The sequence below is a fragment of the Macaca fascicularis genome, chromosome 7 (genome assembly GCF_037993035.2).
Source record: "Macaca fascicularis isolate 582-1 chromosome 7, T2T-MFA8v1.1".
In the NCBI taxonomy this organism is placed as follows: domain Eukaryota; kingdom Metazoa; phylum Chordata; class Mammalia; order Primates; family Cercopithecidae; genus Macaca; species Macaca fascicularis.
This window is the reverse complement of record NC_088381.1, coordinates 136,758,494-136,900,074: the sequence shown is the minus strand read 5'-3', so window position 1 is coordinate 136,900,074 and position 141,581 is coordinate 136,758,494. Positions and strand designations below refer to the sequence as shown.

Here is a 141,581-nt window from a genome sequence, read left to right as displayed (position 1 = left end):
CTAGGATTACAGGCATGAGCCATCACACTTGGCCAGCTTTGGGTTTTACAAAATGTACTAATTTTTACACCATCAGGTAGCTATAAATGTGACACTTTCACCACATGCTTATGAGGATTGATGATTATTACTCTTTGACATTTTTGCTTCTTTATTCAAGTTCCGTCACTGGTTTGCTCTGATATTAGATAAGTCACTTCAGCCTCGGTAGGATTCAGTTTTTTGTCAAACAGGAAGAAAGATCCTTCCAACCTCTCAATTTTCTAACAGAATTGCTCACAGAATTAAACAAAATAGTAAATGGAAAGGCACTCTGCAGATTTTTGAATGCAATAAGATAGAATAGAGGAAAGAGAATTGAGAGGGAATTGTCATCTGGAATGGAGTTTCCCTTTCCAAAATGAATATATATCATGTGACCAACTGTTAGCACTCACTATCCCTGAGGAGTGGGATGCAGGGGTCCAAAGGATGAGAAAAGGGACTTTAGAGTTTCCATCTTCCATCCACATCTCACCGGGGCCAGCAGCTTCTCCATAGAGCCTTCCTTGACTCTACCTTTCACTCTGATCTCTCTGTTCTCTAAATTCTTTCTTTCTTTCTTTCTTTCTTTCTTTCTTTCTTTCTTTCTTTCTTTCTTTCTTTCTTTCTTTCTTTCTTTCTTTCTTTCTTTCTTTCTTTCTTTCTTTCTTTCTTTCTTTCTTTCTTTCTTTCTTTCTTTTTCTTTCTTTCTTTCTTTCTTTCTCTTTCTTTCTTTCTTTTTTCTCTTTCTTTCTTTCTTTCTTTCTTTCTTTCTTTCTTTCTTTCTTTCTTTCTTTCTTTCTTTCTTTCTTTCTCTCTCTCTCTCTCTCTCTTTCTTTCTGTCTTTCTTTCTTTCTTGATGGAGTGTTGCTCTGTCATCAGGCTGGAGTGCAGTGCCACAATCTTGGCTCACTGCAACCTCCACCTCCCAGGTTCAAGCAATTCTCCTGCCTCGGCCTCCTGATTAGCTGGGATTACAGGCGCCTGCCACCACTCCAAGCTCATTTTTGTATTTTTAATAGAGATGGGTTTTCACCGTGTTAGCTAAGATGGTCTCGATCTCTCAACTTCGTGATCCACCCACCTCGGGCTCCCAAAGTGCGGGGATTACAGGCACGAGCCACCGTGCCTGGCCTCTAAATTCTTTCTTTTTTTCTCTTTGAGGTTATCATAAAACAGCACATTCTCTAAATTCTAACTCAAATGTTTTTGAACTTAAGGTTGTTTGACTTTATACTATAATTGTTTAATGTACATTAATGATGATGTCCCTCTTACTTTCATTTCCTGTAAAAGAGGGTCCACAGAAGGCATGGCATTTCAATGGTGGAATTTTAGGCATTAGCGAGCAGGTCAAAGAGATATTTTTTGGGGGAAAGAGTGGTCTTTTCAGATTCTAAAATTACAGAAAGTTGGATGTATTGGGAGGAGCTTCAAATTAAACTTTCAAAGACATAGGTTATAGTCTGGGTGTTTCAATTGCTAGCCCTGAGCATGTCAAGTCTTGTAACCTTCCTGATTTCAGTTTCTTGAGCTAGAAAAGGGAGCCTATGAATAACTGCCCTGCCCACTTCCTTATGGTGTTTTGGGGATTTGGTGAACCAACATGCAGTTAAAAAGCTTTGAAGATGGTGGGGTTTTGTGGAACAACAAGGGCCTAGTGCTATAATGTGATGACTTCAAGTGTGCCCCACAAAGTCATTCAAGGGATACACTCACACAATGCTTGCTGGCTGAGGCTGGAGGGAAGGGATTCCTCTCATTGACCCTGAGTGTCATGCACAGACCTCGGGCTTTGGCTTTAGGCAGAACTTGGTTCACCAATAGACCTCCTCCCCTTCCCAGCACATGGGAGATTGTACCTCTCAGCTCCCTTGCTGTTGGGTAGAGCCATGGGGACTAGTTCTGACCAATGAAACAATAGAGGAAGTTCACTTCCAGGCTAGTGAAACACTCATGCGTGATTCTCCATTCTCTCTCTTTCCCTCTCACGGCAATTGTAGAGGAGGCCTTGTGTTGACACTGGGGGACCCAAAGATCACAGCAGCCAGGATCACTGAGTCCCTGCTTGGAAGGTGGCTGTGTGAAGGAGAAATATACACCAGTCGTGTAAAACTGCTGAGATTCTTAGAACTGTTTGTTACTGCAGCACAACCTAACCTATCCTGTCCAATGTATAGCCTGAGTCTCAGGTGCCCCTCCTCTGGGATAATAACACGTATTGCACATGTTTGTGGTGAAGATTTAATGAGAGAATGTGTGAAGCTCTTAGCTCAATGTTGGCTCGTGGGACGAGCTCATGAAATAGATTCCTGTCCTCTCTGGCAGGGTACTGCATTCTTGACAAAGGCAGATAAGCCCACCTGACCAGACCTTCCCTTGGCCCTCAGAGGCACAACAATGAGGTCAGGAGTTCCTCATGGAAGCAGATGCACAATCCTTATTAACCTGCAAGTATTATGAGTTCTGTCTCTCCACACTTCCCATCTCTTTTCATAGAAATCCTGGGGCAGTAATTTGAGGCTGCTGAGAGATGTGGCACTGATAGCCGCTGACATCCGTCTTTCGTTTGCAACAAGCTGTGGCAACTCCACTTTCCCCACCCCACCTCCACCAACTGGCTTCTCTTCTGCTGGGGGTAGGGGTGGGGACTGAATGGCTGGGGAGTCGGTGGTGGGTGGGGAGGGGCATTCCTTCCTCATTTACCATGATCTGTCCCCCTCAGCCTAAGGGAAGCATTTGGGAAGATCAGCATTCAGTAGGGCTTCTGAACCTCGCTTAGTACGTGCCTTGACTCAGTAAAAAACCAAATAATTGCAAAATAATAAATAAAGAAAGAAAATAAAAACTCTACGCTGTGGGTGCCTTTTTTGTTTTTTGAAGTGAAGGTGAATGAAATGGTGATATGCTAGGAATAAACCATAAACTCGATGCCTGAAAAGGTAGAAACAAAACTTCTATGGAAAAGTACCTTTCCCCACCCCCCACCTTTTCCTTTTTTGAGGCAGGGCTTGTTCTGTCACCCAGTCTGGGGTGCAATGGTGTGATCTCGGCTCACTACAACCTCTGTTTCCTGGGCTCAGACGATCCTCCTACCTCAGACTCCTGAGTAGCTGGGACTACGGGTGCGCACCACCATGCTCAGCTAATTTTTTAAGAAATGGGGTTTTGCTATGTCGCCCAGACTGGTCACAAACTCCTGGGCTCAAGCAGTATGCCTGCCTCAGCTCCTAAAAGCGCTGAGATTACAGCTGTGAGCCACCATGCCCAGCCACCTTTTCCTTTTCAATAATGGTCCAAGATGTGGTTCTGTCCGGGTGCTTCTGCAACCAGGCTGGTCCTTTTAGCTGAATCAGGAAAGTGATTTCTTGAATCCCACAGAGAGGAACTGGAGAGCTTAAAAAGCCTTTAGAAAGTTAACTCAGGGTGATTGTAGTCTTTTCCAGAGCCAGGAACTGAGGCCTCACCAGACACCTTCCCCCACAATGTCCTCCCACTCCTCCGTGAGCTCACACATCCAGGCACACACATACCCATTCAGTTATGGAGGAGAGGACGGGAGCAACTGGAGAAGCTTCCAGCCTAACCTTTGAAGACTCAAAAGAAATTCAAGTCCATTTTCAAAGTGTAGCCCTGGCTGTGGTGGGGCCTGGTCCTGACCTGCAGGAGCTGTGGCTAGACTAGTAAGGAGCTACTCCAGACAGGCCAGGAAAATAGATTCCACTTCCCACACCCCACCTTATGAGAAACAGATGACTCCTTTCTGAGAAACGGTGAGCGCCTCCAGAAATCCATCCCTGTCCCCTTTTTTATTTTGTTCCAAAGCAAATACTTCCCTTGGCTTCTGTTCTCACGTCCAGACAAGCTCTGCAGGAGCGGAACTCCCAGAGCCAGGGACCTGGACTTGAATGGAAGTCAAAGAACCTATGGGTGAGCTATGACCACAGACTGGTGGGCTGATTTCATAACAAGTGCTCCAGACTTACATATCCAAATAAGCATTCCCTTCAAAATCATCACCTAGGTAGGCTATAGGTTTACTTCAAGGGTAATTAACAAAGGTATCAACATTGATGGAACATCTGCCAAATGTTAGGCTCGCGCTAAGGGGCCTATGGGTATTAGCCCATTTGACCCTCACAGCCTCAATAACATGAGAAAACTGAGGTTCAGAGAGTCACATCACTACTGGGTGATAAGGCTGAACTCAGGTCATCTGACTTCAAAACCGGGGTTAGAATGACTTTCAGAGTCAGGAGTGAACGCAGTCCTTTAAGATCTCACTGCTGGCATAAGGGCCTACCTTTATCAGGTTCAGCCAGTGCAATCCAGAGCCGTCACACTCTCATTATTTCATTGAAATCTCTCCACAGTGTGACATGCGGGTGATCACCATGACCTTCGTAGGCAGGAAGCTGGGTAACTCAGAGAGGTTACGGAACTGGCTATTACAAGAAGTGGCACTGAGATAACTCTTGGGAATGATTTGACTTCTGGAAACAGCCAAAAACTATTTGTAGCAAAGTCAACTAAACTGGGTAAGTCCTCAAGGTGGGCAAAATTAGGCATACTCAATAAAAATTTACACAAACTGCTCATCGTGTGTGGTACATAGGCTGGTCATGAAGACATGGCCTCGGTTCTTAGCAGCCTGAGCCAAAATCTGCCTCCTTGTAATTTGCCTCTGGGGCTCCAATTTGAATTTGGAGGTGCATTGAATTGGTCGATTTAATACCCCTACCCCTCTTCCACGCCTTCCTAACAAGCCTGGTTATCTTTTTTTTTTTTTTTTTTTTTTTTTTTTTTTTTTTGAGACGGAGTCTCGCTCTGTCACCCAGGCTGGAGTGCAGTGGCCGGACCTCAGCTCACTGCAAGCTCCGCCTCCCGGGTTTACGCCATTCTCCTGCCTCAGCCTCCCGAGTAGCTGGGACTACAAGCGCCCGCCACCTCGCCCGGCTAGTTTTTTGTATTTTTTAGTAGAGACGGGGTTTCACCGTGTTAGCCAGGATGGTCTCGATCTCCTGACCTCGTGATCCGCCCGTCTCGGCCTCCCAAAGTGCTGGGATTACAGGCTTGAGCCACCGCGCCCGGCAAGCCTGGTTATCTGATTACCAAACTGGGCAGACTAGAAGCAGCAAATTAGAAAACACAGAGATGTGGCCAGGTGCGGTGGCTCACGCCTGTTATCCCAGCACTTTGGGAGGCCAAGGTGGGTGGATTGCCTGAGCTCGGGAGTTCCAGACCAGCCTGGGCAACATGGCGAAATCCCATCTCTACGAAAAATACAAAAATTAGCAAGGCGTGGTGGTGTGCACCTGTAATCCCAGCTACCCAAAAGGCTGAGGCATGAGAATCACTGGAACCCGGGGAGCAGAGGCTGCAGTGAGCTGAGATTGTGCCACTGCACTCCAGCCTGGGTGACAGAGCAAGACTCTGTCTCAAAACAAAACAAAACACAAAAAATTAGCCATGGTTGTGTGCACCTGTAATCCCAGTCACTCAGAAGGCTGAGGCATGAAATCATTTGAACCCAGGAGGCAGAGGTTGCAGTGAGCCAGGATTGTGCCAGGATCGTGCCTTTATACTTCAGCCAGGGCAACAGAGTCAGACTCTGTCTCAAAAAAAAAAAAAAAAAAAAAAAAAAAAAGGAAAGAAAAGAAAACACAGAGATGCATTATTCAAATCACCTGGGAAGTTTCTAACCTACTGAAGTCTGGGTTCCCCTCCCAGAGAGTCTATTTTTATTGGTCAGCTTTGGGGCCCAGGTATGGTTTTGTGTGTGTGTGTGTGTGTGTGTGTGTTTATTTATTTTTGGTTTTTGTTGTTTTTTTGAGACGGAGTTTCGCTCTTGTTGCCCAGGCTGGAGTGCAGTGGCACGATTTCTGCTCACTGCAACCTCTGCCTCCCAGTTTCAAGTGATTCTCCTATCTCAGCCTCCTGAGTAGCTGGAATTGCAGAAGCATGCCACCACGCTTGGCTAACTTTTGTATTTTTAGTAGAGACGGGGTTTTGCCATGTTGCCCAGGCTGATCATGGACTCCTGAGCTCAGGCAATCCACCCACTTCGGCCTCCTAAAGTGCTGGGATAACAGGCATGAGCCACCACGCCCAACCACATCTCTGTGTTTTCTAATTTGCTGCTTCTAGTCTGCCCAGTTTGGTAACCAGATAACCAGGCTTGTTAGGAAGGCGTGAGCCACCGAGCCCAGCTGTGGTTGTTATTTTTGAAGTTCATCAGGTAATTTTAGCCAGGGTTGGGAACTGCAGTGTTAGGAAGAGAGAATTTAGACTAGTTCAAGGTGTCACAGGAAGCGAGCACCAGAGCTGGGCTTTAAGCCACAGCCCACCTGAACCTTCAGACTAAGCAAGTGCTCAGTAAATATGATGTCAACCCTACTGTTCAAGGGTGGCACCATGAAAGTAAATCCAGCTTTCCAGTGAGATCCTATTTGCCAGGGATTGAGGCAGGTGCCTGGTCCCTGCCTCCTCCATTCCCGAGAGCCAAAGGAGGCCCAGGGGTGGTACTGCCTGTGTTCCTGCCTTGCTGCTGCTTCTTCCTTGTTTTATTTGAGACAGCGTCTCCCTCTGTCACCCAGGCTGCAGAGCAGCAGCACAATCTCAGCTCACTGCAACCTCCACCTTCTGGGCTCAGGTGATTCTCCTGCCTCAGCCTCCCGAGTAGCTGGGACTACAGGTGTATACCACCACACCTGGCTAATTTTTGTATCTTTAGTAGAGACGGGGTTTCGCCACGTTGGCCAGGCTGGTCTTGAACTTCTGACCTCAAGTGATCTGCCCACCTTGGCCTCCCAAAGTGCTGGGATTACAGGTATGAGCCGCCACACATGGCCCTGCCTTGCTTCTGGTAAGATTTTGAATCCTTGTCTAATTTAATTTAGCTTTACAGGGAGTGTGTGTGTGTGTGCACGCGCGCGCGTGTGTGTGTGCGTGCATGCATGCATGCATGTATGTGTGTGTGTGTGTGTGTCTGTCCATCTGTCTGTATACCCATAACCTTTAGCTTGAGGGGACATGAGGAGAGGGATGGCCCCCTGGTCCTGGCACTTTCCTGCATGAGACTGATAGGAATAGCAAGCCACAGACACCGTGACAAGGATGGACTGGGACTGTCTCCATTGTGACTCCTCATTGGAGAAGCCACCAAGGAGCCAGACCCTGCCTGGTCCGTCTCCCTGGGCAGCTCTGTACTTCAGCCTCTCTAGTTGTCTTTTTTCATCAGTGCAAGGTTCCCCCAGGTGCTCGGGTCCTGGCTCCACATACAGATGCATTTGTCAGTTGCTACACCCCTTACCTTTCCCTTCCATGGCTACCACATCCTTCATCCCTCAGCACAAGGACATACTTTATCTTTGAGAGAGCAGACCGGAATTTCAGGCCAAGAATAAGGCACGGGTGTGGAATGATTAGCTCAACTTCCTACCATCTATACAGTTTACCAAATGCTTCCACAGATGCAATTTCATTTAGTACATCTTCAAAATAACCTTGTATAAAGGATAATTTTATGTGTCAACCTGACTAAGCAACAGGGTGCCCAGATATTTTTGTCAAACATTAGTCTGGGTGTTTCTGTGAGAGTGCTGGGTTGAGAGGAACATTGAAATCAGTGGACTGCACCTTCCCTCCCGAGTTTCTGGGTGGGCCTCATCCAATCAGTTGAAGGCCTGAACAGAACAAAGGCTGACCCTCCCCTGAGGAAGAAGACAGGATTCTTCCTGCCTGTTGACCTCCAAGGTGGGACATCAGCTTTTTTCCTGCTTTTAGACCCTTTCCTCTGATGAGACATCGGCTCTCCTGGCTCTTGGGCCTTTGCACTTGGACTAGAATGAAACCATTTGCTCTCCTGGGTCTCAGCTTGCCGACTCACCCTGCAGATCTGTGCATAATCACAGGAACCAGTTTCCTGTAAGAAATCTCTTCCGGCCAGGTGCAGTGGCTCACACCTGTAATCCCAGCACTTTGGGAGGCTGAGGCGGGTGGATCACTTGAGGTCAGAAGTTCAAGACCAGCCTGGCCAACAGGGTGAAACCCCATGTCTACTAAAAATACAGAAAATTAGCCGGGCATGGTGGCACGCACCTGTAATCCCAGCTACTTGGGAGGTTGAGGCAGGAGCATCGCTGGAACCCAGGAGGCAGAGGTTGCAGTGAACCGAGATCTTACCACCGCACTCTAGCCTGGGAGACAGAGTAAGACTCTGTCTCAAAAAAGAAAAAAAAAGAAAAAAGAAAAAAGGGAACACATCCCATTGGTTCTGTTTCTCAGGAACACCCTAATACACCTTGTCTCACAGATATTGCTAATCTTCTCATTTTACAGATGAGAAAATATTTGAGTCAAAGCCACTGCATATGTGGCCAGCCCTGAAAAAAGTTCTGTAACTTGTTCAAGGTCAGTGTCAGTGTCCTCAGTAGAGCAAGACTTGAAGGTGGGTTTAATTTATTAAATTATATAGCCTTTCTGGGAACTCTCTTTCTCAAGCACAGGGCCCCCCTTGAGAACCCAACCCTCAAGGGGCTACTCCTGAATTTAGGATTAGCTGTCTCCAGCCCCTGAGAGGCCTGAGAAAACTGAGTGTTTCTTTTCTGGGCTCCAGGTTCTTCCCAATTTAGCTCTGGATTAAAGTGTGTTCTCCTGATGATGGGCCACTGACACCCACTCAGGTGTGCGCTGCCCTTACCTCTCTAACAGCAGCACCTGGATTTTGCTCACTCTCACTCTGCTCTCCTTGCCCGCTCCTTTCTCGCCATGTTTCATGCATTGTGCAGCTCACCTTGACCAGGTAGAGCTCCCACTTCAGCCCCCTCCCCATCTTGTCCAGTACATGCCTGGATCTATGATCTCTGATTCTTTCACAGGGAGCTATGCAAATGGATATTGACAGATGAGTTAAACACAGGCACTGTCCTTCCCTGTTCTACAGTCCTTTCCTTTTTTTTTATTTGAGATGGATTCTCACTCTGTCTCCCAGGCTGGAGTGCAGTGGCGCAATCTCGGCTCACTGCAACCTCTCCGCCTCCCCAATTCAAGTGATTCTCCTACCTCAGACTCCTGAGTAGCTGGGGTTACAGGCGCGTGTCACCAAACCCAGCTAATGTTTGTATTTTCAGTAGAGATGGGGTTTTGTCACGTTGGCCAGGCTGGTCTTGAATTCCTGACCTCAGGTGATCTGCCCACCTCGGCCTCCCAAAGTGCTGGGATTACAGGCGTAAGCCACTGCGCCTGGCCAGTCCTTTCCTTTTTAAAGAGCTGAAAATATTTCAGAACCCACATAATTTCCATTTTGTTGTCAAGCCACAACCATTGTTTCAGAGAGAAGGCTCTATATGAAAAAGACTAGGTCTTTTTTTTTTTCTTTTGTAATCATGTGCCTGTAGATATGAAAAAAACTAGGTCTTTTGAATCTCCATTTCTCTCCCCACCTCCTTATACATTCCTTTCTCACTCCAGATAATTGCCTCCTCCCTGCAGGTTTATTTCCAAAGTAATTCAAGAAAATTGCTTTGACCCCTGTGTGATGGGTCCACACATTGTGATCTTCTGTGGCTCCTAAAATGTTTTAGAGTTTTCTGGCGGGGGGATAGGTTAGCTTTTTCTTGGCCATAGACTGGGTAGTTCTGGTATGACAGCAAATGTAATCTAATTTTTCTTCTTTTTTCTTATTTATTTATTCATTCATTTTTTTTTCAGCTCCAGCTGCAAGGAATTCTGATTTTTAGATGATGAAAAAAAGGAAGGAAAGAAAGGAAGGAAGAAGTAGAGGAAAGAAAGCAAGCAAGAAAGAAACGAATAGCAGCATCCAACAACGAAGTTTACATGTACCTTAAGGGAAAGAATTTTGTAAGAAAGCTTTTATTTGCAGATAATGTCTGCAAATTGCACCTGTGGCCAACCAGAAATGGGGAGGACTGATAACTGCAGCAAGCCACTTACCAGTTTCAAAATTATATTTATCTCATTTCCCCCATTTTTAGTAGTTGAAAACACTTCAACACATTCACTGTTAATAATTCTTGCCTCTGGCCGGGCGCGGTGGCTCAAGCCTGTAATCCCAGCACTTTGGGAGGCCGAGACGGGCGGATCACGAGGTCAGGAGATCGAGACCATCCACCGTGAAACCCCGTCTCTACTAAAAATACAAAAAACTAGCCAGGCGAGGTGGCGGGCGCCTGTAGTCCCAGCTACTCGGGAGGCTGAGGCAGGAGAATGGCGTAAACCCGGGAGGCGGAGCTTGCAGTGAGCTGAGATCCGGCCACTGCACTCCAGCCCGGGCTACAGAGCAAGACTCCGTCTCAAAAAAAAAAAATAATAATAATAATAATAATAATAATTCTTGCCTCTGAGCATATAGGAAATAGGTTAGTGATGGGACGTGCTCAGGATTATAGGCCATGGTGGGAGATAAGATCTTTGAGACCTGAACAACTTCCTCCATGAGGCTGTCACTCAGGGCAGCTCCTGGCTAAGACCTGGGAACCGTGCTGTTAAGCTGTGCTGACATGGAGTTAGAAGGAATGTGGAGGAGGGCTTTCCAGAAGGCAGGAGCCTGGAAGAGGGACTTGAGGGTCTTGAAGAAAAGGCATGTGGGCAGGAGTGTCAGGAGGGCCATGAGGTAATGCTCCCAGAGTGCTCTGAGCCCTCTGGTTAAAGGACATTTAACCACAGATTATTATCCTGCCTATTATTTGTGTCTGAAATAACAGCTATGACAATGGATGCTGTAAAGGTCAGCCCTGGGGCTCCTGTTGTCTGATGCACTTAGTAAGAGTTGGGGGTGGAAAAGAGTTGATGAGGCTTGCTGTTGATCTAAACACTTTTCAGCCGGCCAAGGCCAAGGCATGGGATGCCTATGAGAAACCCCAGATGAAACTGATCTCCTGTGGTCCTCAGGCAAGGATGGCAGCTGAAATTTAACTTGAATATGTGCAAGGTAAGGCCCACGGTGTGAAAGCTCATCTCAGCATCTTTTTGAGGGCAGAACTCTCAGGGTGGAACCCTGAGAGGCTGGACCAGACACAGAGAGTAGGCACTTACTCAGTTCAGGGCAGAGGCCTGCCTTGGTCACCAAGCACACAGCATGCCAGGTGGAGTGGGGCCATGGGCTCTGGGCTCCTGAACAGTTACGAGGCCCCACAGGGGTTTGGACTGCCCTTTCCTGTCTAGAGTCATCTCAGATCTCACTGGGTATTGCTTGGTAGGACTGTAGCAATTCCACCCCTTCATCTTACATGAAGAGAGGGCGGATCTTGGAGGAGAGACCTGCCCAAGGTCACCCAGCTAGAGGGAGGTTGAGCCAGGACCAGAAGCTGGACCCTTGTCTTCCAGTTGGAGTATCTCCTCCACTCCACCTTGTCTGCACGCCTCCCATCCAACCTGAGGCAGGTAAACAGTTGCCTCACAGCACCCCGCTGGAGATAGTGGGAGATGGGAAGCCCAGGGGCCACCCAGTTCTCCTTACTCCACTCCAGTCACTTCCAACAAATGTGTTTTGAGTACTTGTTACATATCGTGCACTGTCACACATGGGGGATAAGGACATGAAGTTTAGTATCAGACCTTGGTCATTTAATCCCTTTGAGCCTTGACTTCCTCATCTGGAAAATGTGCAACACCAACCCCTGTGTCTAACACATATAGTGAGTGTTCCCTTAAAGGTACAAGATGAAGGCCAGCTCTCAGGAAGTTGGCGTCTGTCGGGGGAGCCAGGTTCATCATCAGCGATACTCAGTGTGTACAAACAAAGTTGTTTAAGAGCAGAAGAAGGAATAACTAACTCTAGCTAGGCTGTACCAATATCTGCTCTGCCACATTGCGGCTGGATGACCAGAAGCAAGTTCCTCACCCTCTCTAATGGAGCCTGAATTGCCTTATTGGTAAATGGGATGATGTAAGTAGCACATAAATGCCAGCTTATGGATTTATGAATTGGAGATAACAAATATAAAGCATTTGACAGTTAGTAGGCATCAATAGAGTATATCTTTTTTTTTCTTTTCTTTTTTGCTTGAAGCCAAATCTTCACAGAAGAGGTAACATTTGTGTTAGGTTTTGAGAGACAGGCAGAGCTTTATGGGGAGAAGATGGACAGGACAGCATGCACAGAGGCATGAAGACATGAAAATATGGCGTCTTCAGAGAAGGACAAGAAGCTTGGGGATTCTGGAGCAAGGCATGTGTAGGAGAGTGGTACAGAGACTGGGACCAGGCTGTGATGGGCCTTGTACCCAACGTAAAGAAATTTGGATCTATGAACAATGAGGACCGTTAGGGGTTTTTGAACTTAGGCAAGACATGGTCAAATTAGCATTTATAAGATATGCTTTGTTAGCATTTCCTTGGCTGTTTGTTTTTGCTTGTTTCACTGAGAGTCGCATTCTAACAACAGTAACACAACAGTGATAAACTCCTGAATGTCTATCAGAACTCTCTTCATTGCAAGTGACAGGAAACCAAACTCAAGTTAGGTGTGATGGTTTGAAAATATGTCTGCTGGGCCAAGTGTAGTGGCTTATGCCTGTAGTTTGGGAGGCTGAAGTGGGAGGATCACTTGAGGCCAGGAGTCCAAAACCAGCCTGCACAACATAGTGAAACTCCATCTCTACAAAAAATAAAACAAGTTAGCCAGGTGTAGTGGTGCATGCCTGTAGTCCTAGCTACTCAGGAGGCTGAGGATTGCTTGAGCCCAGGAATTTGAGGCTGCAGTGAGCTGTCATTGCACCACTGCACTCCAGCCTGGGTGACATCGTGAGACACAGTCAAAAAAAAGAAAGAAAGGAAGGAAGGGAGGGAGAGAGGGAGGGAGGAAAGAAGGAAAAAAAGAAGGAAGGAAGGAAGGAAGGAAGGAAGGAAGGAAAAAGATGTCCACAAATTCTTTGATACTCCTCCCTTCAAGTGGTAAAGGCTGATCCCCCTCCCTTTGAGCATAGACTGGACTTGATAATTCATTTCCCACAAATAGAATAAGTGGGAAGTGACAATGCAAGACTCCAGAGACTAGGTCATAAAAGGCACAGCAGCTTCCCCCTCACTGGCCCTCTCCTGGGTGACTCTTCCGGAGGACGCCAGCTGCCATGCTCTGAGAACACTTCATCAGCCTAAGGACAGCCCGCATGGCAAGGAACTGAAACCTCTGTCAAAAGACACATGGGTGGACCAGCATGTGATTTCACATCCTTCAGGCCTGGTCAAGCCTCCAGATTCCTTGCTAACATTCAGTCTGAAATCATATGAGAGACGCCGAGCCAGCACCACCCCGCTAAGCTGCTCCCAAATCCTTGACCTACACACATTGTGCAATAAGAAATGTTTGTTTTTTGAAGCCCCTAAATTTTGCAGTAATCTATTATGCAGCAATAGATAGCTAATACATCAGCTTAAGCAAAAAGGGAACTTACTGGTGTACATAACTGTGAAGACTAGAGGTAGGGACAACTAGATGCGAGTCATCAAAAGACGTCACTGGGGGCTGGACATGGTGGCTCACGCCTATAATCCCAGCACTTTGGGAGGCCGAGGCAGGTGGATCATTTGAAGTCAAGAGTTTAAGACCAGTCTGGCCAACATGGTGAAACTCCATCTCTACTAAAAACACACAAAAAATTAGCTGGGTGTGTTGGTACATTATCTGTAATCCCAGCTACTCAGGAGGCTGAGGAAGGAGAATTGGAGGTGGGGGTGGCAGTGAACTGAGATGGCACCACTGCACTCCAACCTGAGTGTCGGAATGAGACTGTCTCTAAATAAACAAAAAGCTGGGCATGGTGGTGCATGCCTGCAGTCCCAGCTACTCGGGAGGCTAAGGTGGTAGGATTGTTTGAACCCAGGGAGTCAAGGCTGCAGGGAGCCATGATAGCGCACCATGCACTCCAGCTTGGGTGACAGAGCCTCAAAGAAAAGACAGAGACCCTGCCTCAAAGAAAAAAAAAAAGAAAAGTTTCATTGTGTGTCCTTCATTCTGATTGGGTCCCATGCCCTAAGCCAATCGTGTGCTCTGATTGGCTAGGCCTGTCATTTGCCCAGCCCTGTTGACTAGGGGTGGGGTCAACTCTACCTGAAGCCCAGGGATTGGAGCAGGGGAGGTGTCCTCCCAGAGGAATATCAAGGTATGGTTGCCAGGAGGGGGAAATGGTTGCTGGTATCTATTATACCCACAGGTATCTATTATACCTGTGGTATAAACAACAGGTATCTATTATACCCACAATTGCATTGTACTTTTCAGTGTGTGTCTCATGTGCATTATTTCTTGCTAGCTACTGTGACCTATTGGCTGTTCCTGGAATGCTCATGTTTTCTCACCCATTTAGGTCTTAAAGGCTACCTACTCAACAAATCTTCCCTGAACACTGCATTTAAAATATGTAACCTCCCTCTACTTCTCCCCAAATTCTCAATTCCCCGTCTCTGCTTTATATAGATATATATTCTTTCCTTATAGCTTAACACTATCATATTATTTTACTTCTTTATTTTCTTATCAGGCTCTCCCAGTTGAAGTGTAAGCTCCATGGGGTATGGACTTGTGTCCATTCTGGTCACTGCTACATCATCTGTGCCAAAACAGTGTCTGGCACATAGTAAGTACTCAATAAAAAATAGCTGAATGAATGAATGTGCACAGCCATCCTGTGAGGTAGGTGGGATGGAGGTGATTCTCTCTGTGTTATAGATAAGGACATTGAAATTTGAGAGAAGGATCCTGTTGGTACAAAGATTTAAAAAAAATTTTTAACTTTAACTGTTCAGTGCTAATGAGAAAACAGCAGAGGGAACTTGATTCATTACAGTGTGTTCTAATCAAGTGAACGTTAAATGATGCCCTGATGCAGGAGTTCAAATAGAGAAAGTGGTAGGAGAATTGAGTCATTGCCTGGCACGTGGTGATACAGGCATCCCCAATGCAGAAAGAACCACCTGCTTGATCACAGTCAGAACTAAATCATGCTGGGAGTAGCAATTTTGTTTCAGCAAATAGCAACAGTTACATTTAAATTAGTGTGACTAATTTGGATCTTACTGGTTTTATAGTTTCTTTTAAATAGAATTTGTAAGCTTGTTTTCATTTTATAGTTGATTGTAAACCCCAAACCTCAGTAAGTTTTGTACCTAGTTTTATGTTCATACACATTTAAGGAACTTTAAAATAAAAATTAAGTAACTTTGTGAGGATTTGTATCCTTTCAAAAGGAACTTGCTTAGTATTCAAGATAGAGAAACATTGTTTCAGAAGATTTCAAATCCTCTTCTCACTGGAGATAAAAAGGAGGAGTTGCAGAAAGATGTTCTTAGAACAGGGCTCAGAACTTCATTACTGGGAGCTTAAAGACTGTCTGGTGAATCCAGCCCTGTCATTTTGCAGATAAGTAAACTGAAGCCCAGCGAATTCAGGTCTCCTGGCCTTATCCTGCTTCCCACATAAGGATATCTGCCCCTAAAAGCTATCCCATCATTTCCATGGAAGTGATCTGGACAGAGTGACTTTTCAGCTAGTGGCTGCTGTAACTTGTAAGGCCAGGGCTGTGTTGTGGGGGAGGTGGAGGGTTAGGCATCAAAGTGGGGATTATTGATTCTTCCAATCTATGAACATAATAAATCATCTTTCCATTTATTTAGGTCTTTACATTCTCAGCTGTGATTTGAGTGTATTGCTCTGATTCTTGCTGGAAACGAGAGACAGCTGGGGAAAAGCTCCCAGCCCTCCTTGGAGGGCCCAGGCTGGGCAGCTCTCAAGCCTGATTAGCTCTGCTCCCAGAGCTGACCTCAAGGTAGACATCTAAGGTAGAGATTTCTGAGGGTCCAGGTTGGTTTACCCTGGGTGTCTGGGGGAGATACATATGCCTGATCACTAGGGAAAAGAATGCACCAGGCCTGGTACAATGGTGCTTGCTTGCAATCCCAGCACTTTGGGAGGCTAAGGAGGGTGGATCACCTCCAGGTCAGGAGCTCGAGACCAGCCTGACAAACATGGTGAAACCCCATCTCTACAAAACAAACAAACAAACAAACAAACAAACAAACAAACAATTAGCCAGGTGTGGTGGCACATGCCTGTAATCCCAGCTACCTGGGAGGAGGCTGAGGAAGAAGAATTGCCTGAACCTGGGAGGTGGAGGTTGCAGTGAGCCGAGAACGCACCATTGCACTCGAGCTTGGGCAACAAGAGTGAAACTCTGTCAAAAAAAAAAAAAAAAAAAAAAAGGTGTGCCAGACAGGCCAGATATTCTCTCACCTGAGACCCTAGAGCTGGGCGGAGCATGGGAAGCACAGGAAATTTCCTGCCAGCCTCTCATTAGAAATCCCGCATGAGGGAAATTGCGGAGTGTCTCCGGCCCTGCATCACTGGTCTCTGGTGGGAGGGAGAGGAACTGGCCCTATGGCAAACAGTACCAGTGAAGCAGAAGCTGGTGCGGAGGAATTCATCCTGGTGGGTGATGGCTGAGTGTTACTGGCTGGGGCATGGGACTGGGGACAGCCAACTCAATTTCACCACCCCGAGCTTCATGAGGTTCTCAGGAGGCCCAATAACTTAGGAAATGCTTGTGTGGACTATGGCAAAGGACTGGCCTCCCTGAGCCTCCCACGGATTGATGGAGAAACTGGCAGTGAGATGGAATTTTGCTGATGCCATTTTTCATTTAGTGAATATTGAACTGGAACACCTATTGTGTCCTAGGCTCCGTGTTACACTGAGTGGGGGAAAGAAGAGGGTTGAGGCTTCATAGAGACAGTGTGAGAGAAAAAATGGACAAAGGACTAAAATAAAGCAAAGTATACTCTCTTAGTTACAAATGGTACGCTATGAGTGTTTGGGGAAGAGAAGTCTATTAATTATATTGCTACTGGGACTGAGGACAAAACTGAGATTTCTGATTTCCCAAGGCCGAAATCCAAAAAACTACAGTGATTTATTTCCTACTTCCTTCTAGCATTCTACAAACACTCTAATGACTATATGCCCTGTGCTCTTAGAAAGAGCTCGTAGGAGCCTATCACCATTAGGCTCTAAGGTTAGAGAATAACTCAGGATACAAGGAAGGCAATGGCCAGATATCTGGGCAGGAGGTTATTAGTGTTTTTAGTTTCCAGAATATTGCAGATCTTACTTGTCTATGTTTCCACACAGGGCCTTGCATGGTCAGTCACCCATAGCAGGGTGGAAAAGAAACTTACGAGCATTGAGGTGGCCTGCTGCATGCCAGGCATGGGGCTGGCACTCTCCCTTCTTTATGTCACCTCATGTGTCATCCAGTTCTTTTTTTTTTTTTTTTGAGATGGAGTTTTGCTCTTGTTGCCCAGGCTGGAGTGCAATGGTGTGATCTCAGCTCACCACAACCTCCGCCTCCATGTTCAAGTGATTCTCTTGCTTCAGCCTCCTGAGTAGCTGGGATTACAGGCATGCACCACCACACCTGACTAATTTTTCATATTTAGTAAAGCTTGTGTTATACTAAGACTAAAGTCCCCAGTATCATCTCACAGCGTGATGGTCCTGAGTGAGAAGATGGGTCAGTGTGTTACCTTGGTCCACCTCAGGACTTCCCTTATTGAGAAGATAAGTTCATCAGTTATTGTTTTAACTTACTTCCTGACCGTCTTCCCACACACTGTGAGCATCCTCACTCATCAAAACTCCCCCCTTTTCTCAGACTCAGATGAGGGTGTTTCTTTCTTTCTTTCTTTTCTTTTCTTTTCTTTTTTTTTTTTGAGACCAGCTTTCGCTCTGTCACCCAGGCTGGGGTGCAGTGGTGAGATCTCAGCTCACTGCAACCTCTGCCTCCTGAGCTCAAGCGATCTGCCACCTCCACCTCCCAAATAGCTGAGACTACAGGTGTAAACCACCATATCTGGCTAATTTTTGTATTTTTAGTAGAGACAGGGTTTCACCATGTTGGCCAGGCTGGTTTTGAACTGTGCTCAAGTGATCCGCTTGCCTTGGCCGTCCAAAGTGCTTGGATTACAGGCATGAGCCACCTTACCCAGCCAGATGAGGGCCTTTCTTCTTGTTCAGTGACCCATCCCTTAGCCTGTGTCCTTGAACCCATACGGTTCTATCTCCGCAAGAACTTCGTGCTGTCCCTCAACTTTCCTTTCCCCTTTTTTTTTTCTTTTCTAGACAGAGTCTGGCTCTGTCACCCAGGCTGGAGTGCAGTGGCCCAATCATGGCTCATTGCAGCCTCGACTTTCCAGGCTCTAGCGATCCTCCCACCTCAGCCTCCCAAGCAGCTGGGACCACAGGTGCACTCCACCACGCCCAGCTAATTTTTAGTATTTTTGGTAGAGATGGGTTTTTACCATGTTCCTGAGCTCAATCGATCCACTTCCCTTGGCTGTCCAAAGTTCTAGGACTACAGGCATGAGCCACTCCACCTGGCTCCCTCAGCTTTCTTTTGCTTACATTTTCAACTTTTTCCTCTTAACCGAATTCTTCTTCTCAAACAGCTCACATTTTCCAGTTTTAAAAGAAATCCTCCTTTGATATCAGTACTCACCTCTAGCTATTGCCCCTCTAGCTACTTCTTTTTCCCTTCTATATTCACTGTCTCCATTTATTCACTCCTAATGTCTCTTTAAACTTACAGCTTTCACCACTGTGCCAAAATTCCACTGGCCAAGGTCACCAATTAATTTTCAACTGTCATATCCAAGAACACTGTTTAGGCCTTACTTTCCAGACTTTTTAAATATATCTGATATTGCCAATTCCTCTTACTTTGAAACCTTAACTCCTTTGACCTCCACAACATCATATACTCCAGGCCCTCCTCATTCCTGGATGACCATTTTCTTTGTCTCCTTCAGGGGTTTTTGTTCTTTGCTGTCGCTAAGTGTTGCTCTTTGGGGTTCTGCCCTCTTCTCATCTCCACCTGGGCATTCTTCATGGGTGGTCTCCTGGTGTTAATATCATCCATATGCAGATGACTCTCAACTCTGTTTTGCCTGAGGTCAGGGCTATGCAGTCAAACTGCTTGCTGGACAATGGAATCTGGACATTCTAAGAGCACTCCAAATTCAATGGGTTCAAACTCAATCCATGATTCTGTTCCCAAATATTTTCCTCTTCTGTTCTATCTCAATTGGTCGTAGTGCCACCATTCACCAGATCACCTAAACTATAAACTCATGATTAAAGCAGGATTGCTCAGCCTCAGCACTCTTGATATTTTGGGCTGATTAATTCTTTCTTTCCTTCCTTCCTTCCTTCCTTCCTTCCTTCCTTCCTTCCTTCCTTCCTTCCTTCCTTCCTTCCTTCTTTCTTTCTTTTCTTGTCTGGACAGGGTGTTGCTCTGTCACCCAGGCTGGAATGCAATGGTGCAACCATGGCTCACTGCAGTCCTGACCTCCCGGGCTCAAGCAATCATCCTGCCTCAGCCCCCCATGTAGCTGAGACTACAGATTCACACCACCACGGCCAGCTAATTTTTGTATTTTTGGTAAAGATGGGTTTTTGCCACATTGCCCAGGCTGGTCTTGAACTCCTCACCTCAAGCAATCCACCCGCCTCAGCTTCCCAAAGGGTTGGGATTACAGGCATGAACCATCATGCCTGGCCTGGATAATTCTTTGTTGTGGGGATGCTGTCCTATCCATTGTAGAATGTTTAGCAGCATTCCCAACCTGCATCCACTGGACACCAGTAGGAACCCACCAGCTGTGATAACCCAAAATTACTCCAGACATCAACAAATATCCCTTGTGAGACAGAGCTGTTAAAATATCCTAGGGTTGAGAACCACTGGGGTTAAAGGCATGGGTCTGGGAGTCACATATATTGGTGCCATTTTGGACTAGTTACTACCTCTCTGAGCCTCAGTTTGTTTTCTCTATAAGACAGACACAACTCTTACCTCATAGGAGGAACTTAATATAGGTAAAGTGCATAGCATCTCTCAACAAAAACACTTCTCTTTTCTCCACAATCCTAGGTCTTTCAGTTTTATCTCTTAAGTATTTCTGGTCTCTCCACACTTTTCCATTTCGACCTGGATTATTGCAACAGCTTTGCAACTGGTGTCAAAGCTTCCAGCCAGCCTTGCTCCCTTTAGATCCACACTCCACCTGGCACATGAGGCCTTCATGGTCTGGCTGCTGTGCACCTCTTCTAGCCCCATCTCTTGCCCCTCCCAGCGTTGGATTTCTAGTCCAGCCACGTTGAGATGCTAGACATTCCTTTGTATACCATGCAGTTTCCTGTCCCTGTGCATTAACTTGTGCTCATCTTTCCTTCTGGAATAACTTCCTACACTCTTTATCTGGCTGACTCTCATTCTTTAAGGTTCACTTAAGTTTCACCTCCTCCAAAAAGTTAAGCCTGGAGCCTCCTTTCCCACGGGGTTCAGTGTCCCTCCTCTGTTCCAACAGTACCCTTGTCAGATGTCTCTCCTTGCATCTAGCTCATGACATCATGTTTTTGTTTCTGTGTCTGTCTGCTGGGCTGTGTGTGACGGGGACTATGGCTTTTTCATCTCTATATACGTGCCATCTAGTACATTCCCTGATACGCAGATGGTGCTCAGCAAATATTTATTGAGTGAATAAATGGATACAGCACTACCATTACCCTCTGTGTTAGGTTTAGAGCCATAGTTTAGAAGTGGTGATAAAATAGTCCATAAATCAGCTGTCTCTGTGGCTCAGAAGCAGCGTTTCCTCAGCCAGGGGCTTTTGGAAGGCACAGTGCTGAAGGGTAACACTCACATGAATGTGTGTGGTTGACGAATGATGCAGCCAGTGACACCACCCGATATCTGCTTACAACAGCAGCAGCGGCTCTTCTGAGAAGCAGGGGGCATTTTCTTCACCTTTTCCATGGCTGGCCTTTCAGGTATCCACCATCAGCCTGGAGAGAAGGTAGAGGACAAAATCCAGCCCATAATTCAGGGCCTTTCCTGTCAGTGAACTTCTTCATCTAGCTCCTCCACTCACCTCTGAATTGACATATTTGCATTTCTAAATTTAAATTTAAATTTTTGCAGTTGATGCAGCCATTCATTCTACAAATACAGTCACAAATACAGTCCTCCCTTGGTATTGGCAGGGTATTGGTTTCAGTATCCCCGTGGATACCAAAATCTGAGGATGCTCAAGTCCCTCACAGTCAGCCCGGGTATCTGCAGGTTCTGAAGCCTGTGGATATAAAGGGCCAAATGCATATATGTATGTATATATTTTGAGACAGTCTTGTTTTGTCACCCGGGCTGGAGTGCAGTGGTGAAAACGCACCTCACTGCAACCTCGACCTCCCAGGCTCAAGTGATTCTCCCGCCTCAGCTTCCCAAGTAGCTGGGACTACAGACGTGTACTACTACGCCCGGCTAATTTTTGTATTTTTAGTAAGGATAGAGCTTTGCCATGTTGGCCAGGCTGGTCTCAAACTCCTGGGCTCAAGCAATCCGCCCGCCTCAGCCTTTCAAAGTGATGGGATTACAGGCGTGAGCCACTGCCACCGCGGCCAGCCTCAAATCCATAAATTAAGCTCTACTGTGTGCTGGGTGCTGGGGTGGAAGGCTGGCACAGCTGTTGTTCACAATACAGTGCATAACGTAGGAGAGGTTTATTTGCTACTGTTCTTCGACCCAGGATCCCATAGAGAAGCCTGCCAGAACGCGAGGCCTGCTCCTTCCCGGGCATTAGCGCTTTTATACTCTGCTCTTACTAAGCGCAGGGAAAGGAGTCCTGGCAGGTGGCAAGCAGAAGTTAGAGCTATTTAGTCACTCCCGCCCTCCGTCCTCCTCCAATGACAATAAGGTTTTGTTTGTCAGGCATAAGGTTACAGGATTGGCCTGTGGAGTCCAGAAGCTCTTTCCGCGCTCGGCTCTTTGAGCCTCAGTTTCCCCACCTGTCAGGTGTGTGTATGTGGGAGGGGGGCACGGAGTAGATCTACCTAGATCACTTGGGGCCGTCTCTTCCAGTTTTGGGGGAATGTCGGGGTGTCTGTGAGGGGGAGGGAGGACTCCGCCACGCGAAGGTAGTTTTAGCCGCAGCAGCCAGCCAAGTGTGCCCGCGGAGACCGGCAGGGAATTCCAGGAGGCCCCTCTGTGGAGCGGTCCCCAGAGCCCGAGGGCGAGCTGGAAGGGTTCCTGCGGCGAGGCGGGAATGCTCGGTAGCCTCTGAGAGCAGTTCGCTGGCGAGAAACCCGGCTCCTGCAGGGCAGGGATCAGCCGGGTCGCGCCTTGTAGGGTGGGGTGGGGTGGGGCGGGGCCAGGGGAGGGCGGTGGAGTCATGAAATTCCCAAGAAATTCCTTTCCATTGCCCCACCCTGCCCCCTTTCCTAGGGTGCCGACCTGTCCAGACCAAGGTTCCCTGGAAAAGAAAAAATGCATGCTCTTCGGGTTTCCTCGCGTCCCTTCTCCAGCCCCCTCCCACCCCGGGATTTGGAGCGCGCGTGGGAGCGCAATAACGGTGGCGGGGAACGGGTCCAATCCCGGCGGCTCCTGGGGCTCCCGAGCGCCCTGCCACTCAGTCCCCCAGCTCAGGGAGGCGTCTCCCGGCTTCGGTCCCTTTCAGCTTAAGCTGGCGTCACATGAACCGCGGGGGAATGGGCACCGCGGGAGTGGGCGGGGGTGTGCGCGCTGGGAGGGGGCCGCCCAGTCCACCTATATGCGCCGCAGCCTGGCTGACGGATGCCAGGAATTCCCAATGAGAGGCGATGGGGGGAAGTTTGGGCAACTCGGCCTGGCCAATGGAGAGCCTCGGGAGGGCTCTGCCCCTTCCCCCCGCCCCCGCCCGCCTCGGCTCCCGCAGCGCAAGTGTGTCCGCCTAGCTCAGTGTGCGTGGAGATTAGGTCCAAGCGCCCGCCCGGAGGCAGGCAGTCCGCGAGCCCAGCCGCCGCTGTCGCCGCCAGTAGCAGCCTTCGCCAGCAGCGCCGCGGCGGAACCGGGCGCAGGGGAGCGAGCCCGGCCCCGCCAGCCCAGCCCAGACCTACTCCCTCCCCACGCCAGGGCAGACGCCGTTGCTCAGAGAGAAGGTGGAGGAAGAAATCCAGCCCCTAGCACGCGCGCACCATCATGGACCATTATGATTCTCAGCAAACCAACGATTACATGCAGCCAGAAGAGGACTGGGACCGGGACCTGCTCCTGGACCCGGCCTGGGAGAAGCAGCAGAGAAAGGTTAGCAGCTGCCCCCGCCCACCGCAGCCCCCAGCCCCGACCAGCTCTGCCCACCGGGCTCTAGGATCCGGGCTCTGAACCGGTTCCGGGCGCGCACGGGAGGGGGCGGGGGCGGCGCGGCCGCTGCGAGGTGGGGTGTTGGGTTACAGGCGCCTGGCGGAAGCGGGAGCGCCCCTGCCCCGGAGCCCGCGAACGCTGGGCCGTATCGCGGGGAGGTGGCGCCGCCGGCGGGCAGGTCTCCTTGGGGGTCCGTGGTCCAGGCCACCCTGCGGCTGCTGCAACCATCCCCGCGTGGGCTGTGCGCGGGGGCGGTGCTCCTCAGGCTGGGGCTGAGACCCCGGCTCGGGGCTGCTTGCCCCGGATCGATTTTCCCTTTTTTCCGCCCCCGGCCACCTCTCCATATGGCGCGCGGTGGCAGCGCCACTTCCTGGGCCGCCCTGGGTTCAACCTGAGTGGCGGGCCGCCCGGGACCCTGCGGCCCCCCAGGCCGAGGGGAGACCACCGGAGAGATCGGCGGCCGCCTCCGGATCTGCCTAGAGAAGGACCAGCTGGAGTGCGGCTGGGGCCGAGAAAACTGGGGGGCGTACGCTGGCTCCCCTGCGGGCCTGGTGGAGGCGGGGTCAGCACGGCAGACCGTTTTATTGCTTAACTCAGTGGGTTGGTAGCTGTAAGACCCACATGGGCTTGCGTCTACGTCCTGCCCCTCCGACCCCGGGGAAAGGTGGGCAGCTCCGTTCGAGTTGAGGGGCTCCAGAACGAGGGTCTGTCTTAGGGGATATTTGGGGCCAGTCACTGGGGATCCCTACTTAGCCACAGAGCTGCTTCCCAGGCAGGCGCGGTGTGCCGGGTGCGCGCCCCGCCATGGGAGCTGGGCTCGGAGCTGGGCTCGGAGCTGGCGATGGGACTCGGGCACAGTGGCCAGTGGCAGGAAGAGGTCAGAAACCACTCGTAGTGGTGGGGGGAGGGCGCCTCAACCCTGCCGCTGCTTCCTGCCTGCGCGGTGAGCCCGTGCCCCCAGGCGGCCACGTACCCTGAATACCCCTTTCCCTCCCCCCGCTCCCGGCTGCCCGCTTCCATCCGGTCCCTCCCCGTTTCATACCCTCCCTCCCCACCCCACTCCCCCGGCTGATCTGGGAATGGGGTTTGGGGTGGGGGGGACAGGATGGCGCGTCCCTTTGGATAGTGCGGTTAGGGCTGGGCTTGAGGGAGAACGCTCATGTCCAAAAATGGTAACATTCATTCCCTTTTTTAAACTTAAAAGGGGGGTAGTTTATAGAGCCGACTGAAGTTTTTTTTTTCAGCCAAAGGCATCCTGTATTAGCTCACTCAGGAATCCTAGGCCCTGAAACCGAGCCCTTTTACTCACTTCATCAGACAGGCAGAGGTAATCTAAAACACACACAATGGGCTTCCTCAAAGCAGGACGACCTAGGCCACAGTGCCCAACGCCTATATGCAGGGCTGGGCCCTATACAGCGACATCGGTCATCTACATCGGACACGGGAAGGTCCCCTGACTTCGAACTGATTTCTTTGTAATGTGCCAGTTGCTTAAACTCCCCCTTTTCCTGTCATCTTCCTAGTAAGAGCTGAGGACTGGGGGAGCTGCAGACAGTCCCCCACTCACTTGCCTAATTTCCTGGGACCGTGGGTGCTGTGGGTGGAACTGAAAAGTGAGTGGGTAATTTGGAGATCCCTATGGCGCACCAGGCAGAAGGCTCTTTAATAATTTCAGGGTGAAGCCTTCTTGCGAATGGATTTTAAATTAGAAGTGAGGTTAGGATGGTGGACTGGGGTCTTCCTTGGGGTTTAGAAGCAAAGAGAAATCCCTGCTTAGGGAGCACCTGCTTCGTGCATGGGAGGGGCAGGAGTAACAGAGCTGCCCAGGAACTAGGCCCCAGGAACTGCCCAGGAAAAGGACTGTGAGACCAAGTTCCTGGGGGACAGACACTGAGCACTGGCCTGAACATAGTATTTAATATTTCTGAATGAATGAATATATTAAACGCAGTTGGGGAGAAGAATATAGATTCCCAGGGCTCTGACCTGGGTGGCAGTGGGTGTGCCCCAGGCCTTTGGGCAGCCAGCTAGGAAGAGGTGGTCTGGGAAATTGGGTTATCCTGGAGGCAAACTCAGCAGTGCCAAGAGCTGGCATTTGCTGATATGTGCCAGGCACGCACAAGGATGAGGAAACCAGGGCCAGAGAGGGGAAGTAACTAGCTCCAAGTCCAGACTGGTGTTTGGTGGGACTGGGGTGCAGCCATGTTTGGGACAGGCACCTTCCCCTCACTTGTCCCTCCTTGGCAAGGGGGGCAGGAAAGCTGGGCCTGGCAGCCAGAGCCAGAGCATCTTGGAACCAGGAGAGCGGACACGTGCTTTGGGCGGGGTTGATGGAGGGGCCACACAGAAGGAGCTCTGGGCCTGACTCTGAAGATTCAGATCCACATTTTTTTGTTTCCTGTTAATTCTCTAGATTATCTTTCGTGGGCCTCAGTGTGCAGAATTTCTGGCCTGCCTAGTTCTCAGCAGGTTGATATTAAGGAGGTAGTATTACAGGTGAGGGATAAGACTTAAGGTAAACATGTTGCTTTTGACACTTTTTCTACTGACTGGGAGGCGGGGTTTGTGTGGGACCAGAGTCCACAAGTGGACAGAGGCTGATGGTTCCAGAGGAGGCAGTGAGTGAGTGTGAGGAAGGGAAGAGGGGGACACAGTGTAAAGGGATACAAAGGTCACCTGGTAGAAGGCAGAAGACCCTCTTTTTAGCTTTGGTGCAGCCATGGCTATTTGTGAGACTTTGGGCAAGTCTTTCCATTTCATTGAGCTTTTATTATTAGATCATTCAGCAAATACTTTGTGAGCACTCATTCTGGGCCAGACACAGTTCCAGGTATTAGGGATGGGGCACTGAGCAAGACAGACCAAGCTCCCGTTCTCGTGGCACTTTCATTAGGTTTCCTCCTCTGTAAATGGGATGCACTTCTGCCCACGGAGCCCTCAGGACTCTTCCGGGGAATCAGGTTAAATGACGCATTGAGAAATGCTTCCTTGGTGAAAGTATGGCCTGATGTGGATGCAGGGAGAAGTCTGTGCAGGCAGGAGGCATGACTCAAGGAGCTGCACTGGCTTGGCCGAGGCTTGTCCCTCTTTCAAAGAATGCTTCGGTGCGGAGTTCATGGGCTGGTCGCCATGCCTCCAGACACAAAGTGCAGTTATCTTCCAGATAGAGCACGTGGATTAGAGGCACTCCTCTCCTTTTCCAGCTTTCATAATCTTCCTGGTCTTTGAGGCTGGGCTCTGAAGTTGCTTTTCCTAGGAGCTGCTGTTATTTTCAGGGTGACTGCGGCCCCCAGTTTTCTCCCTTATGTAATTTTGCTCATGTTCTTAGGTGTATGTGTGTACCTAGTGTAGGTCAAGTTGGAGAGAGCATCAACTTGGAGTAGGATCCTGGCTCTATTATTTTCAGGCTTGTGACCTTGGGCAAGTTCCTCTCCGAGTCTCCAATTCCCTACTTATAAAAAAGAGCTAATACCCACCTTGCTGGCTTGATGAGAACAGATATGTAAAATGGTAGCTTCTGCTGTTAAATTTTATTTTCTCTCTTCCTTCTCAAGTCCTGAAGATTCTGGTTTCATGTGTGTTTCTACAGGTGCCAGCCTGCGGCCTTTTACATGTAGGAACTTAATCAATACTTGTTGAGCTAATGGATGTTGAAACAGAGAGGCAGTGTTGGCAGGTGAAAAGAGGTGGTTGTGAATAAGGCCCACATCTCCATTCAGCAGACAGGTGAGGGTAGGTCACAGGAAGAGGGGACATGTTGTTTGCACTTCCTTCTGGACAGCTAGGCCATTGCAGGAGCTAGCCAAGGCCACCAGTCAAGGTGGAGGACTACAGAGAGGGGAGGATCTGCTGTAAAAGAGTTTACCTGGGGAGAGATGGGACATCCAAAACCAGGGTGATGCCTTGTAGAAATAAAACCAGAAAGAGGAGAGGATTGGCTGTCCTCCCCATTCTTAGGCCCCTCCCTGTTCTGCACTCCTTCCAGCTTCACCCCATGCAGTGTCCGTGGAGGCAGGGACCCAGCCTGTCCTGTTCTCTGCTGAATTCCTAGTGCTGAGCACAGGGGCAGGCCTGCTGTAGGTGGCCTGATCTAGAACTGTCTCTGAAAAATGGAATAAATGGCATCATGCGTGGCTCCCAACTTCAGGCTTGGGGGCGGGGAAGGCAATGAAATGCTTTCTGTTCAGATAACCACCTATCCTGGGGCTGTCCCAGACTCTGCAGATAAATGTGTGCTGGGTGCACCGCGAGTCCAAATCTTGGTCCCTTTGTTGACTGTTGAGATCTTGGCAAGTCAGTTTACCTGCTGTGTGCCTGATGATATCAATGGGGAAATGGGGATAATGATAGTTCTTGCTTGATAGAGTTGTGTGAAGGTTTAAATGAAGCAATGTATGTAGGGATTTAGCATAGCACCTAGCATATAGTGAGTGCTCAGTAAATGTTATTTGGAGGAACCAGAATTTCTATGGTCTTTACCCAATAGGCTTTGAGATAAGCCATAGTATATAAACCCATCTTTGCAGGAGCCAAGGTTGTTTAGGGGTGTACGGGAGTTGCGTTGTCCTTGACGTCTGACCTTAACCTCTGTGATGGCTCAATCTCTTCACCTGTGGAATAAGGTAGCCTTCCTTGCCTACCGTACTCCCTGGGTATGGGGATGAAGGGTAGATGTTAAAGTACTTAAAAAACAAACAAACAACCCCACCATGTCAGCTTATATAGGGAAAATGGCCACACAGTAGGAATTCCCTGTAAGTGATTTAACTCTGGATGTCTTCAGGCTGAGGCATTCCTTTTTTTTTTTTTTTTTTGAGACTGAGTCTGGCTCTGTTGCCCAGGCTGGAGTGCAGTGGCCGGATCTCAGCTCACTGCAAGCTCCGCCTCCCGGGTTTACGCCATTCTCCTGCCTCAGCCTCCGGAGTAGCTGGGACCACAGGCGCCCGCCACCTCGCCCGGCTAGATTTTTGTATTTTTTAGTAGAGACGGGGTTTCACCGTGTTAGCCAGGATGGTCTCGATCTCCTGACCTTGTGATCCGCCCGTCTCAGCCTCCCAAAGTGCTGGGATTACAGGCTTGAGCCACCGTGCCCGGCTGGCATTCCTTTTTTTAAGATGGAGTCTTGCTTTGTCACCCAGGCTGGAGTGCAGTGGCATGATCTCGGCTTATTGCTACCTCCATCTCCCAGGTTCAAGCAATTCCCCGGCCTCAGCCTCCCTAGTAGCTGGGATTACAGGCAGGCACTACCACACCTGGCTAATTTTTGTATTTTTAGTAGAGATGGGGTTTCTCCATGTTGGCCAGGCTGGTCTTGATCTCCTGACCTCATGATCTGCCAGCCTTGGACTCCCAAAGTGCTGGGATTACAGGCATGAGCCATCGCCCCTGGCCTGGGCTGAGGCATTCTTTGGGCCCCACCCATCCCTCCCAGCAGTGAACCCAGCCCTGCTTTATCTGAGCATCTGATGTGTCTCCTTCTCCAAACCTTGCCCCATTGGTTGGCGAAGTGATTGACAAAGCCTGAGGAGAGGTGGACTGGGGAATAGGGCTGCAGAGGCCAGCTGGCCTCAGACCAGGCAGGTGGGGGCTGCTTCTGGCTGCCACCCAGGCTGCGGTAAGACAGGCAGGTGTGAGGAGGCCCGGTGAGCCCTGAGAACCAGATTTTCCAGTTTTGAGAAATGGTGGTACTCTGAGGGGCTGCTGAAGTCGCCGGACATTGGAGTTTGGTTTGGAGGAGAATGAGGCTAGCAGCTCCTGTCAGATGCATGGCTACCACCTTCTCAAGAGGAAGAGGAGGAACCTCCCTCCCTTCAGTCTGACTTCCTGGGGAGGTGCTGCAGGCTCTGCAGGCTGTGTTGGACTTGGACACCCCTTTTCATCTGCTTGAGGAAGGCCTGGGGCTGGGCACCTGGCTGGGGCCATAAACCATCAGTCTGGCTCAAAGACTTGTCACACAAGACCTGGGGGCCTGGAACCAGGGTGGGACAGCCAGAGCCTGAGATGTGGCCTAGTCACAGATGTGCTACGGCGGGTCTCTGGGAAAGAGCCCAGCCCTTAATAGGGTGAGAATATGGATGGTTCCTCCTCATGGAGGCAATCAGTAGATGTTCATTAAACCCCTGTTAGGTATCAGATGCTCTGCTTGCTGTGTGGAGTGTGGAAATGATGGTTTAGGTAGACAGGGAACCAGAAAGATGCGGAATTGCAATAGGCTCTGCCAATAATGGCCATTGGCAGAAGCTTGTGGAATAGGAGCTGCATCTCAAAGGAAGGCGGTTCTGCTGGGAGCCTTACTTTTCTCTGGCATTTCAGCTGCATGTATGTGTGCGTGCGTTTGTGTGCATGTGTGTGTGATGTAGAACAGAGGTGGGGAGAGGGGAGATGCCTGAAAGGGCAGAGAGCAACAGTGACTATCCTGCTGGGGAACACCCCCTCCTATTACTCTCCCTTATCATTCTTCTATTATAGTTTTAAATTTGTGTTTTATAGAGATGGGGGTTTCGCCATGTTGCCCAGGCTGATCTTGAACTCTTGGCCTCAAGTGATCCTCCTGCCTCAGCCTCCCAAAGTGCTGGGATTATAGGCGTGAGCCACTATGCCTAGCTTCATTGTTCTTTTTTTTTTTTTTTTTTTTGAGACGGAGTCTCGCTCTGTCACCCAGGCTGGAGTGCGGTGGCCGGATCTCAGCTCACTGCAAGCTCCGCCCCCCGGGTTTACGCCATTCTCCTGCCTCAGCCTCCCGAGTAGCTGGGACTACAGGCGCCCGCCGCCTCGCCCGGCTAGTTTTTTGTATTTTTTAGTAGAGACGGGGTTTCACCGTGTTCGCCAGGATGGTCTCGATCTCCTGACCTAGTGATCCGCCCGTCTCGGCCTCCCAAAGTGCTGGGATTATAGGCTTGAGCCACTGCGCCCGGCCGCTTCATTGTTCTTTTCCATTTGTTTTGCCCCTCCCAGAGCTGACCTCTCACCTTTCTGTGAGAGGTGGCCAGGCCATCTGGACAGGTCACAGACCAGATTCTCAAGGCCACACCTCTGTACAGATATTGTTGGGATCATTCCAGCCAGTTAATCCCACCTGAGCTGCCTCCATGTGTAACCCACCTATGGTTTTCCTGGACTTGGTATGGAGCCAAAGCTCACCTTCTCCACCGGCCCTGCTTTTATGCCCTCTTTAGAGTACACAGAGAGGTGTTGGTAGGCCATGTCTCTGCAAGAGGGGCCTGTGGGTTGACCTGAGTTACTCACCATGGACACTGGTGGGGTCCTGGAACCCACCAACTGAGTTGGTTTGGGCAGTTCTAGTCTGCACCTCCCCGGAGAGGTCACGGCAGAGAGGCCGGGGCAGAGGAAACCCGCTGAGCCTGCTTCCTTAGTTCTGGCAGATGGGTCAGCCCCCACTGCACTCATGATTCAGTTTAGCCCAGGGTTCTGGCTCCATCTCCCGAGGTGCCAGTGCAAGTGGCCTCCTAAGTACTGTTTGGCCAAACCTGGCTCTGACTGAGGCAAGGAGCCTTAGGAGTGGTGGGGACAGGAGACATAGTAAACCAGGGCTCAGAGCCACCCTGGAACCCCTCCTTCTTCCTTCTTCATGCATGACCAAGGTTTCTGTATTCATCCATTCTCACGCTTCTAATAAAGACATACCCAAGACTGGGTAATTTATAAAGCAAAGAGGTTTCATTGACTCACAGTTCAGCATGGCTGTGGAGGCCTCAGGAAATTTAAAATCATGGCGGAAGGGGAAGCAAACATGTCCTTCTTCGCATGGCAGCAGGATGGAGAAGTGCAGAGCGAAGGTGGGGAAAAGCCCCTTATAAAACCATTGTATCTTGTGAGAACTCACTATCATGAGAACAGCATGTGGGTAACCACCCCCGTGATTCAATTACCTCCCACCGGGTCCCTCCCATGACACATGGGGATTATGGGAGCTACAATTGAGGTTTGGGTGGGAACACAGCCAAACCATACCTGTTTCCCACCTATCCCCAGGCTGGGCATCAAGTCCAGGCTCCCAGGAATCCATCCTTCTCAGCAGATGGGGGGAAACGCATGGAGAGGGTTGCTCAGGCTCTCCCTTCCCTGCCTTTCTTGCTTTCCCTCCTTTCATGTCGTCCCAGAGGGTTATCTGGCGGGTGAGTCTGGTTATCTGGGCATGGTGAGTCTGGTCTAGTGATGGGCAGGCCCCAAAGCTGTGTGTGGCAACATTCATGACCCCAGCTGGCCCCTTCTGCATGCACCATTCTGCCATGAAGTTAACAAAATTCCTTTTCTCGTAATAATTCTAGTGGCTCCCCTTTTTGAGCACATGGTAATTATCAGCAACTGTTCTAAGGACTACATGCATGAGCGCATCTAACCCTGTGAGATGGATCCTCCTGTTATCCCATTTTGCAGATGAGAGAGCTGGCTCGGAGAAGCTGCAGAACTCCTTCAGGCCCACACAGCCAGCAAGTGGTGGAGCTGGGATCTGAAGCCAGGCAGTCGGGCTCCAGCATTTGCACTTCTTCTCAACTTTGCTCTGCTGCTTATACAACAAATGCTTGCGTGGGTAGAACACTTAGCCCAAGACGCACATATACAAACAAAACCCTGGTGATGGAAATGTTCTGGAATTGGATAGTAGTGGTGGTTTAACAGCCTCACAAATATACCTGAAACCACTGGATTGTACGTTTTAAAATGGTGACTTTTATGCCATGGAATTTTTAAAAACCTAAGAAATTTTTAGCTAATATAAAGAAGAAAATACAATTGCTTGTCATCCCACCTCCCAGAGGTAAACAAGCATTCACAGGATTTCTGATGGCTTCTGCCATCCTTGTCCCTCTTCCCTCATTTGTGTGTCCCCTTCTCTGTCATGCCCAGTGTTTAGAGCCGGGGTCCAGGTTCATGAGTGAGAGGAGCCTGGAAGAGGAAGACAAGGGCGGGAGCTTTTGTAGAAAGCGGGATGAAGGATGTGGCTCTTTCCTTGGAAACTGACCAGAATAGATCACAGATACGCACAGGCAAACAGATGACTGGGTGGGATGGGGAGAGGGTGGCCTTCATTTTCCAAGTCTCAGTCCAAGGGGAAAATTCCTTCCCAATCTCTGTCTGTAAACCCTGTTGGCCTGGGATTGCTTCTCTCCGTGTGCTCTCCCCAGGGCTGGCAGGGTGGAGTCCACGTGAGGCAGCTTTCCTTAGGGTTGTAGGCAGGGGAAGGGGAGGGCAGGGTCAGGTTGCCCCCCAAAGGAGGCAGCTGCACCACTCTTGGAGGTTGCCTAGCAATCGTGGGGAAAGGTGACCTGGCCCACTACAGAGGTGGGAGGAGAATAAAAGGCAGCCGAGGATGGAAATCGGGCGTACATTGCAGAGGATGCTGTTCCCCTGGAAACTGCCTCCTTGGTCCTTGGCTACAGCAGGGGTGGGGATCTGTTCTCCATTAAGAGGGAGTGGAGTCTTCCCTAGGCCTGTCACCCACAGGTCAGGGCTGGGGGACCTAGGGAAACCCTTCTTGCACATGGAGTATATGTCAGATGCGTATGTCAGTGGCTGCATTTAACGCTGACAACAGCCTTGTAAGATATGTGGGATGATGACACTTCATAGATGAAGATCCTGAGCTTCGAGATAGAGAACAACATGCTCACGGCCACACAGTTAGAGAGGCCTGGAAATGAAGGTGCTGGTACCCTTCACCCTTAAAGGGAACCATTCATTTTGGTTCAAAGCATTTCATAAGCCCAAGGTTCTCGGAGGTAAATGTAAACACTGACCACTCCCTGGGGAGGGAAGAGAAGATGAGGGAAGGCTGGAAAGGTGTGTTACCTGTTTTCTATCAACCAACCAACCAGCCAGCCAGTATTTATTAACAGTGTCTTGGTTTTCCAAATAAGCACAAAGCCTAATAGTTCACACTGATTAAAGGCTGAATGGTTTGGATTACCTCCACCTGTCAAACAACTCTTTGGGGAAGGGACTGTTAGTTTTCTTGGTACAGACAGGGAAATGGAAGCCCAGAGAGGTTAAGTAACTTGCCCAAGATTAGGCAGATTGACCTCAGAACTCGGCTCTTAACCGGAAGTACAGACACACTCTTTGCTATTAGGAGTTTATGTTTGAATTGGGAGGCAAGGCTTATATAGAATTGAAATAAGAGGACAACTCATTGTGGCACATTTTTGACATTTATGCTTCCATGTGTGGCTTTCTCTCCAGTAATCATGGTGAGCAAACTTGTGAGGTCTTATCCCCATTTTACATGCAGGGAAAGTAAGGCTCAGAAAGGTTAAGCGACTTTACCTGGCTTTCTGTAGCCTGGAAGTAGAGTTGGTTTTCAATCCAGGTCTTTGACAGGCGGGTCTGTGAGGTTTAAGGGGATGGACATAGGCCTCAGTGAAGGTACTTTTCTTGGTTTTGAAGGTAGTGAAGGATGCAAGTTGTATTTCTCTGTGTTTTTCAGTTGAAGCAGTAACTGTCAGGAATAGACAAAAGTCCCCTGAACTTGGAGGCCTCCCCAATCCCGCGTTCCTGGTGGCCGCTTCTGGTGCTGACCCCAGCTTTTGGGAGCTAGCTTCCCCTGCTTTAAGATTCAGCACCACCCTCCCCTTCTCTCTTGTTTTGGTTCCTTCAGTTTCACCTGTTCTGTCTGTCCTTCCCTTTAGAGAGTCTCTTCCTTTGTGGTCACCACGGGAACCAAACAGGCTTTGAACCAGGCAGCTGAGGCTCAGGTTTATTTTGATTTTAAAAGTCTGTGCACATGAAACCCGTAACGTTTCGGGTTCTTGTTTAAGCCTTGAGACGATTTAGAAAATTGATGAGGGAGTGGGGGACTTAGGTTGGCTTTTGGCACTGCAGGGCTGGGGAGTTTTTGTGCCAGGTCAGAGAACAGCACCAAGTGGGGGCAGTGCCATTTCCTGACCCCCAGCTTTGAACTTTCCAGGCCTAAATCAGAGGCCCCAAATGTTCACCTCGAGGTGGAAGAGCAGCTGGCTGGGGGAAGGGAGGCTCCTCCCCGTTACCTTGTTTTTCCTGTGTCTTGGTGGTGGGTGATGGTGGAGCTGGTTGGGAGCGTGGTCACAAGGCCTGTGATTTGAGGCCAGGCCAGGGCTTGTAGGGGAGCATTTTTATGGGCCTGAAGATTTATTTTTTAAAAGCCATCTGCAAAGCTGATTATAATTGATGGGAGTGAGACAGCATCTGAGCTCTATTTTCAAATCATCTGTAGGTGAAATGACAGGAGGGGAGGCAACTTCAAGGTGGGTGGGCTCCTTTAGGCCAGTCCCCTAATGGAACTTGGCTTTCTAGGCTGGAAGAGGCACCAAACCTTGCATGTGGGCGGGAGGGGGTTGTTAAAATCAGACTCTATCTTTTCTCCTTATGTCTGATGTGGAGATGTCCAATGCGTAACAGCCTGTGGTTTGGGGATAGAGAAGAGGAGCTTTTAATTCTTCTGAGTCAAGTCTCGACAGCCCCAATATGAGGGCTTGGTCCAGGAAAAGGAGGGCAGCCTCCACCGAAGCCCTCTGTCTTGACACTTGTGTCTGTCGGGTCTGTGAGCATGGGGTGTCTGTCAGCGTTTGGCTGCATGTGTCTCTCTGGCTCCAAGAAGCCCCTCTGTTGTTTTTGGCCACGTCCTTGACCTTGGCAGAGGAGTGGCTCCTTTTTAAACACCGCAGACATCCTCCAGATAATAGATAATGGCGCTTTCCAGTCAGTTCCCGATATTTTGTAAGGGCCTTTCTTTCCAGGAACCCAAAGTGCTTTTCCAGACTCGGCCCTGGGAACTGGGAGATGCAGGAGGTGGCTTATGAATTGTGTTTTCCTGGAGGCAGGGAAATGGGGCCAGACCCCTGGTTTCCTGTCCTTCATTTCGGATACTGGTGGCTGGAGCTGCATGGAGGTGTCTTTGCATGCATGAAACCCTGGGGCCTCTTACTAGAAATCTGCATATTTTCCCAGCTTTAGCTCCAAATGAAGCTTTGCTTTGTAGCTTTCTTTTTCTCTTTTTCCTCTCTTTCTTTTCTTATATTTAGAGGTTCATTGTATGTAGTTGTTTTTAAAGGAATACCACATTGGGGTCTCAGTTATATAGTGGGCCCATGTGCCATCCCTCATTGAGGCTCCTTGGCACGCGCAAAGAGGCCACAGTAGCACCCAAAGGTGCCTGGCTGGGGGACCTGTACCTGACGCCTTTTCCCCAGAAGCCACTGGTTTGGAAGCAAGCTTAGCATAGGCACATCTTGCTAGCCCAGGGACTGTTCTGGGAATATGGAGCTGAGCATCCGTGTATCCCCTTGACCCGTCCCCAGCATCAGCCAGCCCTGGGACTGTGCTTTGGGCCAGGCACATTTCTAAGTGCTTTCAGATATTAATGTAATCCTCACAATACCCATATGGATGGCTTAGTGGGAGGTAAAGGACATTTGAGGGTATTTGGAAAGACCTGAAAGGTTCAGGTGGTTACAGCAAGTATTTCTAGATTTTCTGATCTTGAAGCCAGTTCACAAAGACCATGTTGGCTTCAGATTTTCATTTTCAGGAAAGAGTACCTCGTAGAGTTGCGGCCCCAGCGTTCTCCTTTCCCTTACCGGAGTTAACCGCTGTTCCAAGCTTGGTGTTTTGTTCCTATGCATTTCCTATACACTTCTTGCCTATGTAGCTGTCTGTATCTTTGTGCCTGTTTTAAAACTTTGTGTAGATGGGGTCATACCCAATGCATCACTTTGTTCACTGCTCCTTTCGCTCCCACCTCTCCTTTGCCGGGGAACTGTAAAGGTAGACCTGGTGGGAGCTCTGCCATCCCTGTTTTGTGGCTGAGACTGCTGAGTTCCAAAGCACTTGCCCAAGTTACACAGCTCCTTGTAGGTGGCAGGTGGGACTGAACCCAGCTTCCTGCCTCTGCGGTGGCGTTTGTATGTTACACCTGCCGCCCTGCACCCCGCCAGAGTTCAAAGACTTGCTGATGTTTGATGAGGGAGGGCAGGAGATGTCAGTCTCAGCATCTTACTCTCTTCCCACCTACGCATGTGTGTGGCATCTGGTGTCCGTACCTATGGGTCCCTGGTCCCTTGCCTGCTGCCCTCTTTTCCTGGGCTTGAGATTCAAGTTCTTAGGGACCTATGCCACATTGCCATTTTTTTCACCTCCCAGGGTAATAGTTGTGCTTTTATTACTTCTTGATAAAGCAAATATGTCATGACAAAAAGCTATAGTGAATTTGGGAATGCTTCTAAATGAATTTATATTTTATGGCTCACAGCAGCCTCTTGCACCATTTGGAAGCTGGTTGTGCTCTGCAAGACAAGAGACTGTGCTCTGGATACGAGGCTTGGGCTGCATGTAGAGTTTTGGAAGAGGCCAGATGTGGGGAGCCACGATGAGCCCCACTCTGCCAGGCCCGTTCCTAGGCTCCAAGGACAGTAAGTGGGGTCCCGGTTGAGTGGCCCTTGTCCTTGCCTGATTTCCCTGCTCTTGTCTTCTTATCTTCTGGCTCTCGGCCACTCAGCCATTGCCTTGCCCAGTTAGTGCCTGAGCTAGGAGAGTCAGAAAGGACAGATGTATGGCAGCCTGCCTGCCTTCATCACACTTTCTTGGGGCACTGTTGTGAAACTCCTCTCTAAAGACATTTAGAGGATTCTCTGGGGATGTCACTGATCTGTGACGGATCTGAGGCTCCTTTGATGATCAAAGGTGGATTTATGGAGTCTCCTGGGGTCCCCCTAGTAACTGACTCTCAGGAGCTCCCTGATCAGCTCATCCTAGCCCCTCAAAGAGCAGGTAAGCAAGAATCAAGCTTGCACTTACTAGGTATTCATCGAGTATCCAGTGTTGATGAACGGTGGTGGTGAGGGCCTTTGGACAGGAGTGTGGCAGCTGTAGTCCCTCAGGAGACGACTGACAGATGCTGAGGGTCTGGGAGCTGGTGGTCCGAGTCACCAAGGACCACCCCAGAGATAAGGTTGATTCCTGGGGCCAGGGTGGAGGCCCAGTTGGCTCCTCGGGACTCAGAGGTGTGTCCTGGAATCAGAAGGAGGCCAGGGGCCAGGGAAGCTGGCCTTGTCATTGGGATGGGGTCACAGCCTAGGATGACCTCAGCCCCTGCCATGCTGCTCAGCACCCCTCTCTGAGCTGGTGCCTCCAATGACAGGCTGGTTGGAGCTGGTACAGACCTCCCAGCTCCCTACCAGCCAGCCCAGCTGCGTTTTTATCTTTGGCTAGCTGCCCATCAGATTCCAAGGGGCTGGCCATACTGACATGTCCCTCTGTACCCTGCCCCTTCCTCTCTGGAGGGTGGGGTTATTGCATTTGGCTGGGACCTGCCTCAGAAAATCACAGGGAATTTCTGGTCCTTTTGTGTGGGTTTGTGGACCTTAAAGGAAGTAAAACATGGGTCTTGGTTTTCCTTCTCCTTCCAGTCCCTCCACTGAGGGTTCTCTCTGGAGTGTTGGACGTCAGCAGTCCATTGCCTTTAGCCACAGTATCCCAAGGGGTGTGGATCTAGATAACTGTGGGGCCTCCAGCTTCCCAGGATGTGGGATTTAGCAAAACTTTCACCTGCCTCCTGCTCCCTTTCTGTTGAAACTTTGGGAGTAGCATTTGGGAGTGGGGATAGGTGTGAAAAGACTGTCTTCTTTGATTTATTAGGCCAGAGAGCTGCTTGGCAGAAACCTATCTTGTCCCCCAGGAACAGAAAGAGTGGTCATGTGTTAGGTACCAGGACCTCAGGAGACCTGAGGTCTTGTCCTAGTGCTGCCTGTGGCCACTTTGTGATGCTGGATAAGTCACACCCGAAACCACCTATAAACCGAGAAATTGGATGGTAGGATGGTGGCGAGGCTCTGTTCTTAAGGCTGTACTTGGATTATCACATGCAGATGATCTCTAGGGTCTGGGGTGATGCCAACATTCTGTGTTTCTGCCCTCTTGGGGGACACTCAGCAGAGTCAAGCACTTCTTTTTTTAAAAACAAAATTAGTTATGTTTTTATTTTTTGAGAAAGGTCTCACTCTGTCACCCAGGCTGGAGTGCAGTGGCATGATCTTAGCTCACTGCAGCCTCTACGTCCTGGGCTCAAGTGAGTCTCCCACCTCAGTCTCCCAAGTAGATGGGCCCACAGGAGTGTGTCATCATGCCCGGATAATTTTATTTTTTTGTAGGGACAGGGTCTTGCTGTGTGACCCAGGCTGGTCTCGAACTTCTGGGCTTAAACAATCTCCTGCCTCCACTTCCCAAAGTACTGGGATTACAGGCATGAGCCACCATACTTATCCGAGTCAGGCACTTCTAAAGGTGACCTTGCAGTTGACTCCTGGCCTTCGTAGCCTGGCCCTGAAGTTGGCTATGCTGTGAACACAGCTTCTTTAGGAGCCCTCTGTGTCCTCAGCTTTGAGGAATTTGTTCTCACCCTCTAGGGAGGGTGCAAGTGGGGCCAGGTGAATGTGCTTCCTTTATAGACAGACCCAGAAGCTAGTGCTCTTTGTGTCCTGGGCTCTGAATTCTCTCTGTCTCTGGAAATACCTGCTTAGGGTGTGGCCCTGATTGGGAGGCTAGGTGCCTGGGGGAGGTGAGAGTCAGGGAGGCACTCTCCCTTGTTTGGTGTTGGTGAAGGGTACCTTATCTCTGCCTTCTAGCCTGGGTGCTCCAGGTGTGTCTGGGGGTGGGGATGCTGGAGGTGGCTCAGGAGACCTGCAAGGTGGACTGATCATAATTGGTCCTTTGTGTAGGCTTGGCTGACCCACAGACCTGGTGTGAGGAGGCTGCTTGCCTCTGGGCTCAGTGGGTCTGAAACACTGGCTGGAGCCAGGGAGCAAGGCTTTCAGCCTGGAATCTGCCCAAGGGACTGGTGTCAATAGGTGGCCTTGTCTTTCACTTGTTTATTTCCAGAGCCTAGCTCTGGCCCTTCTCTCCTGTGCAGCAGTTTGAGAAATCAATAGAATGCCCAAGCCAGAAGGAACCTGCACTGTCACCTACCCCTCTTCTCCCTCAGATAAAGGGACAAGGTCCATAGTGGTGATCTGATTTGTCCAAGGACACTCTGCCATGAGTTCATTCCTTGTGGGGTTAGATTTAGTAAGGATTCTTTATTCTGGGTATACGTAAGCCATCTTCTGAAGTCATCCTTGCAGGTGGGCTCCAGAACACCTGCAGATAGATGCACATGGGGCGGGCCTCTGTATTCTGAAGGCAGATGAATCTGCTGGGGTTCTGGCTAGTGTGTGGGTGGTCAATTTCAGATGAATTTCACACATGCAGGCAGCTGTACCCTGCCAAGCTGGAGGTAGTGATCCACATGCAGGCCCTTACACTCTGATGTTCCTGAGGCTGGCTCCTGCGTTTGCAGTTGAGGGAATGGAGAAATGAGCCTGCAGGACAGAGGCAGCCTGTTGGCTGTGGTGAACTTGGTATTAACAGCCAGTACTTATGACCGCATGTCCAGCACTGTGCTAAGTCCATTACGTGCATTATACCAAGGAATCATCATAGTCGCCCTATGAGGAAAAGGTACTGTGACTTTTTAGTCCCACTTTACAGAAGGAACTGAGGCTTGGAGAGATTAAATATTTTCTCCCAACTCACAGCTTTTAGTGGGGCAGCTGGGCTTTGATTTCAGGGCTGCCTGGCCAGAGCACACACTGCTAACCACTGTCCTAGTTGCTTCCTCTCTGCTGGGTCATTCCTTCTGGTGGTGAGCACCAGCTGTCAGCCCTGACTGGAGAAGGGAGGCTCCTCATGAGAGATGGAGCTGAGTCTCCACCCTCCCGGGCCCCACACACTTCTCTCCTGACCCGTGCATTCCTGTGCACCAGGGAAGTGGCCCATCTCTGGTCATGGAGATTGAAGTCCCAGCGCTGTATTGCGCAGTGGAGGTGGGGGTGGCTCAGGGTCAGGTGGAGGCTTTACGGAAAAGTCGTAATGGTAGAATGGAGGGTACCTGAATCCTGTTTCTTGAGGGAAAGTTGCCTTTAAGTTGGAGGGATGCTGTTGGCTTCCTGCAGCTCCTTGCTGCCTTTCGATGATGCCCCTGTGCATGGGAGCCTTCAAGTGTAGGTGCAATAGGCAGGGTTGGAAAGGCTCCCTGCTCCCCACAGACCAGGAGAGGCAGTGCTGGAGCCCCTTATTTGCTGTTCATCTTTGGTAGGTCAGCATAACCTTTATGTTACAAATGCCAATAGATGTTTAATTCCTGGCGTGGGATTTAGCAAGCAATTTAGAATTTAATAAAATTATGAATTCATGGGGAGGTGATTCTTATTTCTCTCTTTATCCATGATGCAGGTTAGTTGCATGAATAAACGAATGAATTTTTTTTCTTTTTTATTATACTTTAAGTTCTAGGGTACATGTGTACAACGTGTAGGTTTGTTACATATGTATACATGTGTCATGTTGGTGTGCTGCACCCATTAACTCGTCATTTACATTAGGTATATCTCCTAATGCTATCCCTCCCCCTCCCCCCTCCCCACGACAGGCCCCGGTGTGTGATGTTCCCCTTCCTGTGTCCAAGTGTTCTCATTGAAACGAATGAATTTTTAAAAACTTATTATGGAAAATTCACACACAGGAGTAGAGAGAATAGTATAGTGATTTCCTGTGTACCCATTACTCAGCTTCAGCAATTAACAACAGAATTGCCTCTAATATTTAACCATCTGGGCTATTTTATTGGCACTGAGATTAGTGTGCTAGTGTGAACTGCAAGGAACTTCTCAAGTGAGAAAGGACGCGGAGAAGAAATGCTACATAGTATGAATAAAACCTCATCTTTGTGGTGCTGCCATACTAGGCAAGTCGCAGGTGCTCCCCTGAGGGTTTGAACTAACTGCTCTGGATAACTGGCCAGGTGGTGTTGGGTTCCAGCCCCAAGTGGGAGGAAAGTTTCTGAAGGGTGAATTCAGCTGGCTATGTGAGATTCTCAAACACACATTGGGGCGGAGGCACTGCAGCCAGCCCCAGTTCATCTACTCAACTCATGTTTACTGTGGATCATCTTTTTTTAAAGTTGACATTTCAAACATAAGAAAAAGCATTGAGAATAATAAAAGTGAATATCTACCTTCTTGCCACCCAGACGTAACAAACACAAAGCAGACATTCTTTCCAGATAAGGGGCAGATGCATGGTCTCTGTCTCTAAGGAGGCCCGTGGGTGAGAGACCCAGGGACGGGCAATTTCCTTGTCATGTACAAAGATAGCACATCGGGTATAGGAACGGATTTCCAAGGAAGGCTCCAGCCCGTCCTGGAGGAGACAGGTAGGACTTCCTGGAGGAGGTGATCGTGTGAGCTAAAAATCAAATCTGGAATATGTGAGTCAGGCCAAGCTGGTGTGGGGGCAGGGTCAAGGGGAGGTGGGCCTGCAAAGACTGTGACCAAAGGCAAGAAAAAGGGAATGCAAAGTTCTGAGGAGGGAAGGGCAGGAGACGAGTGAGGAGTTGGCTGGATGCAGCTGGAGTGAAAGATATTTGGGGGTGGGCAACAGTGAGGACTGGTGAGTCAGTGAGGGACAAGCTCTGGGCATCTTCGAGGCAGTAGCAGGCACCAGGCTTGTCCTGAGACCTGCTCAGTGCATGGCTGTCTGAATTAGACTCCATACGTTGAGAAGATTATAGACCAATATAATCCCATGCAGAAAAACCCACACAGCGGGTGCAGAAGGGCGGAAACCGTATCGGGACTATTTGATTGACCTGGGCTGCTTAGAGCAGGCTCCAGGCTGTCATTTGAAAGAGGGGATGTATTGGGTTGACCCAATGGGGAGAAGTAGGACTTGGTGAGAGTTGTGTGGAGATGGAATCTAGCTCAGAATAGAATTTCTGACAGCCTTCCAAAGAAGGGATGCATGGTTGGTCGAGAGTTTCATGGTCTTACATGTGTTGAAGTAGTCTCAGGTTGGAAGCAGGCAGGGCTGGGGTGTGGAGGGAGGAGGGCTCCGCATTGCCTGGCCTTCAAGGCCTCTCCTTACTCTGAGTTCTGAGATTTGGGCTGGGGAGGGTGGGTAAGTGACCCGTGGGCACAGGCAAATGGTGCTCCTGGGAAGGCGGCTGTGGAGGAGGTGCTGGCCCGTTGCCATGGGAACCATCACTGCCGTGGGTTTCCAGTTCCAAGGATGCCCTGGAAGGGAATGAGCTCACTCCACCTGCGAGCTGGTGAGTCAGCCCTGCCTCTCCCGCTTGCTCGCCAAGGCTAGGCAGGAATTTGAGCAGTGAACCCTGCCTCTACCCCCTCCTCAGATCACCCAGGTGCCCGTGCCCTGGATGTGGTGTCTTGTTATAAAAGATGCGGGGCAATAAAGGCAGCTGCTAGTCATTCTGGCGTCACTGGGGATCCTGACTCGGGGAAGCTGCTAGCCTAGTTGGCTAAACCTTGGCCATGTACAGAGGGTGAGCCATTCTCTCTGCTGGTCACTCAGCTGATGTGGGCTGCACACCAGCCACAGCTGTACCGGGCCAGGGCTTGTGGTCCAGGGGGTAGATGGGTGCAGAGGGCAAGCTTTCAGGGTGCCTTGTGAAGGAGAAGTACAGGCTGGGTGGGTGTGAATGCCTGTCGGTCGGGCGTGGGGGTAGTTTCTGGAGGTGGATGAGGAATGCTTCCTGTGGGGAGTGGCTTCTGATCTGGTGCTGGAGGGATGAGGAGCAACTAGTTTGCCCACCAAGTCCTAGGCATCTGAGGCCGGGGTCATGGCCTCTGGCTTCTCCTTCTGTGCCCCTTCCCAAGTGCTCAGTTGTGAGGGAGTGATCAGAACATGTCAGGGGTATTGCAAGAATCTCAAACAGTTGTGACTTGAGTGTACAAGCCATTTTATCCAAGACCGTGTGAAATCCATGGCACCACTCACTGGGGGCTGGTCCCTCAGGACCACATGGGGCCTATAGCCCGCCCCCGTGCCCCTGCGCCCTGCACCTCGCGCCCCGTGCCCCATGCGGCGACCTGTGAGATGCATCAGAACACCCAGGGGAACGCTGCATTTCTAGCCTCTGCCCGCCTTACTTGCTTCACCCACATGGGCCTCTGTTTCCATTTGAGAAGATAAATAAGTTAGGGGAGAAAAATGACCATCTTAGACCCTTTCTCCTAAACACAACAATTTACGTTTTTAGAAACCTATTTTTATTTTTAATCTTCATGCCTGCATTATTCTGATAGCAGTAATGATAGTGTATATAAAGTTTTGCTCTGCTTTTTTATTTCCCCACTTGGCATTTTATCAAAAACACTTTTTCTTATATAGCCACACAGCCTTTATGTTCCTTCCCTGGAGAAAGTGAGATCCAAGTATAGAGACTGTTTCATAAATACATGTTTATTTGTACTTTCCTGCCTCTTTCCAAAAAGCATTTGAGGTGGATATATTAAAAGGCTTGTGTATAACAGTTTTTTTTTGTTGTTATTTTGTTTTAGAGACCGGGTCTCACTCTGTTACCCAGGCTGGCATGCAGTGGTGCTATCATAGTTCACTGCAGCCTCAAACTCCTGGGCTTAAGGGATCCTCCCACCTAAGCCTCCTCTGAGTAACTGGGACTACAGGTGCATGCCACCATGCCTGGCTAATTTTTACATTCTTTTGCAGGGTCTTGCTATGTTGACCAGGCTGGTCTCGAACTCCTGGTCTCAAGAAGTCATCTGACCTTGGCCTTCCAAAGTGCCAGGATTACCAGTGTGAGCCACCACATCCCCTTCCTTCAGAAGCTTTTTGTTGTCTAATTTTTTTTTTTTAAATAGAGATAGGGTCTTGTCAAGTCACCAGGACTGCTCTCAAATTCCTGGCCTTCAGTGATCCTCCCTGCTTTGCTTCCCAAAATGTGGGATTCCAGGTGTGAGCCACTGTGCCTGGGCCAGAGTTTTAAATTAAAGTTAGAAGATCCAGAGCTATGTCATAGTGGCGGTGAGACAATTGTTAAGAAAACAACATTAAAAGAGGTTAGTTTTTAAGAAATTTTAATGTAATTCCCCCAGCTTTATTGAGGTATAATTTAAAATTTTAAATTATATATATTTCAGTTATGCAACGCGGTGATTTGATAGACATGTACACTGTGACATGATTACCACAATCAAGTTAATTAACACATCCATCACCTCACACAGTTGTCATTGTTTGTATGTGTATGTATGTGATGACACTAAGATCTGCTGTCTTAGCAAATTTCAAATAAACAATATACAACCGACCCTTGAACATCACAGGTTTGAACTGTGCAGGTTCACTTACAAGCTGATTTTTTTTTCATAAAAGTTATACTGAGTGTGCCTGCCTCTCCTGCCTCCTCTTCCTCCTCTTCTACCTCTTCTGCCTCTGCCACCCCTGAGACAGCAGTAGCTGTCCTCCTCCTCCTTCTCCTCCTCCTCAGCCTACTCAGTGTGAAGACAACCAGGATGAAGACCTTCATGATGATCCACTTGCACTTCATGAATAGCAAATATAGTTTCTCTTCCTTATGATTTTCTTAATAACTTTTTTTTTCCTGTAGCTTACTTTATTGTAAGAATACAGTATATAACATACAACATGGATGTCAATGTGTTTTTAATCGAATGTTTGTACTATAGGTAAGGCCTCTGGTCAACACTAGGCTATAACAGTTTAGTTTTTCTTACGTGGATTTTCTACTGCATGGTGGGAGTGTGAAGGTTGTTGCCTCTTACCCACATGTTCTGGGGGCTCAACTGTAGTATTAGCAATAGTAACCATCCTGATGGAAAGTGTGTACCCTTTGACCAACATCTCCCCATTTCTCTCAACCCCCCAGCTCTAGTAACCACCATTCTACTCTCTGCTTCTGAGTTTGATTTTTTAAGATTCCTTATACAAGTTAGATTATGCAGTATTTGCTATGTCTGGCTTATTTTGCCTAGCCTAATATTTAAAAAGATTAGTTTGGCTGGGCGCGGTGGCTCAAGCCTGTAATCCCAGCACTTTGGGAGGCCGAGACGGGTGGATCACGAGGTCAGGAGATCGAGACCATCCTGGCTAACACGGTGAAACCCCCTCTCTACTAAAAATACAAAAAACTAACCGGGTGAGGTGGTAGGCGCCTGTAGTCCCAGCTACTCGGGAGGCTGAGGCAGGAGAATGGCATAAACCCGGGAGGCGCTTGCAGTGAGCTGAGATCCGGCCACTGCACTCCAGCCTGGGCGACAGAGCGAGACTCCGTCTCAAAAAAAAAAAAAGATTAGTTTTTGTAAGTCAGCACAGACCCTGGTTCTGAGCTTCCTGGCAGCCAAAGCAAAAGGAGAACTTGGAAGTATCAAATATTTATTTCTTAGTAAAGGAAAGTATACCAGTTCACAAGAAAGGGGCACTTTTTGTAAGTACTAAAAACTGAGTTTTACCATTTTAGGAGAGTGGTGCAGTAAACAGTGCTGTCAGTATTAGTTTCATGGAACACACAGAAACTTTTTTGTATACTTGTTTCTTCAGTCAGCTCCCACTGAAAGCCACAGGTATGGTGTTAAATCACACTTGTAGGAAGGCATTTCTGTGGGGAGCTGAGGCAATGAACTCGAGCTCCACTCTTTCCAGAGCTTTAACCTCAGAAAGGCACAAGTCCTTTGAGATACCCTTGAGCACTTCTTGGAGACTCTCTTGTGGCAGTTGTTTGACAGGAGCTGGAGAACAGGCTGTGTGGACTCCTGGTTAGGAATTCAGAGGTTTTCTGAGGTCTTGACAGAAAAGAGAGCTATTAGGTTGGTGCAAAAGTAATCGCGGTTTTTGCAATTAAAAGTAATGGGAATTTTGCACCAACCTGAATATTTGCTTTGGGTGCTAAGCATGTGAAGGGCAAAGCTGCTATTTTATTATGAAAATGAGAGCCTGGCCCACTCTCCCTTTCCAGAAGGATGGCTGTTGAGGTCAAAGTTGTCTTCTAGAAGCAGTTTGGGATCTGCCCACAGAACTGGGATGAGGCCCTTCAGGAAGGGAACAGTGTGGTCAGTCGGGGCTGGGCTTGGGCAAGTCCCCCTTACCAGCTGCCTCACGCTCGGCTGCTGACATGTCCTCTACTCATAATTCTCCCATTATTGGACACTTTCGTGGTTTCCAGTTTTGGCCTATCGTAGATAATGCCTCTATAAATATTCCTTTCATGTGGACGTTTTCCTGCATTTTTGGCTAATATCCAGAGGCTGGGTTTTTTGACCATACTTGGAGAGGATCATTTCTGAGTCCTTTTCTATGTGAATCAATTGCTTTGAAAAGACTGACCAGCTTAATATGCCACCTGTTGTTTTCTTAATTGAAAAGGAAAGTAATATTTATTGTGGAAAATTTGGAAACTACGGCAAAGTACAAAGAAGAAAATAAGAATTCGGAGAAATTCTACCGCGCTGAGAGCACAGAAGTGTGTGGCTCGCTGCACACACCTGGTTCACTGCTGCAGCGGACTCGTCTCTTGTTAGGCAGGGGATTGAGCCTGGGACAGTCCCCTGCTAGTAGTCTGTCTAGGTGGATGGGACACCTGATTTTCCTCTGCCCCAAACGGTCTTCTCAGCCACTAATTTGTCTGCCTCTGAGCATACATTTCTAAGGTTTTGAAGGACCTGTTAACCTATTAATCTATTAATCATAGAAAACGGGTTAGAAAAGTTTTAAATGTCTAAATGTTTGGGAGGAAATGTTAAATGATCAGTGACTGGCTTCTTAGCAGATTTCTCAACAGCTACCACCTGCCAGGCTTGAGACCCAAGTGGTCGGGACCCCGGGCTGATGCGCTTCGGTGAGAGAAGTGGTGGAATCGCCTGGGAAAATGTTTCCCAGATCTGACCCCTGACCACGTTCCTCAAGTTCCTGTCTGGCTCAGGCTTGTCTGGAGAGCCAGGGTGTTTGGTGAAATGGACGGGAAGTGGGAGCGATCATAAATGAGAACCTAAACCTGCCGTCTCTCACTTCCCTCTCTTCACTTCCCTGAACCAGACATTCTCTGGGCCAGGTAGACATGCCCCTCTACTCCCCAGTTGTTAGGAGGAAACTTTCAGGGCAGGGAGGCCCTTCCCATGCTGGCCAGATGCTTTGCTGAACTCTTGACCAGGGCACTGGTTGTGGGCTGAGGGTTGCTGACCCCCGCAACCCACAGAGTTGCTTCTGTTACTGGGTCACTCCACCATCACCCAAGCGGTTACATGTCAGACTGAATTTCCCAGAATATGGGGCAGGAAGAAGATGGTCCATTCATGGAATTACTTGACCTCAAATACAGAGTGAGGCTTCAGTCCTTAGGAACTGTGATGACTGACCAAAGAGTTCCCAGGTGGCTTTAAATGCCAGAATGGGCACGGCGGGTATGCTGGGCACTGTCATTGTTCAGCATATAGGAGCTGATGCACAGAAGGCCTGCTCTCCTGCCACTCTAGCGGTTTCATTGAGTTGGGTGGGATCTGGGCAGGGACCACAGCTGGAATTCACAAGGGGTCTCTTGGGGGAAGAGGAGATGAAAGCCTAAATGATGGCATTTTATCCAAACCCCTCTTACCATGCATGGAACTCTCAGACAGATGCTGTTAGAGATGTGCCTTGAAGATAGATGCTTGATGTCTTTAGAGCTGTGTATCCTCCGGCCAGCCCATCTGAGACACAGTTGCAAACAGCTTTCAGTTTTCCAATTTCCAGGGGCTGTGAATGATTAGAACTTTGGAACCATGGGATTCACCAGAGAGAATCTTGGTTTGGGGATGTTTCCTTGGGGCAGAGAAGGGGGAAGCCACTGGAATGTCTCAGTTGCTGTTTGTGTTGTTTGGGTGAAGAGCTCCCTTTTGGGATCTCGTGATGCCTCCAGCTTGTGGCCATGTGGATGGTCTGGGATTGATTTGTTCTGTCTGGCTTGTTAGACACTCTACCCGCATTGTCTCTCCCCACCCAGAAAACCACAATGAACTCTAAAGGCTGGTCCAATTAAGATTTATGGTAATTGGGGGAGAGAGAGGGGGACTTGAGGAGACAAGAGTGACTTGTGCTTTGGTCTGTGAAGGAGAGGTTCCTTTGTGATGAGGATTGGAGGTGCATCATGCAATGAGGGGCCTCCTGCCTAAACTGTATTCAGTGATCACCCACTGCAGGTGACCACAACTTCCTCGTAGGTATTCTAGCTCCCCTGGGTGTGTCCACCCTCTGCTACCCAAATGGAGAGGTTCACTGCAAGGCTATATCCCTTGTAGAATGGCCTGTGGACCACCTAGGTTTGTGTAAAACTGTAGTTTCCTGGGCCTTTTCCAGACCTCCTGAACCAAATGCTCTGGTTAGAGCCCAGAAATCTGCATTTCCAGCAAGTGCCCTACTTACTTTTTAGATAAAGCTAGGTAACTCTGTGAAGGATTATCTGGAGGAATATTGCTTCAGTCTGAATGGAAGGAGTTTAGCTAAAAGAACTCAATTCCTTTACTTTTTTTTTCCCCTTTAATGTTTTTCGGTTTTTATGAAAATGGAGACAGGGTCTCACCATGTTGCCCAGGCAGGTCTCAAACTCCTGGGCTTAAGTGATCCCCCTCCCTCTGCTTCCCAGAGTGCTAGTAATACAGAAGTAACCCACTGTGCAGCCTCTTTTTTTTTTTTTTTTTTTGAAACAGCGTCTTCATCATTCTGTAACCCAGGCTGGAGTACAGTGGCATGATTATAGCTCACTATAGCCTTGGACCCCTGGTCTCAAGCAGTCTTCCTGCTTCAGACTCTTGAGTAGCTGGGACTATAGTCTGTGCACCACTATGCCTGGTTTCAGCTCCTTCACTCTTATTTGCTCTTCCTCCAGGACATTCTTAATGAAGCTTTGTCTCCTTGTGACTTAGACCATAAATTCACTAGCCACCCCCAAATGTGAATCAAGTATTTCTTCTGGACGCCAAACTCCCATGACTTAGACCAAAAGTGAAGAAAGGAAAGGCAATCTGTTATTGCTTTCCTGGTTGTAAATTGCTTTTGGATTTGGAGCACATGGTCTGGTTGACTCTCTGCAATGCTGCTTTAAAGCAACACTGTAGTGCTAGCAGTGGAGGCCCTGCTGATGAGTGATTCATCCCAGGGATTCTGAGGGGCCATCTATATCAGGCAGGTGGCCCACCCTGCCCACTGATCGCTCTCACCCTGCTCAGCAGGTCCTCCCCTGCCACCAAGCACAAACATCTGTGTCCTTCAGTGACCTGCCCGGCTCTGTTGTTCAGTTTCCTGTGGAGAAGGGCTTTTTAACTTTCTGCTTCCTGCCTCGCCCTGCTTCCCTGGTTGGCCCACCGGAGTGACCTCTGATCCTCTAGTCTCAGTTGAGCCAAATTCTGACTGTGCACTGTTGTCTGGGTTCTAGCTTTCTTCCAAACCGCGTGACGGTAGGAGTTTGGGTTGGCTCTAGAAATGGTGAGCGCCTAGTCATTGTCATGAGACTGGATCATTTCAGCCTGGGGGTCTGCCAGCAGTTGTGTGTTTTGCTGGGATAGACTCAGACAGCTCCCTTGAGACATTCCCAGGCAATGGGAAGCCTAGGAGGCCTGCAGGACTCAGTTTACATGCAATCTCCGAATGACTCCACACCTGAGGTTCATTTTGGAGGCTCTCGGTCAAGAAACCCTCTGGCTGCTTCCCTCTTTTTCCCTGTGGGAGCTTCATAGGGGAGATGTGGAGGCCACAGTGCAGATGGGGACCAGGAAGCTCAGAAATAGAGGGAGGCCGATGATGGGGGAGCAGAATTGAGTGTGGCATGGAGGCCGCCAGGGGAGCTATTATAGGTCTGCTTGCATCAGAGTGGACAAGGTTGACAAGAAGGATTAGTAAAGAGGAGCTGGGACCTGAAGCTAAGATTTAAGAAAAAGGATCTCCAGGCTACTTCATCTGGAGGCCCAGAGAAGGCAAAATCTTCCAGTCAAAGCAACTTTGCTGAGAAACAATTTCTTAAAAGAAAAAAGTCTGACCAGGGCAAGGTTCTAACAGAGCGAGTGATGTGTTCATTTCTTAAGGTGTTGCACATTGGCACAGCCTTCAGGTTAGCATCATGGCCACTGATGCAGCGAAAGCTATGAAAATGCTCAGACCCTTTAGCCCTGTAATTTCACCCCCCAGGAGTGTGTCCTAAGGAAACTGTCCAACTGAAAGAAAGACATGCTTAAAAATATTCTCTGTGTGGGCTGGGTGCCATGGCTTGTGCCTGTAATCCTAGCACTTTGGGAGGCCAAGGTGGCGGATCATGAGGTCAGGAGTTCGAGACCAGTGTGGCTAACGTGGTGAAACCCCATCTCTACTAAAAATACAAAAATTAGCTGGGCGTGGTGGCAGGCGCCTGTAATCCCAGTTACTCGGGAGACTGAGGCAGGAGAACCTCTTGAAACCAGAAGGCGGAGGTTGCAGTGAACCAAGATTGCGCCACTGCACTCCAGCTTGGGTGAAAGAGCGAAACTCTGTTTCAGAATAAATAAATAAATAAATAAATAAATAAAATTCTCTGTGTGGAACAGCAAAACTGGGGGGAAAAAAGTGCTTCCATATCTAACTAACCCTGGGGAAGGAATTTAACAAACTATCCATCTTGATACATCATGGTGGTGTAATATTTTTGCAGCCTTTAAAAATGACAATTAGGAAGATTATACAGGAACAAAATATTCAACAGACTGTTGAAAGTCGGAGAACACTAAAGAGTAATACATTATAATTGATTGCACTGTAAATAAGGAAGATAGTGTAGTAAGTAGTGTAAATAAGGAAGACAATATGCAAAAATACAAATGGCTGTGTTAAGGCTAGAGAATTCATTATTTAAAACAATTAGTATTTAAATTATATGGCAAGTCAGGGAATTTCTATCTGAAGCATCATTCCTCTTCAAATATTTTCTGTTATCACTCATCCCTTTTCTTTTCTTTTTTTTTTTTTTGAGATGGAGCCTCACTCTTTCACCTATACTGGAGTGTAGTGGCATGATCTTGGCTCACTGCAACGCCCCCTCCTGGGTTCAGGTGATTCTTCTGCCTCAGCCTCCCGAGTAGCTGGGATTGCAGGCGCCTGCCACCACGCCCAGCTAATTTTTTTTTTTTTTTTTTTTTGTATTTTTAGTAGAGACGGGGTTTCACCATATTGGCCAGGCTGGTCTCAAACTCCTAACCTCATGATCTGCCTGTCTTGGCCTCCCAGAGTGCTGGGATTACAGGTGTAAGCCAGCATGCCCGACCACTTGTCCCTTTTCTTAGGAAGTCTTGGCAACTAGATGAGATTGAATCAGCCATTTTGAGCACCTTTAGTGTGTGTTGTGCGCTGCCAGGCTCTGTGGAGTACACACAGTGTAAGATGTCATCCTCTGAGCTTAAGGGCAGAGGATGTGTGTCTTTGCTGGGGAGATAAGATGTCACTGTGCTGGGCACGCTGATTAGTGCTGAGGCTGAGGCATGGCTCAGGCATGGAGTGGGGGACATGGAGGCTGAGGGTGGCGAGTGGGTGGAGTGGTTTGGGCCTTTAGCTGGGGTTGGAAGGAGGACCAGGAGAGCTTTCAGGCATGGAAGCAATCAGCCCGGCATTGGGGCAGACCAGCAGAGTGGAGTTTGCCTAAGAGGGATTTTCAGCTCATCACAGCTGTGAGTGAGCTCAGAGTTAAATAAGATGTCTGTTATTCACCCTGTTTTCTAGAGATTGGAAACTGAAGTCCAGGAAATAAGCTCTTCCAGGAATCTCCAGAGTCCCCTGGGGACAGGGGTGGGTGCACAGGCCGGCCCCCGTGGGTTGGCTGCGCTCCAGTGGCAGATCCCCTAGGGGTGGGAAATCATCCTCCCGACCCTCTCGGGAAACCCTTTCGGTCCCTTGTGGGTTGGTGGCATCACTGGTGGCGGAGGATCAGCGTTCCTTCTCCTTTCACATCTGCCGGTGCCCTGCTTGGGTGTCAGGCCCTCCTGGGGACAGCCCCATCCACACTTTCCGTTTGGGGGACTTTGACATTTTGTTTAAGTGGGGATGTGATTGAGAGTGTGTGAGGGTGAGAACCGGAGGCTCTGGCTCTTTAAGGCTCGGCCTTCAAGTGAGGTTTGGCAGAGGAGATACTGAACGTTTAATTTTAGGGCCAAGGTAGGGGGTGGGGGAAAGTCCCTACTGCATCTGGTTTGTGTTAAGCCTGTGCCTTCAGAAAAGTGCTGTGTTTATGGTTAAAATCCAGCAGGGAAGGGGGGTGGGCGGGATGCCGCTTTCCCCTACTAGGCATTGTGGCACAGGGACAGGGCACACACCTACCTTCCTTCTCATTCTTTGACCCCATCCCAAGCCTGACAGTTGCAACTTGGAGAAAACTGCATGTGACATCCATTTTATCTCTGCAGTTAAAACCAGATGTTTGCTTTCAAGCAGCCTCCAGCAACTGGACTTTGCCAGGCTGAAGCTGTATCCTTTGTGCCCCAGAACTCCCTGCCGTTGGCCGCCTGTCACTTCGGTCTGTCTGCAGCCCACAGGGTCCCGGGTGGGTCAGTGCTGCTGTGGAGTCCAAGCTGGGGCCTGTCAGAAGCTGCTTGGGGCTGGCCTCCAGCAGGCCTCCCTCCCACGATCCCAGCATTGAGAAGTCGAGTCAATCCCTAGGATGTCTAGACTCCCAGCACTGGGAGATCCCACAGAAACCAGATCCAGCCCCTTCTGTCAGATAAAGAAACTGAGGCCCAGAGAGCTGGAGACTGAACCAGACCTCCCTACTCTCAGCTTGGCTCACTGCTCTTTTCCCGCCTCCACGTAGCTTCCCTTTTGGCTACTGTTTGTGTCGCTCTTCCATGCTTTACTCCCTCAGAGGGCCAGCCCTGGGAACAGGGAGTAGGGTGAAAGATCTTCAGACCCAATGGGAAGTTCACAAGGCTGTGCTTGTTAACTGCTGTTTGCCAGCATTAGTATAGTACCTGGCACAGGGTGAGAGTTTAGAAAATCTTGAATGAATGAATGAGTGAGTGAGTGAATGAATGATGGGGTTGCTTGGCCTGAGGGTGGGGACGCTGGTGTTGCACTTGGAGCCATTACTTCTGGGAGGGCTAGCTCGCCGTGTTCCAAGACCACGTCCAGTCTTCTCCAGGCCTTCCTCAGCCCAGCCCGTCACCCAGCTTTTCCAGAAGCCTGGAGTTTCAGAGCTGAAAGGGGCCTCATATATCAAATGTTGCATTACCTTCATGTTAGAGATGGGGAAACTGAGTCAAGGGCACACAGCTAGTCAGCAGAAACATCAGGACCAGATCCCAACTCTGTGGGGTTGCAGAGCTTCCATGTATCCCTCCTTGGACGTTTATATTGGGAGTTGAGGTTAGAAAGAGAGAAGGCCCTGTCTTGTCCATTGTGCCTCCCCCTTTCTGTATCTTCCTCCGTTGGATGAGCTGTTTCCTCTTTCTCTCCCTCTTCACTCTGACTTCCTCTCCTGTACTGGAGGATGGTGGGGTGATTTCTCCATAACAGTCTGAGTAAAAAGGCTGGGCCCCTGGGATTGGGCCAAGTCATTCCCTTGTGTCTTCCCAGAAAGGGAAAAAGAGAGTCGGCTGGCTCACTTCCTTCCGGGGAAACCAGTGCCTGAGTCACCCTGGAGTCAGGGCCCAGGGAGGAGCCTGCCCGTCACCCCGTTGCCTCTGGCCATGGGGGGCGCTTCCCTACCACTGTTTCTCAAAGGGCGGGCGGCCAGGGAAGGCCTGTGCCATACAGCTGCCCCACCGCTCGTCTGCCTTCATGGCTTCTTGGGAGGGTTTCTTGGCCTTCTGCAGCCAGGCTGGTGCTGGTGGCAAGGAAAGCAGGCAGGTGATAACATTGTCCCTCTCTAACTGGAGGTCTTAAACACCCTTCTGAATCACAATTTGAAATGTTTTTGATGTACACGTCTTCAGTATCTGTTTTGTTTCATGATAAAAGTTTGACATGCTTAGGGCCGGGTGTGGTGGTTCATGCCTGTAATCCAGCACTTTGGGAGGCCAAGGTGGCCAGATCATGAGGTCAGGAGATTGAGACCATTCTGGCTAACACAGTGAAACCACGTCTCTACTAAAAATACAAAAAGTAGCCGGGCGTGGTGGTGGGTGCCTGTGGTCCTAGCTACTCGGGAGGCTGAGGCAGGAGAATGGTGTGAACCCGGGAGACGGAGCTTGCAGTGAGATTGCGCCACTGCACTCCAGCCTGGATGACAGAGCGAGACTCCGTCTCAAAAAAAAAAAAAAAAAAAAAAGTTTGACATGCTTATGGTAAAATAAAAAATAACTCCCCACAGGTAACACTGTTATTTTTCTATACCACAGATTAGATTTTATATGTTTGATTTATATATATATATACACACACACATATATATTACGGTAAAAGATACATAGTATGAAATTTACCATTGTAACCATTTTGAAGAGTACGTACGGTTCAGCAGCATTAAGTACATGTACCTTGTTGCACAACCATCACCACCATCCATCTCCTGAACTCTTTTTTTTTTTTTTTGTGAGATAACAACTCGCTGTCACCCAGGCTGGAGTGCAGTGGCGTGATCTCGGCTCACCGCAACCTCCTCCTCCCAGGTTCAAGTGATTCTCCTACCTCAGTCTCCCGAGTAGCTGGGATTACAAGCACCCGCCACTACACCTGGCTAATTTTTGTATTTTTAGTAGAAACAGGGTATCATTATGTTGGCTAGGCTGGTCTCGAACTCCTGACCTTGTGATCTGCCCGCCTCGGCCTCCCGAAGTGCTGGGATAATAGGTGTGAGCCACCGCGCCCGGCCCCATCTTCTGAACTCTTTTCATCTTGTAAAACTGAAGCTCTGTACCCATTAACAATTCCCCCGGACCCCGGCCCTGACAACCCCATTCTACTTTCTGCCTCTATGAATTTGACTACTCTAGGGGCCCCATGTAAGCGGAATCATACAGTATTTATTCTTTTGTGTCTGGGTTATTTCACTTAGCAGAATGTCTTGAAGGTTGGTCCATGTTGCAGCATGTGTCAGAATTTCCTCCCTTTTTAAGGCTGAATTGTATTCCATTGTATGTATGACCACATTTGGTTTCTCCATTCATCTTTGATGGACATTTGAGTTGTTTCCCCCTTTTGGCCATTGTGAACAGTGCTGCGGTGAACATGGGTGTACAAATACCTGTTTGAGTCCCTGAATTTAATTTTTTTGTGTATATGCTCAGAAGTAGTATTGCTATATTTTATGCCGTTACTGGTTGTGCCTCTCAGGCACCTTGGGTCCCCAGGGCAGTGTCAACAGGTCAGCAGAGGGCTTTGGATACCACCCCTTCCCCCTGCCAGCGCCAGGCCTGCCACAGTAGCTGTCTGCAGAGGCTAGGGCTGGCCTGGCTATTTGGGTCCCCGAGGGCACACTGTGGAACTGCAGAGCTAATGAAAAGTTTTGGAATCTTGTGGTGCAGAAGGGCCTTTTTGGGCCAGGTCCCCACCCTTCCTTCCTCCTGACCTCCTCCTGTTTTGTACTTGGGGAAGGGGGATGCAGCCTTCTGGGAGCCCTGGGGAGGTACAGGGACCCCGAGCTTACTTTGGGACCCAGAGCCCCATTCTTCTTATGAACTCCTCCTCCTGCCCCCAGTTCTTCCTGTCCTGGGCTGTTTTTCTCTCCGAGGCTCTCCCAGAGGGTTAGTGTGAGAAAGATTTTTGGCCCATGAGTTACAGAGATTAATGTAAAACTTCCTAGCTTCCTTTGCAGGAAAATTCTATTTCTTGCTAACAGAGCAGGAGCTCCTTGTCCTGATTCCTGCTTTCACCAAGTTGGGCCCCAGAGTGGCTCCTCACCAGAGCCCTGTGCACAGCTGACTGGTCTCTGTGGGCTCGCTGGTTTGAGCTTCATTACGAGCTGCTCTGACCCCCACCCCGGCAGAGATCTGCACGCGGCTGTCTTTTGGGTACCCCGTGCGCCTCGGGAGGCAGTGTGTCTGTTCTGTCAGCTAGATCACAGCTCTCCGAGAGCAGAGCTGCTGGTTGTTTCTCTTTGTGGCCTGGTAGTGGCTGGTCTGGTAGCCTGTACTTCCTGGACGCTCAGTTAGAGAGAAAGAGAGGCCATGAAAATAATTTGGGATTTGGCATTGGAGAACTCCTGGCTTTTGGTTTGGGGCCTGCTCTTTGCTAGCCGGCTTACTTAACCCTCTCGAGCCTGTTTTTCCGTCTCTAAAACGGGGATCAGAAAACCCTACTTTTTTTTTTTTTTTTTTTTTTTTTTTGAGATGGAATCTTGGTGTTTTGCCCAGGCTGGAGTATAATCTCAGCTCACTGCAACCTCTGCCTCCTGGGTTCAAGCCATTCTCCTGCCTCAGCCTCCCGAGTAGCTGGGATTACAGGCACACGCCAGCATGCGTGGCTAATTTTTGTATTTTTAGTAGAGGCGGGGGTTCACCATGTTGGCCAGGCTGGCCTTGAACTCCTGACCTCAGGTCATCCACCCACCTTGGCCTCCCAAAGTGCTGGGATTATAGGCGTGAGCCCACCATGCCCAGCCAGAAAACCCTACTTCTTAATAAGTTTGTTGTGAAAAGTAAATGGGGTCATTGTTATAAAGTGCATGGTAAGTAAGTGTCAGTGAATGTCAGCTTTTTGTCACCGTTGTGCCTCTACTAAGTGGAAGGGCCTGGGGAGGACTCCCTGCAGAAGGCCCACTTCCTAAGACCTCTTTATGCTTTCTCTCCGTCCAAGCCCTGCTCCCCTGGGAGAGGCTGCATGTGGGGTTGTCTGGTTGGGTGGCAGCAGCTTCCCCTGCAGAAGGAAACTGCTTCCTCCCCAGGGAGATGGGAGTTGCTAAACTCTGGCTTGGGCCGGCTGTGTGCTCTAAGCAGAGATTATGTGCGTGTGTGATGAGGGCGGTGCCTTGGGCTTCACTCCAGATACACCGTGTTCTCTGACCTCGAGCTCCCTTCCTTGGAGCCCCTCACTGCAGCACCAGGCATTGTGGCTCAGGACTCCCACTGCTCTGGATTGCTATTGGACTGTTTCATAGGTGGGTCCTACTTCCCTTTTTAGATGATAGGCTCCAGGGCCTCCATACTCCTCATATTTGGGGACAGAAAATAAGGGCTTCTCTTTCCATGCAGTAGGGTGCCCCTTTCTCCTGTGGGATGATTGGGACTGCCCTGTCCAGGCTTTGGGGAGGGAATGGGAATGGGAATCCTGCTTGGAGCTGCATTCTGTGTTCGGCCCTTGCCTGCAGAAGATTTTACCTTACAGAGACTGCAGGGTGTTAGGGAGAACCCAGCTTTGGAGCCAGCAGCACTGGTGTGGAGGCGAGCTCCGCTGTCTCACTTGCTGTGTCCTTGAGCTGGTCCTTATTCTGAGCCTCAGTTTCTTCCTCTGTAAAAAACAATCTGTCTTGCAGAGTTGTTGCCGAGGCTAAATGAGATGATGGATGTAAACCACCCACGTTGGCATCCCATGCCTGGGGTAGGCTCCCTAAGTGTGGGCAGGTGTTGTTATTTTGTGTGTGGATGGGCCAAGGGGTGCTTTTCGCGAACCGTTCTTCTCCACACAGAGATGCGGTGAGGCAGACTTCCTATACATTTCTGTAGCCCAGAGTTGCCCACACTTGCCTGATTATAGGATTCACCTGGAGTACTTGTTACTTGCTAAAATACCAATCTGTGAGTCCCATCCCAGAACTCCTGAACCAGAATGGTGGTTGTTGGGGTGAGGGGTCTCTACTGTTAACCTTTTTTATAATCGGGCCAGTCTGGGAAATGCCGTTTCCCTCAGACTGCGCTGCCAGTTGCTGTGTCATTCCATCTTCACGGGGACCCATTGGAATGAGGCAGGTATGGCCCCTTGGAAAGTAGGAGACTTTGCAGGTGAGACTGAAGCTTGAAAGGGCTGGCCTGAGGCCCTGAGCTCCTTGTGGTGGAAGCAGATTCAGAACTGAGATCTCCCAGTGCTGTGTGTCCATTGTGCCTGCAAACATTCCACTAAAGCATGGAAAAGGTGAAGGTGGGGACAGAGAGAGATGGAGTGACAGGAAGGAGGTGAGGGCCGAGGGCCTTTATGATGGCCTTGGGGACCTGCAGAGACTGAGTGGGGGATGGATCGTGGGACAGAGCTCTGAGCCTCACTGGGACGCTTCCCCTTGTGTGCCTTCTGAAAACCAGGGCCGCAGTGAGCAGGCGGGGCCTTGGGCTTCTCAGAGCCGCTGGGAATCCACAGGTGTCTGAGCGGAGGCGTGGTCTTAGGCAGCATGGACCCGTTGGGAGGGGCTGGGACTCCTCCCCAGGGCTGCTGGTGGAGTCCTGGAAGTCCTGTGGGTAGGACTTCTCCCACTTCTCCCCTCTCCCTCTGCCTTTTTTGTTGGGCTGGGAAGTTTTCTAGAAGCACGGGCAGGGCTGGCTCCCTTGTTTGGAAAGGGAAGTTGAGGAATAGGTATTTCCAGGGTCAGCCGATGATGTCAGGCACTGGGGTCCCACTGCCTTGTCTGCTTCCTCCTTCTCAAAGTTGGCCTGGTCCCTTAGAGAAAAACCCTTTTAGGTCCTCACTATGCCATCCTTCTTTCCATTTTACCCTTAAGAGGCCCTTAAGGAGGATTTCAACCTCTGCTGGGCCCCACCCTGGGGGTGAGGTGGGCTGGTGGGCTGTGAGCAGAGGGGCCCTGTTATGGATGGTTGTGAGAGTCTGGCCGGGGCACGGTGACCTGCTGCCAGGCCCTGGGGAGAGTCATGCTGACTGAGCCTGTGGTTAAAAGTGTGCGACTTCCACTGCGGGTGGAATTCTGGCTCCTCTGTCTACTGTTTGCTGGGACCTTGAGTGGCTGTGACCTCTTGGCCTCGGTTTTCTCATCTGTAAAATGAGATGCCTTCTGGCGTGGTTCGGATTCATTGGGCTGACACTGGTAGAGCACTTGGGGCAGTGGGTTGGGAATGACATCCTGATCTCTGAAGCTCTTCCACTCCGACATTTCAATTAGATCTGCAGCCTCAGGACTTTGGCCCTTTGGGGACTTCCGTGAACAGTGAGCTGCCCCAGGTGTCTGGGCAGGCAGGGAGTATGGGTGCAAAGCTGTGGCCTCTCTGACTGTTCCTTCTTCTATTGACTCAGGTCTGAAAATCTGGGTGTGGCCTCTACCCCTCCACCCTGTCTCTCCTGAGTGTCGCTTGTATCCACCTGCTTCTCCGTCTCCTCCACTGCCAGCCTGGACTGGCTGCTTTTGTCTCTGGCTGGGACCTTTTCGTGATCTCGTGCTTGCTCTCTTTTCAGCCGCTCTTGTCCATCTCTAATCTGCCCTTCCCATGGCATTTAGAGATCTCTTTCCAAGATGCAGGTGGAATTATGTAACCAGCATCTGATTCACACCCCCAGCTCAGCCCGCCACAGCCTCATTTGTTTCTTTCAACTAAAATAAAATGTCTTCGGTGACTTCCACTGCTCTCAGGAGAAACAACAGCTGCAGGCACCTGAACACCCATGTCGCTAGCTCATCTCCAGTCTCTGGCACCCTCTCCTTCCCTCCTGCACTGTGACTTTTTTTTTTTTTTTCCAGTTTTTTGAACAGACCTTACTCTCTTTTCTCTGGGGCCTTTGCTGTTTTTTTCTTTCTTTCTTTCTTTCTTTCTTTCTTTCTTTCTTTCTTTCTTTCTTTCTTTCTTTCTTTCTCTCTTTCTGTCTTTCTCTCTCTCTCCCTCTCCCCTCCCCTCGCCTCCCCTCCCCTCGCCTCCCCTCTTCTTTTCTTTTCTTTCTGCTGGAGTCTTGCTGTGTTGCCCAGGCTGGAGTGTAGTGGTGCAGTCAGCTCACTGCAACCTCCACCTCCTGGGTTCAAGCGATTCTCCTTCCTTAGCCTTTTGAGTAGCTGGGATTACAGGCACATGCCACCACACCCAGCTAATTTTGTATTTTTAGTAGAGATGGAGTTTCACCATGTTGACCAGGCTGGTCTCCGACTCCTGACTTCAGGTGATCCACCCGTCTTGGCCTCCCAAAGTGCTGGGATTACAGGTGTGAGCCACTGCGTCTGGCCTGGGCCTTTGCTATTTTGTTTCCTCTGCTTGGGCAGCATCACCCTCCTGACCACCCTGCTATGTGCCCCACACATGCATAGGGTGACCTACAGCTCTGCCTATACCTGCTATGCTGGTGTAATTATTAGTAGACCCCCTGGTGCCTTGGTTTGGATGACAGGTTATATAGGCCCCCTTCACAGTTACAAACTTTTCATCTAATACTCCCCAGCCTTATAAATTCACTGACATCCTTGGGGCAGAGATCAGACACACTGCCCCCCCCCCAACAGCCCCCCAGGATCAGTTCAGGGTCCTGTTTTAGCCTCATGCCTTCCAGGACTTTTCCTATAGGCACTGGAGCTTAGTGTACAAAAATACACTCATCGATATAATCTTTGCTTACTGTTTGTCTTCTCCATTAGACTGCAGGCTCCATGACTTAGGACATGACTTAGGACTGTATTTGCCTATGATGTAACCCCGGTGCCTGATACAGAATCAGTGCTCAGTAAGAATTTATGGAAGGAAGGAATGAATGAATCTGGCTGCAGCTGTCTGGCAGGGGAGGCCTGGAGCCTGGGCGAGTCTGTAGAATCTGCAGTGGCCTGCGTGAAGGAGGCTGCCAACATCGGGCCAGTCCAAGCCCTAGCAAGCCAGTTGCCCACACTCTGGCACACATCATCGGTTTGGCTGCCCCTTTAATTATTCATCAGTCTTTCTCAATGGCCTTTGTGTTCAGAAACCCAAGGGAGAAGAATTCTAACTCTCTTTCCATTTCCCTAAAACTGAGACCTGGAAGAAAAACCTGCCTGGCCCATTCTGCATCCCCAGGGGGCCAGCAGGTCCACAGCCTCCTCTCGGGGCTGGCTTTGAGCGTCGAAGTGTCCTGGGCTGCCCTGTGGCTCTCCTCCCCAGTCCACTGGGCCCAGGGACTGCCCGTGGGCCCAGGGACAGCTGAGCAGGAGCCCGTGTGGCTTGAGACTGAGCAGGGACTGGTGCAGGCTGGTGGGCAGAGCTGGATGAGTCCACATCATTCCCCAGCCTGAGCAGAGGCTGAAGGCTGGCCTGGAAGCGTTTAGCCGCCCAGCAGAGTGGAGCAGGCTCAGGCTTTGACGTCCTAGAGACCTAGTTCACACCTCAGTTCTGCCTCTTGCTAGCTGTGTGACTGTGGGGAACTGGCCCTTGGTGTCCTGTTGCTTTGTTCCTTTAACCTAGAATTGTTGAGTGGATTTGCTGAGATGGCACATGCCTCGTGGGTGATGACAACAGTGAATGGGCACTCACTGAGTGGTTATAACGGTAGCCAACACCTTTGAGCAACCCTAGGATATGATTCCCTCTCCTTCCCTCACCTCCCCTTGGGGCTCCCTGAAACACGTTGCCATCAGTGTCCCCATCTTGAAACCGAGGATGGAACACTAAACTTTCCTCTCAAGGTCTGGGGAGGGGGGTCCTGGGGAGCGGAAAGCACCCCTGGGGCTGCCCTTGCTGCAGTGTCTGAAGTGAAGCCTAGGAGCCCCGGTGCTGGTGGGGAACAGCAGGCGTGGATCTCTTTGATCTTTGAAGAGGACTGTGAATACACTGACCACAGGCGGAAGCCCCTCGTCCCGTCCTGCCCCGCCCAGAGGTCCCTGGGCTTCTCAGCAGAGGTGGACAGATCTGCCTACAGCTGCCCTTCTTCCCACCCTTCTGGAAATGGAACTTTCCACAGACACATTCCTGTTGCTCAGCTTGCTGCTCCCTGCTGCTGCTACCTTGCTGCCCTGTCCCTCAAGCCGGGCTGGCCATACCAAGGTGTTGGCGAGCTGCTCAGCCTGCTGGGCTGCTGACACCCCAGACCACCGCCGGCCTAGTGGACAGGCCAGGAGGGCAGTGACGGCACCGGGTCACATTGTCCTGGGCCTGGATGAGGGTTTCTGTGCTGCTTTTTAAGGTGCTGATCTGTGTGTGTGTGTTTTGGGAGAAGAAACTTTGTGTTACTGAGCCTCAGGTGAAGAGAACTGAGGTCCTTAGGCTCCTCCGTCATGGCCCAGTGTCATCTCGGGGCCATGCAAGGCCACTGTGTGTCTGTCACATTTTATCCTACAATCTTCTGTGATGGACACGCAGATTGTCCCCAGCTGCTGTCCTGCTGACACAAATGAGGCAACGATGAACGTGCTCCCATACATCCCAGTGCAGCTGTATGACGACTGCATTGAGTAGGGAATTGCTGGGTTGGAGGGAATTTCCTGATACGGTGCTGGGTTACTCTCTAAAATGGCTGTACAGTCTACTCTCCACCCGCCAGGCATGAGGGCTTCCGGATCCCTCAACCCCACCGACATTTGGCATAATCAATCACCTTTCTAATTGTTTGCCAGTCTCTTAGGTGTAAAGAGATGCATTTTAGTTTTGAGCTGCAGCTGAAGAGGAACTCTCCACGTGCCAAGACTGGTTCCCTCCTCCAGTCAGCTCTTCTGGAACCAGAAACTTCCTCCTGGGTGGTGTTGAGAATCGTGGTGATGCTCTGCAGAAACCTCTCCTCTGTAGGGAGTGGCGGTTTATAGATACAGCCCGTTAATGCCTCAGTCCCTGCAGGAAGTTCTTTTTTTTTTTGAGATGGGGTCTCACTGTCTCCCAGGTTGGAGTGCAGTGGCATGATTACGGCTCACTGCAGCCGTGACCTCCCTGGGCTGGGGTGATCCTCCCACCTCAGCCTCCTGGGTAGCTGGAACTATAGGGGCACACCATCATGCCTGGCTAACATTTTAAAATTTTTTGTAGAGACAGAATTTTGCCTGTTGCGTAGGTTCCTGCGGGAAGTTCTGTTCCCTGGGGATGTCTGCTCCAGTCCCACCCCCAGGGTGCAAATCACTGGTGTCACTTATGGTGGCTTGTGTTGCTTCCACAGTTGCTGAACTCGTTCCCTCATCCCTTGGTATCTCTGGCATCCTGAGGGCTTGGGTTCCCTGGAGCTTTGAGAATTCCTTTGCAAAGTCATGTGGCTACTGCTGGGTGGTTGTCCCTCAGGGAAGAGGTGGGTAGTACTGTGGCATTGGCTTGGAGTTTGGGCGGGATCAGTGCTGAGGTCCTGTTGATCACGTTTTGACTGAGTCAGAGAGGTTGGGGTGCAGTGCCTGCTGGATTCTGTGGCCCAGATAAAGGAACACACTGGGCACCAAGATGACCCCCATGATCCCTTGATGCTACCTGGGACTGTTTACTGACAAGGGCAATTCCATGGGTCCTGGAGTCGTTCTTTTTGTCTCATGCCTTTCCGTGAGCACCCTTTCTCTTGTCTTTCTTGTACTTTAGTAATGAACTCTAGACACTGTTAACTACTTAGGGTGTGCTGGGCTTTTTCCATAGATTATCTCATTGAAACTCCTTACCAACCCAGTTGAGAAAGGTATTGTACCTGTTTTACAGATGAGAAAACCGAGGCTCAGAAAGGTCAAGAACTTGCTTAGGTTACAAGGTTAGTAAGTGGCAGACCCATACTGAACCCAGCTCTTCTGTGCCCAAATTCGTTCTTAGCCACTAAGCCTTGGTCCTCAGAGTGTAGTCTCTGGACTGGCAGCATCAGCATCACCTGGATACTTATTAGAAATGCAGTTTCCCTGCCTGCCCAGAACTTCGGAATCAGGAACTGGTGGTGGGGCCCAGCAGTCTGTATTTTAACAAGCCCTCCAGGCGATTCTGGTAAATGTTCAAGTTTACATGTCAAGTTTGAGAACCATTGCACTCAACTATTCTGCTGTTCTTTTTTCTGTTTTTTTTTTTTTTTTTTTTTTTTTTTTTTGCCTGGCTTCTCCCCTTCTGTCATTGGGCCAGTCACTGTAAGCCCAGACTTTGGACCCTGGCTACTCTTCAGGGGCTTCATGCGCCTTTTAAAGAGGTACAGTAATTTGTCCTCTGGGGCCTCCAGGAACCCTCCCAAGTCCCCAAAAGCAGTTGACAGAGCTGATGCTCCAGCTGCCTCCAGCCGACAGCCTGGTGACCGGAACCACCATGGGGGTCAGAGTTCCCAGTCACTATGCCCAGGGAGGTGCTTTGAGGGGTATGAGTGATCCAGGGGTGGACTGTGGGACAGACCAGGACAGAAGCTCCTGCTGGGAGGTTATTTTAGGGCCACAGAAAGGAGACTTGGAAAACTTCCTTGTCCAAGCAGGATCTCTTTCTTTCTTGCAAATTTGTAATGATAAGTGGTTTGATCTTTGGAGAGGAGCTTCCACACAGGGGGTTGGAATCTAGGCAGGTTCCTTGTTTCTGGTCAGCAAGGCACATTCAGGAGAAATGACCCTGGGGAGAGGACAGAAGCTATTTTTTTTTTTTTTTCTCCAGTAGAGACAGGGTCTTGCTATGTTGCCCAGGCCGGCCTTGATCTCCTGGCCTCAGGCAGTCCTCCTGCCTCAGCCTTCCAAAGTGCTGGGATTGCCGATGTGAGATACCAGAGCCAGCCATATTTAATTTTTGAGCCCCCACCGTAAGTCTAGTTTTCTGCTGTTTAATTCTTAGCCCAACCCCAGGAGGGGTGGATTTCATCATCCCATTCCACAGATAAGACCATGGAGGTTTCAAGCTGGAAGATTGAGGGTCATACCTCAACTACATGGAGGGGTCAAGTTAGGGGCCAGAGTCTGCCAGACCCCGGGTTCCCATATTGTATGAGTGGCAGGCTAGGCCAAATCCCTGTCAGCTGGGGGAGTTCTCTATGGAATTGAGTGACCCAGAGCTCTCAGCATCTGTGCCAGAAAAACCAAATGACCTCACTTTTGGTGGCTTTTCCTTCTTTGGGGAAGGAATGTGCTGGCCACTGCTGGGAGCTGCAGCCTGCTGAGGCCTGTGTGCTCTCAGACCTGCAAGGGCCAGAATCAGACTCCAGACATGGGGGAGGGGTTACAGGCAGGACCAAACTGTAACCCCGGAGGAGTGAGGAGGAGGCTGTTCTCACACTGGCCTCCTGGAGCGGGTGCCACTCTGCTTCGAAGACCAGCTCCTCCCATTTAGTAATCCTCATCTCAGCAGGCTTACCAGCCACTGTTCAGTAGCTAAACTAGCTCAATTACATCAGTCCCCTGAGAGGGCTCTGGTCCAGGGCCTGCCTTTGAGCCTGGTTTCTTGCCAATGGGCCAAATGGGTTAAAAACAAAACCACATCTTGATATAAAAGGCTTAGCGGGGTCCTGGAACATTTTAGTTTAAAAGAGAAATAACAGCTTTATTGAGATGTAGTTCACATACCCATACAATTCACCCATTTATACAACTTCATGGTTTTTAGGATGTTCACATAAATGGGCAGCTATTTATGTCATCAGTTTTGAACATTTTTATCACCTTAGAAAGATATTTTATACCCCTTAGCTATCACCTCCCCCCAACTCCTCTGTTCCCAGCCCTAAGAAACCACTAATCAAGCTGCTTTCTGTCTTCATACGTGCTTTTGTGTTTTAACATCTAGTGAGTGCTTGGTCTGCGTCTGGCAGCGGACTGAACCCTTTGCACTAGCTCACATAGCCCTCCCTTGTGACTACCTTACGGGCTGCAGGCTCGTTTTATCTTTATTTTATTACTATTGTCACCATCATCATTCTGGCCTACAGAAGTCTTTATTGATGTGAGAACCAAGGCTCCGGGAGGCCCAGTCACGAGTCCAGGATTATGAAGCCTGTACTGGACAGAGCTTGCTGTTGGCTGGCAGTTGGGGTGGGCTCTTGGGTCCCTGGGAGGGGGTGAGGCTGTGGATGGTGACGGATTGGCTGAGGCAGTTGACTCTCATTGGCGAGGAGCTAAGAGGACAGACCTGTTTCTTCACTAGGATCGTGTGCCCACCTGTTTTAAAGCGGCTCTGATTTCTCCTGGGAGCCCATAGGTTCCATCTGTACCAGGCAAGCAGGAGCTGGGCAGTCTGCCTTCTGGGGGGCCGTGGATGGCAGGAAGGCCAGATCAGTCTCTTGGTGGCCCAGGAGTCCTCTCAAGCAGGGTGCCTTTGTTAGGTCAAACAGCCACCCAGAAAGAGCTGCGGGCTCCCTGCTTCTTGGCCCTGGTGACCCTCTGGGTATGTGGTGCTGTGTCTTTTGAAATGGGCTGTAGATGGGTGTAAACCAGGAAATGCAGGCTCCACTCCCCACTCCCCTGTCTCCTCCTCTTGGCCAGAGGCCGGTCCCCGAGTTCTCTCATCAATGGAGAAAAAAACCACAGGACTTCTTTCTTGCTCTGTGAATGATTAACTTTGATTAAATAGACAATGAATGGGAAGTGAGAGCATCCTGACCGCTGACATGGACTGGGCTCCTGATGTGTCCGCGGTATCTTTCTGGCTGTTTTGCTTCCATTGTCATAATCTTCACAAAGTGGTGATGTTCTTTATCTGCATTTGTAAGGTGAGGCAATTGATGCCTAGATAGTTTAACTAAAGCCGTACAGTCAGTGAGTGGTGGGGACCTGCTGGGTTAACATTGTTTAAGTGTCTGCTGTGGACATAGCACCAGGCTAAGTCTTTCAGGACATAGGGTCTAATTTGGTCCTGTCTCATTCTGTGCCATTGTAGGCCTTGTTATGCCCATTTTACAGATAGGGATCCTGAGGCTAGGATTAAGTCTCTGTCCAAGCAGACAGATCTAATGTGAGGTGTGGGCTGGCACTGGAGCCTAGGTCTGTCTTGTTCCAAAGTCCAAGGTGCACCCCTAGTCCCCTGCACTCTAGTCACCAGGACCCCAGCACTCACATGTCTTGGGAACAGGCTGTTAGAGCAGTGCCCGGTCCCAGCAGAGGCCTGGCAGTTGTCAGCTTTTTCAGCAGCCACTCCCAGGTGGATGGGAAGTAGGCAGATCTGGGTGGAGATGTTCCCGAGGACTCTGCTTTTCATCAGCGCATGAACCAGCTGATGGCTGGCTTTGATGGGCTGGCAGTCAGCCCCTGATCAGTTAGCCAGATACTCCTATTTACCTTGCCAGAACACTGGGCATCTGAGATCACTTCTGGGCAGGGCTTTGCTTAGACAAACCATCCAGGGCCCACGCCCTGGCCAGACTGGCCATACTCTATGGGGGTCAGAGGGATTCCAGCACACCCCGGCTGTACCTCAGTAACCTCTTCAGCATCAGTGGATGCTGCAGGGGATTCAGCCCTGAGCACAGGTGCTGGCCTGGCCTTCTCCAAGGACCCTGCTAGTTCACACACCCTGCCCGCACAACAGGGGGCTGGCTTGGGCTGGCAGGGTGCTTGCCTGGGGAGGCTTGAGGGCTGTTGGAAGCTGACGAGTTTGTTTTTGACTACATGAGCCTAGACCAGAGTTCTGGGTGTTCTACTCAGGGAGAAGAAGGACCATCAGATGAGAAGCTGGCTTGTATAGGAAGCTGTGAACCATTTTCAGGAAGCACAGAAGCTCATTTGGGTGATTTCCTGGGGTCACTTGGCCAGAGTACAGCCCTTCATCTTACCCAGTTAGCAGTTTGCTGTCTTAACTATTGGGGAGATGTGTGTGTGTGTGATTGCTGGTGTATCCTCATGTCCTGCTCCCTAATTATGACTTTCTTTAAGATTTTATACTGATAAGGCACTTTGAAGTTCTTCAGAGCCTTTTCCCTATATTATGTCTTATTTTATTCCCAAACTCATCCTTTTAAATAGATGGGATAATTTTTTCATTTTTCATCTTTATTTCGGAAACATCCTTTTTCCTTCTCCGTAATACCTGAGACTTGTCCCACCCTTGCCAAATAATTCCAGTGAAATGGGAAGTCCCCTCTATCCTATCCTAGAGGTCTGACATAACAATTAAATGTATATATTCCCAGACAGACTTTTCTTTTTTCTTTTCTTTTTTTTTTGAAAGCCACTAATTTTATTGATCTAAAAAACTTTACAAGGACAGTAACTGTTCTGCCAAAAAAACAGCCAAATGGTATCAAATGGACTGAAAGTGAGGGTGGGGGTGAGGGACGGGGCCAGGGATCCATGCAGGAAAGCTGGTAACTGTCACCGGGGAACTGGCAAGGGAAAAAGGAAGGGGGAGGCATGCAAGAGTGAGAATCCAAAAATGAATGAAATGGTTAGGGGAGAAAACTCCCAAAAGACCCTGGAGTACATCGGAGGTGAGTACAATAGCAATCTTTTCTCTGTAGAGGACAGGGGAGGAGTCCCTCCTCGGCTGCAAACTCTGGATGAGGGCTGGGGATTGAGGGCTTCCCAGACAGCATCACAAGAAGGCGTCGCACCACTCTCGAAGGCATCCGAAGCAGTCCTGGGACTGCTTGGCGTTGGCACCACAAGTGTGCTTCAGCCATTCCTGGAAGAGGTCTCCATCTTTCTTCAGCACCAGAAACTGGCCAAGGACAGCACAGGCCTTGTCAAAGCCCCTTTCCTCCAGCTGCTTGCCCAGGACTTCACTTGGCCAGGCTCCCCACTGGCTCTTCCCCCATGGGCTCTGCCACGAAGTCTCGGTGCTTTTGGGAAGTTGTCATCTTGATCAGGCCTAATCGGCAGCTTCAGTTCCCGTAACAGTTCCTCCCGCCACCCCCAAGACAGACTTTTCTTATATTTGCATACTTAAAAAAAAAAAAAGGTAATGACAGCACATTTTGATACAAATGGTTTTGGTACAAAACTCAAAAGAAACAAAAGTATATTCTGTGAAAAGCAAGTGTCCCCCACTCCCTGCCTTCCCATTTCCCTCCCTGGAGGCAGCCGATGATCCCCATCCTTCTGTGTCCTGCTAGGGAGGTTCTAGCATAAAGTTTTTAGATACTGTTCGGGAAACTAATATCAGGGGTCTGCTTGGTGAGGAGGGTTAGGAGCTGGCTTCCTTGAGACTGAAACACTGAGTATGTTCTGAGTTCATGGAGATGAAATTGTCCCTGGGGAATTTTTTGGCTTTCTTTGGCAAGGGGGAGAGCCCACCAATCAGAATAAACCCTGCACAGGAACAAAAGATTGTTGCTGGGTGCTATTTGGTTGTGTCTTCTAATTAGGCATGTTATGGGAAAAGTTGCTGGGCTCTAGCCTACAAGGTAGGAGGGACTTGTTTGGGCTAACAGAGCTGGAAGGGATTGAAGTGACTTCTCTGAGGTCACACGCCTGGCCGAGCCAGGGCAGGGCCCAGGTTTCCTGACCTCATCCTCTGAACACAACTCTCCTGGCCTGAATGGTGGCTGGTATTTTTGATTCCGGGAGAGTGGGAGGATGTGCTTGGAAGAGGTGTGGCCAGCACGTGAGGTTGGAGCCTGGGCTGTCCCACCACTGCCCAGCTAGTCTTGTTTGGCTGCGGGTGGGTTATCTTGTTTATTCCACTGTTCAACAAATGGAAAAAGCACCTTTGTCAATGGAGGTTTCTCTGGGGAGGTCAGCCAGAGTGGATGGCCTGGATTGTGTGTTGAGACTTAAACATCAGAACAGAGTGCTCTGGCTGGGCATGGTGGTTCATGCCTGTAATCCCAGCACTTTGGGAGGCCAAGGCGGGCAAATCACTTGAGGTCAGGAGTTTGAGACCAGCCTGGCCAACATAGCAAAACCCTGTCTCTATTAAAAATAAAAAAAATTAGCCAGGCGTGGTGGCGCATGCCTGTAGTCCCAGCAACTCGGGAGGCTGAGGCAGGAGAATCGCTTGAACCTGAGAGGTGGAGGTTGCAGTGAGCTGAGATTGCATCTCTGTACTCCAGCCTGGGCGACAGAGGGAGACTCCGTCTCAAAATAAATAAATAAATAAAAAGAAAAAACAGGGCGTTCTCTGACAGGAGAAGGGAGAGGGAGCAGATCATCATAAAAACCAACTGCACTGCCAGGCGTGGTGGCTCACACCTGTAATCCCAGCACTTTGGGAGGCTGAGGCAGGTGAATCACCTGAGGTTGGGAGTTTGAGACCAGCCTGACCAATATGGAGAAACCCCATCTCTACTAAAAATACAAAATTAGTCAGGTGTGGTGGAACGTGCCTGTGATCCCAGCTAGTCAGGAGCGTTAAGGCAGGAGAATTGCTTGAACCCGGGAGGCGGAGGTTGCGGTGAGCCGAGATTGCGCCATTGCATTCCAGCCTGGACAACAAGAGCAAAACTTCTTCTCAAAAAAACCCCCAAAAAACCAAAAACCAAAAAACAAACAAACAAAAGCAATCAACCACATTTACAGACAACTGTAAAACAGCAAAAAATCCTCAGCAGTTCAGTTACTGGAGTGCAAGCCCTGTTAGCGTTTTGATGTGTTTTGTTTTTAGTCATTTTTTTCGTGTTTGTGATTGCTTACATAGTTTTAAATTTGGAGTACATACAGTCTTGAATCCTGCTTTTTCAGTTAATTATATATAAGCAGTTTTTTTCATAGTAACAGTTTCAGAACCCATCATTTTGGCCATGTACTATTTCGTTAAGTGGATGATGAAGCCTAATATACTTAACCTAATACCTTATTAATATAACTTCTGGCTCTAATTTTTCTCTCTCAAGGAATGCTGGCAAGAACATTCGTATGCTTACAGCCTTTGCTTTATTTAGAATTATGAGTCTTTATTCAGGATGGTGGCCCAGAATTGGGCTAAGGGCTGGTGCCCATCTTAGTTCACCTTGGTGAGTTGCTGTCCATCAGAGTTGTACCAGTCACCTGCCCACAGTGATGTGCCTTTGTCATTGTACCCACCAACAGTGGCAATGATCAGAAAAGTACTTCGCACATGTAATAAGTGACAAATATACCTTTTTAAAATTCACAAGGCATGGCGGCATGTGCGTGACATGTCTAACCGCAGGCCCTCATGACAGGTTTTGACATGGGTTCCTCATTGATCCAGCCCCAGGAGAGGCGCGCCCGCTGCCCCTCACGGGAAATCTTGCCAGCTTTTGCCGACTCCCAGATGGCTGATGTCCCCAAGGTCTGTCAGGAGTGTTAACTGTGGTAGGCACAGCTGTCTACTGCATGCTTGTTTTAACATGTCATACATTATTACGTGTGTAACTTTGTTAGGAGACTTAGAAAGCTTTCATGTTTTCCCATTGTGAAACCAAAGACCCATTGGGTCTTAATTCAGATTTAGCCTGCGACATTTTTGGGGGGCCTGTGGGATGTCTTATTTTTTACACTGTGGCAGCATTTCAAAACTGAGGGAGTCTACATAAAAATCTAGGTTTTTTTTTTTTTTTTTTTTTTTGAGAGAGGGTCTCACTCTGTCACCCAGGTTGGACTGTAGTGGCACAATCATGGCTCTCTGTAAGCCACGACCTCCCAGGCTCAAGCAATCTTCCTACCTTAGCCTCCTGAGGAGCTGGGACTACAGGTGTGCACCAGCATGCTTGGCTAAATTTTGTTTGATTTTTTTGTAGAGATAAAGTCTCACTGTGTTACCCAGGCTGGTCTTGAACTCCTGGACACAAGTGATCCTTCCACCTTGGCCTCCCAAAGTGCTGGGATTATAGGCATAAGCCACTACACCCAGCAAAAGTTCAGATTTCTGTCTCTTCTTCATCGGAGGTGTGGCAGCCCAGGGCCCATGTTCCCATATGAGGCACAGAGGAGCTTCTTCTGCCTCAGGTCACCTCCTGCTGTGATACAGAGGCCGTATTCTAGTTGCCATTGGGCAGCTCACATGCACCCTGGTACACTTGTATTTTGGGATAGCCATGTTTTCTTCTGGGTAGAAAAACAAAGGATAGCCCAAGAGGGCCACTGTTTCAAGAAAAATGCATAAGAATACAGGGAAGTGGCTGGGCACGGTGGCTCATGCCTGTAATCCCAGCACTTTGGAAGGCTGAGGTGGGCGGATCACTTGAGGTCAGGAGTTTGAGAACCAGCCTGGCCAACACGGTGAAACCCCGTCTTTACTAAAAATACAAAAAAATTAGCCAGGTGTGGTGGTGCTCGCCTGTAATCCCAGCTACTCAGGAGGCTGAGGCAGGAGAATTGCTTGAACCCCTGTGGCGGAGGTTGCAGTGAGCCGAGATCGCACCACTGCACTCCAGCCTGGGCAACAGAGCGAGATACATCTCAAAAAAAACCAAAAAAACAAAAACGAAAAAAAAAACAGGGAGGTGAGGACTAACTTGTCCTACACTTGACCCCTCCTTTTGCTTTAGTTTCCTCATCTCTAAAGTGGGAAGAATACTTGTCCCACAGTGTCATTTTGATGATTCAATGAGTTAAAGGAGGTAAAGCACTCAGGAGAGGATCTGGCATGTAGCAAATGTTCCATACATATCAGCTGCTGCTGTTACTATGATCTGTGGCACATGTGTTTGTCTCCTCCAGATGAGGAACTGAGGGGTGAATTTCGGTTGTCATAGCTTGGGGTTGGGGGATGTTCTGAGCAACTAGGGCGGGATCCAGGGGTGCTGCCGAACATCCTATGATGCATACAGCAGCTTCCCTGCCCCCACCAAAACATTTTTCAGACCCCAAATATCAGTAGTACTGAGGTTGAGAAACCTTGCTGTATATATAAAGGGGAGTTTGTTAAGGAGAGTACTGACTCACACGATCACAGAGCAAGGTCCCACAGTAGGCTTTCTGCAAGCTGAGGAGCAAGGAAGCCAGTCCGAGTCCCAAAGCTGAAGAACTTGGAATCTGATGTTTGAGAGCAGGAGGCATCCAGCACGGGAGAAAGACGGAGGCCAGAAGACTCAGCCAGTCTAGTCTTTTCATGTTCTTCTGCCTGCTTTTATTCTGGCTGTGCTGGCAGCTGATTAGATGGTGCCCACCCAGATTGAGGGTGGGTCTGCCTTTCCCAGTCCACTGATTCCAATGTTCATCTCCTTTGCCATCACCCTCACAGACGCACCCAGGAATAATAATACTTTGCATCCTTCAATCCAATCAAGTTGACAATCAATATTAACATCACACTGGGCATGGTAGTGTGCACCTTTAGTCCCAGCTACTTGGGACGCTGCAAAAAAAATCCTCTAAACCAACATTTTCAAGGGCTGCCTCAGGCTCTCAGAGTCAGAATGGTAAGGGACCGTACTTAGCTCTGCCGGAGGGAGCTGCTTGAATCCCTTCCTTTGCCGAGCCCTGCCTTTAGCCACAGGTAGCACACTGTATAGCCAGCTTGTGGTCTGTTCTTTATTATGTCGAACTCTAATCTTCCCTGAAACTTTCTGTCCTTCATTCTAATAATAGTAGTTCCCATTTTTGGAGGCTTATGTGTGGGTAATTGTGCTTAAGCATTTTCCACGTGCTGCTGCAACAATCTTCCCCACCCTGTGAGGTAGGTTCTATTACCATCCCCATTTTACAGATGTGGAGATGGAGGCTTGGAGAAGTCAAGTCACCTGCACAGTCACTCACTGGATCCAGGTCCATCTTGCTTTAGAATCCACTTTCCTCACCATTCCTCACCACTGGCCTGTTCTGCCTGGTCTGTACCCAGCAAGTTGACTCACTCATTCACGGGAGGGTCTTTAGATATTTGCAGTGAATCCCTCAGCCTTCTCATCTCTCCTCCTGGTCATGGAGCCCCAGTTCCCAAGGTTCCCCTCAAAGGCCTGTCTGGTCTGCTTACCATCTGTGATCTCGCTTGCCTCTTGACAACCACCTGCCTGTCTCTGGGCTCTGCCTGTCTCTGCCAGGCTGCCCCAGAGAGGCTGCCCATCTTCTGCCAACTCTGCTGGTGTTCCATCAGCTCAGACTCTCTGTGCCAATGCTGGCTGCAGTCCCCTGGATTTCATCTGGTTGGTGTTTTCACTTCACAGTGACCCATTTTCAGTGATACCCTATGAGATTCAGCTTACCTGTTTGGCCACTGAGAATCTCAGCCTTGGTTCTGCTGTTCCCTTCCAGCACCCACCCATGCCTGCACCTGAAATCCACATCATTTGGGTGGAGCAGAAAGTGTGAGGGGCTGAAAGAGTTGGGAGGTTGGGTTGTGAATGTAACCCAGCCGTGTGGGCTGGGGAAAGCCGCTCACCCTCTCTGGTGTTTGTCCTTAGTTGTAAAGTCAAGGTTTGACTTGGGTGGTGCCTAACACCTCTTCTAGCTCTAACATTCTTTTATGAGGTGTGTTAACAGCATAAACTTATAATAATTATACCCCCATTGTGGTGGCAATAGTAACAATGGATAATTATTGCAGTTGCTATAACATTTTCAGTGTTTTAAGTGGACTGTCTCATTGACTCCTCCAGTAGTCCCCTGGGAGGTGCTATTACTACCCCCATTTTACAGATGGTGCCTTAAGGCAGAGCCATGTCAAGTGACTTGTCCAGGGTTTACCACCTCTTAGAAGTTGATAGGCCTGGATTTGCAGTGTCTTCTTTAGAGTGACTAAATCCTTGCATTCCCTTAGCTACTTGTCTGCAGAGTGATCCGAGCAAATCCCATGGCCCTCCTGCTTTAGGATCTTGTGATTTATCCCTCCCTCCCCCCATGACCAAGGGTATGAAGGATGCTTGACTGTAAAAGCTCATCCCCTGACTCATGCTTCTGTGGTAATCTTCTGTACCCCAGATCCCTGCAGAGTGTGATTATTCAGACATCCTTTTAGAATCTAAAATTCAGGCAGTGATGATGATGGCAGGAACCACCACTTTGTGCACACTTACTATATTTCAGACACAATGATACTATATTGTCATTATTCACATAAATTAACATTACTATGCTGATATTATTTACTGCATAAGGGTATTTCCTCTCAGTCATGCCTGGGAGATGCTATTGTCCCCCATTTACAGACATGAAAACTGAGGCTCAAAGAGGCCTGTTGTGGCTAAAGTCACATTGCAGTGTGTCTGAGCTGGAGGGCAGGGAAGGCACGTTCTCAAAAGCCATATTCCTTTCCAACACATTTTAAAGGAAGTATATCAACATGATAATTGTGAAAGATATGACGAAAAGATGTTAGTGGCATCTGTGAGAGCAAGGCTGTGAGACCTGTACAGAAGGTGGACAATGTGATTCTGTCTCCATGGCCAGCTCCGTGAGCCCTGGCCTGGGTTGGGGCCCCTCTGTTGGCACCTGGCCAGGTCCCTCTTTGCAACCCTGAACTTCAGGGCTGGAAAGTTGCACTCTTCACCTCCTCAAACCACCTTTAAACTGGATTAGACATGGGCAGTGGCTTCAAGGTCAGTGAGAGGCTGAGCAGGGGTCCAGGCTGTTTTGCGGCCCCTCCCTCTGTCCCGGGTCCTCAGAGACTGTGCAGGGCCAGGGCGGGTGGAGTGCAGATAGGGCTGCTGAGAGGAGAACAGGCCATTGCCGCTGCTCTGTGGGAACGTCCCAGTGTGATCCTTGGTCCCGAGGACTTTTCCTGGGACCTCTCGGCATCCCCGAAGCCATTTCTGGAACGGAGTGGATCCACTGAAGACCTGCCGTCCCAGGTCTCCTTTGTCAGGCTGTGAGCCTGAGCATGACCCAAGGAGGTGACTTGAAGATGGCCCTCTCCCACGAACACGCCACAGTTCCACCCTCTCCCACGAACACGCCACAGTTCCGCCCTCTCCCACGAACACGCCACAGTTCCGCCCTCTCCCACGAACACGCCACAGTTCCAGCCCTCTCCCACGAACACGCCACAGTTCCAGCCCTCTCCCACGAACACGCCACAGTTCCAGCCCTCTCCCACGAACACGCCACAGTTCCAGCCCTCTCCCACGAACACGCCACAGTTCCAGCCCTCTCCCACGAACACGCCACAGTTCCAGCCCTCTCCCACGAACACGCCACAGTTCCAGCCCTCTCCCACGAACACGCCACAGTTCCACCCTCTCCCACGAACACGCCACAGTTCCAGCCCTCTCCCACGAACACACCGGCACTGGTTCAAAAAGCTCGCATGTTGTCATCTTGGAAACAGTACCGTGCGTGGCGGGGTGGGACCTACAACAGGAGGGTTTGGTGGCTGGGGGCAGGGAGAGGATGGGGGTGGGAGTGCAGGGGAGCAAGAGCAAGTCCTCTGAGACCTGGTCCTGGGAACATTGTGGGGAGCTAGTCCTCTTCCTCCTCCCCACTGTTCGTTGAGCATTTACTCAATGGCAAGTTCTTTACGGATATTTTTTGAGTTAATCTTTTTAACTTTTATGAAGCGCTCTTACTGTCCCTGTTTTACTGCAAAGGGAACTGAAGTTTAGGAAGGTTAATCTGAAGGTCACACAGCCAGTAAATAGTGGATCTGAGGACGGAACCCAGCTCTGATGCATCCCGAAGGGCACGTTGTTGATCACCGGGTCACCATTTCCTCCTCTTGCCTCAACTTTGCGGGGGGTGCTGCTTGTCGGGGAAACTTTGCAGTTTGAGAGGTGCTCAGAGCCCCCTTCAAGGCAGTAATCTGTGGGGCCTCTGAGGGTTGGGGGTTTTAGTAAAGCCGTGTTCCAGTGCTTTGTCCAGGAGACCCGAGCAAACACAGGTGTGTTTTGTTTCCCAGGGCTAAGCCTGGCTTCTCCAGGAAAGGGGACTGGCTGCTTTCAACAGCGCTTTTCCTCTTTCAAAAGCAGTGTCTTTTTACAACAGCAGCCTCTTCCTCCTTTATCTCACCCCCAACCCCCTCCACGACTGGGTAGTAAACAGTGAGAATTTACAGCCCCCAGCTGGGCGGGCGCAGGGCGGTGCCTGCTAGGACCCCGGGTGTTTCAGGTCACATTGGACCGGAAAGCGTCTGTTCGAGTTGCTGGGGCTGACACCGTTCCCCTCAAGGGAATAGAAAACCTTAGGCTGAAGGTTCAGTGCTAGGGGCCTGGGATTGGGTGCTGGGGATGGCCAAGTTGGTGATAAATGAGAAAAGACCGTCCACCCCAGTGTGAACGCACACTGCAGTGTGAATGCACAGCTTGAAGACACTGGGCAGACCAGTGTCAGCTGGGAGGGAATGTGCAAAACCAAAATAAATTATATTTGTTTTAAAGAGTTAAAAATCCTTTAATATTTTTTCTACCAATAAAAAGAAGTTAAAAATAAAGATAAAGGCTAAAGGATAAAGGTGCAGTGCCAGCACCGGAGGAAGGATGCTTGATACATATGCTTCCCTCCCCTGTTGTGTCCTTTTTCCTCCGAGCTGTCTTCTGTGTCCAGAGGGTCCCTAAGAGCCCTGTTTGTCCCATCACTCCCTGCCCTGAGAGCATTCAGCCTCACCCACAAGGTACAGTTGGATCTCCCAGGACCCTCTCAGCTTTGCATCCAGTTCCCCACTTGTTCCTTCACCTGGCTCCACAATTCTTATGTCCACTAGAATGTCTGCTGCACAGAGGCAAGGACTTTTGCTGTTTAGTTCACCGCTGTGTCCCCTGACTCTGTGCCCTGGGTCTCTGGGATATGAAGGTGAACATTGTGTGTCTACCTCCAGGAGCTCCCAGGCTGGGGGTGTGGAGCTGACAAGTGGCTAGACATAATGGGTGAATGCAGGGTACTGTGGGTGTATGTCCAGCCCAGACATAGTGGGTGCCTATCAGGAAGGCTCCCTGGAGGAGGTGATATCTCTACCCAGTCTTGAAAGATGAGTGAGTTAGCCAAGCAAGATAGAGAGGACATTGGAAATCAGTGTATGTCTCTTATCCACCCCCGATTTGTGTGCCAGTCTTCCCAAAGCTCTGGGATAGCACAATACACTGTTTCTCTTCATCATGGGAGTAGGCTGGCCTGCAGAGTGGAGATATGTTTGCAGGAAGAGACAGGTATTCCGTATTGGTAAGTTACTAGTGAGACATGATTGAAAGATTAAGCCCAGAGTCATGGGGTATCATAATGTTGTCCCTTTCTCCCTGCCTGTGTGGAGTGATAGCTCCTGTCCCCCTGTTCTCTTTCTTGCTCACAAGCTCTTCAACTTTTGCTTCTAAATCTAAGCAGCTATTTCTTTTCCCCTAATACTCGCTGATGTGATGTTCTTCCCTCTTCCTGCCCACTCATTGCCAGTTCAACTTCGGAGTTCCCCAGGGCAGGAGGAAGGGGGTGGGGAGCATGAGGCTGTGACCTTTCCCATGAGGAAGAGTATTTCTAGTGTGGTTCCTACTATCACATGAATGATACTCTTCCCACCCTTTGAATTTTGCAGGGCAGGTGGGAAGAGAGGTGAATGGCTCTGGTGTTGGGTAAGCCCCATGTAATTGGTAGTGCCATTTGGTGCAGAGAAGTCTGGAGTTGCCAATGAATGATTTAGATCTAAAGCAAGGGAGCTCTTCTCTCTGGTTGCCATAGACTGGAGACAACTGGAGAGAGATACCTGTTTTAGGTGTGTAAAACTGAGATGCATGCTTTTCTCATGTTTGTTGAGACACCCTGTTTCTGTTCGAACCACCAGGTGGTGCTGTTGGCACAGGATGGCTTAGTTGCTGCCTCACCTGATCATGATCTGCTTAATAGAGAACTATGAAGCTGATGGTCTTTGATTTAACCTACTTACGTTCCCTTTCTGGAACTCCTCATGCTTTTGCAGCTTAAGGTGCCCCTATCCCCACCCCAAACACACACAGATACACATTGGGGTGCTTACTCTTCTTCCCCCTTATCCTGACACCCTGCATCTGAATTCTGTTCTCAGTGAAACTTATTACTCCTTTCTCTTAGCTGGCTGCTAATGAAATGATTTAATATACTAATTTACCCTAAGGTATCAACAGGGCTTAATATGTTACTTCTGGGTTACTCTGTCTTAGAACTGTGAAGATTGAAACTAAGTCTTATAACTTAAGAGGTAACTTATAAGAATGGAATTGTGGCATTTTCAAATGTGGGTGTGCATGATGTCTGTGAGAGAGGGCTGGGAGGCGGATGTTAAGGAAATTTGCTGCTTCATCTATCCTGCTTGCTCCCACCCATGTAGCAGGCTCTGTGTAGGGTCCCTCGGCTGCTGCCCTATGGGGAGCTCAGTGCTTGGTTGATGCTGTGAATGAGACCATGGTGGGGCAACTCTGTTGAGAGGCTCTGCTGAGTAGGTGTCCACCGCCCACCCCCCGGCACTGTTAAACAGCTTGTCCGATGAGGATGACAACACCAGTCCCCTGACCACTTGCCCTTCTTCTCTCTGCCCAGACATTCACGGCATGGTGTAACTCCCACCTCCGGAAGGCGGGGACGCAGATTGAGAACATCGAAGAGGACTTCCGGGATGGCCTGAAGCTCATGCTGCTGCTGGAGGTCATCTCAGGTGAGGCGGACCCTGGCCCAGGACGAGATGCTGTCTATTGGTGCTGCCTGACACCTTGGCATCACTCTGTCCATGGGCGCAGCTGGTTTTGGGACTCTTGAAACAAGTTGGGGATGACATGTATGAATTCCCCCTAGGAGCGTGGGTCTGAGTTCTGGTTCTGGTGCCAGCCATCCAGGTGCCTTGGACAAATTGCTTTGCCTTTCTGTTTCAGCATCCTTGTTTGTTAAAAAAAAGGGAGGCTTTGAAGGAACTGAGGTTCTTTCTCCACCCCAGTGCGATTCTGTGGCCAAGAATGTTAACCATGGGTGACTGTCTCCAAATCTTGGCTCCATTACTACTTATCTAGCTGTATCCAGGTGACCCAGGCCATTCCCAGTACTGTCTCCAAATCTTGGCTCCATTACTACTTATCTAGCTGTATCCAGGTGACCCAGGCCATTCCCCAGCCCCCGGTTTGTCCAGATGTCTGGAGGGACAGCTCTACTGGAACACACATCTCATCCTGCTTATGAATGCCTTTCTGCTACCATCCCGTAAAGAGTGGGAGTCCTGTGAGTCTAGCCTTGGTTGATACGCTGGGCCATGTTAGCTACTGTCTTCACTTTCTCTTCACCTTGATGCCAGTGAGCCTTAGACCTAATCCCAGCCCAGGCCTCTCCCTTGAGCCACCTCTCAAATGCTGAACCTCGCTGGGCGTCTCCACCCCAGTGTCCCACACGGTCCTCTCAGCATGTCCAAAACTCTGTGCTTGTCACTCCTGCCCTAGCAAACCTCTTTTCCCTCCCAGAGTCTTGTTCTCTGCACCCAAGCTGGGATCATAGACAGTTCTTCTTTGCAACTTGTTACTGATGTTCTGTTCATTCTGATTCCTTCTTCTCAATCCTTCTTTTAACTCCTACTATTGTGGTGTCAGTGTGGCCTGTGTCAACTCTCACCTAGATGATCCCATAAAGGCCTTTACCCCAGCTCCTCCTGGCAGTCCACCCCCATCGCTGTAGCCAGAGGGCTCGCCCGACAGTCAGTCCAAATATGGTCACGCTCTTCCCTGCTCACAGCCCTCAGCCCACGGTGCCTCTCCAGGGCTTTGAGCCTGCAGGCCACATTCTTTAGCATAGCTTATGGAATCCTGCATGAGCTGGCACCTGCTTTGTTTTCAACTCACTATTCCCAAAAAGGTATCAGACCTTAGATCCTCAGCCCGTTGGCGGTGGGGGCGGGGAACGTGCAGCTCTCCTCAGATGACATCCACTTTCTGTTCCCTGTGCCTTTGCACAAGCTCTAACTGCCCTTTTTTTTAAAAGTAGTTTTTTCTACTTTCAGATAAAACCTGTGTATATGGTTAAATAATATATAACAAAAATGTATCATTTTTAGCCATTTTAAAGGTTGCAGTGCAGTGGTATTAAATGCATGCACTCACTGTTGTGCGGCCATCACCACTGTCCATCTTCAGGGCTCCTCACCGTCTGAAATCGACACCCTACACCTGTTAGACACTAGCTCCCCGCTCCCCCTGGCCCTCCCCTGGCAACCACCATTCTACTTTTTGTCTCTGATTTGACTCCTCTAGGTATACCTTGTACGAGTAGAATCATATAGTATTTTTCCCTTTGTGACACTGATTTATTTCACTTACTAGAATGTCTTCGCGGTTCATCCGTGTTGGAGCATGTGCCGCCATCCCTTTCCTTTTTAAGGCTGAATCATATTCCATTGTACGTATGCCCTACAGATAGAAAATGGCTGCCTACATTTTGTTCATTCACCTGTTGGTGGACACTCGGGTTGTTCGTACCTTTTGGGTATTGTGAATAATGCTGGGACACGGGTGTACACAATACTTTTAAAATCCCTCTTTCAGTTCTTTTTTGGTATATTCCCCAAGGTGGATTTGCTAGGTTACATGAGAATTCTGTTTAATTTTTTGAGAAGCCACCATGCTGTTTTCTTCTAACTGCCTTTATTTATTTATTTATTTATTTTCTTTTTTCTTTTTTTCTTTGAGATAGGGTTCCACTATGTTGGCCAGGCTGGTATTGAACTCCTGACCTCAGGTGATATCCCCGCCTCAGCCTCCCAAAGTGCTGGGATTGCAGGTGTGAGCCACCGTGCCCAGCCTCTAACTGCCTTTTAGAATGTCCCTGCTTCCTACCTCCTCTACTACCCTTCCCCAGTTTTAAACAAACCTGGCCTTACTATTTATCATTCTTCAAAACACAGCTTGAGGGTGTCCTTCAAGAAGGCTTCACCCCTCCTCTTCACCCTTCAGTCCCCTAATCTGAGTGGGCTGTGCCCAGCCCGCACCACCACCTCCCACCCCCTGCCCAGCTCTCCAGCACCTCTAATACCCCATTAATTCCTCTGCTGTATCTTTTACCACAAAGTGTAATCATTTTTGGTTCGCTTGTTTTCTTCTCTGCTCCACACAGCTCCTTGGGGCAGGCCATCTTCTCTCTGTGTCCCAGGTGCTTCGAACAGCACCAGACATGTAGGTGGTGCTCCGGGAACATTAGAACGACTGAGTGCCCAGAGCTGGGCTTGTCTGCATGATACCCAGTGTGTTCCTGCTGCATGGGTCTGACCTGTGCCCAGGGAAACCTGTGCGTGTCTGTGAAGCATGTGTCTCTTTCCCAAGGCTGGGGAGGATCTGTTCTATGAAATGATCTGTTCTCCCCTGGACAGGAAATGCTGGGGCACCTTCTTCTCCTGATCATCGTTGGAGATGGGTAGGATGCCCCAGGATGAGGAGAAGGAGGGGATGCTGCCTACAGAGATTCTCAAAGTGTGGTCCTTGGACTACCCACGCCAGAATCAGCAGGATTGCTTGTCAAAATGCCGATTTCCAAACCTTACCCCAGCCCTCCTAATCACAAACTTAGTGAGAGGGGGAAAGGGGTGGGACAGCCACAGATTAGCAAGTTCTCCAGGTGATTTTGTGCTGACTGACGTTTGAGAACCACTGGCCCAGGTCTGGGAAGCTTCTCCCGTTCTCCCATGTTTAACCCTTGTCTCCTTCACTGTCCTTTGCAGAAGCCCCCTTCCGGCCAGAGTGCGCAGCTGCTGAATGGCTGGGGCACTCCACTTAGCTGGACAGGCCCCAAGGGCTGGGGCTGTAGCAGGAGCAGCCTTCCAGGGAGGGACATGGTGCTGCCTGCATCCATCCTGTGGGGAGGGAGCCCCTGTGCCATCTCCTCTGGACAGGAAATGCTGGGGTACCTTGCTGGGCTGTAGCCAGAGTCTTGGGAGGGCCCCAAGTGGAAAGTCTTGATTTAATTTAAAAAACAGCTGTGCTTCTCTGGGAGCTGACAGCCAGATCCCATCTGTGGCAGGAAGTCTGCTGTCCTCCAGAAGCTAGTGGGCTGCTGGGAAGCCACCTGGAGAGGTGCTGCTCTGACAGGGTGGGCTAGCCCAGAATCCCAGTGGCTGGTCCCTGGAGCTGTCACAGCCAGACTGTCGGCCTGCTGGGGAGACAGTGGGGCTGGTCAGGAGATCAGGGCAGGCACAAGGGGCCTGAGTTCCAGGCTCTGCGATGGTGGGTCTCAGCCTTTTGGGGTCCTTGGCCCCTTAGAGACCCTGACAGCTATGTACCCCTTTCCTAGGTATGGCCACATGCTGCACTTAGAAAATTCTCAGAGGCTCCTGGATGCTTGTTGTTCTGGGATAAAAGCACTCTTAATGGGGGTATTTGGAGAGCCAGCTCCTCTACCTCTATTTTCTTGAAGGTTCTGACCTTGAAACCTGAGCAGCAGAAGCTACTGTGTGGAGTCTGGAGGTGGGGGTGGAGGGTTGACCTGGAGCTGAGCCGTGGGTGCCCATGGGAGGCAGCATAACAGGACAAGAACTGCAGTTCTCAAATGGGGATGGGCTGCTATAGGCAGCCCATTTAAATACCAGGGAAGTTCATACTTGAGTAACCTATACCCTGCTCCCAGGGCACAGGGAAGGCTAGAAAGGAGTTCAGGGCCTTTACATGTACTATTCCTTCTGCCTTGATCATCATTCCTTGCTTTCTTTGCCTGGCTGCAAAGACTCAGACCTTCCTGACCAATCCTCAGTTCCTCCTTCCTCTTCCTCCTCCTCTTTTGAAGAGCATGGATCTTTCTTTGTATATGTTCATTGTATATATTTATTTGTGTTTCTCTGTTTAAGGTCTGTCTCTCCTACTGGACTATAATTACATAAAGGCAAGAAACTGTTTTGTTCACCCCCCTATTCCTAGCACCCAGCCAAATCCCTGGCATGCATAGGGGCTCGATAAATAAATGTTGAGTGGATGCAAGCAGGTTTGGACCTGAGAAGCGGAAGAAAGAAGAGGCAGGGTAGATTCTCCCTCCATTCCCTGCCAGGGTGACATTCTCCAGCCCCTGAGCGGCATGTGAGCACACACACACGTGCACACATGCACACGCTCCTGCCTAGCTAAGCTGTGCCTTGGATGAGGGTGTAGTGATAGTAGCTCTGGCCCCTGGCTCATAGCATCTCACCTTCCTTTTCCTCCCTCTTGATCCAAACAGGTGAACGCTTGGCCAAGCCAGAGCGAGGCAAGATGAGGGTGCACAAGATCTCCAACGTCAACAAGGCCCTGGATTTCATAGCCAGCAAAGGCGTCAAACTGGTGTCCATCGGAGCCGAAGGTGAGTAAGGCCTGCCTCTGGTGGCCCTAAGGAGTCTGATTTTCTTTGTCCCCCCTGGTTCTCTCAGCCTTTTTTGAGCTGCCTCCTGGGCCCTGCATCACTTGGGGGCATTGGGCAGTGGGTCCCCAACACCTCCATCTGGTCGCCTGTGGGTGCTTTGAATTGCAACAGCGCTTTTCTGGTCTCAGCACTGCCCAAAACCAAGGACTCAGACCCCTGTTCCCATGCCTGCACCAGCTTAGCCACGTCCTTGCTCTGTGGAGTTCTGCGTGTGTGGCATGCCCACTCCCCTATCCACAGACCTGACTGCACAGCATTGCCTGGAGCAGAGGGTTTGTGTGTGGGCTGGAAAGGGTGTGCAGACGCAGGCTGGTGGAGGCCGGAGGCTGCCCCGAGACTCCCCCGGTGTCCTGGCAAGACTGAAGTCTGTAGGAACATTTTTAATAGCATTTCCCTGCAGTGTAGCTTCCTAACTCTTTCACTTTTACTTAGAAACACTTCCCAAAAAAGCTATTACTAGGATGTCCTTAATGATTAAAAGAAGATAGTGTAATTTCTTGTGTGCGTGGTGGTGGCTCTGAAAAATTGAGAGTTGGTCGTTTAGAGCAGGCAGAAGATATTCTATCCAGGCCCCTTCAGTCCTGTGACCGTGGATTTAGCAAGTATTTATGGGGCACCTGCTGCGTGAGGTCAGAGACCTGAAAACGAACGAATCTCACTCATTTGAGACACACCCTGGCTGTGAGAGTGGATTGCTCACTCTGTGGCATATACTTAATCCTCCAACAACCCTATGAGGTAGCTCTCATAATTAATTCTCCCAATTTTGCCATAAGAAAACAAATGCTTAAAGAGATTACGTTACTTCCTTAAGGTTCTGCCGTCAATAAACGGCAAAGCCGGAACTCAAACGCAGGTCTTTCTGACACCAGAGAAATGCCCTCAGAGAGTGGCCTTTCCTTGGAGGGGGCAGGGGTCTTGCTCCTGATAGGTCCATAGGAGCAGACCTCTTCTCTGGTTGAAGCTTACAGTCCCCTCTCTTCTAGAAATGGAGGGATATTTTGTTGATACATCAAATGGAGAACTTTTAACACAGGCTCAGCAAACTGCAGTGCGTGGGGTCAAGTCCAGCTGACTCGGATTTTTGGAAATATTGGAACACAGCACACCCATGTTAATGTATCATCAGTGGCTTTTGTGCTTCAATGGCAGTGTTGAGTAGTTGCTACAGAGATTGTATGGACCACAGAGCCAGAAACATTTGTTATCAGGCCCTCTACAGAAAAAATTTGCTCACCTCTGGCCTTATCTGGAATTCAGGCCAGTGCCCAAGGTGGTCACGGGAGGTGCCTTATGGATTCCAGCATCTCCCCGACCAGCTATGAGCTTCCCAAAGGCAGAAAGCATGGTTTCTACATCCTGTGGCCCCAGCTCCTAGCAGCATGATGCACACAGTAGGTGCTCAATAAATGTTCAAAGGATTTACATATAGCAGTATACTCTGCTTTATGATTAGGAAGATGTTCTCTGCCTTATAAGAAAAGAACAGTTTGTTTTATTAGGGAGCAATTCAAGACTTGGCAGAAAAAGTTATAACTAAGCAGGCGTGGGAGGCCAAAGACAGTCACCCAGGTGGTTGGTGCAGGCTCAGATGCCCCCGGGGCAGGGGAGTGTAGAGAATTTGTGAAGTGGTTCAGGGGTCAGTGGCAGGGGTGGGTAGGGGGGCTGTGGCGAGCTGCAGAATCATGTCCTAAGCGGGATGGGCACCTTGTGGATGTAAGAAATTGCCGCTGTGTGGATCCGGTGCTGCTAGATCTTCCGGTTTTTCAAAAGAAGCCAGAAATCCAGATTTTTTGAAAAGAAAAATTTGGCAACTAAATTTTAAAAAACAACTTGTTTTTTCTTTAAAGCCTCTTCCAAAGCGGGGGAGGAAGGCAGGGAAGGGGAAGGTGGAAGAGAGTAGCACTCACCGAGTACCAGCTCTGTGTTGCCAGACAGGATGCTTTACAGGGGCCATCTCCTGCTACCGTCACGATGGACTCGTAGGATGGGTATCACCAGCCACGTTTTACAGTTAAGGAAACTGAGGCTCAGAAAAGTTGCTAGAGTGGAAGAGTGTCGTCAGTTGAGCCCAGGCTCCGAGCCAGACTGCTTCTATGTGGCAGATCCAGGGTTAAACCCAGGGTTAGGCTCCAGAGCTGAGGCCTCCCTCTTCCTGTCAGCGCTGCCTCCCCGGGTCAGGTCCCAGGACAGAACTTTCCCATGGAATTGTCTTCAGTAATAAGATGGCAGATCAAGCCTGCCCCTGCGGTGCTGGCCTCAGGGGTGAGGAGTGAGAGGAACACTGGTGTGAACTCTCATCTCACTGCCGCTGCTGTGCTGGGAAGGTGATTCACCTGGCGGCCTCGGTTTTCCCTTTTCCTTTGACACAGGCCTAGCTTCTCTCAATATTTTGAAAAGGCTCCTTTATTTTTTGTTTTTTGAGACAGGGTCTCACTTTGTCACCCAGACTAGAGTGCAATGGCGCGATCTTGGCTCACTGCAACCTCTGCCTCCCAGGCTCAAGTGATTCTTCTGCTTCAGCCTCCCAAGTAGCTGGGATTACAGGTTCGCGCCACCACGCCTGGCTAATTTTTGTATTTTTAGTACAGATGGGGTTTCACCATGTTGGCCAGGCTGGTCGTGAACTCCTGACCTCAAATGATCCACCTGCCTCAGCCTCCCAAAGTGCTGGGATTACAGGCGTGAGCCCCCTCGCCCAGCCAAAAAGCCTCCTTTAAAATGAGATATTCTTTACCTTCTCCCTGCCCTGAGGAGCCAGTGTTTTCAGCTGCGGCTTCCAGGTCTGAAATCATCCGCTCCCATCAGGCTGAGCACTAGGATCATGCCAGAGTGGCCGCTCTGCTAAACCAAGAAACTAGATGAGGCAGCAAATAGCATTTTGTGGGCTTTTAAAAGTGAAATGGAGTTTATTGATGTAGATTATAAATAAAAGGTGACGGGCAGATCGCCTGGAACGAACTCTCCTGGAAGGGGGTCGGGGGAACGTTGCAGGTTGTCCATCCTGGGCTGCTGAAGGCTGTGACTGTGGAGACCAGGCCCAGCAGGGACACCCCTCAGCCCCCCGCCAAAGTCTTTGAAGGATTATCATGCAGTGCAAGGACTAAGACCTCTGGCTGACTCCGAAGGGCAGAAGCAGGCCCAGAATAGGTACTCTGTGGGGAGGTGGACTCTGGATAACATGCAGAGCCTTGGGAAATGGAACCGGGGCTCTGGGAGGGTCATGAGTGTCCTGTCCCTGAAGGTGTGCACATGGAGGCTGGAGACAAGGAACTTCCACACATCAGGGAGAGGTTGGAGCACATCCTTAAGGTCTCCCTTACGATACTTGGTTCTAGAATGGGTAGACTTCATGGAACTGGGACTTGGCCTGGGTGAGTGGTTGGAATGTAGTTAACCAGGGGAAGGAACTCAAAAAGGATTTTGTATTTGAAGGTCTTTGGGCAGGTAGAGCCTGAGGGTTTGGGTGCTGTGAGCATGGAGGTGGTGTCAGTGAGGTAGCATGTATCTTTAGGATGGAGGGGGCCGTGGGTGCCATACCACAGCATTGGTCTGGGAGGTGGTGGCCCCTGGGGTTCTAGTTTCTGTCACATGGAATTTCTGCAGCATTCATTCTGCCATCTGAATACTGAACAGATGACAGTGTCTCTGGAGGGAGAAGGAGGGAGAAACAGGTTCCCAGTAAGCAGGGGATGCGAGCAGCTTCATAGCTCGCCGTAGACCAGGAAGGGCAGACGCTGTTAATCTGTCATCAAGATTTTTCCCACGAAGCCCAGTTGTGACCTTGGAACCCTCCCTTTGGGCCCAACCTTCCAAGCAGTCCCTGTCACAAAGCTGCCTGCGAGATGGGGCATCCCTGCTGCAAACGTTGAGAAGCCGGAGGCCTGGAATACAGGACCTGCCATGCCAGGGAAGGGGAAGGAGAGTGAATGGGATGGGAGTCAGGTGGGAACTGGGGCTGGGCGTACATGGGCTGCTAATTAAGCACACCCTACTCTCTGTGCTCGTGCTTGGTGCCTGTTTTCTGGAGTGAAAGTATGTCTTTGGTGTAAATGAGAATTCAGTAAGCAAAATTCTCTGGGGAGTTTCTGGGGAAGGAGAAGAGGATAAGTAGGCAAGACCCAAGAAAGAAGCCACCTGCCTCTCTCAGTCCCTCCAGGAGGGCTCCAAGATGGCAGATCCGCGGGCACTGAGGTCAGGGCCTGCGGGAGTCCCTGCAGTTTGGCCGTGACAGAGTGGGGCAGCATGTGGGGGACCAGGGGAGGGCTAGCATTGCAGTCCCACCTCTAGGAAGGCCAAACCATGGGATTACCGCCAGAGCTTTTTTCTAGGCTTAAAAATTTTTCCCCTTATATTTTAAACACTGTTTATGAAATTTTTTACCTGCTTTTCCCGTTTCCCATGTTGAACAATTTTTCTAAGTTATTAAGCACTCATGATGTAATCGTTAATGGCTGCATTCATTGTCTTTTTTGTTTTGTTTTATTTTCGCGACGAGTCTTGCTCTGTTGCTCAGGCTGGAGTGCAGTGGCATGCTCAGCTCACTGCAACCTCCCCCTCCCAGATTCAAGCGATTCTCCTGCCTCAGCCCCATGAGTAGCTGGGATTACAGGCATGTGCCACCACATCTGCCTAATTTCTGTTTTAGTAGAGATGGGGTTTCACCATGTTGGCCAGGCTGGTCTTGTACTCCTGACCTCAAGTGATCTGTCCCACCTTGGCCTCCCAAAGTGTTGGGATTACAGGTGTGAGCCACCGTGCCTGGCCTCATCATCTGTTTGTCGTACTTCATCCCAGGCCTGGGCCCTGCCCTGGAAGAGACTGAGGCCCATTGTGTTCTCAGGGGGCCCAGGCCGGTGTTAGCTCTGCCCATACCCCCACTTGTGGTTAGTGTTTGTTCACCCATTCATTCACTCAGCAGATGCTGATGGGGGCTTTCCCTGTGCCAGGCTTCATACTGGACTCTAAGCAATGATGCAAAGAAGGAAGTATTCTTACCCTCAAGGGGCTTACGTTCTAGAGGGGAAAGAGAAAATATGCATGTACACCTGTCAGATGGAGAAAACCAAAGCAGGGAGGAACTTGGGTGGTCAAGGGAGGTGTCCATGAGAAGAGGGTATGTGAGTGAAACTGGCAGGAGGCAGGGATAAGCCATGTAGGTATCTAGGGAGGGGGAGCTGCAGGGAGACCTGAGCAGGTGGGGAGGGGAAGGAAGTGCAGGGGGAAGAAGGGGAACCAGAGGCCCAGGCGGCCAGACTACGAGGGCCTTGCTGGCCACTGGCTTTGACTCTCAGGGAGGTGGGAAGCTGTGGAGGTTTTAGCAGAGGGTGATATGGGGTCTGGGGATTTACTTGGTCATTCTGTGTACTGTGTACATTTGCGAGGTTTCTAGTATGGGGCTGTGATAAATATAGCCTTGCAGCAAGTACATTCATACAGAAACCTTACTCTGCATTTCCTTTCATTGACTAGGGATAGATTCCTAGAGATAGAATTTTACTACCAAAAAGTTGAGCAACTTTAAGATGCATACTCCTTGTGGCCAAATTATTTCCCAGATTAATTGATTAATTTCCCAGAAATTATTATTATTGTTTTTTAAACCAATTTACACTTCTAATGTGGTAGCCTTGCTGACATCAAGGCATGTGGTTTTTCAACTTTGGGTTTTTTTGGGTTTTGTTTTTGTTTTTGTTTTTAAGAGACAGGGTCTTGGCTTGTCACGCAGGTTGGAGTGCAGTGGTGCTATCACAGCTCACTGCAACCTTGAGCTCCTGGGCTCAATCCCCAGTCCTCTTGCCTCAGCCTCCCAAGAAGCTAGGACTACAGGTATGCACCACTGCACCTGGCTACTTTTTTCATTTTTTTGTAGAGGCAAGGTCTCCTATGTTGCCCAGGCTGGTCTTGAACTCCTGGGCTCAAGCGATCCTCCTACCTTGGCCTCCCAAAGTGCTAGGGTTACAGGCATGAGCTACTTCACCCAGCCTAACTTTGTTTGTTAAGTTTGCTAATTTAATAGCATGGGAAGGTGATCTTATTTCTTTGATTATAAGTGAGATTGAACATTCTTATGAATTGATTATTTGTATTTCATGTTTTATGGTTTTTTGTCTTTTGCTTATTTATTGAGAGTTTGGTATTTTTGTCTTTTCAATTTAGATGAACTCTTTAAACCATTAGAAATCACAAATGAAAGTGCTTTTTTAAAAATATCAAAGCTTTATGAGCCGGTTCCTTTACTTTTTTATCTTATTTTTTTTTGAGAGAGGGTCTTGCTTTGTTGCCCAGGATGGAGTGCAGTAGTGCGATCACAGCTCACTGCAGCCTCTGCCTTGGCTCAAGCAATCCTCCCACTTAAGTCTGAATAGCTGGGACTACAGGCACTACCATACCTATTTAATTTTTGTATTTTTGTAGAGATGGGGTTTTGTCATGTTGCCCAGGCTGGTCTTGAACACCTGGGTTCAAGCAATCCATCTGTCTTGGCCTCCCAAAGTGTTGGGAGTACAGACTTGAGCCACTGCCGAGTCTATGAACTGATTCTTAAAGAGTAGCTCTGCCTCCCCACAATGTGGACTGCAAAATGCTGGCTGGCTGTGTTGCTTAGTAGCAAAAGGGGTTGCATGCTGCTACAGCTCTCTGTTTCTCCCCAACTCAAGTGCTTGGATGTGGGACTGTGCTCCCCTGGTGTCTGGGGCTCTGGGAAGGGCATTTTTACTTCCCTGTTTGCAAGAAGGGTTACATCCTATTCCATGTCCAAAGTGGACACTTCTTCCTTTGCTCAGCATCCCATGAAGACTCGGTGGGTTACCTGCTCCGCCCCTGGGAGGTGGCTGTGGCCAAGCACCGCTCCATGGACTACACCCTGCTGGTCATGGAGCAGCATACAGTTTTGCCTTCACTTTTGGGAAAGGGGCTAAGATGTCAGGGTATACTGTCCTTAATGGAAATCCACTCTTGTTTCAGGGGTTTGTGGGATGCAAATCTTAGTAGGGTCAGACTCCCTAGAAATGGATCCTTCTCATGGTTCTATTGGGTCTCCCCTAAAATTAATGCTGTAGGTGGGAAAAAAATAAGATATTCTTTGGGTACCTTACTCTTAACTGAGCGTGTCTTACCATGGGCCAGATTACTATCTCCTGGTCTGGATGCAGGTGGTGAGGGGTGTGGAATGTACACTTGAGTATCACTTGTTCAACCACAAGACCATAAATGGCTCCTTCTATTGGGCTCCTTAAAATAGGGCTTATTTATGTTGTATTCCCTGCCATTAGGCCTGGTACAGAAAAAAAGAGAAAATCTACTTCATAGAACTTGTAGATTCTAAAACTCTAAAAGGTGCTGCTTAGACTAAATATAGTGGGTTATCTGTTAGCTGTGATCTTGAAGCTGTTGTTTGATTTTTTTTTAATCTGTTTTAATACCCAAACTAATGGCATTGTGAGGTTGAGTCAGTGGATGGTTCAAAATAGCAATTTACAAAACTTTAAGTTTGTGACTGTCTCTTGATTCCACTGGTTTTTCCACATGTGGGTGGCTATTTTGAGAGCTGTGATTGCCCAGACAGCCCCAGCTCACAGAATTGCCAGAACATTTGTGATTGTTTAGAAATCCTCTCCTCTTCTTCATCAGCTGGGGACACAGATCAGGATTTCAAATGCCCCTTTCTCTGTGGCCTTCCCCGATGTACCCACTGTCTCCAATTAGGATTGATTACACCTTTTTTTGGTGCCCCAAATAGACTTCTCTTCCAGCGCCTGTCACAGTTTATGCATTAACTTTAAGAAACATCCAGGCCAGACATGGTAGCTCATGCCTGTAATTCCAGCACTTTGGGAGGCTAAGGTGGGAGGATCATTTGAACCCAGGAGTTTGAGACCAGCCTGGGCAATATCATAAGACCCTGTCTCTACAAAAAATGAAAAAATTAGCCGAGAGTGGTGGCCTATCTGTAGTCCCAGCTACCCAGGAAGCTGAGATGGGAGGATTGCTTGAGCCCAGGATTTGGAGGCTGCAGTGAGCCATGATTGCGCCACTGCAGTCTAGCTTGGGTGACAGAGCGAAAACCCTGTCTCAAAAACAAACAGGCAGAAATCCGGTTTCCTTCTAGAAGTAGAGCTCTGGAGTCTTTGATTCCTAGTGTGGGGCATGGAGTGCTATGGGTGCTGAGGGAGTGTTAATTCTGTCCCCGCCGAGGCCCTTTCTGATGCGTGGTGCTGCTGTTTCTGTAGAAATCGTGGATGGGAATGTGAAGATGACCCTGGGCATGATCTGGACCATCATCCTGCGCTTTGCCATCCAGGACATCTCCGTGGAAGGTGGGTTTCCGCTTTGTTCCATCCTGCCATCACCACCCCATCTCCCTCCCTGGGCTTAGCCTGGAGAACTCCCACACCCAGGGCAATGGACGTTCATCAGGGGCCGTGTCCTAGGCTTCTTGCTCATTTATTGGGCATCAGCCCTCTCTTCCAGTCAATGGAGAAAAAAGAACTATTTGCCATTCTGATTCTCATAGGCATGTTGGCCCCAGGGAAACTCCCCACTTTGGGAAAGCCCAAGGCTGCCATGGGGAAGTATATTGGAAAACCCACCTGGCTCTTGGGTCGTTCATCTGAAAGGGTGGGGAAATGCCGCTGGGAGGAAGTGCCAGGAGGGGCGCTAACCCCGTCCTCTACTCCGCTCCCCTAGCATCCTCTAGTGACCACTTCACAGATCTGCAAGGGCTGTCATGGTCTGGAGAAGTGATCTCTACATTTGGTTCCATACTCGGGCAGTTTTTGAGCTTTATGTCTGCTATGCATGTATTTATCTTGCATAATATTTGTGTATTGCCGTGTGTATGATAAAACACAGATACTGAAACAAACTTTTACAAGATGAGATGGAGATAATATTTTTAAAATGTTTGTTTTAATGGCATAGACATCATAAACATTTTTAGTCAAAGGAATTTCTTAATAAAAATAACGTGGATTCAATTCAGTTGCTTTGTGATGGAGATGTTGGTTTGACACTCTGTGATACAGCAATGCAGGGGTCCAAGTTCGGTTTATGGGTACTTGGTATTTAGGGTTGAAGTGGTTGGAAAGAGGGTCATAGTAGTCACCTGGCGTGTGGTTCTTGTTAATGACAGTGGATGTAAATCCATTTGTCAAATAGCCTTCTTGATGATTTTGATTCTTTTGGGTGGGCTTCCTGTCAGCTCTGAAGTCATCATTGTGTTACTCTTGTGATTTAGCTGACGAAGAGCTTAAGCTAAGTAAAAGCACTAGCTTTGCCAATTTTTAAATTGTCTGCTTTTGCTTAGGTGGTTATGGTCTTTGTAGGAACCCTTGAATATCATTTTAAAGTCCATTTTGTGCATTGAAAATAAATGAGATCATTCATGAACCCAGTCCACGGAGTACCTTAACCTCCAATTCACAGGCATGAACACAGGAGTATATTAGTCAGTTTTCACGCTGCTGGTAAAGACATACCCGAGACTGGGTAATTTATAAATAAAAAGAGGTGTAATGAACTCACAGTTCCACATGGCTGGGGAGGCCTCACAATCATGGCGGAAGGCAAGGAAGAGCAAAGGGACCTTTTGCATGGCAGCAGGCAGAGAATGAGAGCCAAGTGAAAGGAGTTTCCCCTTAGAAAACCATCAGATCTCGTGAGACTTATTCGCTACAACGAGAACAGTATGGGGGAACCACACCCATGACTCAATTATCTCCCACTGGGTCCCTCCCACAACACATGGGAATTATGGGAGCTACAATTCAAGATGAGATTTGGGTGGGGACACAGCCAAAGCATATCGGGGGGTAGTGTGGTTTGCAGTCTTTCTTCTGTGCTGGGAGCTCCGTGAGTCTCCTCAGTTGCCTGCCTAACCTCACAGACACGTGGCTCCTTCATACACAGAGGGCAGCAGTATTGATCCATGAAGTAAATATAGGGAGACCTTATTTTTATTTTTTATTTTTTAGATTAAAAACTATCTGTCTAGGAGTCCTAATGCTTTCTTCTCACTCAGCTGTGTGCACCCCTCAGGCTGTGGGATCCCCTGTCTGGAGACCCCTGGATGTGTAGATTTCCCAGATCAATCAAATCTTCCTCCTCAACCTGATAGAGGTTGCTGACTTACTTTGTATCATTACCATTTCTTTGAATAAAAGGAGTAGGGGGAGATAATTCTTGAAGTTGGAAAAACTGTTGCCTCAGAATTTATATGTATAGCACAACTAGCTCTGAAAAGCTTCCCAGCTTGCTTTTTCTGTTTCTCAAATAACTTCTCAAACTTTGTCAAGGGAATAGACTTGATGGCCAGGGCTCCTCCTTCAGCCCTCTGAAGGAGGGTTGGCATCAGGGGGTCACAGTGGGGCCTCCATGAGCCAGCGTCCCTTCCTCCACCGAGTCAGCCCTCTGACCTCGCTGCCCGTCCCCTTCCCCACAGAGACTTCAGCCAAGGAAGGGCTGCTCCTGTGGTGTCAAAGAAAGACGGCCCCTTACAAAAACGTCAACATCCAGAACTTCCACATAAGGTGAGTGCTGGGGGCCGAGGGGCTCCCGCAGAACCAGGCTGCCCCCCCGGGAGCTCCCAGACCCCCTTGACTGGCTTAGTCTCAGCTTTAGAACAAAGTGGAGACTGTTGGTGGAAGAAGTAGCTTTCCTTGGGAAGGGGGTGTCACCATCCCTCTGAATCCCCCTGTCTCTCTCCCTGCAGTGTCTTAGGGCTGCTGCCTGATATAACTTTGGTTGATGCTTTTGCTACTGGGAGCGCCCCCAAGGAAATTGTCCAGGAAGTCCCAGCCCAGGGCTCTGGAACAGCAGACTAGGGCCATAGGCCTTGGTTGGGGGTAGGGCTGGATATGGCAGGTTTATCTCAACCTACCAACCCCTCCACAAAGTCTTGACCCCAGTGCCTGGGATTGTGGTAGGAACAAATGTCCCTTCCTGTCCTGTCTTCTGACTCCTGCCCCAGAAAGCTCTGTGTTCATCTCTCTGGAGTCCAGGAGGCCCCTGCTTTGCCCTGGTCAGTGCTTGGCTTCCCGTTTGTTCAGCCTCATTTACCAGCCTACCCCTTCTTCTCTCTCCCCGGGCAGCTGGAAGGATGGCCTCGGCTTCTGTGCCTTGATCCACCGACACCGGCCCGAGCTGATTGACTACGGGAAGCTGCGGAAGGTATGTGTGCCCACCTGACCTCCCACTTTGGGTCCCTGGCAGGTGGGGTGGGAAAAGAGCAGGACTAGGACCCTTTCTGTGACAGTCCATGGTCCAACCTGAGCGGTGTTGGCCTCTTAGAATAGCCAGACAGAGCTCCAACTGAAAGTGAAGAGAAAAACACCTTCCCTGTTAGGGCAACTTCATTAGCCTTGTGCGTGGTGTGTGTGTTCCTGCACACATACACAGCCCGCCAGGAAAAATATCACAGCTGCGGCAGCAGCTTGGTCAGAGGGATGGAATGGTACATGACGTTTCTCCTTTCTGTTTTTCCGGGACTTGTAAAGAGAAGACACATATTCTAAGAGACAGTTCATCCCCGCCTTGTCCTTGACTTCCTGTGCGGTCCTGGGCAGCTTATCCTATCCATGGATTTGGTTTCCTTTATTGCTGAAGTTTGGCTGGGGGATTTTCTTTTGGTTTCACTCCTGCCTTCAGCATGAAGCTGCAGTGATTTTTCTTGAGTGGATGTGTGGAGTGGGGACAGATGTGGGAGTGGGAGCTGTGTTTCTAGCCTCATGGTGGTTCTCAGTGTCTGAGCTGGTTGGATGACACTGCCCTGGACCTTGGAGAAACCTGTCCTGGACCCTCTAACCACACTCTCCAGGTTCCCTCCTGGACCCTCTAACCACACTCTCCAGGTTCCCTCCTGGACCCTCTGACCACACTCTCCAGGTTCCCTCCTGGACCCTCTGACCACACTCTCCAGGTTCCCTCCTGGACCCTCTGACCACACTCTCCAAGTTCCCTCTTGGTCCATCTTGGTGCCAAGAGACCGCAATGGCATGGCCATCCCGGGAAAGGCCCTTCCCAAGCCCCCAGTTGGTGACCTGGAGTTGGGGTTGGAATGTCGCCTATCTGTGCTCAAATCTCTTGGCAAGGGAGGCTTCAAGGAGCGGCTGGACTTATGTGCCTCTACTTCACCTTGACACTGGAGAACACAGTGTTCGGTGTAGCTCTTGCCTTGCCTGGGCCTCCAGGAAGGGCGTCTTGCTTCTCAGTGGCCAGGAGAGGTCTAGTATTGCTGGGGCAGGAGCTGCTGTGCAACTTGTGGTGGTGGCAGGCCCTTGGCTGCGGGCGGGTGGATAGCAAGCTGCCGAAAAGGATCTTGAGGGAGGGAAGGAGCAGATTCCTACTTGCTTCCCTGTACTGCGCCCCGCCTCCGCCAGCCCCACACACACTGCCCCGTCACCTGAAGCTTGGGGCTGAGGCCTTTGTCCACTGGAAGGGCCCATCTGCTGAAGGAGAGGCGCCACAGCAGGGGCCAGCCCTTCCCCAGCTAACCTCCTGGGGGAAGAGGATCCTTGGCCCACCTCCTCAGCTGCTTGGCAAGGAAAAAAAAAAGAGAGAAACTTCCTGTCCTGCTGGGAAGCTGTGTGGCCAAATCACACGTGGCCAAGGGGGAATATCCTAGAGGTGGCAGTTTTCTCTTTTGAAGGCATCATCACCACTTCCTATTCAGCCGATGGGCTTTGGTGACAGGTGTGCACGTATCTCTGTCCCTGCTTGAGTATGCTGGGGTGTCAGTGGCCAGTTCCTCCACAGCTGTTGGACATCCCCACATAAAGGGGTCTGTGCTGACCGTGGCTCTGGAGCCCCCTCCCTTACTCTGAAGAATTTGGAAGCGTCAGCCATTTGGGAGGTGAAAGTCCAGGGGTTCTTTCTGATACCCAGTTAGCGCCCTCCCACACACTATCCCTCTCTGTCTTTTTATTTATCTCTGCCAATTTCTCCCTGTTTCGCTGTCTCTGTCTCCCCTTCTGTTTTTTTTATTTTTATTTATTTATTTATTTATTGAGACAGAGTTTCACTATTGTCGCCCAGGCTGGAGTGCAATGGCGCGATCTCTACTCACTGCAACCTCTGCCTCCCGGGTTCAGGTGATTCTCCTGCTTCAGCTGCCTGAGTAGCTGGGATTACAGGCGCGCGCCACCATGCCCAGCTAATTTTGTATTTTGAATAGAGATGGGGTTTCGCCATGTTGGTCAGGCTGGTCTCGAACTCATGACCTCAGGTGATCCACCCGTCTTGGCCTCCCAAAGTGCTGGGATTATAGGTATGAGCCACCATGCCCAGCCTTTTTTTTTTTTTTTTTTTTTTTTTTGAGACATAGTCTTGCTGTGTTGCCCAGGCAAGAGTGCAATGGTGCGATCTCAGCTCACTGCAACCTCTGCCTCCCAGATTCCAGCAATTCTCCTGCCTCAGCCTCCCGAGTAGCTGGGATTATAGGCACCCACCACCACGCCCGGCTAATTTTTGTATTTTTAGTAGAGACAGGGTTTCACCATGCTGGCCGGCTGGTCTCAAACTCCTGATCTCAGGTGATCTGCCTGCTTCGGGCTCCCACAGTGTTGAGATTACAGGTGTGAGCCACCGTGCCCAGCCCCCTTCTGTTTTTTAATTGTAATTTTTTTGTAGAGATGAAGTCTCACTGTATTGCCCAGGCTGTTCTTGAACTTCTGGTCTCAGTGTGACCCTCCTGCCTCAGCCTCCCAAGTAGCTGGGATTACAGTCACAGCCACCACACCTGGCTTCCACCCTTTTTTTTTTTTGAGATGGAGTCTCGCTCTGTCACCCAGCTTGGAGTGCAGTGGCGCAATCTCAGCTCACTGCCACCCAGCTTGGAGTGCAGTGGCGCAATCTCGGCTCACTGCAAGCTCCGCCTCACGGGTTTACGCCATTCTCCTGTCCCAGCCTCCCGAGTAGCTGGGACTACAGGCGCCCACCACCACGCCTGGCTAATTTTTTCTGTTTTTTAGTAGAGATGGGGTTTCACTGTGTTAGCCAGAATGGTCTCGATCTCCTGACGTCGTGATCCACCCGCCTCGGCCTCCCAAAGTGCTGGGATTACAGGCTTGAGCCACCGCGCCCGGCCTGCTTCCATTCTTTTTAATTCAGTATCATCATCAGTAAAATCCAGCCCAAATCCTAGCACACACAGTGAACCAGGAACACCCTTCCAGAGAACAAGGAGGTTGCAAGACCAGCTGGTGCTGAGGAATAGGGAGAGAGGGCTGAGGGGCTCCGACTGGGAAGCTCTTCCTTCCTGCAGCAGCCATGGGTGGGCATGGGGCCCTGGGGTCCCTGGGACTCACGTGGGGTGGGTGTGTGTGTACCTGGACCTGAGCACTGGCAGCTGCTGCTCAAGGCCCTAGATGGGAATGACCTTGACTACTTGTCAGTGTTCACCCTCCTGGCTGCTGTTGGAGACTTTCCCAGAAGGACCCCACCTTCTCTGTTTAGAACAATTTCCTCCTGAAAACATCCCGGATGATGTATTTATCTTTTTATTACCCTATACTTCTCCCTTTAGCAAACAGGGAAACTGAGTCCTGGGCCGACACAACCAGCTTGCTCTAGGTTAGTCTGGGGAACCAAGAATGGAGGAGAAGGGCCCAGCCAGAAACTCTTCCACTAAGGTTTTTTTACCCCCTGCATTAAAAACTTATAAAACAACTTATGGTAAAATATACAAAACAAAATTTACCACTTTAAACATTTTTAAATATACTTACTGTTTAGTGGTATTCCATATACTCACATTATTGTACAACTGTTCCCATCATCCATCTCCAGAACTCTTTTCTTGCAAAACTGAGTCTGTACCCACTAAACGGTAATCCCCCTTTCTTTCCTGCCCCCAGCCTCTGGCCGCTACCATTCTGCTTTCTGTCTGGGAACCTCATAAAAGTGAAGGCATATGGTGTTTGTCTTTTTTTTTTTTTTTTTTTTGAGGTGTGGTTTTACTCTGTTGCCCAGGCTGGAGTGCAGGGGCGTGATCTTGGCTCATTGCAACCTCTGCCTCCCGGGTTCAAGCAATTCTGCCTCAGCCTCCCGAGTAGCCGGGACGCACCACCACACTCAGCTAATTTTTCTATTTTTAGCAGGTGTTTTGTATTTAATTGCAGGTGTCATCATGTTGGCCAGGCTAGTCATGAACTCCTGACCTCAAACGATCCACCTGCCTCGGCCTCCCAAAGTACTGGGATTACAGGCATGAGCCAGTGCGCCCAGCCTGTGTCCTTTGTGTCTGGTTTATTTCACTTAGCATAACATTCTCAAAGTTCATCCATGTTGCAGTGTATGTCAGAATTTCCCTCCTTGCTAAGGCTGAGTAATATTCCATTGTGCGTGTGCCCACGTTCTGCTTATCTGTTCGTCCATCGATGGGGACTGGGGTTGCTTCTACCTCCTGGCTACTGTGAATAATGCTGCTGTGGACAATGGAGGTATAAAAATCTCTTTGAGAACCTGCTTTCAATTCTTTTGAGTATCTCCCCACAAGCGGAATTGTGGGACCATGTAATCCCATGTTTAATTCTTTGAGGAGCCACCATCCTGTTCTTACAGCAGCTGTACCATTTGACATGCCACCTACGTTTATGTTGCATTCATCGCACAAGGATTACAGCTTCTCAACATCCTTGCCAATCCCTGCTAAGTGTTCTTGAGAAAGTAGCAGAAGCCAGAAGAGTCCAAAGCTGTGGCTAAAGGAGCCTCCAAATTTCATGGAATGTGAGCACCAGAGGGGTCCTGCTCCAAATCTTGACTAGTCTAGAGTTTAGAGCTCCCTACTCCAACTCTTGAGTTATGGATGGAGAAGCTAAGGTCAGGTTATCTACCCATGAGTCCCACTGGTTGGAGGCAGAGCTGAAACCAGAAGCCAGGATGGATGGTGACTAGGCCAGTGCCCTGCTCCTAGCACACATTTCTTAGGAACTCCTTCCTACTCCCGACTCAGGCTGCAGACTACTTCGCCCCATTTCCCTGACAATCTGAAGCTTGAAGGGGGAAAGAGAATGCTTTAAACCTCCAACCAGTGAGCCCCAGTGGTGAGACCAGCCTTCCACATCTGGAACTTTCCCCTGAGGATCGAGCTGGGGCTGGGAGAAAGTCGCTCTGCTCCCCAGTTTGGGTGACCACCCAATTGGGAGTAGCCAGTGACTTGATGTGGCTCTCACTTTATCATCCCTTCCTCCTCTTCTCCCTCTAGGATGATCCACTCACAAATCTGAATACAGCTTTTGATGTGGCAGAGAAGTACCTGGACATCCCCAAGATGCTGGATGCCGAAGGTGAAAGGCGCTTTCCTTCTGTGTATCTTGCCCATCCCCCCATCACTCAGCGGCTAAGAAGGGGTGGACCCCAGCAGTCCAGGGCTGGACAGGAGCAGGGCCTGGTCTTCTGGAACTGCATTTGAGGAGCATGGGGATCACAGCCTCTTGGGGATTCTTCCATTGTTCCCTGAGCTTTGGAGGGAGAGGTGTTAGCTGATTCTGCAAAGGGCCTAGGGGCTGTTCTTGCATCGATTGCCTGAGGATGGTTCTCATCTTTCCCTTGGAGTCAGGGTAGCAGGTGCTGGGGTGCGGGGAAGTGTGCCCTTGTTGTCCGACACAGTTTGGGATGGGAAGTTTCTCTTGCTGAGAGGTGCACTGTCCTAACTCTCTGAGCCTTGGGTGGTCTCTGGGACGGCTGAGCTTAGCATCTCCTTTATGCCCCAGCTATGACTGGGGCTGACTGGGCATGGTGTTTGCTCTCATCTGTAACCCTGGCTTCCTTCTAGCATCTTCTGAGGAGGGTGCTAGAGAACTATGGCTTGGACTTTCTCAGTGGTGGAAGTGTCCAGTTCTGACCTTGCTGGGCAGATCCCAGCCAGAGGAAGTGGCTCCATGTGGGGTAGGCAAGGAAGGAGGGGGCCCAAGTTGAGTGTTGACTTTTCTGTTCCTCACCAAGGCCTTGGTGTCCCAAATGCTGCTAACCAGGACACCTGGATGGGGACAGGTTCAGGGTTTGACACTAGAACATCCTTACCAAAGATTGGGTCTGGGGCTGGAAACCCAGCTCTTCCTGGCCGCTGACCCCGCCATTGCCCCTCTCCCCATGCAGAGCATCTCGGATGGGGTGAGCAGGGGCTATAGGGGGAAGGGAGGCATCTGGGAGCATAGGGGTCTGTGGGTTCATGAAGCCAGGGCTGGCAGCTCCAGACTGGGGTCAGGCTGGGTCTTCTTGTCCCATCTCTGTGCTTGCCCCTTGGGAGGAGCCTGACTCACCGTGGCCGCTTCCCTGTGTGCTCTCCTTGGCCCCACCTGCTCAGTGCTGAGGGGCTAGAAAAGGGTCATGGGGACAGGAAAAGACCACGGTGGGGTCCAGACTGCTCCCTGCCCTTCTGCCCCATCAGTGGTTTTTTTTTTTGAGACGGGGTCTCCCTGTATCACTCAGGCAGGAGTGCTGCGGTGTGATCTCAGCTCACTGCAACCTCCGCCTCCCAGGTTCAAGCGATTCTCCTGCCTCAGCCTCCCGAGTAGCTGGGATTACAGGCACCACCAATGGCTAATTTTTATATTTTTAGTAGAGACGGGGTTTCACCAAGTTGGCCAGGCTGGTCTCGAACTTCTGGCCTCAAGTGATCTGCCTGCCTTGGCCTCCCAAAGCCACCAGTAGCTTTTAAAATTTCAAAAATATCATGAGGAAAATTTTCAAACATGTAAAAACCCAGGCAAAAGCAGAAAGAATAGCATGATGACCTTTCCTATTTCCATCATCCAGATAGAATGGCTACTAAGGTCTTGCCACACTTTGTTTTTTTCTTATTTCTTTGTTGAAGTATCTTAAAGCAATTCTGAGATATCACATCATTTTACTACTGCATGCTTCTGAATACATACCTTAAAAATAGAGTTATTTTCTTAGGCAACGATGAAGTTTTCACATTTAGCAAATTGATAATTCCATTTGATACCCAGTTCATAATGAAATTTCCATAATTACCTATGACATTTCTTTGAGGGTTGGTTTGTTTTAATCAGAATCCGAACAAGGTCCATACTGGCATTCGGTTGTGTTTCTGACAGCTTTTCCCATCTCTAGGACTTCTCTCTTCCCTTTGACCCCTTTTATTCCTGCCATTGAACTTGTTGCAGAAATGGGGCCACTGTCCTGTAGCAAGTTCCTTATTCTGGGTTTGTCTGCCTCTTTGGGGCTTCATTTCACGTGTTCCTCTACTTACATTCCCATAAGCGCAAGTTGACGCCAGAGGCTGGTTAGATTCGGGCTCCACATTTTGGCAAGAAGACTTGGTGGTATTGTGAGCTTCTTTCTGCATCACATCGGGGGTGTATGGTGTTCTTGGAACCAGCTGGCTTTAACTGCAGATTTTTCTTGACAGACATCGTTGGAACTGCCCGACCGGATGAGAAAGCCATCATGACTTACGTGTCTAGCTTCTACCACGCCTTCTCTGGAGCCCAGAAGGTACCCAGGGCCCCCTGCTCCTTCCATGCCCAGCACACCTCCTGCTGGACCCCAAACCATGTCCTCCTGCCCGCCTCCACCTCTCCTGGTGACAGGTATCTGGATGGTCTGGTCTCTCAGACAGAGGCAGCCCCTGGTTCTGAAGTGGCGTGTTGTTCTTACCTAGCTCCTCTCCCACCCCACACCTCTCTCTCTCATCTTCTACTGTTAACAAGAAAATTGGGCAGCACCCCACTTTCTGGGACCCAGATGACTGGCTTAAGCAGGAAGGGCTGTGTGCATGAGGCAGCCCGGGAGGTTCTGGAAGGCTGGAAGGTGAACAGGAGCAGCCCTTCCATGCCCAGGTCTGTTGAAGCCACTGGCTTGACAGAGCAGCTGGAGTTCCCTTAGAAGGGCAATGCTGGGAGGCAACTCCAGTCTTCACTTACCCACTTGGCAAAGGCATCATAAAGCCCCACCTTTGTCCTGCTCATGGGCATGACTTAGCAGATCTGTCCTCAGCCCCTTTGGGCTCTAGTGCCTTCTCCTGTATCCTGCCTGGGACTCCCGTGCGGCCATGCTGCACTCTGTGTTCTCAGACATAAGCAGAACCTCTGGGAGGAATGGAGAGGGGGTGGGCAGCTGTGAGCCCCTTCAAGTGTCCTGGCCCAGTTTTGCTCTGGGAGGCCTGAGGTTAAAGTTCAGTTGTGCAGGTTCCACACCACACAGGGGTACCACGACTAAAGGGTACTGTTCATGCTGCGGACATTGAAGATTTGGAGGTTTTCATCACCAGGCTTAGGCAGCACACACCCCCTCCCCCAGTCCTCCCTGGTAGGCAGGACCCTAGAGGAAGCACAACATCACCATGTCCACAGAACCTTCATGTCTCATGCAGATCTCCCACCCTCCACATGGCATCTGAGTGACCATCTGAAAATGCATGATGAGGCCGGGCGCGGTGGCTCACGCCTGTAATCCCAGCACTTTGGGAGGCCGAGGTGGGTGGATCACTTGAGGCCAGGAGTTCGAGACCAGCCTGGCCAACATGGTGAAACTCCTTCTCCACTAAAAATACAAAAATTAGCCAGGTGTGGTGGCGTGCGCCTGTAATCTCAGCTTTTCAGGAGGCTGAGGCCGGAGAATCGCTTGAACCCAAGAGGCGGAGGTTGCAGTGAGCCAAGATTGTGTCACTGCACTCCATCCAGCCTGGGTGACAGAGTGAGACTCTGTCTCAAAAAACAAAACAAAACAAAACAAAAAAGCAACCACAAAACAAAAAAATGCATGATGGGAGCCCCCGCCCTCTCCCACCTCTCCTGTGCCGTCCCTGCCTCAGACTCTGCTCACCTCCCACCCACTCCCTCCCCTGCGGTCTCATTTTTTCTCTTTCTGCTCATTCCCTCCTTTTCTGTCTGTCCGTCTGTCTTGTGTCCTCTTTCCGTCCACCGTGGCTGTTTGGGTTTATTCTGTGCTGCTACCGCTGCCTACTTTCTCCTCTCAACCTCTTCTCCTTCTCTGTGCAGATGTGTAGGCACGCTAAGGCCGGATGGGAAGGCCGTGTGACCTAATGTTTCATGTCACGGCCACGCCTTCTCGGGTGCGCAGAAGGTGAGCTCTCCCTCGGCCTCCTCCACTCTCCCCTCTTGCCCATCTCTTCCGTCCTCCCTGGACACTCCAGCAGCAGGCCCTGGGATGGAAGGAAGATAGAGAAGCCCCTCCTTCTCTTGCAGGGGGACAGTACTCTGAACTTTGGCCAGGACACTTGAAGATGCCAGAGAACCCCAGCCTCTGAATGACCTCCTGTGTCTCTGTCCCTATGCCATGGGCATAGCGGATACCACAAGCGAGAAAGAAGCTTGTGGTCTCAGCTTCTTCCCTGCAGCCCGCATCAAGAGCCCTTATCCCAGGCAGCACGGCTCTTGGCAGTGCTTGCTATTTCCTTAAACATCCAGGACCTCTTCCCTCTTTCTCTCCCTCCTTCCTGCTTGAGCAAGGCCATCCTCGCAAATTTAGCAGCAGCCAGAGCAGGGAGAGGTCTTCCTGCCTTCTCCAGGGAGTCCAGACCAGAGCCCTGCCTGATGCTTCTCAACCAGGCTGCCATGGACAGTTGTGCAGGTTGCAGACTACCCACGAGTGCCATGTGTGTGCAGTGGATGACAGAGATTTGAATGTTGATTACTAAAGTGATCCTACAGATGGCGGTGAAAATGTCTTCTAACAAAATCAGTAGGACATTTTCCCAGTAGAAGTGCCCTTGGGGAAGAGGTGAAAAATGATCCAGAGACACCATATGGGCTGGCAGCAGCCCTGTTCCCCGCCTGGTTGGGCGTCCAAGACCCTCCTGAACTTCCTTCCAGGGCTCACTGGTGCGGACCAGAGACAGGAGAGCAGCCCCCCCTAGAGGCTCCTTCTCATAGGTGTCCCCCCAGCCTGCCCAGCCCCTCTCAGCCTCTCCTCTGGCCTTCCTTCTGCTTCCTCTTTGTCCTTCTCACCTCTCCTGCTGCTGTTCCTGTGCCCCCTCCCTTTGCCCCTCGTGGCCAGGGTGTGAGCAGCTTCTCTCCCTTGCCTTGATTGGCCTCCTGGCCCGATAGCCGCAGGTGTGCACCTGCCCGTGTCCATGGTCAGGCTGAGCTCTCTGCTATGGTCTTTTCCCCTCCTCCCAAAGCTCCTTCCCGCTCTTCCAGTCTCTCCCCTTCTCCTTCAGGGGTCTGTCCTGGGCTTCATGCCCATCGATGCTGGCCTTCCCTGCCTCTGAAGCCTTCACTGTGTCCTGGCTGGTGACAAAACTTGGAAGGGAGTGTGAGATGCGTGTGGGTGTAGGGGGTATGAAGTGGGTGTGTGTGGTGTGTATGGGTATGCGGGGTTCTGAGGAGTGTGTGGTTTGCAATATGTGTGGTGTGAGGGATGTGGTGGATGAGATATGGGGTGTGTGTGTATGGTATGGATGTGTGTGTGGTATGTGTATGGGGGGGTGTGGTGTGTGAGGTGTGTGTGGTGTGTGTATGGGGGGTGTGGAGTGTGTGTAAGGTGTGTGTCTGGGGGGTGTGGGGAATGTAGTGTGGAAGGGTGTAGTGTGTGAGGTGTGTGTGTATGAGGGGTGTATGGGGTGTGGGGACTGTGGTGTGTGAGGTGTGTGTGTATGAGGCGTGTATGGGGTGTGGGGATTGTGGTGTGTGAGGTGTGTGTGTATGGGGTGTGGGGACTGTGGTGTGTGTGGTGTGTAGGAGGTGTATGGGGTGTGGGGACTGTGGTGTGTGTGGTGTGTAGGAGGTGTATGGGGTGTGGGGACTGTGGTGTGTGTGGTGTGTAGGAGGTGTGAGGGATGTGGTGTGCTGTGGGTGTGAGGTAGGGTGTGAGGTGTGTGTGTGGTGTAGGTGTGGTGTGTGTGATGTGGAGGGGTGTGGTGTGCTGTGGGTGTGAGGTGTAGGATGTGAGGTGTGTGTGGTGTGGAGGAATGTGGTGTGCTGTGGGTGTGAGGTGTAGGGTGTGTGGTGTGGAGGGGTGTGGTGTGCTGTGGGTGTGAGGTGTAGGATGTGAGGTGTGTGTGGTGTGGAGGAATGTGGTGTGCTGTGGGTGTGAGGTGTAGGGTGTGTGATGTGGAGGGGTGTGGTGTGCTGTGGGTGTGAGGTGTAGGGTGTGAGGTGTGTGTGGTGTGGAGGAATGTGGTATGCTGTGGGTGTGAGGTGTAGGGTGTGAGGTGTGTGTGGTGTGAGGGGTATGGTGAGCTGTGGGTGTGAGGTATGTGTGTGGTGTGAGGTGTAGTATGTGTGGCATGTGTGTGGAGTGAAGGGGAGTGCTATGGCTGTGGCGTGTGTGAGGGGTGTGTGGTATGGAGGAATGTGGTGTGCTGTGGGTGTGAGGTGTAGGGTGTGTGGTGTGGAGGGGTGTGGTGTGCTGTGGGTGTGAGGTGTAGGGTGTGTAGTGTGGAGGGGTGTGGTGTGCTGTGGGTGTGAGGTGTAGGGTGTGAGGTGTGGGTGTGGTGTGAGGTGTGGCGTGTGTGGTGTGTGTGTGTGGAGTGAAGGGGAGTGCTGTGGGTGTGGCATGTGTGAGGGGTGTGTGGTATGGAGGAATGTGGTGTGCTGTGGGTGTGAGGTGTAGGGTGTGTGGTGTGGAGGGGTGTGGTGTGCTGTGGGTGTGAGGTGTAGGGTGTGAGGTGTGTGTGTGGTGTGAGGTGTGGCGTGTGTGGTGTGTGTGTGTGGAGTGAAGGGGAGTGCTGTGGGTGTGGCATGTGTGAGGGGTGTGTGGTATGGAGGAATGTGGTGTGCTGTGGGTGTGAGGTGTAGGGTGTGTGGTGTGGAGGAATGTGGTGTGCTGTGGGTGTGAGGTGTAGGGTGTGTGGTGTGGAGGGGTGTGGTGTGCTGTGGGTGTGAGGTGTAGGGTGTGTGGTGTGGGTGTGGTGTGGGTGTGATGTGTGTGTGTGGTGTGAGGTGTGGCGTGTGTGGTGTGTGTGTGTGGAGTGAAGGGGAGTGCTGTGGGTGTGGTGTGTGTGAGGGGTGTGTGGTGTGGGTGGTATGTGGGTAACAGCCTGCTCCCGCTCCCAAATCTCATGCCACCTCCCCATGCCCCCCTCCCTTTTACTCATCCCTGTTGCAACCATTTCACGCTGCTTTTATCCACACCTGAGGGCAAGGTCACAGCTGGGTTGGTGGTGGTGGTGGTTGTCCTCTCATGTCCTGGTCAGGGGTCTGACCCAGAGTTGCCCCCACCACGTCTAAGGCGACTGCTTCGAGCTGAGCAGGCAGGGGAGGGGAACCCCACCTTGCCGTGTGTGGTGGGGCTGATGGAGAGGAAGGACTCTTCCTGACTCACACACTCCTGTCTTGTCTGTCTCCGGGCTGGCACCAATGGGGAAAATCTTCCAAAACCCATGCCCAGTGCCCTCCATCCTCTCCACTGTCTTTCTGTCACCCAAACTTGTACAGTGGAATGAAAAGGCAACAGCGCCTAATGTGTGTGTGCACGTGTGGTGCACGGCTTGTGTGCCTGTACAGGCCCGTGCTGTATAAGTCTGTGTACTGATTTCCCTCATTAGATGAGGACCAACTGCTGTTTGACAGGTGGGTTTTGGTTCTAATTCTTTCTCTGCTTCCCTCTCCCCTCCTTTTCCCTTACAGGGACTTAGAATGGGTGGAGAGCATTAAGATTTTGTTGATGTAGCTCGTGTTTTAGAGTTCATGGTCTGCTGTTTCTGAGAAAGAACACTTGAAGGCATGCACTCAATCTGAGAGAAATTCATGAGCCATCTGGGAAAACCCTAAAAAAAAAGAGCCGGCAGTGGCTGCAGTCTGACCTGTGCCTTGCTCTGCCCCAGATCTGAGCAGGGCAGGTACAGTCACAGGACTGCCCGCCACCAAGGTTGTCTTGAGTAGCAGAAACTTGAACATGAGGGTCTGTAGGGGGAAGGCTTAGCAAGGCCTTGGGAAGGGGCAGGCAGTGTTGTGGAGGGAGGTGACCACAGCTTGTGCAAGAAGCTTCGGGGTGTGCAGGCGGAGCCTGCGGCAGGAGAGGAAGCTGGCAAGGTGTGGGCTCCCTGAGGAAAGGGGCCAGTTCCCCTCTGCCTGGTCACCCACCCTGGCCCACTCACCACAAGGAAGCTCGGATGCCTGGTCTGAGATCCCTGCTGATCTGGAGCTCTCTTAGCAGGAACCCTGGGCTTGGTGGCTGACTCAGGACAGAGGGAAAGACTGGGCAGTGGACAGCTGTGGGAAGAAGAAAAAAGCAGGTCCAGCTAGATTTGGGAACGTTTTGGCTAAAGATGACATAGATGAGATCCTCGTAGCATTCATGTGAATCTGTGGGTTGTGGGTGGCGGAGCCACAGCACATCATCTGGCCATGTTTGGGTGTTTTGATGTCACCTTGAAGACAGTTCCTCTCTAGACTGTGCCTGTATCAGGCAATCAGATGCTGACTATTAGGGTAGCAGTTTGGCTTGGGATAGCTAAGTACTCGGGGGTAATAATAGTTCATATCTTTTAAAAAATAACTCTCGAATATACAACAAAATGTATTGTATGTTAAGTTGTATAATAGCGCAGCCTAAAGTAGGCCACAAAAAAACATGAAAATTCGGGTTGGGCGCATTGGCTCACACCTGTAATCCCAGCACTTTGGGAGTTGAGGCTGGTGGATCACCTGAGGTCAGGAATTTGAGACCAGCTTGGCCAACACGGCGAAACCCCATCTCTACTGAAAATACAGAAATTAACCAGATCTGGTGGCACGCACCTGTAATCCCAGCTACTCAGGAGGCTGAGGCAGGAGAATGGCTTGAACCCTGGAGGCGGAGGTTGCAGTGAGCCAAGATTGTGCCATCGCGCTCCAGCCTGGGTGACAGAGCAAGACTCTGTCTCAAAAAACAAACAAAATAAAACAAACCAAAACGACCATGAAAATACCAACTAAGGGAAAGGAAACACAGATTTCTAGTAGTCTTTTCCTTTGGCACTTGGAAGCAACATTTTGCTCATTTCCAGAGAATATTTTCTGAACCCATCAATTATCTGTTGCATCTGTTACACTGTCTCATGTCAGGGCACCTGGTTCTTCTTGCTGGGGTCCAGAGAGGCCCATCTCCTCTTCAGGAATAGCCTGAAGCCAGGGCTCTCCCGGGGTTCTCTTCTGAAGTTGCTTCTGAAGCTGCTTCAGTTCCTGAGGTTCTCAGGGAAGGAATCTTTCCTCCCCTAGAACAAATCTCTCCTTTGAACTTCTGGACTAAAGCGTCTTTGAGATTCTTTATGTACTTGGTTGTTCTGGGTGCCTCTCTCCTAGATCCCTGAGAGTTCATGGGGTTCTTGTAGCCGTGAGAGGAAAACGCTAGAAAACCAGGAATTTGAGGTGATGGGGAAGGCCTGTCATCCCTAACAGGCTTTTCTTCTGCTCCCGGGACCATGTCCCGTGGGCCTGACTAAGACTGGCCTTCCCAGCTGACCTCATCTTACTTCTCAGACTGAGGCTGGTGGGTGATGAAGCTGCTTTCATCAAGGGACCACTGTGGAAGCAGGTCCAACTCACCACCCAGTGGGCTTCTCTGGGGTGCAGCCTGCCTGTTGGGGGAGTCAGGCTGCGAGAGAAAGGGAAAGGATGAGGTTCTGAGGATTCTGCCGTGGTTGTTTTTTTTTTTTTTTTTTTTTTTTTTTAGAAAAATCAAATCTGGACTTCAGGAACCTGCTTTCTAGAGGTACTGTAGGAGCTGGGCTGTCCCTCAAGGGAGCCCCGCTGGAGTCTGCAGGCTGGCCTGCCATACAGAAAGCGCTCTCATGTCTCCCGCGGTACTTGTGTGTTATTTCTGAAGGCTGATTCACGGGTTATAATGGATGGTATTCTCAGTCAGTCTCCTTCTGGAGAGGCCAGCCTGGGAGCAGGTGGCTGAGACTCGGGCTTGGGAACGCAGTTGGATCTTTGTGGAAAGTCCCCAGGAGGCCCACCCGGAATCTCCCGCAGACTTCATCCAGAAGGGAGCGCTTCTGACCCTGACCCTAACGCTGACCCTGGAGTAGTCAGCAGGCTCTTAGGGATGGGCGAGGCTCTTGCGATCCCACAGGACACATGTAAAATCCCATGAATGCAGACCTCAGTCCACCAGTTTGATAAATTGGCACACATCAGAGTTGATGACCCTTGAGCCGATGGATCAGGAGAGTAACAAAGTGAAGGTGGCTTTATCCAAGAAAATCACAGCCACAATTGCTTCGTGCCAGTGATGAGTAGCTGCCAAGGAGTTTCAGCTGTTTGAGTGGCACATCTCTGGCATAGTCTGCAGGGGTGGCACATCCTCACCAAAACATCAGCCTGGAGGAGGACACATGGGTCTCTCCACAGCCCCCTGCCCCAGCCTTCAAGGGAAGTAGTCTGGGGCTTCCAGCAAGTTGCTCCCCAGCCAGCCCTATGAGGCTGCTGGCCTGGTTCCCGTGGCCCCGCTTGCTTTCTGGGGCTCCACGTCTCCTGGGCAGGCTTGAGGAAAAGCATTTCCCTCCTCGTTGCTTCTTGGGATTCCCCATGGGTGCTTGTTGGTTCTCGAGAGAAATGGCGATCAGTCAGGAGTTGTGGATGAGAAGCAGCCATGGCATCTCCAGGATAGGGCTGAGTTGGGGGTAGGGGGTGAGGGCCTAAGGATGTGACTCCCTGTCTCAGTTTCTTGAGGCCCAGGACTCAAAGTCGCCACCTCAGGGGACTCTTAGACCACCCTCTGGCCACTCCCACCTTCTCCTTATTGCTTCTCCCAACCCACTCTGACACCTTACTCTGCAGGGCATGCCTGCCTTGACCTCCCTGACTGTTTCTGACAGGGCCTTTAGGATGATCTCATTTTGCCCCTTACCCCCTGCCCCACACACCCCGGCACAGTCATCCACAAAGCACATGATTTGGTGGGTGGATGTCTTATTCGAGAAGTTCTTCAAGGAAAAAACATTTCCATCTTCCATCTTAGTCATTCCTTCCAATTCTAAGCACACTCATTCTCAGGAAGTTCTTCCTTACGACCAGCCTCAGTTCATCTTGCTACAGTTGAAACCTGTTTTGTTGTGTTCATCAACCAGTTGTGAGGTCCTGTCTTTCAACCCGTTAATCCAGGGATCATTTTTCATCTGCAGGATACCCTTCTCCAGGGTCCCAGGAGATACTAGCTTCTCCCACCCCCAGGCTGTCTTCCTTTCTACCCTCTGGCCCCCAAAAGGCTTTGAGTTCACTTCTCCCTTGGCGTAAGGTTGGAATGTATGCAAGAACACCGCTGGATTTTAAAACCACCTGTTTGAAGTGGACTCAGGAATGCTGGGTGCCTGCTGGTGTTAGGGGTACAGTAGCCCCCACAGCTGCAGAAGGCGCTCTCCCACTAAGGTTTCTTGGTCTTTGCCTGGGTTGCCATTCAGTCCCTTTCCCTTCGCTTCCCTTTGCTGCTGAGGCCTGTCTTGGGTCCCTGCTAGCCCGGCACACAGCGCATGATGTGTGCTTAGCTGTCCCAGAGGGGCCTGCGCTGGGCTTGCTGGGCATTGGGTCCATACTTGGTTGATCTGGAAGTCTGGACTTGGGTGCAGTGGAGGGGTCCCTCAGTTTTCTCTAAAGTGCTTCAGGCTTTGGGCCAAGAGTCTTGGGAGATTCTGCAGGGATCCCGAGAGGTCCCACGATTTCTCAGTCAGCACTTTATCCCAGGACTCCCAGATTTGAATTCCCACATCTCTAAGATCCTGGAAAATCCAGCCAGAGGCCCTAAGCCTTGGAATTCCAGTGCCTTCACTTGGAATTCCAGGATGGGCATGAATTTTCTCACCTCTCCGCCTGACCTGAGCATTTTGATTGTATCAGTCATTGGATTAGTTTCTTCCCAACCTGCAGGTTGGGCCTTAAACTCAGGCTGTTCTCCAGGGTCCCAGTTCAGCCACCAAGACCTCTGTCCAGGCTCACCTGACCCATGGGACCTGGCCATGGGCTGGCAAGGAGGATGGTAAGGAGAGAGGAGGAATGTGGCCTCACAGCCTTCTTAACCCCCTTCCAATCACAGGGAGCTGCAGGGATGGGAGGGGCTTTGTCAGCACAGGTGTGTACCAGGTGCCCCTGCTGCTGGGGCTGGCTGGTCGTGACTCTCTCTGTCTTGTTGCCAGGCGGAGACAGCAGCCAATCGCATCTGCAAGGTGTTGGCCGTCAACCAGGAGAACGAGCAGCTTATGGAAGACTACGAGAAGCTGGCCAGTGATGTGGGTACCCCCTGGGTTCACCTGGCCTGTCTCTAGCAAGAGTCAGTCCCCTAGAACGTGTACCTCCAAATCTTTCCTTGGAGCATAGTCCCAGGCTGGTATAGTCTCTGATCCCAATATAGCTAGTCCAGGGCAGCCTGAGCTCTGTTGTGGCTCTCCCAGAAAGTAGTGAGGTGGGGGCAGAGGCCGGTCCCTGAGTCCTCATGAGCCTAGGATATCCCTTTGCCTCTCAGGGTCTTGTTTTTTTCACTTGTCAAGTGAGAGTTGAGCCAGGGGATGTCAGAGCCCTTTCCAGCCTGGTGTACTTTTAGTCTGTGAGTTTTTCTTCAATGAGAGAAGGAGCGCATCTCGTTGTAAGAGGGTGAGGGTAGGGCTTTTGGTAAATTAGTGCTGGCTTAGGCTAGCATAGCAGCTACCAAACATAGCGGCTGTCCCCTACTTTTCAGGGGACAGGATCACACAGTGCTGGGTTTCCTGTTCTGCCATTGGCTACATTTGGGTTAAGCCTCCTCTTCTTGAAAGAATTCAGCCCTTTGAGCTGCTCAGCCCAGGCTCTTGGGGGATCTGCTGCCCAGCATAGTAAGAACCCAGGTTCTGGAGCCCAAGTACCTGGGTTTAAATTTCTGCCATTCCAGCCAGGTCACCTTGGCAAGTTCCAGGACCTGGTAGGGCCTTGAGTGCCTCCTCTGTAACATGCAGATGACCACAGCCCTTAGCTTCGTAGTGTTTCTGTGATGATTCAGATGAGTCCATGTGTGTGATGTGCCTGGCCCCCTGCAGGTGTTCAGTGTACTCCTATTGTCATGTGCACCCCTCCACCTTCTCCACCACCATCATCTTGGCTCAAGGAAAACAGTCCAGGCCGTGCCTGCTTGTGCTCCAGGCCAGCTCTCTGCCCAGAAGCCAGCCTCTTCCCTTTTAAGTCAGAGACCCACATTCTAGATTCCTAGGAAGTCAGATGGCAAGAACTTCTGGAAACAGCTATTAACCCCCTCCATGGTATAGATGAGGAAACTGAGGCCAAGCCAGTTAGAACCTGGTACTAAAACCCAGGTTTCCTTCCTGCCTTTTAGTTGCACTATTTTCACACCAGGTCTATGGGTCTGCCCTTAGCAAAGCAGGGAGGTTGAGTGATGTGACTGTGAGTCGATGTACTCTAGTAGCCAGGCTTCACGAAGCCTGTGGTTCTCAAAGGGAACACCCTGGAAGCTGGCTTCATGGCCTGGGAATGTCGGTAATTGGGAAGGAGTGTGCTACCAGGAGAGACCCCTTCCCCTTGCGGGAAGGACTGGGAGGAGAGGGAGGCTGGCTCTAGCACACTCCCTCCCCGCGTCCTCACCTCCTGCCCCTACCGCCTTCCTGCCCTAGCTGTTGGAGTGGATCCGCCGCACCATCCCGTGGCTGGAGAACCGGGTGCCCGAGAACACCATGCATGCCATGCAGCAGAAGCTGGAGGACTTCCGGGACTACCGGCGCCTGCACAAGCCGCCCAAGGTGCAGGAGAAGTGCCAGCTGGAGATCAACTTCAACACGCTGCAGACCAAGCTGCGGCTCAGCAACCGGCCCGCCTTCATGCCCTCCGAGGGCAGGATGGTCTCGGTGAGCACTGGGGGTGAGCCTGGGCCGCTAAACTGGACTGCCTCCACCTCTGAGCTGCTCCTAGTCGTGGTCAAAGTCAGCTTTATGGGGGTGGGGATGGGTGTGTTTGCTTCTGCCTACATACACTGCTCCAGAAGTCACATCCCCCTTCCCGTTATCACCCAGGCACAAGCCCGAACTCGGCCATGTGGGGCGGCCCCCTCTGCCCACACCATTCTGGGTCAGGCTTGCCCTTCCAGACCCCTGAGCATCTACTCCAGACCTCCCTCTCACAAAAAATCATCCCTGTGAACACAATGCTTTTTGATACCCTGAACAAAACAGGGCATAATTGAATCACAGTCAAGTTGATTTCTACTTACATGAAATCTTAAGTAGTTAAAAAATATTATTACTTAAGTAATAGTTTCATGGGTTTTTTGGGTAGTATATTTCAAAGATACAAATAAGCAAAATACAGAACATAGAAATTACTGAAGATCTTACTACGTAGTATCAACTTTAAAAAAAATGATTTTAATCTTTTTGGTTTTTTCATGTAAATATTTGAGGGAATCCTAAAGCGTATGTATTTGAAATTAAACATTTTTCCCCATTTTTGTACTCAAGTGTGCACTGACAGATAACTAAAGCATGTTTTATATAATAAGCTGCTTTAAAAAAAAAAAAAAACTCCAATCTTACATTATATTCTGACCAGCTTTCCATGTCATAAAATACTCTTCTTTTAGGTTATTTTTGTTATTCATCCCCCTTGACATTGTCCCCACAACTTAGGGAAAAATTGTATAAGCCAGAGAAACACCCAGAAGAAAATAAGAAATTTGCCATGACGGAGCTTTTTGTCCTTAAGTGAAAAGTAATAGGAGCGTCCCGGGCACACAACAGGTCTAGAAGGGGAGGGTGAAAGGCAAACAGCATTGTGGGCAGAGCAACCCAGGGGGTGGTGGAGGGAGAATACATTGCAAGTGTGTCTGCAGTTTGGAAAGTTGCCGTCATTTCGGGGCTCCAAGGCTGAATCAGTGGCTTTTAGGTGGCCAGAGCCACTGCTAGCCTAAGGGTGCTCTATGAGAATTAGACAAAGTACCCTTTCTGGGGGACAGATGTAGCTTGGCCTGAGGACATGTGATGGGGAGGGTGGCTTGCAGGGTGCAACCCCAGCGACTGCCCAGCTGGGTACCCTTGCACAAACTGGAGGCATGGCCCTGTCTGAAGGGGGGTGTGGGTTGGCACTTGGCATCTGTCCTCCCAGAATTCTGGCCGGCTCACCCAGGCCAGGGTCTCTGTAGGCCCCAGGCTACTGCCCAGAGGCCTGAGTCCATGAATGGATCCAGGACCGTGGGGAGGCTGGGCAGCTCCAGTGCCTGCTTGCCTCATTCATTGTTGGTCTGTTTACCTGGGGGGGCCCTTTGCCTTAGCACATGTGTGGCCCCTGTGATTGGATAGAGTCCTGTGGGAAACCAATCCTAGTCAGGGAGAGCCTGGGGCTGTTTCCCCACAGGGCTCTATTCTCAAAGTCCCATAGCTGGGTGACCAATGTAGACGCAGGTCCCACGCCTTGCCCAGGAGGCCTGGCTCCTGGGAGCCCAGAAAATACCAGTGGGAGATGGGAGGTAGGGTGGGGCCGCCTGGCTGGGGTGGATATGGGGCAGAGATAGGGAAGGGGCTCTTCCTGGAAGGCATGGGGCACCTTCAGGGGTCTAGGGGGCCAGGGGACCTGAAGCCTAGGCCCGAGGCAGATCCTGACCCTGTACCTCCCATCCCCACAGGACATCAACAATGCCTGGGGCTGCCTGGAGCAGGTGGAGAAGGGCTATGAGGAGTGGTTGCTGAACGAGATCCGGAGGCTGGAGCGACTGGACCACCTGGCAGAGAAGTTCCGGCAGAAGGCCTCCATCCACGAGGCCTGGACTGACGGTGAGGCCAACCCAGCCTCCTGCCTCCCCAGGGCTTCACTTTCCTACTCTCCAGCCCAGCCGGCAGCCACTACGCTATTCTTTGCTTTTCGTTTGTTTCATTTGGTCTCTTACTAGTTCCATGGCATTAGGCAAGTTCATTAGCCTTCTGGTTGCCTCAGCTTCCTCATCTGTAAAGTGGGGATAATAATAGTACCAACCTCACCGGCTTATAAGAATTTAATCAGTTAATACATAACAAAGTTCTGAGGGGAGTTCCTGCATAGTGCAGTGCTGTGTGAATGTTCACCTTGCAGCCAAATGCTCTACCACCTGAGTGTTCACTTTGGTTTTTTGTTTTTTGGGGGGGGTTTTTGAGACGGAATTTTGCTCTTGTTGCCCAGGATCGAGTGCAATGGCAGAATCTCGGCTCACTGCAACCTCTGCTTCCCAGGTTCAAGCAATTCTCCTGCCCCAGCCTCCCTAGTAGCTGGGACTACAGGGCCCGCCACCATGCCCAGCTAATTTTTGTGTTTTTAGTTTCACCATGTTGGTCAGGCTGGTTTTGAACTCCTGATCTCAGGTGATCCACCTGCTTCTGCCTCCTGAAGTGTTGGGATTACAGACGTGAGCCACTGCGCCCAGCCGTATAATGTCATCTTAAGGAATTGTGTCTGCAAAGACCCTATTTCCAAATAAGGTTCCATCTTGACGTTCTGGGTTGACATGAGTTTTATGGGGGACCCCATTCAACCTAATTCAGCCTCCTCATAGGGTTGTTGTGAGGCTTCAGTATTATAGTACATGTCATGTTTATGGTTTTCATCTGTTCAGTTCTTTTTCCTGTATTTCCTGGCCTCCAATTACAATGAACTGGCCTTTGCCATAGCACATGTGTGTCCCTGTTACTCCAACCTTGAGGCTCTTGGGGACGTGTCTGGTGTCTGCTTATTGGCAGCTAAGGTGAACTCTGAAGAGAGAGGATCATACCTAGGATAGTGTTTCCGCAGAACCTGGACCATGGCTGGAGGTGGGGAACAGGCTGCCCATCTGCTGGGGCCCCTCCGGCCATTTCAGCTGGAGTCTGGGGCAGACCCATTGGCCGGCGGAGCTCAGTGCCCTAAGACTCCCCCATTCAGCCCTGTTTTGTACTCCTCAGACCTTAGGTTGGAGATGAGAAGGAAGAACCATACCCCAAGGCCATTTGGGAGTGGCTTGGCTTGGTGTAGGGCAGCGGTCCCCAGCCTTGTTGGCACCAGGGACCAGTTTCATGGAAGACAGTTTTTCCATGGAGTGGGGAGGAGGCAGATGCTTTCAGGATGGCTGTTCTACTTCAGATCATCAGGCATTAGATTCTCATAAGGAGCACACAACCTAGATCCCTCGCATGCGCAGTTCACAATAGAGTTTGAGCTCCTGTGAGAATCTAATGCCGCCCTTGACTCAACAGGAGGCGGAGCTCAGGTGGTAATGCTCACCCACCTGCTGGCTCACCTCCTGCTGTTTGGCCCAGTTCGTAACAGGCCATGAACTGGTACCAGTCTATGGCCCGGCGGGTGGGGACCCCTGGTGTAGGGATGGAGTGTGCTTGACTGGCTAAGGGGGGTTGGGTCTAGTTCCCCTTTGTAAGTAAAATGCTGGGCTTTGCACACAATGGTAAGAGGTTGCTGCCCCCACTTCCACTGTGTGTGCGTGGAGTTATTTATCCAGGCGTGGACAGGGCAGAGTGGAGGAGGGATAGTGGGGATTGCACTGATTCGTCACCTGCTTCTATCGGGTCCAGCTCACAGCCAAGGTACAGAGCAAAGATTGACCTTGTCGGCTTGCCAGCCACCAGCAGGGGCACGAGAAGTGCTGGCATGCTGGCACAGCCTCTGGGGAAAGCAGTTTGGCCACATGTATTCACGTCTACCAAGTTTACTACACTCTAACCTGGGAATTCCATTTCTTGAGACTGTCTAAAGAATCCATCCTGAACATGGAGACATCCGCACTAGGGCAAGCCGAAGGGCCCAGCACCCCACAGTAGGACAGTGAAGGGTTAGGGCAGTGGACGTGCAGCCTTTCAGCAGACGTCTGCATGAGAAGACTGTGGAGCCAGGGTAGAAATTCCAATAATGTGCTGCTAATTTTTTTTTTTTTTTTGAGACAGAGTCTCGCTCTGTCACCCAGGCTGGAGTGCAGTGGCACCATCTTGGCTCACTGCAACCTCCAACTCCCTGGTTCAAGCGATTCTCCTGCCTCAGCCTCCCAGGTAGCTGGGATTACAGGCGTGTGCCACCATGCCCAGCTAATTTTTTTTTTTTTTTTTTTTTTGAGACGGAGTCTCGCTCTGTCACCCAGGCTGGAGTGCAGTGGCCGGATCTCAGCTCACTGCAAGCTCCGCCTCCCGGGTTCACGCCATTCTCCTGCCTCAGCCTCCCGAGTAGCTGGGATTACAGGCGTCCGCCACCTCGCCCGGCTAGTTTTTTGTATTTTTTAGTAGAGACGGGGTTTCACCGTGTTAGCCAGGATGGTCTCCATCTCCTGACCTAGTAATCCGCCCGTCTCGGCCTCCCAAAGTGCTGGGATTACAGGCTTGAGCCACCGCGCCCGGCCTAATTTTTGTATTTTTAATAGACACGGGGTTTCACCATGTTGGTCAGGATGGTCTCGATCTCCTGATGACCTCATGATCTGCCCGCCTCAGCCTCCCAAAGTGCTGGGATTACAGGCGTGAGCCACCACGCCCGACCAGTGTGCTGCTAAATATTTTAAAAGCAGGAAACATAATTTATATATGCCCAAAGTGTTCACAGAATATCCACATAAGGAACGACTGAATAGGAGTGGATAAGTAGGCTTACCTATAATTTTTTCTAAACTTGATGTATTACCATTCTGTTTTAAAGAAGAAAGAGCAGGGGGCAGGAAAGAAATGCCACCTGGGGACACAGCCTTGGCTCCCAGCTCAGCCTTATTTTTTGAGACAGGCTGAGCATCCCAGCAGCAGAGGGTTGGGTGTGTGAGTGAGGGAGGCCGGGCCAGCCCCCGTCCGGTACCTGTCAACTTCACAAGGCAGCTGGTGAGCATCGTCTAACAATGACTGTGGGAGGTCATTTCTTGTTCCTGCTTTCCTCCTGTGGAAACAAATTTAAGAAACGCAAGACCTGCTCATGCCCTGTAAAGAGAGGACAGTGTGTCTGAGGGTCAGAGAAGGCACTAGCCACTGTCGAATTCTGTGCAGAGTGCACTGGACACACCGACCCAGGGAAGGGGCCCCTGCAGGGCTGCCGGCAGCCAGTGACAGTAACTGGGGACATTCTAAAGGCAGGGTGCCCCTGAGGTGCTTGGGTTGTTTTTTTCCTGGTTATACCAGAGGGTGTGGATGGCTGTGTTTCCTGTTGTGTGTATAGTGTCATGCCCTATGCGTTCCCACAGACTTCTGCATAGCCTTCCTACGTAGACACTTTCATGGCCTTGGAAGTGCTCTGAGGAGAGCAGTGCTTTTCCCCGTTGCGCCCGTGGTTGGATGTTCTAGTTGCACATCTGCTTTTGTACACTGCAGATCCCTACACGATGGGCACCTCTGTGGGAAGCACCCCCGGAAGTGGAGCTCCTGGGGCCCTGAGGGGTGGGCGGTTGGGACCAAGGAGATGCTTCTCACTCTTGCTCAGCCGTGTGGCCCTCTCTCAATCCAGGCAAAGAGGCCATGCTGCGACAGAAGGACTATGAGACGGCCACCCTCTCGGAGATCAAGGCCCTGCTCAAGAAGCATGAGGCCTTCGAGAGTGACCTGGCTGCCCACCAGGACCGCGTGGAGCAGATTGCCGCCATCGCACAGGAACTCAAGTAGGTGGCCCCAGATACCCCTACCCTGTAGTGCCCTGTGGTGAGGGGCCAAGGCTGGGCTTTCTCAGCTGCTGGGGGAAGTGGGGTGTGGCCATGGAAGGTGGGGAGGGTGGGCACAGGTGGGTGCCCAGGTGGGAAGGGAGTCAACGCAGAAAATAAATATCTCTCCTGGTGGGGAAGAAGCCCGGGACCACTGCCTTCCTGTTAAAGGCCACCAGTTCTCACCTGTAGCTAGTACAGGAGCAGAGGGTGACCAAGCCTTGGTTCCGAGCTTTCTGGTTGGGCCTTGAGGGCTCCCTGCCATTGGCCATTGGGGTGAAGGCTGGTGTCACCTCCAGCCATGATTGGGGAAGGGGTCTTCTTTGGTCTCCTCTCTGCGAGTCTCCTGAAAGAGGGGAGGGGGTGGAAGGAATACCTGGAAGGTCTCTTGAAGGGAGTGCCCCTGGCTCTTCCCAGCACCACCAGCTACCCCACTGGCAGCCTCAGGGAGAGGGAGATGGGCCATGAAATTAACCTGGGTCCCCCAACTTCCTTGTCTCTTCCCTCCCCAGTGAGCTGGACTATTATGACTCACCCAGTGTCAACGCCCGTTGCCAAAAGATCTGTGACCAGTGGGACAATCTGGGGGCCCTAACTCAGAAGCGAAGGGAAGCTCTGGAGGTGAGGGGTCCCAGAGGGAGAACTAGGCCCATATCCAGCAGTCCTGAGGTGCCCCTTCCTGCTTCTTGACTCTCTTTGCTTTGGGCTAAAAGACTATGGGTTCCCCAGACCTCCCCCAACCCTGGCCTAAATGTGGAAGATTTACTTTGGCACAGGATTTGGACTTTGCCCTCATGGCGATGCCTCCTCTCTTGCCCTCACTTGTCTCATCCTCCCAGTTTAGTGTGCTTTACAGCCCAACCCCAGCCATTTGAGAACCCTCCTATTCTATACACCAGACTCTGGGAGCCAGGCCAGGTGACTGCGATTTGAGATGGTTCAGACACCTGGCAGGAAGAGCTTGTTCTTTCTGCCTGATTCAGGCAGTGCTTCTAGACCTGGGGCTCACCAGAAGGATCTCGATAGGAGTGGGGGATGATTCTGGACATCACTGTACTAACCCCCACCCTATTTGGTACTCCCAGCGGACCGAGAAACTGCTGGAGACCATTGACCAGCTGTACTTGGAGTATGCCAAGAGGGCCGCACCCTTCAACAACTGGATGGAGGGGGCCATGGAGGACCTGCAGGACACCTTCATTGTGCACACCATTGAGGAGATCCAGGTGAGCCCCACCCCACTCCCCAGAGGCTGGATCCCTTGGGGCCCCTGGCCCATGCTCTGTGGGTCACTTTTGCAGGACTGTCCCTGAGGAAGAGCATCCCAAGGATTTTATAGACGCAAAACCTTTGCATTTGACTTATTTTGACAAGATAATATATGTGCATGGTCTAAAATAAAAAAAAAATTAAAAAGGGTGTATGATAGGGTCTCCCTCTGACTCCTTATCCTCCAGTCCCTAGTTCTCTCCCCAAAGGTAAGAATTTGACTACAGTCTCTGCACACAAGCAAGTATGTTTGTTTCCATGCTTTGCACCCTTTTTGTATAAAACAAAAAGTAGCTTTTATTATATACCATATTCTAAACCTTGATTTTTATTATTTTATTTTATTTTATTTTTATTTATTTATATATTTTTTGAGACAAAGTCTCACTCTGTCACCCAGGCTGGAGTGCAGTGGCCGGATCTCAGCTCACTGCAAGCTCCGCCTCCCGGGTTTACGCCATTCTCCTGCCTCAGCCTCCCGAGTAGGTGGGACTATAGGCGCCCGCCACCTCGCCCGGCTAGTTTTTTGTATTTTTTAGTAGAGACGGGGTTTCACCGGGTTAGCCAGGATGGTCTCGATCTCCTGACCTCGTGATCTGCCCGTCTCGGCCTCCCAAAGTGCTGGGATTACAGGCTTGAGCCACTGCACCCGGCCTTATTTATTTTATTTTTTTAGAGACAAGGTCTCACTCTGTCACCCAGGCTGGAATGCAGTGGTGGGATCATAGCTCACTACAGCCTCCAACTCCTGGGCTTAAGGGATCCTCCTGCTGCAGCCTCCCTAGTAGCTGGGACTACAGGCTCACATCACTATGCCTGGCTAATTTTTTAATTTTTATTTTTGTGGAAATGGGGTTTTTCTTTGTTGCCCAGGCTGGTCTCGAACTCCTGGCTTCAAGAGATCCTCCCATTTCAGCCTTCCAAAGTGCTGGGATTACAGGCATGAGTCACTGTGCTCAGCTGTGAACCTTGATTTTTAATGTAACATTTATTTGGAGCTCATTTCACATCAATTAGCAGCTTCCTCAATCTTTCATGCAGCTGCAGAGTACTGGATTTAAAAGGTTTTGCCAGGAGCTAAGGAAGTCCACGTTGTGGGAGGTCATTTGGGGAGTGAGCCTCGGGAGCAGCCCTTCTCCTTGACCTGTCAGGTGGTGAACACGCCAGAGGGGTTGCTGTTAATTTCACCAGCCCCAAGGATGAAACTGTTGCTTTTGATGACTGTGGCTTCTCCTTCCTGTGGCCATACCTACCATCCCAGTTCTCAGCCACAAGAATCTTTGAATTGATGCCTCCTGGTCTCCCAGCTGGTGTGGAACTCAACTTCCATGGCCCTTCCACTCACTTCTAGCGCTCCCTTTGTTCCTCTTACCCATATATTCCCATCTCTGTCCAGGGACTGACCACAGCCCATGAGCAGTTCAAGGCCACCCTCCCTGATGCTGATAAGGAGCGTCTGGCTATCCTGGGCATCCACAACGAGGTGTCCAAGATTGTCCAGACCTACCACGTCAATATGGCGGGCACCAACCCCTACACAACCATCACGCCTCAGGAGATCAATGGCAAATGGGACCACGTGAGTTGAAGGGCATGGGCCGAGCCATTGTAAGTTTCATAAAGGCAGGGATTTTTGTCCATTTTAATTGATTTTTATCAATTTCATTTAAAATTGTCATATAGTAAACACTCATTGTTTGTCCAAATGTCAAATGACTGGATTTCCAGAACAGGTTGACGCCTTCACTCCTGTTCTGTTACTGACCGGCCCTTCCCCTCCTGGGTCCTCCATTTCCTCATCTGGCACATGGGCAGATGGCTGACCTGTCCCCAAAGTCGCCTTGTTATTCCTGCCCCAGGTGCGGCAGCTGGTGCCTCGGAGGGACCAAGCTCTGACGGAGGAGCACGCCCGACAGCAGCACAATGAGAGGCTACGCAAGCAGTTTGGGGCACAGGCCAATGTCATCGGGCCCTGGATCCAGACCAAGATGGAGGTGGGTCCCGTGCTGGGAAGCAGTGCTGGGGCTCCCACCCCTCCCCACACTATCCCAGCCAGCCAGGCTGCCTGTCTCCCTCGGTGGGACCCATGGAGGACTGAGGCCCTGAGCGCACCATGGGTCTGCTCTCCTGTAGAAGGCTGTGGGGGTCTATGTGAGGAAGCCCTGCTGGCACTATCTGATTTGGGAGCAAAGACATATGAGCACACCACTAAGAAGCTGCCTATGGGCTCACGCCTGTAATCCCAGCACTTTGGGAGGCCAAGGCAGGTGGATCACCTGAGGTCAGGAGTTCGAGAGCAGCCTGGCCAACATGGTGAAACACCGTCTCTACTAAAAATACAAAAATCAGCCAGGTGTGGTGATGTGTGCCTGTAATCCCAGCTACTTGGGAGCCTGAGGCAGGAAAATCACTTGAACCTGGTAGGCAGAGGTTGCAGTGAGCCAAGATTGTGCCATTGCACTGCAGCCTGGGCAACAGAGCGAGACTCCATCGCCAAAAAAAAAAAAAGAAGAAGCTGCCTGTGAAAGTCCCATAGGAGAGTCAGCTCCTGAGCACCTGATCCAGCTTAATTCCTTTGGTGTCTCTTGTTGACCAGGCCTCCCCTTCCTCTCCTCCTCCTCCTGAGCAATGAGCCTGGCCAAAGAAGATGATTGATCATCCCAGAAAGAGAACTGAACCTAGTGGAGCACAGAATGTTTTGCTGAATTGTGTGGGGTAGATAGTGGGGTGCTTTAGCAGATCAGGAAAGGGGCCCTGCTTGGCTAGAGCGTGGCCTCTGAGTTCCTTAAGGGCAGAGACCATGTTGAGTTCACATTTGTGTGTGTCGCCCCCCGCCCCCCTGCCAGCACATTGTCCTTAGTAGACAGGCAGGAAATAGCTACTGGATTGAATTGAGTGGACAGAAAGTGCTTTCACAAACAAGGGTTGTTTACATGGATGAATAACAGAGAGAAATGGGCATTAGGCCTGGCCTGCAGGGATGGATGGGATTCAGGTGAGCCAGGGCAGGCATCCCAGGAGGCGGAACAGCAGGAGCAAGAGCATGGGCACTGAGGGAGGTGAGTGAGGTCTGCCGAGGCTACAAGGATCCTGGCTCAGTGGGTCCCTGAGATGGACAAGACTTGGGAAAGGGGCATTTGAATGGCAAGCAGAGGAGTGAATGTTTAGGTTAGAACTGACCCTGCATTCCCTTCCTGAGGCTGACAGGTACCTGAGAGCTGGTAGGTATTTCATCCAGTGATAACAGTGCTTGTTATATACCTCTGTGGTGCTGTTTCCATACCTAGGAGCACCCATGCTAAAAGTGTCTTACTAATTACCAGTGATGGCCTCCTTAGGGCTGGGATAGGAACTGAGAATCATTTGAAGGCTTAACAAATGATTTTGGAGGCCCCAGTCCCCACCCTATGGGAGCAGAGTGAGGTGGTCTGACAAGGTGCCTCTTTGCCGGTGAGCAGGAGATTGGGAGGATCTCCATTGAGATGCACGGGACCCTGGAGGACCAGCTCAGCCACCTGCGGCAGTATGAGAAGAGCATTGTCAACTACAAGCCAAAGATTGATCAGCTGGAGGGCGACCACCAGCTCATCCAGGAGGCACTCATCTTCGACAACAAGCACACCAACTACACCATGGAGGTGGGTGGGCCTGGCCTTGTTCCTCTCGGGGAGCACATGTCCCCTTCTGTCCTTCCTGCTGGGTGGGGAAGTCTCCAAGGAAACAGGTCATAGTTGGAGGATAAATTCACTTCACCTCTGAAGCCTCACATCTTCAACTTTTAGTACCTTCTGCTTTCCCGAGGAACGTGTTGAGAATACATATTTCTAGGCCCCATCTCTAGAATTTGCTTCACTAGTTCGGGGGTGGAGTTCAGAATAAGCACTTCTGGTGGTTCCGGGTGCTGGCGGGCTCCAAACACTGGCTCAGGCACCTGCTTGTAAGATGGCTAGTTGTTTTAACTGTGAAAGTGTGTGTGGGCTGGGGTTGTGGGGTTGGAGGTTCAGGGAATCACACATTTTTTTGTCTCAATCTTTCCTACCCCCAAATCTGCCCTCCTTCCTGACCTGACCCCCATTGGCAAGTCCCAGTCTCTTTGCTCTCCCAGGCAGAGGCTGCCACCCTGCCCCCTTGATCATCTAGGGTCCCTGCCCTAGTAGGTTGTCCTTGTCCTGGTTCCCCTCCCTCTGGTGACACTCAGCCACACGGAAGGCCAAGTTTGATGGCTTTAGCCATTTTGATAGTTGGGGAGTAGGGTGGATAGGGGCCGCCAGGATCCCAGGCCTGGGACCCCTTTGCTGACAGGCCTCTTGCCTGCCTGCAGCACATCCGTGTGGGCTGGGAGCAGCTGCTCACCACCATCGCCAGGACCATCAACGAGGTGGAGAATCAGATCCTGACCCGGGATGCCAAGGGCATTAGCCAGGAGCAGATGAATGAGTTCCGGGCCTCCTTCAACCACTTTGACCGGGTGAGAGCCCCACCCTGTGTTTTCTTAGTGCAGCCCCCAACCCCTGCCCCAGGGCCCTGGAGGGCACTTCCCCGGGATGTGGGCTGCCATGCAAGTGAAGAGGGAGAGAAAGGGGAAACTGCCATCAGCCTGCCCTGACTCGATGCACCCCACAAAACCAACCTTGGAAAACCTGTGTTGGTGCCTCATAAGCTTCCCTGCTTTCTGGGAGAGAGTGTTCATACTGTGGGTAGAAAGAGGACCTTTGACCCCTGACCCTTGCTCTCCTACCATGAAGAGTCACCCACAGTGAAGGCTTGCTGCTCCCTGGCTGTGGAGACAGAGGAGCAGAAGAGAGACTCCTCCTGCCCTTGCTGGCTCCCACCCCTACCCTGACCTCCAGCGGCCTCTGGGACTCCGCTGGGGATGTCAGAGGCCTTGGTCCTGGGTTCCCATCCCAGCTCTGGGTCAGGCCGGGTTTTAGTGGGCTGCCCCTTCCCAGTGCCCTGGGGCTTGCGGGCGGTCCCAAGGCGTGGGAGCATGTTCTTGGGTGCTGCCCACCACCCCTGCCTGCTTCATGGCTCTCTAGGCACCTGGGGGGAAGTCCCTGGGGAAACTGGGGGGCTGGGTCACTTCTGGGGGAGCTTCTCACCCTTGTGGCTCATCACACCCCACTCTGGTCCTGCTTCTTGGAGCAGGGCTGTGTGTGCTGGGGGGAGGGCACCCCCTGGAGCCTCGTTGGTGTGTCTAACCGTGTGCACTTTTATTTCCCCTCCTCCCCCGCCCCCACCCTCCCTCCGCATGCCTGTCCCTGTGTCTCCCCACACACGCCACCCTCCCCCGGGGCATGCCCCCCTCACGGCTCCACCTCCCTGACACCGCATGGCTCGCTGCCTGGCGCACCGCGGCCCCAGGATCACTCCGGCACACTGGGTCCCGAGGAGTTCAAAGCCTGCCTCATCAGCTTGGGTTATGATATTGGCAACGACCCCCAGGTACTCGCCTCCTGCATGGAGCACGCTCAGGGGTGGCGTCTGGGGCGAGAAATAATGCGTTTTTCCTTTTTCTCTTCTCTCTGTCTGGATCTCCTGTCCCCCTCCTATGGGCCATGGGGCTCGTCCTCTCCTGCTGTTTCTGTCTGCCCTGTCACTGGTCCACCCTCTGCCCTCTGCTGTCTTTTGTGGCAACCTGCTGGGTGCCCACTGTCTTCCATCCTCACCGCTCTTCATCCCATGGGTGGATTTTTGCATCTCCCTGCTCTGTCTTCCTCCTGTCTTTGGACATTGCCACCCATGTGTGTTCGCATCTTCTCCTCCTATGTTCCTTTCCCCGTCCTGATCCCCCAAACCATAAACCTCATCCCCGCTCTGGCCATCTGTTTCTGTCTTCCTGGCCCCGGGCCGGCCCTTCCTCTTCCTGCCTTCCCGACCCTCCTTGTGTCTTGGTACCACTGCCCCCCACAGAAGAAGACAGGCATGATGGACACGGATGATTTCCGCGCCTGCCTGATCTCCATGGGTTACAACATGGTAACGTAAACCCCACCCTCTGTCTGCCCTGGTGAGGAGGCAGCCAGCTGGCGGGAGCGGCCAAGTCCCAGGAGTGGCAGGCTGGAGGCCCTCAGGCTAGGGATTGCCCTCCCTGGAGGAGCCACAAGGCCCATGTCCTTGGGGAAGATGGCTCCCTGAAAGCCGGCCCGGCCACCGGCCTGTGTGTATCCAGGAGCCCTGGCCTCCTCGTCTCAGTCTCTGTGCTACTTCATCTTCTGGTACTTCCTCACTCCCACTGTGGACAGCTGGGCTGACCCTGAGACTGGCAGGAAGGACTGGTGGTGTGGGACATCCCAGGTTGGGGGTTGGCCTGCGTCACCTCACATGGAGCATGGAAATTGAGACCTTCCACCTCTGTCCTGGCGGTGGCTCTGGTCGGGCCTGCTGCCCCTCTGGATTGTCCCAGGCCGTTCCCCACTCCCCAACCTTCCTATTCTGTCCCCCCTCACACAGACATTCTGAGCAGGGCAGTCAGGTGGCTCCTGGGCCATGGTGCCAAGTGAAGAGCTCACAAGCTGCCCAGTGCAGGGCATGGGCATGGGGCTAGGAGCAGTGAACCTGGGAGTAAATCCCAGCCCTGCCATCATTAGCGTGTAGCCTCAGGTGAAGTGGGGGAACCCTACAGGACTGTTGCAAGGGTTAAATGAAGGAATTTAAGTCTGTGCATGTATCTGGCACATAGAAAATACAGTGTGGTGGGGAGAGAACAGATTCTAGAACCAGACTGCCTGAGTTCAAATCCCAGTTCTGCTGCTTCCTGGCTGTGTGACCCTGGGCAAGTCACTTAGCCTGTCTGGGCTTCAGATTTCTCATCTGTACAATGAAGATAATAAAATACCTACCTTTATGGTTGTTGTGAGGATTAAATGAATTGAAATAAAGCTTTTAGGTTAATACTTGGCATATAAGATATGCTGCATAGGTGTCAGCCATTGTTAATCGTTGTGATCACTGTAGTTATTATCAATATGATTATTTGCTGTAAGAGGAACCCAGGCATCTGCAGGGCATGGGAAACCCTGAGCTGGGTCTCTCCTCTTGGGTGTTATGTCCCCATCATACCCTTAGGACAACCCAGGTTAGGTCAGGGGGATGTGCCCTCCTCTTCCAGCCACAGGCTGATCTGAGCCCCCAGGGTCTTCAGTCCCTATGAGATATTCTCAGCAGGCCATGGGCTGACAGGCCTGGGGTTGGCTGTTTCCTGCAGGGAGAAGCAGAATTTGCCCGCATCATGAGCATTGTGGACCCCAACCGCCTGGGGGTAGTGACATTCCAGGCCTTCATTGACTTCATGTCCCGTGAGACAGCCGATACAGATACAGCAGACCAAGTCATGGCTTCCTTCAAGATCCTGGCTGGGGACAAGGTGGGTGTTCTATGGCATGGGCATTGTGCTGGGGTGGCAGGCACTGGCTGGACTGTGATCTAGAGGGGTGAGAGCTGGAACCGCCCCTTCTTCCAGGGTCCTTTGGCCTCTCCTTGTTTGCCACTTCTACCCATTTCTGTAATGCCTTGGGCTCATGTCAGGACACATGATTAGTATAAGTGACCCTCCCAGGATCACTGCTTGCCAGTGAGGGACTCCATAGCTGGGATGAAATGACGGGTGGCCGAGGGGAGTAGAGTGGTGTGGATGTGTGATTGGACTCTTGGAGTCCATCTGACAACCCCTGGGACTTCACCCTTGGTATCATCCTGTGCATTGGCACGGACTATAGTGGGAGCAGGAAGAGGGACTGTGGGACACAAGAAGGAAGCACGTCTCTCGTGTTTTCTACCTTGAGCAGTGATCCACTCTGGGTTTCCCAGTCTCCCAAGTACCCTGCAACAGTCCACCTGGCAGTGGAGGGATGCAGGGGATTGTCTCCATGGATGCCAGAGGCTCAGTCCAAGTCTCCACTGTTCTGAGATGGTCATTGGTAGACCTGGATGTCACTCAGAACCACAGCCATCTCCAGCCCAGGGACCTGAGGGGATCTATAGAAGCCACAGATCCCTCAAATATTATAGAAAAGACTCACAGAGCAGCCAGAAGAAATGGTGGGGGTGGGATGTGGGCCTAGGGTCTGTGTTCTGTTCTGTAAAGTCACAGTAAATCCTTATGCCATCCTTCCTTCAAAACTGAAAAGATTCAGGCCAGGCATGATGGCTCATGCCTGTAATTCCAGCCCTTTGGGAGGCCGAGGTGGGTGGATCACCTGAGGTCAGGAGTTCAAGACCAGCCTGGCCAACATGGCAAAACCCCATCTCTACTAAAAATACAAAAAATTAGCCGAGTGTGGTGGCATGCACCTGTCATTCCAACTACTCGGGAGGCTGAGACCTGAGAATTGCTTGAACCTGGGAGGCGGAGGTTGCGGTGAGCTGAGATCGCACCACTGCACTCCAGTTTGGGTGACAGAGTGAGACTCCATCTTAAACGGAAAATATTCAGTTACCAAAAGCAAAAGCCAGTAGGGAGGGAGTATAATTTCTGAAATGTCTGTCTACAAGGGAATAAAGGCTGAACCTACAAAGAAGTCCCTAAAGGTCTGATTTAAGTACAAGAACAACCTTATTTGCATCATAGCACCTTGGAGCTGGAAGGATCCTCAAAACATTTAGTTTTAGTTGCTAATTTTGTAGAAGAGGAAAACTGGGGCCGAGATAGGGGCCTCGTCTCCCAACTTTGGGATTGACAGTGGCAGCTCCACCCTCCCTCAAACTGGTTCCCAGGGCGCTCTGGCAGAGGTAGGGCATGGTGCAGGGGGACTACCTTGTGGGTCAGAGCCCCCAAATGAACTCTCCTGGATCTTGAAGCTCCTAAAAGACACAGCTTTCAAATAGACCTAGCATGGGCAAAACCTGGGAGAAGGCAGATACCCAGGCTGGAGCTGCTTGGATGGGGCAAGGCCCACCTTTCTGCAAAGGAGCTTAAGATAGCCTGACCATATTTGGGAAGCAATGATGCCCAAACGTGGATGGTGTTCTTAATCTGCTGGAGGGCTCATTAAAATTAGACTCTCTGTCCAAAGCCTCCAGAGAGCTCAGCTGAGTACGTGTGGGGTCCCCCCAGAAACCTATACGCTCCACCAGAGTATCTGCGGATACTGCTCCAGCACGCAATTATTGCAGACTAGTGTGATTCAGAAGATGGTTATAGGTCTAATTGGCACATGGAATTAGATTGGAAAGTGGCTTAAAAAGTAGGTACTGAAGTGGAAAACCTGAGACAGTTTTAAAAATACATGTGTATGCGGTATGTACATGTGTGGATATTTATGTCCATACATCCTCTAGTTCCAGGAGGGAGGCATAATGCAAACGGCACGCGCTGCCTTCACGCGGCCAGGCTTTGCGGCTGTGTTGGGCCACCCCGCTTTACGGCTGCTGGACTTTGCGGCCGCCCTGACCACTCTCTCCCCGCAGAACTACATTACCGTGGACGAGCTGCGCCGCGAGCTGCCGCCTGACCAGGCCGAGTACTGCATCGCGCGGATGGCCCCCTACACCGGCCCCGACTCCGTGCCAGGTGCTCTGGACTACATGTCCTTCTCCACGGCACTGTACGGCGAGAGTGACCTCTAATCCACCCTGCCCGGCCGCCCTCGTCCCGTGCGCCGTGCCCTGCCTTGCACCTCCGCCGTCGCCCATCTCCTGCCTAGGTTCGGTTTCAGCTCCCAGCCTCCACCGGGGCGAGCTGGGGCCCACGTGGCATCGAGCCTCCCTGCCCGCGAAGTGACAGTTTACAAAATTATTTTCTGCAAAAAAGAAAAAAAAAAGTTACGTTAAAAACCAAAAAACTACATATTTTATTATAGAAAAAGTATTTTTTTCTCCACCAAATGGAAAAAAAGAGGAAAGATTAACTATTTGCACCGAAATGTCTTGTTTTGTTGTGACATAGGAAAATAACCAAGCACAAAGTTATCTTCCATCCTTTTTACTGATTTTTTTTTCTTCTATCTGTTCCATCTGCTGTATTCATTTCTTCAATCTCATGTCCACTTTGGTGTGGGAGTCGGGGTAGGGGGTACTCTTGTCAAAAGGCACATTGGTGCATGTGTGTTTGCTAGCTCACTTGTCCATGAAAATATTTTATGATATTAAAGAAAATCTTTTGAAATGGCTGTTTTTTAAGGAAGAGAATTTATGTGGCTTCTCATTTTTAAATCCCCAGAGGTGTGACTAGTCTCTTTATCAGCACACACTTAAAAAATTTTAATATTGTCTATAAAAAATAGGACAAACTTGGAGAATATGGACAACTTTGATATTGCTTGGCAAGAACGGTATTAAAACAACCACACTCCTATGACAGCTCTTTGCCTGCTCCTTGCTTGATGTTTTCTGGAAGTGTGTGTGGGGTCAAGGATGGCGTGGGGCACCTGTATCTACCCCTAATGTTTTTGACCCTGCTGTGTTCAATCGTCTTACACTTCAGTTTCTTCATTTTAAAAAGGAAAAGGTAATTTCTCCAGTCTCCTATGAGTTGGACAGAAAGTCATGGATGCGACTTCTTGATGATAAGCCCCACCTTCATTTTTCCACGGCATCAAACAGCTCTGTGACATCTGCATTCCCCCCACTCGTTTTATTTTTGCTGCAGGGAACAGCTTGAGTTGTCTCTTAAGAGTCATCTCATCCCTTGCTATTCAAGATGACCCACAGATGGCAGCTGTTCGGCATCACCTGGGAGCTCATTGGAAATACAGAATCTCAGGCCCCATCCCTGAATGCCGAATACTGTGTGTACTGCTCTAGTTTCTCCAGAGTAAAAGACAGTCTTTATAGGACGCCGTCTGCTCTGGCACCAGGGCCCCTTAGCCCATGCCTTTTATCTGACCTTTGTTTTGCAACCCGTTACATCACTTGCCCCTGGGCATCCTTTGAATTTCATCCTTGGCCAATTCTCATTGTACCCTGTTCCAGCTTGCTTTAAATGATCGGGTGGATGAAATTCTCCCCATTGACAACTGACAGGTAGCAATTAATTGTTCATGCGTCAGTGTGATGAACTCATTACATCTCTTTCCTGCCTATGTGGATGTGTAGCTCTTACATTTTTATCTACCTCTGACTTTTTTGTAGGGACTTTGTTGATAGCCTCATGAAGGCCCATCTCTCCTCTCTCTGGCCTGTCCATTCCTTAACAAAACCCTAATGACCGTTCTGGTACCAAATCTGTGGCAGGAGTGTGACCTAGCTTCTACCCACCTCTTCCATCACTGGACCAGCTCATAGTTTGTCCCTTGGACATGAGGTTAGTGCCCAACAAGTGTAGTCATTTGGTGAAGTAAGTTACTAGAAGAGAGAACAGATTCAATTTCCTGATGTGGTGAGGAGAGGCTGAAGCCTCTGCCAGTTCCTTGGCCTATGCCAGGCTCTCTGGTACTTCTGCAGGTGGCATGAGCTGTGTGAAGCGCCTCTGAATTTAAGGCTCCAAAGTTCTCCGACAAAAACAAGACTTTAGACGAGGGTCTGCATTATGGGCGCCAAGGGAAAAAATACAACCTCAACATCAGTGCCTGTCAATGGAGGCAGATGTGAGCTCAAATCTGCCTGCCACCGGCCAGTTGGATTACCTTGGGCAAGTGACCTCCTTAAATGGGGCCAATAATGTTGCTTTCCTTCTCTCTCTGGCACACACTAGGCATGTAATAAGTGGCAATGGGTATTGTCCCTAGAGTTGTATTAAAAAACTGCTGTAGCAGGGCATGGTGGTGCATGTCCATAGTACTAGCTACTTGGGAGGCTGAGGTGAGGATCGCTTGAGCCCAGGAGTTTTGAGTCCAGCCTGAACAACATAACAAGACCCTGTCTGTAAAAGGGGGGAAAAAGTCAGCTGTACTTTGTTATGCTGTTTAAAATATTCTTAAAGAAAAAGGCCTGATTACGGAAAAATACCATTAAGGGAAGCCGTCCTTCAGTCTCTGTGCTCTGTAGTAGGCTGAGTAATGGTCCCCCAAGATGTCCATGTCCTAGTCCCTGGGACCCATGATTGTTAATTTATATGACAAATAAGACTTTGCAGATGTGATTAAGAATCTTGAGGTGGGGAGATTGTTCTGGATTATCTGGGTGGGTGCTCAGGGAGCAGGCGTGTCAGCATCAGAGGAAATGTGACAACAGAAGCAGGGGTTGGAGTGATGTGAGGCCACAAGCCAATGAATGTGGACAGCCTCTAGAAGCTAGAAAAGCCAGGGAAACAGATTCTCCCTGAGAGCCTCCAGATAGAATGCAGGTCTACAGACCCATTTTGGGTCTCTGTTCTCCAGAACTGTGAGATAATATGGTGGTATTGTTTTAAGCCACTTCATTTGTGATAATTTGTTACAGCAACCATAGGAAGCTAATATGTGCTCCATCGTTCATGCCCTGGGGAGCTGGCTGCCTTCCTGATGTCAGTGACCCGTGGCATAGGCATGACCTGCTGGAGAAACTGCCCTAGGTTCAAAGGCCTGAGTGTGCAACACTGGCCCTTGGGAGACTGCCTTAGCTGCTGGACTTGACTTCCTGAGCCCTAAAAGTGCCATCCATGGAGAGGGCAGAAGGAAGCTTCCAAGCTTTGAGAGCCCCAAAAGGCCAGAATAGCTGGGCCCAGCAGGAGATGGGTGGGCTGCTTAGCTCAACTGGTTAGTGGCAAAGGGCTAAGGCTGACAGCTGTGGGCTTAATCCAAGAATGGGGCAAGTCACCTCACTTGGAGGTCTCTAAGGTCACAGGCTGCCCCTCCCTCAGTGCTCCCTACAGATGAGGCCAGGCTTAGGGGGACAGAACATAGGTAACTGGGCAGTAGCTGGACCTGAGCTTTACAGGACACTCAAACACTGCCTTATAGGATCCTCATCTGAGCAGTAGCTCTAGAAGTTGCTTTGTGAGTTGTTTTGTGATCATCATGGCTTTCACAGCCCCAAAAGGGGTGGAGAAGCTGCTATCTGAAATGCAGTTGAGACCTGAGCAAGCACAGCGAAGGTGGTGACATTTGTCAGCGACATGGGCCAACTAGCCAGCTTAAAGACACAGGGGAAATTATTGTAAGGCTTCCTGTTGTCTCAGATGCAGGAGCCAGAGGGCAGTCCAGCTCCAGGTAGGCACCAGCCACAGAACTGGAAAGCCCTTGGGAGGCTGAGGTCCTGCCTTCTCTCTAGCTTTTCTTGGCCCCTCTGTGTGTCAGCCTCCCTCCTCTCCCTGCAGTCCAGCTTTGGGTGCACACCTCCCCATGGTGGCAGAGGCCAATTCCGCAGTGCCTAGTGTTGACATTTTCTTAATACAAGAGACTAGTTCCAATTCCAAATGTCCAGGACGCACTTGGCCCAGACTGACCTGGTCTGATAAAATGATGCCTGTCAGTGGCTGAAGCTGGGGCCATTGCTCATGGGCTAGATTGGGTATCACCTTTAGGATAACCCAAAAGGTAGTCTCATAAGAACTGTCTCAATTCATCAATTTTCACATTGTAGCATCTCTGATATTGAGATACAGCATACAATCGATCTCACTTTAGGATTAATGGTGTCTTACAATTGCTGTTGGCCAGACAGCAGTCATGACTTAGTGTCATTGCCTGCCTATTTGAGACAGGAATGTGAGTCCTGTCTGTTGTCTCAAAAACTTCCATTAATCTTATCTCCCGGTAAGATCAAGCTCCAGTATCAACACTTGCATAGTGGGTCCCCAGAAAGAAAATGCTGGTGATCATGGTGTAGTACTGGCTTAAGAAATGCTAGCCAGGGTGCAATGGCTTACACCTATAATCCCAGCACTTTGGCAGGCTGAGGTGGGCAGGTGTTTCAAGCCTAGAAGCTCAAGACCAGCCTGGGCAACATGGTGAAACCCCATCTCTACTAAAAATACAAAATTACCTGGGTGTGGTGGTGCGTGCCTGTAATCCCAGCTACTTGGGTGGCTGAGGCAGGAGAATCACTTGAACCTGGGAGATGGAGGTTGCAGTGAGCCGAGATCATCCTGAAGGAAGGAAGGGAGGAAGGGAAGGAGGGAGGGGAGAGAGAAAAAGAAAAAGAAATGCTGCATTTTCAGTTCTATTGATGGCACAGCAGGCAATGGTGTGTTGACAGGCACTTAAAGACTCTGAGCCGGGTGCAGTGGCTCACGCCTGTAATCTCAGCACTTTGGGAGGCTGAGGCGGGCGAATCATGAGGTCAGGAGTTTGAGACCAGCCTGACCACATAGTGAAACCCTGTTTTTTTGTATTTGTAAAAATACACAAAATTAGCTGGGTGTGGTGGCGGGTGCCTATAATCCCAGCTACTTGGGAGGCTGAGGCAGGAGAATTGCTTGAACCCGGGAGGCAGAGATTGCAGTGAGCCGAGATCGCGCCACTACACTCCAGCCTGGGCGATAGAGTGAGACTTCATCTTAAAACAAAACAAAACAAAAAAACAAAAAAAAAAAAACACTGACAAGGGATTCAGAAGAGAGTTTTAGCAAATTTGCTTTCCTCATATTGTACATGATACATGTCTAAAAAAGTCTGAGCTCTTTCAATAAGTATATAATAATGTAAACATATATGAGTACGTAAAGAACATAATAAAATTCTAAAGAAAGCATTGTGTTAATGGTTTAATTGGTTACATTTTATAGCTCATAAAATAATGGAGCATCTATAAATCTGATCATATCTTAGTTGAGTATACTATGGCCTATGGGCCCTATTGCCTGTCAAATCCCCCAAATCTGGATTCTATTTTTGATGGAAGAGGAAAAGAAAGATCCATCCTAAACTTAATCCAAAGGCAATGGAAGGGATGTCTGGAGGGCCTGGGCGGGTCAGCTTCGGAATGGAAGAGGTCTGTGAGAAGTTAACCTGGCGATACCGATTCAAAGAGCCTGCCGAGTGAAGCCCCCTGAAATGGGGAGAATAAGAATCTTAGAGGTTGTTCAGTAGAAGTCTTGGAGTGCATTTTCAGTAGTTAAGGGAAAAAAAAAATGACTACTCTTAAAAGTTTAAAAACCAAAGTCACCCTTACTTCATCCCCAAACTGAGGAGCAGGAGATGGAATGGACACTGAGGAGCCTAAATCTGTTGAAGTTCCCTCTGGGGTCCAATCCAGAAGGCATCATAGCCTTTGGGGTCCATGGAAGAAAGCAGTTCCATCACAGAGAGCCCACGAGTTCAGCCAGGGAAAATGCTCACTGAAAAGCAGTAGAAGTGGAAGCTGTAAGAATATTAGGTCCCGCCGGGTGGGGTGGCTCACACCTGCAATCCCAGCACTTTGGTGAGGCCGAGGCGGGCGGATCACCTGAGGTTGGGAGTTTGAGACCAGCCTGACGAACATGGAGAAACCCAGTCTCTACTAAAAATACAAAATTAGCTGGGCGTGGTGGTGGGCACCTGTAATCCCAGCTACTTGGGAGGTTGAGGCAGGGGAATTGCTTGAACCTGGGAGGCAGCGGTTGCAGAGATCCGAGATCATGCCACTGCACTCCAGCCTGGGCAACAAGAGCGCAACTCTGTCTCAAAAAAAAAAAGAATATTAGGTCACAAAGTTGCTATAACTCATGATAGCTCCAACAAAAATACAATAACTCATGATAGCTCCAACAAAATTATGATGTCTTTGGGATATCATAAAGGAGAATTCCTTGGTCAGTCAGAGAGAGTTATAGAACCTAATAAGGAACTCTCAGAGTAAAGAATGTATTAATTAGAGACTGGGCATGGTGGCTCACGCCTGTAACCCCGGCACTTTGGGAGGCCAAGGCGGGCGGATCACAAGGTCAGGAGTTCGAGACCAGCCTGGCCAACATGGTGAAACTCCGTCTCTACTAAAATACAAAAAATAGCTGGGCATGGTGGTGTGCGCCTGTAGTCCCAGCTAATGGGGAGGCTGAGGCAGAAGAATCACTTGAACCCAGGAGGCGGAGGTTGCAGTGAGTCGAGATCATGCCATTACACTCCAGCGTAGGCAACAGAGCGAGACTCCATCAAAAAAAAAAAAAAAAAAAAAAGGAAAAGCTCAAGAATTATGAAAGAAGGTTACTACAGGACAAAGAAGGTCTTTGAAACCAGCTCCGTATGCAGACGGAGGTAAGTCATGAGCTTAAAAAGTTGCTGGTGGCTTCTGTTGTGGATGATCTTCAGTATCACTTTGAATGTCTAGCCTGTGAGAAAAAATCAGCTTATTTTAGAAAATGAAGCCCTAGGTTGAAACACAGCTCAGCTTTCCAAACAGTTAGAATGTATGTTGTTAATACAGTGTGATGTATGGCGAAGTAAATTCCTTGCAAGCAGAGTAATGGCAGATGAGTTAACTAACTCAAGAGCATCAAGAGCAGTTTTGTTTTTCTGTTTTTTGAGATGGAGTCTCGCTTTGTTGCCCAGGCTGGAGTGCAGTGGTGCAATCTTGGCTCACTGCAACCTCTGCCTCCCGGGTTCAAGTGATTCTTGTGCCTCAGCCTCCCAAGTAGCTGGGATTACAGGCACCCATCACCACGCCTGGCTAATTTTTGTATTTTTAGTAGAGTTGGGGTTTTGCCATGTTGGCCAGGCTGGTCCTGAACTCCTGGCCTCAAGAGATCCTCCTGCTTCAGCCTCCCAAAGTACTGGGATGACAGGCATGAACCACCATGCCCCACCTCAAAAGCAATTTCACAGCGTCAAAAACGTGATGCACGTGGTTCCATACAGGATCTCCTAAGTGAACAGCAACAGTTTCATCAGGAAATGATAGCTACCCAGAAATTACTGGAGGAGCTCTTAATCTCTTTGCAGTAGGGAAGAGGGCAACCTTACTCTCCTAGCATACAACCCCACAGCACAGCAGAGCTGGCATTAACAAATCACAAGTTGGCAAAAGCAGTAAATTCTCATCTTCTGGGAAATGTTGGCATTAACAATCAAAAAAAGATTCCATCGACAGTTGAATTCTGCAGCACCCCAGTGGAGAAAATGGCTGAAATGGTTCTACAAATTTTAGCTCCAACTACCTAAGCAGAGAGCTCGCCTGATAATCCATGTTTTGAGTTTTCACTGACCACCTTACTTGCTACAAAGAAAAATTTTGGATGATTTCATCCCTATGCTAGATATGAAAATACAGCTTTCAATTGTTGCGATCACTGCCAGGGAGAACTTTCTGCCCTTTAACAGTCAATATATTGGAGGCATGCTACAGGTATTTGCTTATTATCCAAGAGTCATTATTATTTGGGAGCTGGGGTTCTTACAATGCTAGAAGTAATAGCACTTCCTATTTACAAAATGTATATACCCAAAGATGTTTTATGTACTAGACTCCAGATTACTCCTTCTTAATTAATATCTCAGCATAATAAAAGAATGAAACTGTATTTAAAATTTAAATACAGTTGCATTTTTCTCTTTGAGCTTATACAATGTTTTAGAAACAGTCTACTTTTTATAAATATCAAGTTGGATATTCTTGTGTGTTAAACTGTATTTAATATTTAAAATAGAGAATACTTTCCAAGCAATACATGATGCTTTTCCTAAAGGACTCTAAAAGAAAAAGGTTCTATAACTTTCTTTTAAGCACTAAATTATTATTTATCTTACTGGATAGTTTATATGAACAGTGTTCATGTAGGTACACTAAAGCAAGGGTAGGCAAACTACAACCATGAGTCAAATATGGCCATACCCATTCATTCACTGTTGTCTAGGTTGTTTTTGCACTGTAGCTGCAGAGTTGAGTAGATGCAGCAGGGCATGTATGGCTTGCAAAGCCTATGGTATTTACTGTTTGATCCATTATAGAAAAAGTTTTCTGACCCCCACTCTAAAGTAATTGTAGTAGAGGACCAGAGGATCTTTATGGTAATTTTTTGAGCTACAAAAGAGCCTTGGAGAAATGGATGAAGGGATTAATCTTTTTAAAATAAATGCTATACATTAGAAAAAGAATAAATATTTTAGAGCCAAATTAACAAGTATGTCAGCAAAACGTGTTAGTTTTATGCAGGGGATTGTGTATTCTGAATGGACACAATCTGACATATATAAAAGAAACAGATTCTTAACTATTGACTCTTTTTAGCAAATGCAACACAGAAGAATATCCAACTTGACGTTTATAAAAAGTAGACTGTTTCTAAAACATTGTGTAAGCTCAAAGAAAAAAAATGCAACCCATCAATTAACGTATATTATGTAATATATACTATTGTATATTTATTATGAGCCATCACAAATGCCCATTGATTGGCCTTTAGGAATAATTACAAAATATTTATATCAAATTATGCAAATTTGTTGCAGAAGTGCCTATCAGTAGAGAAGTCTTCAAAGGACAAATCTCGTCAAATAATAATATATTTTAACGTCAACTTAAAAACAAAGGCAATATAAAACATCCCCTCTTATCACAGATTACCTTAAGATATACTTTCTGATTGCACTCTTTAGCATCTTCCATTTCTAATCATGCTTTCTTGTCTAGAAATCTCCTTAAGTCCTACTTTTCCAACCAACAATGCAAGAGAAATTTTGCAAACTCCAATACCTGGGGAAGCTGGCTTCTGGAAACAAGCTATTTAAAAGATGGCTTGTGAACACTTGTAAAAGGATACGGGGGGGCTGGGCACAGTGGCTCACGCCTGTAATCCCAGTGCTTTGGGAAGCTGAGGCAGGTGGATCACAAGGTCAGGAGTTCAAGACCATCCTAGCCAACATGGTGAAACCCCATCTCTACTAAAAATACAAAAAATTAGCCGGGCGTGGTGGCAGGTACCTGTAATCCTAGCTACTTGGGAGGTTAAGGCAGGAGAATTGCTTGAACCCAGGAGGCAGAGGTTGCAGTGAGCCAAGACCGTGCCACTGCACTCCAGCCTGGGCAACAGAGTAAGATTCTGTCCCCCACCAAAAAAAAAAAAAAAAAAAAAAAAAAAGATACAGGGATCCCTGGGCCCAGCCTAGTTCCAGGTAGAAGAGGCTCTGCTTGATCAACTCTTCTTTTGGGGCTGGATACTGGGCTTTACAGAAGAGCAATATAAAGATGTCTCTGTCCTTGCTGAAATTCAGACAAGCAGCGTCTCCTCTAATCCTGGTGGGAATGATGGGGAAAGGGGAGTGGATGGAGAGTCCCACTAGAGGACTAAGTGCTGTGGAAACGAACATGCCAGAATGTGCTGGCTTATGCATCTGACAACTTGCAGGGACATTTCTGCATGCTGTGAGGACCAGTGATTATTCCCAGTCAGTCATTTTTCTTAATGACTTGGACTCATCAAACCCATGGGATTGGGTTTTATGGGATTGGCCATTATGAAGCCAATAAGGTAAATGGGAGATTTGGGGTTCAAAAAGACCTTAATAGGCAGTCATGATGTAATCTTACAAGGCTACATTTCATAGTCATAAACATAAAACCCTGAAATTGGGTCTAAAACACCAAAACCTGTCTCCAAGGTGGGAAGATTGGGATCACATGGAAAAGAGGCCGAGAAGACTCGAAATGTGAGTCAACAGCGTGGTGAAGCAGCTGAAAAGAGTTACTTCAATCTCGGGCTGGACAGATAACTAGGGAGCTCAGAAGCTGGTGGTGCCTACGTTTTCTGCCAACGTAGCTGTGAAGCACAGAAAGCTGGTCTCTGATGAGAGAAGAATGAAACAATGCTCCACAGTGGAGAAGAGACCCTGCCACGTGTCAGCCCGAGCCCATGGGTGAGTGACATGAATTGTATCCTGGTCCCTCATGACACATTTTCCTTTTCTTTCTTTCTTTTTTTAAGCAAGACTTAATTTTTTCTTTTTTTTTTTTAAGAGATGGGATCTCACTCTGTCACCCAGGCTGAAGTGCAGTGGTGCAATCATAGCTCACTGCATCCTTGACCTCCTGGGCTCAAGCGATCTTCCTGGCTCAGCCTCCTGAATAGCTGGGATTACAGGTGCATTTATTTCCCTTTTCTAATTTAAGTTAGTGCAGGTGGATTTGGGATTGGATTTGTAATCCAAGTCCTACTCAAAGCAAATGTTATAAGGACTGTGAGAGATGGGCAGGACATGACCGCTAACACTGAGTGGTTTGGTAAGATCAGGTGGTTGAGGCTCATTTGGGACTTCAAGGATCAGAATGAATGGAGATCTCTGCTTACTCTTCCAGCATCTTCTGGTGGTGAGGGAGAGAGGAGGCTTCCTGGGCTGTACTCACTGCAGGAGTCTTTTTAGTTCCAAATTTGCACTCCATGGTGAAAGCAGCATTTAAAAAAGAAAGAGAGAAACCCATTCTTATTATATAGGTAATGGAAGTGGGGAATGCAGAAGGAATGGGTTAGAGATTTCCAAAGGAACTTCTGTGGTCCTCAGTGACTGGCTAAATGCAGTTGAAGAAGGAGAAGAATGTCCATAGAATGTTAGTGTTGGAAACACCTTTGAGGTCATGGAGTCCAACCTTCCCATTTATTGTAGGAGAAAACCAAGGCCTGGGAGCATGGATTGCCTTGCTGTAAGTCACAGGGGCTGAGGCAGAGCTAAGATGAGAACCCAGGTCTCCCGACTCGTATCCCAGTGCTCTGTACAGGACAGCAAAGTTTGGGGCCATGATGGTCAGGAGGAGAGAGAGAAATGGAGGTGGGAATAATTTGGTTTTATGTACAATCAGCATGAGATAATAAATGTAGTAAGTCATCAATGTACCCAGCCCAGTGTCATTTGTGGGTGACAGTAACCATTAGATTGTATAGTGGTTAGGACCCTTCTGGGTGCAGGAAACATAAAACCCAATCTAAGCTGGTAAAGACAGAAGGATAAGCCGGGTGTGATGGCTCATGCCTGTAATCCCAGCACTTTGGGAAGCCAAGGTGGGTGGATTGACTGAGCTCACGAGTTTGAGACCAGCCTGCGCAATATGGCAAAACCCCATCTCTACTAAAATACAAAAAATTAGCTGGGCATGTTGGCACATGCCTGTAGTCCCAGCTACTCAGGGAGGCTAAGGCACAAGAATTGATTGAGCCCAGGAGGTGGAGGTTGCAGTGAGCTGAGATCCCACCACTGCACTCTAGCCTGGGCAACAGCAGAGTAAGACTCTGTCTTGGAAAAAAAAAAAAAAGGATAAGTTACTGG

General features: G+C 50.0%; 1 protein-coding gene and 2 pseudogenes across 8 annotated transcripts; 2 read left to right on the top strand and 1 right to left on the bottom strand.

Moving 5' to 3' along the window:
• The first annotated feature begins 22,804 nt into the window (after positions 1-22,804).
• ACTN1 (actinin alpha 1) lies at positions 22,805-130,854 on the top strand. Of its 8 annotated transcripts, none has more exons than XM_005561587.5 (22): positions 22,805-23,150; positions 78,982-79,096; positions 83,614-83,733; positions 92,025-92,111; positions 94,235-94,322; positions 94,884-94,962; positions 99,995-100,076; positions 102,167-102,252; positions 111,833-111,925; positions 113,294-113,524; positions 115,294-115,441; positions 119,100-119,250; positions 119,802-119,910; positions 120,375-120,515; positions 121,955-122,137; positions 122,418-122,552; positions 124,017-124,196; positions 124,880-125,026; positions 125,920-126,000; positions 126,469-126,534; positions 127,763-127,921; positions 129,964-130,854. In XM_005561587.5, the coding sequence occupies exons 1-22, from the start codon at positions 23,046-23,048 to the stop codon at positions 130,120-130,122; spliced, it is 2,745 nt and encodes a 914-aa protein (XP_005561644.1). In that variant the 5' UTR covers positions 22,805-23,045; the 3' UTR covers positions 130,123-130,854. The 8 variants fall into 8 exon arrangements, with proteins under 8 accessions (XP_005561644.1, XP_005561646.1, XP_045252542.1 ...); XM_073997606.1 differs by lacking the exon at positions 22,805-23,150 and adding an exon at positions 23,353-23,871; XM_005561589.5 differs by lacking the exon at positions 125,920-126,000.
• LOC102127174 (barrier-to-autointegration factor pseudogene) lies at positions 68,174-68,566 on the bottom strand (annotated as a pseudogene).
• A 4,511-nt stretch (positions 130,855-135,365) lies between the features above and the next one.
• LOC107130284 (golgin-45-like) lies at positions 135,366-137,765 on the top strand (annotated as a pseudogene).
• The last annotated feature ends 3,816 nt before the right edge of the window (positions 137,766-141,581 follow it).

Excerpts from the sequence above, each read along its gene's own strand:
- ACTN1 (XM_065548950.1), top strand. The coding sequence starts at position 23,046 with ATGGACCATTATGATTCTCAGCAAACCAACGATTACATGCAGCCAGAA. Across the intron at positions 102,253-111,832 it reads CCTTCTCTGGAGCCCAGAAG|GCGGAGACAGCAGCCAATCG; the intron begins GTACCCAGGGCC and ends TCTTGTTGCCAG. Across the intron at positions 113,525-115,293 it reads CCGAGGGCAGGATGGTCTCG|GACATCAACAATGCCTGGGG; the intron begins GTGAGCACTGGG and ends CCATCCCCACAG.